The sequence below is a fragment of the Hemitrygon akajei genome, chromosome 27 (assembly GCF_048418815.1).
Source record: "Hemitrygon akajei chromosome 27, sHemAka1.3, whole genome shotgun sequence".
NCBI classification, from domain to species: Eukaryota; Metazoa; Chordata; class Chondrichthyes; order Myliobatiformes; family Dasyatidae; genus Hemitrygon; species Hemitrygon akajei.
The window spans coordinates 51325803-51469981 of record NC_133150.1 but is presented as its reverse complement, the minus strand read 5'-3'; the positions used below and the strand labels follow the sequence as shown (position 1 = coordinate 51469981).

At 44.1% G+C, this 144179-nt stretch overlaps 1 protein-coding gene and 1 long non-coding RNA gene across 2 annotated transcripts; both read left to right on the top strand.

Annotated features, from left to right (window-relative positions):
• The first annotated feature begins 82072 nt into the window (after positions 1–82072).
• LOC140717073 (SLAM family member 5-like) lies at positions 82073–105339 on the top strand. Its single transcript, XM_073030253.1, has 3 exons — positions 82073–82189; positions 100800–101123; positions 104996–105339. The coding sequence occupies exons 1-3, from the start codon at positions 82135–82137 to the stop codon at positions 105337–105339; spliced, it is 723 nt and encodes a 240-aa protein (XP_072886354.1). The 5' UTR covers positions 82073–82134.
• Positions 105340–107529: 2190 nt separating this feature from the next.
• Positions 107530–111719, top strand: LOC140717054 (uncharacterized). Its single transcript, XR_012096432.1, has 3 exons — positions 107530–107645; positions 107788–107876; positions 110385–111719. It is a non-coding gene; the product is annotated as an uncharacterized lncRNA (long non-coding RNA).
• Positions 111720–144179: the final 32460 nt, after the last annotated feature.

Genomic DNA, 144179 nt, shown 5'->3' with positions numbered 1-144179 from the left:
AGGAAGATTTGTGCGGCCCATCAGCATCTATTCTGTTCCGTGAGAACAATGAACACCAGACATCTGCTGATCTCCTGCTGGCTAACTCTCTGCACCTCACTCCGTAAGTTTGATTCAGAGCAAGTCTTTGTCTTTAAAATCCTTCTCTCCAGGTTCTCTGTTACTTTCTTGACTGGGGCATTTCTGGGTCCCACAATACCAGAGCAAGGAGAGTGTATGCTGGGCACTGTGAAGCACGGGTTTGACATCGAGAGCAAAAAAAAGCTTGGTTATTGATGGGTATTGAGACAGAGGATTGGCTCATTGTGTAGCCAAAGACCCATCCTGCTGCTAATTCTGGAAACAGAGCTTGAGAAACAGGTATCAGTTGTTGACGGGATTGGGAAGGATTGGCAGGGATGTGGAATTAAGTACATGTGATCCAGGACCCCTCAGAACCCAGGAACTGGGATCTGATCCGGAGATGTTTCCGGGAAAAGTTGATGATGGGGAATCGCTGTAGGAATGATGGTTGGTGCGGGGGGGGGGGGCACTGAATGCAGAAAGAGAGTGGAAATTGTTAACAGTCATCTAACATTTTGGCATCCGAGTGCTGGTTTCCTCTCTCTCTCTGTTCACAGACTGTCGATCTGTCAATAGCCCAAATCACAAAACTGGACATACAATTAGTGTGAGAGAATGATGAAGAAAATCCTGATATCATTGCCAGAAGCAGCTATTAACCTGCAGAATGAGTCTTTTCTTTTTCAATCTGTTTATTAAGTTTCAAATTAGTAAACATAACAATAATGATAATGATACAAAGAGATCAGGATTACATTAATAACGGTTAACAAGTACAAACACAGATTCCAAGTAACAAATGTAGTTTTGCCTCCCAATCTCTTAGTAGATAACCATGAAAAAAAATTGATAAAGAGAGAAAAAAACCCTAAACTAAAAAAACAAAGACTGGGCTTCCATATTTCATCGGCTAAAATTATAATTTGCTGTTAACTCTGCTCCTCTATACCTGAGCAATATATTACTAAAAATAGATTCAGAAAGGGTCAACTTACATCATATGAAAACAAATGGCCTCCAAATTTATTCAAATTTAACCAAAGGATCCATAGAACTGCTCCTAATGTTTTCCAAGTTTAAACATACTGACATTTGTTAAAATCATTGAAATGTGGTAGGGGGATTGGAATCTTTCCATTTAAGTAAAATGGATCTACTAGCTATTAATGTAACAAATGCAATTAAACGACAAGCTGATGAGGATAAATGATTGTAGTCTATCACTGGTAATCCAGAAATTGCAATAATAGAATGAGGTTGTAAATCAACCCGCAGAACTACTGAAATAATATCAAAAATATCTTTCCAGTATTTTCCTCAAAGAGGACAAGACCGGAGCATAGGTGTCAAGGAAGCTACTTCAGAATTACATCTATCGCAAACAGGATTTATTTGGCAGTAAAAGTGAGCTAGCTTATCCTTGGACATATGAGCCCTATGAACCACCTTAAATTCTATCAAAGCATGTCTGGCACACATTGAAGAACTATTAACTAGTTGAAGAATTTTCTCCCATTTCTCTGTAGATAAAGATATTTGAAGTTCTCTTTCCCACTCATTCTTAATTTTATCGGAAGTACTTAAGTGTATTTTCATAATTAAATCGTAAATAAATGCTATTAAACTCTTCTGATATAGATTTAAACTTAATTTTTTTTCTCTAACTTCAATTTGATGTGATATCGGAAAGGTACCTAAAGTAACGTTCAGAAAGTTTCTAATCTGTAAATATCTGAAAAAGTGCGATCTAGGCAAATTATATTTATTACACAACTGTTCAAAGGACATGAAACAATCATCCATGAATAAATCACAAAAACATGTTATTCCCTTTGTTTTCCATAAAATAAAAGCTTAATTAATTCTTGATGATTGAAAGAAAAAACAGATATAGTAGAACTTGACAGGATAAATTTATTCAATCCAAAAAATTTACAAAATTGAAACCATATTCATATTGTATGTTTGATTATTGGATTTTCATTTGTTTATTCAAGTTAGTAAGTGCAAAGGGAAGCGCAGCTCCTAAAATAGAAGCTCATGAAAACACCTGTGCATTCTCCCGCTTGAGGTTCATCCATCGTGATATTGAGTTTCATCCAACTCTTGAGTCCGAAACATAAAATTTCAAATATTAATTTCCCAATAATAAAATCTAAGATTTGACAAAGCCAAACCACCTTCTTGTTTTGATTTCTGTAAATATTTCTTACTTAACCTGGGATTTCTATTCTGCCATATATATGAAGAAATTTTAGAATCAATAATATCAAAAATGATTTAGGGATGAAAATTGATACTACCTGAAATAGATATAGAAATTTAGGTAAAATCATCATCTTCATAGCATTAATTCAACCAATCAAAGATAGGGACAATGGGGACAATTTAGTAAACAGTTGTTTAACAAGATCAATTATGGGTAAAAATTTGATTTTAAATAGAGCCTTATGCTTCTTAGTAATTTTAACAGCCAAATAAATAAAATAATCAGTAACCAATCTAAATGGAGATTGCATATAAATTGGAACCTGCATATTTAATGGGAAAAGCACATTCTTATTAAGATTCAATTTATGACCAGAAAATCTATTAAACTGAGCAAGTAGTGTTATTACTGCAGGAATGGGTATCTCTTGGTACAACATATGTAGTAATAGGTCAACTGCATATAATGATACTTTATGCATCCCATTCCTACAAATAATGCCAAATATATTGGGTGAATCAAGAAGAGTGACTGCCAAGGGCTCCAGGGCAATATTGAATAGTAAAGGGCTTAAAGGACAACCCTGTCTAGTACCTCAAAAAAGCCTACAAAAGGGGGATCTCTGATTATTGGTAAATACAGCAGCCAAGGGTGTATGATATATCAATTGAATCCAAGATATAGATTTTGGGCTAAAATTAAATTTCTCAAATATATTAAATAAATATTCCCATTCAAGTCTGTCAAATGCCTTCTTGGTGTCAAAGGAATTAACGCATTCTGCAGTATTAGATGAAGTGGTGTATACAATGTTCATTAACCTCCTAACATTAAAATGTGAATAACAATTTTTAATAAATCCTGTCCAATCCTCGGAGACAATTTGTGGCAATGTCTTCTCTAATCAAATTGATAATATTTTGGAAAAGATTTTAGAATCAACATTCAACAAAGATATAGGTCTGTATGATGCATATTCAGTGAGATCTTTGTCTTTTTTAGGAATTAAAGAAATAGATGCTTCATAAAAGGATTGTAGTAATTTACCTACAAATAAAACATCTTTAAAAATTCTGCATAACAAAGGAGAAAGTAAATCTGAAAAAGAATTTAAAAATTCAGCTGTATACCAATCCGGGCTTTACCAGAGTTCATCGATAAAATTGTTTTTTTTATTTCCTCTTCAGCAATGGGTGCATCTAATGGGTTAATCAGCTGGTAATTTTGGAATATTGAGTTTCCTTAAAAATTCATGCACTGTTGTAGAATCATCAGGAAATTCTGATTGGTATAAATTGGTATAAAATTCTTGAAAAGATTTATTAATTTCATCGTGGTCAACCCTCAAAATACCATCCTGTCTATGAACTTTATTCATCTGACATTTCACCAAAACAGCTTTCAATTGGTTAGCCAATAACATACTTGATTTATCACCGTGTATATAAAATTGACTCTTAGTTTTCAGTAATTGATTTTCAATCGAGGATGTTAATAATAAACGATGTTGCATCTGAAGTTCAACTCTCTCTTTATAAAGCTCCAGATTGGGAGCAATAGAATATTTTTTATCAATTTCTTTAACCTTATCAACCAATGTATGTATTTCACTATTAATCCATTTTTTTCAATCCAGCAGAGTATGAAATAATTTGCCCACAGATATATACTCTTAAGGTACAGGTGTCCCCCGTTTTTCAAATGTTCACTTTATGTCAACTCGCTGTTACAAAAGACCTACATTAGTTACCTGTTTTCACTAACAGAAGGTGTTTTCACTGTTACAAGAAAAGGCAGCGCACGCCCTAAGCAGCCAAGCTCCTCCCCCAGAAATGCATTCTAGTCGGCATTGCTTAAACACGTGCCTGTGAGCATCTGTGCTTTATGTTGAATTAGTTTGTGCATCCGTTAGCAAAATGAGTTCTAAGGTATCAGAAAAGCCTAAAAGAGCATGTAAGGGTGTTACACAGCGTAAAACTAGACATAATAAAGCGTTTCGATTGTGGTGAACGAAGTAAGGATATAGTGAGTTTGGCTAAGGGTTTGTGGAAGTTGACAAAGATGATGTTGAAGAGGTTTTGGCATCCCATGACCAAGAACTGAGAGATGAAGAGCTGACGAAGATGAAAAGGTAACAATTGAAACCGAACTCAGTAGCGAAGTAGTGAAGTCGTCCAGGAACTGAACGTGAAGCAATTGCGTGAGATTTTCATTGTGATTGGCAATGCTGCAATGGTTGCAGAAAAGTACAACCATCAAAAAGGTACATAGGTTTAGGGCATATTTTCAGGATGGTTTGAGTGCTTACACAAATTTCTGATGAAGATCAACAGAAGCTTGATGCTCCAATTACCGAGCATGAAATTCAGAAAGCTATTTCATCAATGCAATCAGGTAAAGCTCCCAGACTTGATGGTTATTCGGTGGGATTTTTCAAAAAATTTGGAACATTACTTTCTCTATCTTTTGGAAATATTTCATGAATCCTTTGAGAAAGGTAACTTACATTCTTCTTTTTATGAAGCATCTATATCCTTAATTCTTAAAAAAGATAAAGACCCCATTGAATGCTCATCATATAGACCTATTTCGCTATTAAATGTGGATGCAAAAAGTCTTTCTAAAATAATTGCTAACAACATGGAAAATATTTTAATTAAAATTATCTCTATGGACCAGACGGGCTTTCTTAAAGGCCTTTACCCTTTCTCCAATGTTCAGAGATTGACAAACAGTATTTATTCATCATTATCTAAGCAACCTCAATGTGTTATCTCTCTTGATGCAGAAAAGGCATTCGATAGAGTTAAGGGGCCATACTTGTTCAAAGTATTAGAAAAATTTGGTTTTGGTAATAATTTTAATAGATGGATTCAAATGATCTATAAGAACCCTATTGCCACGGTCATTACTAACAATTATAGGTCTTCTTTCTTTTCACTTTCTCGTGGTAATAGACAGGGACGTCCATTAAGCCCTTTATTATTTAATCTTGTATTGGAACCTTTACCTATAACATTACGGGAGGCCAAAAACATTCATGGTATTTCTATAAATGGAACCATACATAAGATTTCTCTTTCTGCAGATGATCTTTTGATTTTTATTTCGAATCTTGAGGAATCAATTGCTAATCTTTTGGAAACACGTAAAGATTCTGGAAAATTTTCAGGATATAAACTTAATTTGAATAAAAGTGAATTGTTTCCATTAAATGCTCCTGTTAGTACATATAATGATATTCCTTTTACAACTGTTAATACATTTAGATATTTAGGTATTATAACTACTAAAAAATATAAAGATCTTAATAAAGCTAATATAGTTCTTCTAGTACACTCCATGAAATTACTATTTTCTAGATGGAATCCACTTACGCTTTCGTTAACAGGTTGTATCCATGGTGTTAAAATGATGATTTTACCTAGATTTTTATATATTTTCCAAAATATACCTATCTTCTTAACTAAAAAATTTTTTGATCAAATTGACTCTCCTATTTCTTCCTTTATTTGGAACAATAAGAGACCAAGAATTAACAAGTACCATTTACAAAAACCCAAAAAAGATGGTGGACTTACACTCCCTAATTAAAGACTGTATTATTGGGCTGTGAATATTAGATAATTATGTTTTTCATTATATTGGTTCAATAAGAGCCAAAATACACTATGGGTTGATTTGGAATTGAAAGCTGTTAAACAATTTCATTGAACTTCAATATTAGGAGCTCCATTACCATTACAGCTCTCTAGAATTCCAAATTTAAATTTTTGCCCTGTTATTAAACAATCTTTATGGATTTGGATTCAGTTTTGTAATTTTTAAAATTTTAAACAATTTAAGTTGTCTAGTTTTTTATATCGAAACTTTTCATTTGAACCTTTAATAACCGACCCCATTTTTCTCCTATGGAAAAATAAAGGGATCCGTTTTTTACAGATTTATTTTGTGATGGCCGATTGATGACTTTTGAAGAGTTAATTACCAAATACACTCTCGCTCATACACATTTTTGCAATATTTTCAGGTTAGACATTTTTTACAACAATATTTACCTAAGTTTCCATATTTACAAGAATCTGATTTGTTGGATACCATTTTGAAATTGAATCCCTTAGTGAAAGGTTCCATTAGTAGAATTTATAATTTATTTTTGTTATGAAAAGAGAACCTATCACTAAAGATTAAACAAGATTGGGAGAGAGAACTTAAGATGACCTTTGTGAATGGAGATTGGGGTCGAATTTTGAAAAACGTAAATTCTTCTTGTATATGTGCCAATCACTGTTTAATTCAATTTAAAATTGTCCGTCATTATTGTTTAACAAAGGAGAGACTATCTAAAATATTTCCTAGTGTAGATAATTACTGTGATAGATATAAAACTGAAGTAGCTACTTTGTCACATATGTTCTGGTCATGTTCTTCATTAAAACTGTTTTGGAAATCTTTATTTTCTACAATCTCTAAACTTTGAAAATTAATTTACAACCAAATAGACTAACTGTTCTATTTGGAATAGTTCCACATCATATTCAGGTTATTTCATCTTCAGATCGACATGTAATTGCATTTGTTACATTGTTGGCAAGAAGGATTATTTTATTAAAATGAAAAGATGTCTCTTCCCCTACATTAATTGAATGGTTTTCTCAAGTAATATTATGTCTGAGCTTGGAAAAAATTAGAAGTAGAACTTTTGAACCTCGATTTGATTTTGAGAGAAGATGGGGTTCTTTTGCCAATTATTACCATTTAATTTGAATTATTCTATATGGTTTCCTTACAATTTTTAGTATATGTTTTTAAAAATGTGAATTGAAGATTGATGACTTTTTATACATATATATCTAGATGATGGTTAAATGTATTGCTTCCAGAGTTGATTCCTAATGGGTTTTTTCTTTGCAGTTAATGTTTTTTCCTTCTTTTTTCTATATATAATTTTTTAAAAAATTTTATATATTATGATTATTTTTTTCTTCAGCTTTATTAATTGTATACATATCAATTTGTTGAAGTTTGTATTATTCTATAGTTGTAGAATATTATGTATTAATAAAAAGATTCTAAAAGTGAAAATGAAAATGAAATTGTATGATAGAAAAATGTGCGAGGCTAAGCAGTCAAGCATACTATCATTTTTCAAGCCTTCCACATCAGCCACAGCAGACAATGAAACTCGACCTTCGACATCGAGGCAGGCAGATATAGAAGAAGGTGACCTACCTGTCCTGGTGGAAACAGACGACGATGAGATAACATCCCCGTCTCCCACCACCCCAAACTCTGACGACTCAGCCTAACACACCAGTGTGCTCATGGTCTTCCCAATTCCGATAAGGGAAATTACGCTGTACATACATTATTTCTACTTTCTATAGGCTGTGTATTTTTATGTGTTACTTGGTAGCTTCATAGCTTAAAGATTACTGGAAAGAGTGTGTCTGCTGGGAGCGCTTGTGCCATGTGTTTTTGCTGCAAGTGCTGCCGAGAATGCTTGCATGAGATTTTCGCTGCGGTGGACAGGCTGCAATAATTGCAGAGAAGTATTCCTACATTATACAGGCTGAGTATTTATCAGATCATTCCTGCTTTTACTATATGTTACTATTATTTTAGGTTTTATGTGTTATTTGGCATGATTTGGTAGGTTATTTTATGGGTCTGCGAATGCTCACAAATTTTTCCCGTATAAATAAATGGTAATTGCTTCTTCACTCTACGACATTCCAGCATACGAACCATTTCATAGGAACTCTCTACCTTCGAATCGCGGGGGAAAGCTGAATCCCATAAAATCCCACTGGAAATTTCTTCCATTGAGTTAGTTGAAAAGAAAAAATGCAATCTTTTCTTTAATGAAATTAACAAAATTTAAATCATGAAGCAAAATGGAGTTGAACCACCATTGTCTAGTACTAAAAGTTACATCAATTAATTTAATTGATAATTCAAAGGTGCATCATCGGAAATGGCGATTGTATCATACTCACAGGCAGTGACAGATGAAAATAATCGAAAATCAATAAATAAGTAATCAATTCTAGAGTAATTATGATATACTTACGAAAAGAAAGGTTACTCTTTATCATTAGGATTTAAAAGCTCCAAATTTCTAAAATTCCTGTGTCAACTAAAAAGGAATTAATCAAAGTAGCAGATTTGTTTGGAAGTACCTGATTTGGTGCAGAACTATCCATCATAGGGTTCAGACAACAATTAAAATCTCTGCCCATTATTAATACATATTCATTTAAATTAGGAAGAGATCCTAATAAATTCTTAGATAATTGAGGATAGACAATATTTGGTGCATAAACAGACAGACAAGACAGACATACTTTATTGATCCCGAGGGAAATTGGGTTTCGTTATAGCCGCACCAACCAAGAATAGTGAAGAAATATAGCAATATAAAACCATAAATAAGTAAATATTAATAAGTTAATCATGCCAAGTGCAAATAAAGTCTAGGACCAGCCTATTAGCTTAGGGTGTCTGACACTCCGAGGGAGGAGTTGTAAAGTTTGATGGCCACAGGTAGGAGTGACTTCCTATGATGCTCAGTGTTACATCTCGGTGGAATGAGTCTCTGGCTGAATGTACTCCTGTGCCTAACCAGTACATTATGGACCAATATTAACTAAAACTACTTTTTAGTTATAAAGTAAACCTGCATTTGATAGAAATCTACCATATGGGTCTGAGATTGTCTCATAATGAACAAATGAGATCGTGGAGTCTATATAAAAATGGATATGCCTTTCGCTTTGGTTGAAGAATTAGAATGAAACTGTTGAACTTTCCAAAACCTAAAAAATTGCTGATTATTATCCTTCCTCACATGAGTCTCCTGCGCAAAAATAACCAGAGCACTCAATCTATGAAAAACTTTAAAAATCTTCTTCTGTTTAATTGGGTGATTCAAACTGTTTGTGTTCCATGAAACAAAGTTAATAATATTATCTATTTTCCTTAAGTAAACCATATAGTATGTAAAGGGTTAACCATATTGCATTGGAAACCCATGAATCAGGAAGAGGGAAAAAAGTTTAAAGAGGAACCAGAAGTTACGAGAATACAGACATTTTTGTAGTTTCAAATCAGCCCAAATGAAAAATACTGAACTAAAAATAGCTCCCCCCCACTGCGACAAAGACCTGAAACTTGGCCAATAGAAAGCCAGGGAACTATCTAAGAAGCTCCTTACCTCCATCTCTTTTGACGGCAAGTCTCCAGATCTTTTAAAAAATAGAAAAAACACCCATAGTCAAAACAATGCGAAAGGAATGCCAAACACAAGTTAAGAAAAAAAAACAGCCTTTTGCAGACCATTTCAAAAGACAAGGTCTTAAAACATGAAGCAGAATACAATCTTAATAATATTACAAGAAAAAACAAATAATCATCAAGCCAGAGTCTTAATAACTTTCTAAAGTGAACAATTAAAAATAAAAAAAGTAAAATAATAAAGGAAACATAAAGGAACTTTAACATAGAAACATAATAAACCTCTGTATGCCAAAGCGAAGTACCAGAAGTATCAGCCCAAGGGCAAAGTTCAACGAACTTAAAATGTCCGAATCTATAGGCTGGTTACTAACTAATAAACCAGATGTATACAAACATAAAGGAACAGTAAATTTATTAAACATCCGAGCTCAAGCAATGCTCCCTGAGAAATTGTTGTGTGTCATCTACGGATTTAAACCACTTAAACAATTTATCAGGCAGAACAACCCTTAAACAAGCAGGGTATAGCAGAGCCGGTTGGAAATTCTTTTGATATAATTCTGACATCACTGATTTAAAATTCAGTCTTTCTTGCATTACCTCAGGACAATAATCTTTAACTAGACGAAACTTAAGATTTTGATGTTCAATAATTCCTTTCCAACGAGCAATTTGAAATAAGTGCTGCTTAGTACACACATAGTGAAATCGAAGAATCACAGGGTGCGGTTTTAACTCTTTCAACGGTTTTGGTCTTAAAGCCCGATGCACACGGTCGAGTACCGGAGAGAAGAAAAGACCTCCGAGCCAAAGGCCTCCATTAAGAATTGAGGAAAAAATTTAGTAAGGTCCCTGCTCTCAATGTCTTCACTGAGTCCTATTATTCGCAAATTCTGTCTGCGACTACGACTCTCCAAATCAATAATCTTGGCTTTATACTGCTCCAATGTATGAGCAGCCGAGGTTAGTTTCTTTTCCAAAGAATTCAGTCTGGAATCTCTTTGTTTCCCAGCTTCAGTAAGCTCTGAAATTTGATGTTGCTGTTTTTCGTCCTCCTTATTGAGTGCTGCCAGTTTCCCTCCGTTCTCCTTTAACAATACTGCCATAGCAGCAAATCTCTTATCAAGTTTTTCATCCAAAAGATTTGAGACAGCCATCAAAGTGAGTTGAGGCTGTTTAGGTTGTTTGAAGACACCTTTCTTCCCATTTCCATTACCTTGCCTTCAGCTAATGTCTGTCTTCCTTAGTAGTCATTTACGTCAATTAAAATTCAGAATTCAAACATATAAAGGTGTTTAAAAACACTTTGATATAGATAATAAAAGGGTGGTAAGGAAATTGAACAATGTCCGGAGCAGAACCAAAATGTGACCTAGTCCGTCTAGCAATAGAATCCAGAATGAGTCGTAAGTCTGAGGGTTGAGATCGATTACGAAAGCAGCAAAGGGTAACAGAAATATTGTTGAAGAAAGCAAAAATGGAAAATTGAAGGATATTAATAACAATCTGTGAGAGCCGGAATCAGGAAATGAAACAAACATAGCAGCAGGTACAACTGTAGTTCCCTTACAGACAGAGGTTGGTCTTTGCAGTGGGGAATGAAGGACTAACGACATAGGCAGAAAGAGGGATCAGGTCCTGAAGTGTGAGTTTCGGGAACTAGGCAGAAGGCTGAAGAACAGTACCTCAAGGGTGGCGTTCTCAGGATTGCTGCCAGTGCTACGTGATAGTGATGGTAAGAATTGGAGGAGATAGAAGTTGAATACGTGGCTGAGGAGTTGGTGCAGGGGGCAGGGTTTGAGATTTTTGGAACATTGGGATCTCTTCTGGGGAAGGTGGGACCTGTGCAGATTGGATGGGTTGCACCTCAACTCAAGGGGTGCAATATCCTTGCTAGCATGGTTCAGGAGGGTTTAAACTAATTTGCAAGGGGGCTGGGACCCAGAGCAATAGAGCAGTGAAAGAAGTGCATGGAGTAAAACCAGATCTAATATATAGAGGGGTTTTGAGGACAGAGAAACAGAATAAAGGGTGTAAAGGTATTAAGGTAGAAGGGCTAAAGTGTGTGCACTTCAATGCAAGAAGCATCAGGAACAAATGTGATGAACTGAGCTTGGATACATACATGGAATTATGATGCGGTGGCCATTACGGAGACTTGGCTGGCACCAGGGCAGGAATGGATTCTCAATATTCCTGGATTTCAGTGCTTTAAAAGGGATGGGGGGGGGGGGGAAGGGAGGAGGGGTGGCATTACTGGTCAGGGATACTATTACAACTGCAGAAAGGGTGGGTAATGTAGCAGGATCTTCTTTTGAGTCAGTATGGGTGGAAGTCAGGAACAGGAAGGGAGCAGTTACTCTACTGGGGATATTCTATAGGCCCCCTGGTAGCAGCAGAGATACCGAGGAGCAGATTGGGATGCAGATTTTGGAAAGGTGCAAAAATAACAGGGTTGTTATCATGGGTGACTTTAACTTCCCTAATATTGATTGGCACCTGATTAGTTCCAAGGGTTTAGATGGGGCAGAGTTTGTTAAGTGTGTCCAGGATAGATTCCTGTCACAGTATGTTGACAGGCCAACTGGGGGAATGCCATACTAGATCTAGTATCAGGTAACGAACTGGGTCAGGTCACAGATTTGTCAGTGGGTGAGCACCTGGGGGACAGTGATCACCACTCCCTGGCCTTTAGTATTATTATGGAAAAGGATAGAATCAGAGAGGACAGGAAAATTTTTAATTGGGGAAGGGCAAATTATGAGGCAATAAGGCTAGAACTTGCGGGTGTGAATTGGGATGATGTTTTTGCAGGGAAATGTACTATGGACATGTGGTCGATGTTTAAGGATCTCTTGCAGGAAATTAGGGTTAAATTTGTCCCAGTGAGGAAGATAAAGAATGGTAGGGTAAAGGAACCATGGGTGACAAATGAAGTGGAAAATCTAGTCAGGTGGAAGAAGACAGCATACATGAGGTTTAGGAAGCAACGATCAGATGGATCTATTGAGGAATATAGGGTAGCAAGAAAGGAGCTTTAGAAGGGACTGAGAAGAGCAAGAAGGGGGCATGAGAAGGCCTTGGCGAGTAGGGTAAAGGAAAACCCCAAGGCATTCTTCAATTATGTGAAGAACAAAAGGATGACAGGAGTGAAGGTAGGACCGATTAGAGATAAAAGTGGGAAGGTGCGCCTGAAGTCTGTGGAAGTGAATGAGGTCCTCAGTGAATACTTCTCTTCAGTATTCACCACTGAGAGGGAACTTGATGACGGTGAGGACAATATGAGTGAGGTTGATGTACTGGAGCATGTTGATATTAAGGGAGAGGTGGTATTGGAGTTGTTAAAATATATTATGACGGCTAAGTCCCCGGGGCCTGACGGAATATTCCCCAGGCTGCTCCATGAGGTGAGGGAAGAGAATGCTGAACTTCTGGCTAGGATCTTTATGCCCTCGTTGTCCACAGGAATGGTAGCGGATGATTGGAGGCAAGTAAATGTTGTCTTCTTATTCAAAAAAGGTAGTAGGGATAGTCCAGGTAATTATAGACCAGTGAGCCTTACGTCTGTGGTAGGAAAGCTGTTGGAAAGGATTCTTAGAGATAGGATCTATGGTTATTTAGAGAATCATGGTCTGATCAGGGACAGTCAGCATGGCTTTGTGAAGGGCAGTTCTTGCCTAACAACCCTGATAGAGTTCTTTAAGGTGGTAACCAGGCATATAGATGAGGGTCGTGCAGTGTATGTGATTTACATGGATTTTAGTAAGGCATTTGACAAGGTTCCACACGTTAGACTTATTTAGAAAGTCGGAAGGCATGGGATCCAGGGAAGTTTAGCCAGGTGGATTCAGAATTGGCTCGGCTAGAGAAGGCAGAGGGTTGTGGTGGAGGGAGTACTTTCGGATTAGAGGGTTGAGACTAGTGGTGTCCCACAAGGATCTGTTCTGGGACCTCTACTTTTCATGATTTTTATTGTCGACCTGGATGTGTGGGTAGAAGGGTGGGTTGGAAAGTTTGCAGGTGACACAAAGGTTGGTGGTGTTGTAGATAGGGTAGAGGATTGTCGAAGATTACAGAGAGACATTGATAGAATGCTGAAGTGGGCTGAGAAGTGGCAGATGGAGTTCAACCTGGAGAAGTGTGAGGTGGTACACTTTGGAAGGACTAACTCCAAGGCAGAGTACAAAGTAAATGGCAGGATACTTCGTAGTGTGGAGGAGCAGAGGGATCTGGGGGTACATGTCCACAGATCCCTGAAAGTTGCCTCACAGGTAGATAGGGTATTTAGGAAAGCTTGTGGGGTATTAGCTTTCATAAATAGAGGGATAGAGTTTAAGAGACGCGATGTAATGATGCAGCTCTATAAAACTCTAGTTAGGCCACACTTGGAGTACTGTGTCCAGTTCTTGTCATCTCACTATAGGAAGGATGTGGAAGCATTGGAAAGGGTACAGAGGAGATTTACCAGGATGCTGCCTGGTTTAGAGAGTATGGATTGTGATCAGAGATTAAGGGAGCTAGGGCTTTACTCTTTGGAGAGAAGGAGGATGAGAGGAGACATGATAGAGGTGTACAAGATATTAAGAGGAATAGACAGAGTGGACATCCAGCACATCTTCCCCAGGGCACCACTGCTCAGTACAAGAGGACATGGCTTTAAGGTAAGGGGAGGGAAGTTCAAGGGGGATATTAGAGGAAAGTTTTTCACTCAGAGGGTGGTTTGTGCGTGGAATGCACTTCTTGAGTCAGTGGTGGAGGCAGATACACTAGTGAAGTTTAAGAGACTACTAGACGGGTATACGGAGGAATTTAAGGTGGGGGGTTATATGGGAGGCAGGGTTTGAGGATCGGCACAACATTGTGGGCCAATGGGCCTGTAATGTTCTGTACTATTCTATGAACAGTGGAGGAAATAAACCGTGGCTTCTTGTGTGTCTTTGTGGAAGACACAAAAACTGGCCAGAAATACAGAATAGACAAGTGTTGAATGCAAGTGTAGAAATAAAATCAATCAGCATCAATGATGAAATAACATCATGAAAATTGATAACTGACACAGGCCTGATTATCTCCATCCCAGAGTTTGTGACAAGGTGTCAGTAGTGTTACTCAATTTTCTGGTTATCATCTGCCAAACTCTACAGTTTCAGGAATGGTTCCTTCAGACTGTTTCAAAAAGGAGGGAGACAGAGAAAACTGGGAACCACTCACCTGCCCAGCTGACACTGGGAGCGGGGACAATGTTGGAATCTGTAATAATGGGTGTGAAATGCATGCTGAAGAGGAATTATCACAAAGATTCACCAGACTGGTTTCTGATCTGGTGGGTCTGATATGTCACTAGTGTGGGAAATAGACTACGCCTCTATTCAAACAGTTCAAAGTAAGTGTTATTATCAGAGTACATATCTGTCACCACATACAACCCTGAGGTTATTTCTCTTCAGGCATACTTAGCAAATCTATAGAACAGTAACTGTAAACAGGATCAATGGACAACAAACTGTGCAAATGCAAATATAAATGAATAGCAATAAATAACCTGTTCTTGGACGTGGTGGTGCAAGTCCTGGTACAAGTACCTTCTACCTGATGTTAACAGTGAGAAAGAACATGGCCTGGGTGGTGAGGATCTTTGATTATGGTGATGATTAATGTAGATGCTTTCAGGGGCTGAGGGGATTTTATCCGTGATGTACTGGACTGAATTTGTTACATTTTCTAGGATTATCTGCTCAAGTACATGGTGTTCCCATATCAGGCCATAATGAAAACAGCCAGCATACTGTGGGAAATCATTGGGATTCTCTGCTAGGGAATTCTTCTTTCATTGATAGATTTCTAGATATTAAAGAGATCAAGGAAAATGAGAAGAAAAAGTTTTAGCCTGGATCAGTTTAATATGTTGCGTGGTTCAATGGTAGCAGGAACGCTACCGAGAGAGAGTGAGATGAACATGTATCACAGAATGGGAAACTTGAGTAAGGTGAATGTGTCACAACTATGGGTTGTTTTTAAAGAAGAAAGGGATTTTTTCAATTTGTATGTGGATTGTATTTTCTCAGTGTCACCTGATGGGCATGTAATTTTCCTTCGATTGTGAAGTGGGTTTTCACTTTGTGTTGCATGTGCCTCATTTGAGATCACAAGGATTGTTAAGCTCTCTTTGTATTGATCACGTTTATTCAATTTGGGTTGACGTGCTTTCTCGATCACTGTGTGAGTTGGAGAGACCAGGAGACTGGGCTGTTGATAAGGGTGCCTTTGTCAAATCTGTCAACCATCTCTACAGTAGCTGTTTCGATGATGACAGGGTTGTGTACACACTCACACTTCCTTGGGTCAACAACTAGATCTTCTGTCTTGATTATGTTGAGGTCTGTGTTGTTCTGACACCATGACAAAAGCATCATGATCACTTTCCTGCAGAGTGAACTCACACATATGACCTTTAGTAGTTTGTTTAGATTTATACAAGTTCAGTTTGTACTCCTCCTGGTTATTGAGACACCTCTCTGTTTCCTTGTTGCACCTCTTCAGCTTTCCAGATTTCCCTGCATTGGGGTCCTCCTCCCAACCCAGTTTTATCAAATTTAAAGCTCAGTCTACCTCCCTTGTGATTGGATTCAGTGGCAGTCTGATCACAGTCTGTCCTAGTGGAACTGTACTCACCTTCTCCAGGACTAATACCAGTGCCACATGAATTAAAAGCAACAGCAGGGTCTGAGTAACTCCTCCCCGATCCCATTAACTCTGTCATGATGTGTTTGTGGGTTGGGTAATAATACAAAGATTGAGACGTTTGTGGTCATGTTTGTGAATGTAACCCGGTTGCTCAGTGTCTGGGGAGGTTTTACACACCGCAGCAATTTATTGATAACATCCTGTAACTAACAAAGTGGCCACTAAGTGTATGTTCATGGTCTTCTGCTGCAGTCGCCCATCCTCTTCAAGGTTTAAGGTGTTGTGCATCAGAGATGCTCTTCTCCATCAACACTGTTGTAACGTTTAGTTATTTCAGTTACTGTCACATTCCTGACAGCTTGGACCAGTCTGGCTATTCCCCTCTAGCCTCTCTTATAAACAAGGCACTTTTGCACAAAGAAATGCAGCTCAATTTTTTTTTTTTAGTTTTAATCACCATTATCTGTAATATCTAGAGATTAATGTGGTGAAAATCCCAGGAGATCAATCGTTTCTGAGATACTCAAACCATCCCATCCAGCATCAACAATCATTCTACAGTCAAAGACACTTAGGTCACATTTCTGATGTTTGGTCTGAACCTCATGACAATGTCTGCATGCTTTATGCATTGAGTTGTTGCCACATGATGGCTGATTTGGTATTTGCATTAACAAGCAGATGTCCAGTTGTATCTAATAAAGTGACTATTGGGTGTGCTCCAGGCACAGCCCTGCAGTGGATTCAGCGACCAGCATCTCAGTGTGGAGAAGCCATCGAAAGTGAGACAGAGAGAGATACTGTAGGGAAACTGTACCTTCAAACCACTGAGTCTACGCTAACCATCAAACACCTGTTTACACTCATCCTACATTAACGGTGTCTGGTCCAGACAGCGTACCTGGCCAAGTACTAAAGATCTGTGTGGTCCAACGGGCAGGAGTATTTAGCACTTTCTTCACTGTACAGCCGCACATGGCCGGGAAATGGGTTGGAACCAGAGAAGCTGCCCCAAAGACACTCTGATCCATTTTTAAAATCTCTCCATCTCTATCATATGGGACCGGAGACAGAAGCAGTCAGCAGTTCAGGACACTTTGTGGAATGAGAAGAGAGCCAACATTTCATGTCAAAGTCTCTTCAATAGAACTGTGGAGAAGAAAAAACTAAAGGGGGTGTCTCTGATAGGGTGCCATGGGGATAAGCTGGATACAAGATTATCTGGTTAATGGGTGATTGGGAGCAGTTAGAACATGGGGAACATGGACAAAAGGATATTGACCAGTAAACACAAAGTACAGTGCAGATGCTGTGGTCAAATCAACATGTACAAACAAGCTAGATGAGCTCAGCAGGTCGGGCAGCATCCTCTGAACGGATTCTGCCCAACCTGCGGAGTTCATCCAGGATATTGACCAGAATGTATAGATGTGAGCTATTGAACAGGAAGCTTGGTCCGGTAGGTCAGGCGAGACACCATCTCCACTACCACATCCAGCTAGATTCTCTTACACCCTTCTTAAGCCAGTCACCCCTAGTGGGGCACAGGCTGCAGACAGCAGCTCACTAGAGACCTCTGTCCATCTGTACAGGGAATTCTGACTCTCCAGGACAACAGAAACCTGCCCAGAAACTGTAGCATTGGACTGTACACCCTCTTTGCTCCAAGGTCTTATGAGAAGTGGCAGAGTCCTCAGAGACAGAATCAAACTGCGACTCCACACTCACCACCTGACACTGGAGGTCCAGGCAACAGGTAAGGGTTGGACAGTGCAGTGTGCACAGGAGCAGCAGGTGCAAGGAACCCCCTGGGGACGGGAGGTGCAGCCTGTGGGACATTTCCCAGAGACGGCTGAATTTGTGCTGAACCAGCTCTGTAGGAGAGCTTGGGGACCCAGATCCAGTGACAATTCAGTCTGAGTGGTGATCTCCTTGAGTCCGATCAGCCGACCTCCTGACCCCTGCACACCCACAGTGAGGGTATCTCTGTGCAGATCCCAAACCTCCATGAATATGTCTGTGAACAGAATCCCCTCCCAACCATTGATATCTAGATGCAGGCTGAAACTTCATTTCTCAGGGCTGAGTACAGAGAGTCTTGAGTCCTGATGAAGGGTCTCAGCATGAAACAACAGGAACTTTGTGTTGTCTGTCTCACAGGGCTGGGAGCAACATGATGGGCTGAATGTCTTCTTCCTGTGTCTTTGATTTTCCCAGGTCTGATTCCTCTTCCTATCACTGACCTCACCTATGGACTGTCTTGTCTTGTCTCCTCAGCTGGGACTGCGGTTCCCCCAATCATTGTGACCGGAACTCAGGGACACTCGGTCTCCTTACGTCCTGGGATCCCAGTTGGACCGGACATTCCTGAGGTTCAGTGGATTTGTTTATCACCCAGAATCAAGATTGTGAAGTACTTGAATGGGAGCATCACGTACTTCAGTAACGATCAGTACAAGAACAGGATCACATTCCATCCTGGGAACGTCAGTCTGGAAATCCGTGATCTACGGAGAAATGACTCTGGTGATTACGAGGTGATTGTTACAGCTGCAAGTTCAGGAGATGAAAATAAAACAACAGTGCGACTGGAGGTGTACGGTGAGTGAGACCAGTCCCTAAAACACCCTTAATGGATGGGTGTGGGCAGATCCTGTGTGTTTCCCTTTTTACTGAATCCCACTGACTACCCGTGTCTGGGGCTGGGCTCACGGTCCCAGTGTAGTGCGTCTGGAGGATACACCAGCTCCACCCACCGAGGCTGAGTCAGGAGCCGGGAGGGATCGAACCAACAATGGGGAATCTCATGTGTCTGAGACTGAGGGAGCTCAGCACACAGGGAGAATGGACCTGGTGTGAATGGGCTGAACAGTCTGTATCTGTGGGTCACAGTTACACACTCTACCCCAGGTCAAAGGCCTGGTTTGTCATGTTCAGGGATCCCAGTTATCCCATCTGTTTCCCAGGACACTGCTTGTTAATTGCCCAGACTGAGGTCTGAGCTCAGCAAGGTGTTTATTCCTCAGCCTTCATGCTGTGCTGTGCTGAGTGAGACCCTGTGTATTCATTACACTGAATATAGTGTCCCAGAGAGTGACACAGTACACGGACACAACAGCACACTCACACACAGCAATATGGTTCCTGACTCACTCTAACAGTAATATCACATTCACAATAATCCCACTCAACAGCGTTTGGCTGAGAAACCTTCTCTCCTCTGTTTGGGCGCATTGTGTAGTTAAGGAATATCACAAGTATTAATCTCAGCAACAACCCATCTTCAGACATGAAGGTGGATTGTAGATTGAATGTAAAATGTAGCAATGAACTGTAGTTTTCTTGGAGCTGTTGGCTGGAGTTGATTGCCAACCAGATAATTCTGATTAACGTTCATTTTGCGTGTCTGGAGTGTGGGTGTAAAGAAGGGGGTGTGTGAAAACTATATGTAAGTCAAAGGAAGTATTGTAGATACATTATAACTATACAATTATCCTGCATTTAGCACTGACCTTTAGCATATAAAAATATCATGTAATATTGGGACCAGAGGCCGTTTCCTCCAAGATCGTCTCAATATGATGCCTGCTGCTTGTTCTTCTTGAATAAGACGTTTCTACATCCACCAGCTTTGGTGTCTCTCCAGTGATTTCACATTACAACATCCTCCATTTCAGTGTTAATGTTCACCATTAGAGGGAGGAGAACATCAGAACATGGGAAATAGAACACAGAAGATCAAAAATCATGAACATGGGTTGAAGAGATCAGAACATGGGAAATAGAACACAGAAGATCAAAAATCATGAACATGGGTTGAAGACAGAGACCTCCTCTGGGATCAAGTCGGGGGAAAGGGATTGAGGTTTACAAAATTACGAGGGGGATAGACAGTGTAAGTGCAAGCAGACTTTTTCCACTGTGATTGGTTCAGAGTAGAATTAGAGGTCATGGGTTAAGCGTGAAAGGTAAAATATTTAAGAGGAACATGAGGAGGAACCTTCACGATGGGTGCTGAGCACATTGTATAGACTGCCAGCAGAAATGATGTATGTGAGTTTGGTTTGAAAATTTGAAAGAAATTTGGATAGGTACATGTATGGAATGGTTCTGGTGGGCTATGATTTGTGTGCAGGTTGAGTGACAAGGCAGATTAAGAAATCAGCATAGACTAGATGGGCTGAAGGGCCTGTTTCTGTTCTGTAGTATTCTGGGACTCTATGACTCTCTGAATCAGACAGTAGTCGATGAAACCTTTCAGCCAATGAACCCGTTCTGTACATCAGCTCTATGAAAGGAGGGAGAGCCGCAAGTTCTTCATCAGATCCAGCTGGAGACGGGCCCTTGTCTATACACTGGTCTCCACTGGAATAGAGTCAGAAGTCAGAATCAGTGTGTCAGAGTGGGAGCAGGATGGAGAATCAAAGTGACAGCAACTAGAACTTCTGAGTCACAATGGTGCCTGAATTGAAACGTCTCTCAAGGTGGTCGGAGACACTGTGTCTGGTTTCTCAGTGGAGAGAAGGTCACCGTGTGAACACTGAGTGAGTTCACTGCATTGGGTGTACGCGTCAATCTCTGTTTCATTCCTTTGGTGCCCTGCATGGAGGGAAGGTAAACGGTCATGTGACACTTCCTCCTGTGGATGTCCAGAACGTGGTGTGGGACATGGAGTGGTGGGAGTTGTGGGTGTGGGAGTAGAGCAGAGCAAGGTGCTACTCAGGGAGAAACTGGTCAAAATATGTAAGAAAGAGGGAAGGGAGTGGAATGTAAGTCTGAGGATAGTGTAAACTAAATGGGTAAAGTTACTCGAAGGTATTCTAAAGGACCAAGCATAAAAATATTTGGATAGGGAGATAGTTGAAATATTTCTCTGTGTGGTAGGTTGTGTCTAGATTTTTGAGGAGGCTATCCAAAAGTTGATGAAGGAAATGCAGTTAAATTTGTCTACATGGACTTTAACAATGTCCTGCATGGGATGTTGGTGAAGAATGTTTATTGCCTTGGCATTCAGGTTGAGGTTGCAAATTGGATTCGACATCGGCTTTGCAGGTGATCTACAAGATGGTTGTCTCTCTGATTGGAGGACTGTGATTAGTGATGTGCCTCAAGGATTGGTGCTGGGTCCTTATTGTTTGTTATCTCTATCAGCGATCTGTATGACAATGTGTTAACTGGATCATCAGATTTGCGGAAGACACTGATTGGGGGTGTAGCGGACAGTGAGGAAGGCTATCAAAGCCTGTAGGGGGACCTGCAGGGAAAATGAGCCGAAAATTGGCAGCTTGAATTTAAAGCAGATGAGTATGAAACTTTGACCCTTGGGAAGTAAACCAGGGTGGAATTTAAATGATGAGCAATCGGGCACTGAAGTGTGTAGTAGAATAGAGAGATCTGGGAATACAGAACCATAATTTCTTGAAAGTGGTGTCACAGGTAGATAGGGTCATATAGAAAGCGTTTGGCACATTGGCCTTCATCAAATCAAAAGATTGAGTCCAGGAGTTGCAATGTTATATTGAAATTTTATAAGACTTTGGAGAGGGCTAATTTGGAGTATATGTGCAATTCTGGTCACCTATGTACAGGAAAGGTATCAATTCGATTGAAAGAGTGCAGAGTATCAGGACTTGAGGACCTGAGTTATAGGGGAAGTTGGGGGAATTTCTTCACCCAGAGGGTGGAACAAGGTGCAGGTGGAAGTGTTGGAACCAGGTTCGATTTCAATGTGTAACTGAAATTTGAATAAATATTGGGAGGGATGTGGAAGGCGATGTCCAGATGTGGATCAGAGTGGCTAGGTATAGACTAGATGGACTGAAGTGCCTGTTTAGCCACTGCAATGCTCTATGATTCAATGCAGTCTCATTGAAAGGACCAGGAAGCAGAGATGTTGATCCACTGAAGGTGGAGACCAGTGGGGTTGAAGGAAAGGGCCAGAGGAAACTTATCCTTGTTTTCGGTGGGAGAGGGTGTGAGAACAGAGACGTAAGAAATGGAACAGGTTCTCAGGGTCTCACACCTTCATCATAATCTGGGCAGGCAGAGTGGAGATTGAGAGATTGACAAAATAGAATGGGCTGTGTCTTGTGTTGGACCAGATTCAAGGCAGCTCAGGGCTGGGGCTCACTCAGGTTTTAGGCTTTGAAGGGACGCTGGGACCACACAGAGGAGGAACAAAAGACATGGAAATGGAGAGAATTCCTAGAATAGAGCGCTATAAACTGGACATGATGGAGAGTTTGTAGATGAGTGTGGGTTGTGTTTGGGAAAGAGGGTGCAGCACGTGGGAACTTGCTTCAGCAGCAAGTGACTGAACAGGAGGGTGAGGGAAGGTTTAAACCGTTGGGTAAAAATGACGTGGGGTTGGTTTGAAGTTTACTCTGGACTGTTGGGGATCGAGCTGTCCTCAATGATTTCCTTTACTCATCTTCTATCTCTCCCTCACAACATCAGAGCCTGTGTCAGGAGCAAACATCCTGGTTCAGAACATCAACGGGACCTATAACCTCACCCTGACCTGCTCCGTGACCTCTGGCAACCCCACCAGCTTCAGTTGGTGGAGAAGAGGAGAAGTTACAGGAGACAACAGCAGCCATCACTTCTGGAAACATGGAGAGATGATACAGGTTCATTGCACAGCAGAGATCGAGGATGTGGTGTACAGGTGTGAGGCCAGCAACCCCATCAGTGAGGACACCGCACAGGTCCGGCTGGGGAACGTCTGTAATCTGGACACATGTAGTGAGTGTCAGAGGAAGGAGTTGGGATTTAGTTATCTCCCCGTCACAGGAGTGTGAGATGGGACAGCTTAGAAGAGCTTAATAAAAACATTAACTTTTACAGCAGGTTACAGACCCTTTGACCCACAATGTTGTGCTGACCATGTAACCTACTCTAAAATCTGCACAGAAATTCCCAAGAGCACAGCCCTCGATTTTCCTAAACTCCATGCTCCTATCGAACAATCTCTTAAAAGACCCTATTGTATCTGTCTCTACCAGCATTGCTGGCAGTGCATTCCATGCACCCACCAGTCTCTGTGTGAAAACTTACCTCTAACAGCCCCCTTGTACCTACTTCCAAGCATCTTAAAACAATGCCCCTTTGTGTTAGCCATTTCAGTCCTTTGATAAAGCCTCTGGCTAGCCACACAATCAATGCCCCTCATCATCTTATACACCTCCATCAGGTCACCTCTCATTCTCTTTTGCTCCAAGGAGTTCACTCAACCTATTCTCTTAAGGCATGCTCCCCAATCCAGGCAACATCCTTGTAAATCTCCTCAACACACTTTCTATGGTTTCCATATCCTTCCTGTAATGAGGTGATCAGAACTGAGCACAGTACTCCAAGTGGGGCCTAACTAAGTGTATCTCCACTGATTTTAATCCAACTCCCTCACACTAGCCCTCAATAACCCCTCTACTCAAGCTCAGCCTCCACATCCCTGACCACTCAGTATCTCAGCCATCCTAATTAATCCTTCTCTGCAATCTAATCATTCCTTCACTCCAGCAAGATTGCACAGTTGTTTCAGTATGGACCATCTGCAAAATGCACTGCAGTTCCTCACCCAGGCTATGCTGACAAATATGAGTGGAGGCCTGCGTATAAAATCCAAAAACGAAGCTTATCTACAAAGTAAACAGTCCTCTGCAGTATCCTCTCAGACAGTGTCAGAGAGCAGAATACATACAAACTGAAGTTTTTAAGAAAGCACATGGTACATTGGCATTCATCAGCCATGGGATTGAGTTCAAGAGCCGAGAGATAATGTCAGACCCAACTTGGATTTCTGGTCACCTCACTACAGGAAGGATATGGAATCTATAGAAAGGATTCAGAGGAGATTTACAAGGGCGGTGCCGGGATTGGGGAGCATGCCTTATGAGAATAGTTTGAGTGAACTCAGCCTTTTCTCCTTGGTGTGGTGGATGATGAGAGGTGACCTGATAGAGGTGTATAAGATAATAAGAGGCATTGATCGTGTGGATAGTCAGAGGCTTTTTCCCAGGGCTGAAATGGCTAACATGAGAGGGCACAGTTTTAAGGTGCTTGGAAGTAGGTACAGAGGAGATATCAGGGGTAAGTTTTTTTAACGCAGAGAGTAGTGAGTGAGTGGAATGGGCTGCCGGAAATGGTGGTGGAGGTGGATACAACAGGGTCTTTTAGGAGAATCCTGTATAGGCGCATTGGAGCTCAGGAAAATAGAGGGCTATGGGTAACCCTAGGTAATTTCTAAGGAAAGGACTTGCTCGGCACAACTTTGTGGGCTGAAGGGCCTGTATTGTGCTGTAAGTTTTCTATGTTTCTATGTTTGAGAAGATGGGCAATTTCAGTTTTGATTCCTCCACCATTTCCTTAATTCCTGTCACAACATTTTCAAATGTCAACAGTATTCTTCTTTTGTGTACCAATGGGAGCACCATAGAGTAGGAGGAGATGGAGGGGAGTGATGTGATAGTGACTGGAGGGAATAGGGGATGAGGGGACTGAGGGGTATTGAAGGGATGGAGTGCAGGTCAGTGATGCGATGTTGATTAGAGGGAATGGGGAAAGAGGGGACTGACAGGTATCAGAGGGGTGGTGATGGGTTTGGAGATGGGTGATTTGATGGTGATTGGAGAGAATTGGATGGAAGGATTGAGGGGTACTGGAGGGGAGGGGTGGGGTGGAGGACAGTGAGGTGATAGTGATCGGAGGGATCGGGTCTCAGGGGACTGAGGGATATTGGAGGGAAAAAGGGTGGAGGGATTGAGGGATGTTGGAAGGGAGGGGAGCGGGGTGGAGAGGTGGGGTTTGGAGGGGATTTATGTGATGGTGATTCAGGGTACTGAGGGACTGTGTTGAGGTGACAGGGAGTTTTCTCCGACTGAGGGGAGATGGAGTGAATTCATCAATCCTGTGTCACTGGGAGGGTGAGGACTGGATTCATCAGGAAACTTTTTCTCCTCTGTGTTACAGCCCCTAAAACAACAGATGCAGTGACCCTGGTAATTGTACTGTCAGTGGTGGGGACCCTCCTGATCTTTGCTCTCACTGAGATCCTCATAGTCACATGGAGGAGAAGAGCTGAGGGAAGGGAAGGAACTTCAGGGACTGAAGGCAAGTAGATCTGACACCCTGTCGTTGAGTCTAGTAATTGGGGGAGGGACAGAGATGGGGTGGGGCAGGGAGTTGACAACAGGGTTGGGAGAGAGGAATGGTTTTAGTACAGACCCTGTCACCTCTGCTTTCTGTCCCACAGACCAAGCGGAGACAGGCATCATTTACACAGACCTTCAGTGGATGCAGAAGAATCGCAGTGTCGGGCAGCCCCCCAAGGGGAATGACAGGGTAATGACAGACATGTTACCCCTGGAAAGGGGCCACTCACCCTCATCGGGGCAGCCTGAACATAAGGCCTGCATGCAATCTGCACAATCCCAGAACCAACCACGGGTCCCTGTCACCGGAGATCGTTCAAACCACCACTGCAGAACACAGCAGCTCACACACTGAGGTCCAGCAAGATCCCATTTACCACTGAGGAGTCAACTGAACTTTTACCTCAGTGAACTCCAAGCCTGGTCAGGCAGATCTAACAGCAATTGTACCCTCTGTGCACACACTGTTAGTGGGTACACTGTCCCCACACACCCAGTCACTGGGTACACTGTCCCCCACATACCCAGTCACTGGGATACACTGTCCCCACACACCCGGTCACTGGGTACACTGTCCCCACACACCCACTCACTGGGTACACTGTCCCTATACATGCAGTTATGCCCAGTAGTGTGTGCATTTTTTATGATAAGTCGTGGAGTTAATATTTGTGTCGATGGGCAGTTTGTGAGTCCATTGTGAGTGCTCTGAGAATGAGTCTGTGTTGATGCTGGGTTGGTACCATTGTTTGTCAGTTGATTGGTGCTGACTGTGTGATCCATCATTGTGTGTTGCTTTGCATGTCCAGGTCTTTTGTGTCCACGTGTCACGTGTCGAAGTGTCCAGTCTCCATGTCTCCCCTCTCCAGAGTCCTTGCCTCTGTATCCAGTCTCCATGTCCTGTCACTAGGTCCTGGTCTACATCTCCCTGTCTCCGTGTCTTGCTTCCCAGTCCTGGTCCGTAATTTCTTGCCTCTGTGTCCTAATCTAGATCTCCCTGCCTCTGTGTCCTCATCTAGATCTCCCTGTCTCAGGGTCCTGGTCCGTATCTCCCTATCTTGATGCCCTATCTCTGGCTACCAGTCTGTATCTCCTTGTTCCTGTGTCCTGTCTCCAGGTCCTGCCTCTGTGTTCTGGTCTGTATCTCCCTCACTGGGTGTTGGGCTCTGTTTCTCTGTCTGTGTTTCCCAGTCTCCAAGACTTTCTGATTCACTGTCCCCACATTCCCAGTCACTGGGATACACTGTCCCCACATACCCGGTCACTGGGATTCACTGTCCCCACATACCCTGTCACTGGGATACACTCTCCCCACACACCCAGTCACTGGGATACACTGTCCCCAAACACCCGGTCACTGGGATATACTGTCCCCACATACCCAGTCACTGGGATACACTCTCACCCACACACCCAGTCACTGGAATACACTGTCCCCAAACACCCGGTCACTGGGATATACTGTCCCCACACACCCAGTCACTGGGATACACTGTCCCCAAACACCCGGTCACTGGGATATACTGTCCCCACATACCCAGTCACTGGGATACACTCTCACCCACACACCCAGTCACTGGGGTACACTGTCCCCCACATACCCAGTCACAGGATACACTGTCCCCACACATCCAGTCACTGGGGTACATTGTCCCCCACATACCCAGTCACTGGGATACACTCTCACCCACACACCCAGTCACTGGGGTACATTGTTCCCCACATACCCAGTCACTGGGAGCACTCTCACCCACACACCCGGTCACTGGGGTACACTGTCCCCCACATACCCAGTTGCTGGGATACACTGTCCCCACACATCCAGTCACTGGGGTACATTGTTCCCCACATACCCAGTCACTGGGAGCACTCTCACCCACACACCCGGTCACTGGGATATACTGTCCCCACTCACCCAGTCACTGGGTACACTGTCCCCACACACCCACTCACTGGGTACACTGTCCCCACACACCCAGTCACTGGGTACACTGTCCCCACACACCCACTCACTGGGTACACTTTCCCTATACATGCAGTTATGCACAGTAGTGTGTGCATTTCTTATTATAAGTCATGGAGTTAATATTTGTGTTGATGGGCAGTTTGTGAGTCCATTGTGAATGCACTGAGAATGAGTCTGTGTTGATGCTGGGTTGGTATCATTGTTTGTCAGTTGATTGGTGCTGACTGTGTGATCCATCATTGTGTGTTGCTTTGCATGTCCAGGTCTTTTGTGTCCACGTGTCACATGTCGAAGTGTCCAGTCTCCATGTCTCCCCTCTCCAGAGTCCTTGTCTCTGTATCCAGTCTCCATGTCCTGTCACTAGGTCCTGGTACACATCTCCCTGTCTCCGTGTCTTACTTCCCAGTCCTGGTCCGTATTTCCTTGCCTCTGTGTCCACATCTAGATCTCCCTGTCTCAGGGTCCTGGTCCATATCTCCCTATCTTGATGCCCTATCTCTGGCTCCCAGTCTGTATCTCCTTGTTCCTGTGTCCTGTCTCCAGGTCCTGCCTCTGTGTTCTGGTCTGTATCTCCCTCACTGGGTCCTGGGCTCTGTTTCCCTGTCTGTGTTTCCCAGTCTCCAAGACTTCCTGACACAATGTGTCCTATCTCTGTTTCCCTTAAATCGCCCAGAGCTGACAGGTTCTGTTTCTTTTGTAGTTTGCTGGTCCGGAGGTCGTTGCCGAGACTACCCCCACTGAGTACGCTGCAGTGATGTACCTTGCCAGTCCCTCCCGTGGATGGGCTGAGGACAGAGCCCCTGGACAGTATCCTGTAGTCTAGGATGGATAGTCCCTCCCTTGGCACTGAAACAAGGAAGGACAGACTCTCAGGGGGATCTGCATGTGGACTGGTGGCTTGAAGATGCAGGTTTCCTCTCTGTCCCACTGTCGTGGTGAGGGGTGAGGTGTATGGGACACGAGCATTGCTACTCTTTCCTGCTGTACTTAGTAAGTGTTGAATGTTAGTTCAATAATAGTCACCAGTTTTGTCTGGTGGAAGAGATTTTGTCAGAACGTGCCCCTGTAGATTATCACCTTGATTAATCCTACTCAAACAGTAGTTAATAATTAAATGAATTATGTGAGCCTGTGCCCAGTTCCCAAATGCTCACCACTCTCCCATCTTAAGTGATCAATTCTCAAACACAGGTTCACACTGATGGTGCAGAATTATCACTGGGGAAAGATGGGGATCCAGGAGACTCTGTCAACCTTCTGCCAGAAAGCAGGAAGGGAAAAAAGAGGGCGGAGGGGAGAAGATTTCAGGGTGGCATTGGTTTTATGAGGAATGGCTATGAGGTGGGACTCAGTGGAGAACAGGGATTTAAGAGAGGGAGAAAAATGGAAAGGTTTAAGGGAGCAACAACACACACGAAGTGCTGGAAGAACTCAGCATGTCAGACAGCATCTCTACCAGGGAATAATAGTTGACGATTCGGCTGACTGCTGCCCCAACTGCTAAGCTCCTCCAGCATGAAGTGTGTGTTGCCCAAGATTCCCAGTATATGGTTGTGTCTCGGGTTTAAGGGAGAGTGAGTTTTTGGAAAGTGAGAACGAGAGACAGGGATTTAATACAAATGATGCAAGGATACAGCATAGATGGGGGGTGGCCATGTTGTACAGGATCTAGCCCTGTGATCTCATACACACCACATGACCATTTGAGTTCTCTACACCTCTCTAGGATGTGGAAGGCAAGTCCAAAAGTTTAATCTCCTGGGATCCAAGGCAAGTTGGTACATTAAGTACAAATTGAGCTTAGTAATAGGAGGCAGAGAGTGATAGTGGACAGTTGCTTTTGTGATTGGAAGCCTATGGCCACTTTCATCCCATAGGGGTCATTACTGGACCCTATGTGTGTGTGTTGGATGCGGTGTTTCATTGATTTTATTGTGTTTCTTGGATTTACTGAGTATGCCCTCAAGGGAATTAATCTCATGTTTCTATATGGTGACATATATGAACTTTAATAATAAATTTATTTTGAATTTTGAATGTACATTGTGATTTTCCATATGGATGTAGGAAAGATCCGAAGACACTGATGGAGATCTACATTATTGCAGGCAGAATAGACAAGGAGGTTTGTACATTTTTCCTCAAGGCCCAGGTGTTTAAAGTCAGCTATGGTATAAAGGTGGGGAATAGGAGGTTCAAGGGGACATTTAAGAAGGTTTTCACCCAGGAGGTAAAAATCTGCAACACTCTACCTGAGGGTATGGAGGAGGTGGAAATGCTCACAATATTGAAGAAGTGTCTGGACAAGCAATTGTGTTACCAAGCAATGGAAAACTACAGACCAGTTGCAGTCAGGTGTAATCTGGTACTCAGAGATTGTCACAGATAATAAGGGTGTTTTTCTTTGTTGTGTGTCTCGATGACTCCATCGTATTCGACTCCTTTCACAAACATCTCACAGTTCAAAGTACATTTATTATCAAAGTATGTATATGTGACACAACCTTGAGATTCATCTCCTTACAGCCACAAAACAAGAAACACAACAGAACCCATAAAGTAAAAAAGACCAACAAATGTGCAGAGAGAGAAAAAAAACACTAATTGTAGAAACAATAAGAGATGCAACAGCATTTAGAACGAAAGTGATTCCACATACACAAAGTCTGGAGCACCTGGAACAGGCTGCAGCTTCAGTGTCATCGCAGTGAATAGCGGAGCAAATGTCACAGTGCAGTGAGCAGAACCGGCCTGTCCCTCACCTCCAGTCCCAACACCCTTTCCTCTTCAATCCACCTGGCCCAGCATTTAAATCATCCAAACATCAGATCATTCCTCATTCTCAAACAGGGGCCCTGTTGCATGATACGCTCTGTGCCTGGATCCCGCTGCCACATTCCCGCCCGGACCTGACCTTTCACAACTGACCCAGTGCTTAGATCGATCAGGCCTCGCTCTCGGTTTAGGTGGACGGTCTCCAAAGCTCCTCCACTCCAACTTTTCTCCACTTCACGTGCCCCGGTTCCATCTTAACCATATCTCAACCTCACTCCGACCTCTTCTCCTCAAACTTCCCTCGACCTCGCTCTGACCTTGCAGTGCAGCTGCACGCCTCGACCCTCGAGTCAGCCGCGCCTTCTTTGTTTGTGGTGATCGTTTACCTGACAAATAAGACAGACAGCGGGAGTGGCCAAGTCCCACCACAGCCTTCTGGCTGGGGAACCCTCCCCATTCCATGCTCCAGCAGCCATTGTTGATGCGTCAATACATGGATGCCATCCACACAGGAAACAGGTCGTTGGTCTGAGCATGGTATCGGCCTCGGAGACACAGAAGAGGTATATCTGACAATCAGTCCGGGATCTCCTTCTCCTCCAGACATCCCCCCCACCCCCAAGAATACAATTGAAACGCACATCCTCCTCCCCACTCCTCCCCCCAGGATAAATCAGAAACTGTGGTAGATAAACAGAGTGAACACCTCTTGAAACAATCGTATCTCATCACATCAGGCCTGGGGGACATACAGATTATCAAAGTGCGATGGCACATCATGCGGGCACAAAGTGCGATGGCACACCGTGCGGGCACAAAGTGCGATGGCACACCGTGCGGGCACAAAGTGCGATGGCACACCGTGCGGGCACAAAGTGCGATGGCACACCGTGCGGGCACAAAGTGCGATGGCACACCGTGCGGGCACAAAGTGCGATGGCACACTGTGCGGGCACACAGCAAGGTGAAACAAGTGACCTGGTACAAGTGGAAGGTCAGAGGCTTTTTCCCAGGGCTGAAATGGCCAGCACGAGAGGTCACAGTTTTAAGGTGCTTGGAAGTAGTTACAGAGGGGATGTCAGGGGTAATTTCTTACACAGAGAGTGGTGAGTGCATGGAATGGGCTGCCGGTGACAGTGGTGGAGGCAAATACGATAGGATCTTTTAAGAGACTCCTGCATAGGTACATGGAGCTTAGTAAAATGGAGGGCTATGGGTAATTTCTAAAGTAAGTACATGTTTGGCACAGCATTGTGGGCCAAGTGGCCTGTATAGTGCTGCAGGTTTTCTCTGCTTCTATGTACAATTTCCTGGAGTTTTAAACTCCCTGGCAGGAAAGAGGGGGCCAATTGGATGGAAACTCCATGGCCAGTGGAGCTGAGGTGTCTCGTGTAAACCCTCCAGAGGATGCACCTAGCGTATGCTCTGCACCCACCACCTCTGGTGCGGGATGGAGAGGAGGTAGCGGTACCATCTTGGTCCTTGCAGGTGTGGTACTGTGCATGGGCTGTGATCCAGTAGACGTGGATGGCCGTCCCTCGGATTCCTCCTCCCACAACGGTTGCATGAACAGCTGGCATCAGAGCGAGGAGAGGTAGTGGAGATCGAGCAGAACTGGAGTAATCCCAGCCTCATCTGCTCCAGAAAGTGCAGGTGTGGGGAAAAGAAACTCACGGAGAACGAAGGGCAGGACACTGGGAAGGATGACTCACTGCACGATGATCTCAAGGATCCACTACAAGAAAAATCCTGTTGATAGACCAGAGACACTTCTCTCTGTCTTCTGGGAGACCAGACACCTGTGGGGCTGTGACAGTGCCCAAAGGGATATACTTGACACGTCCCTGTGTACAGATTTCACCGGCAACGTCTTGTGAAGACAGCATCAGAGGGGGAGAGGTGTTCCATTGGCAGAAACAACAACACAATGCAGTAACAGAAGCACTGGGGTTGGGGAGATAAACTGAGGTGGGACGGTGAGCAGGGACTCACTTTGGTCTGATGGTGTTGAACTTCAGGAGAGTTGTTGGAGCCGCAATCACCCAGGTAAGCGGAGACTGCCCCAGATGAACCTTGTGGAGTGCTGAAAGCCCTGGGGTGCGAGGAGGTGAGTCACTCCCCACAGGATCGCCAGTCTCTGACCTGCTCCTGTAGACTCGGTGTTGATGTGGCTGGTCCAGTTGAGTCTCTGGTCAGTGGTGATTGCCAGATTTTGATGGTGGGGACTGGACAATGGGAATATGAGAACGAGGTTGTCAGACTCTCTTGTTGTCACAGCCTGGTACTTGTGTGGTGTGAATATCAGATCGGAAAGGTCATGGTGTCAGGACCAGAGGTGAGGGACGGGCCGGTTCTGCTTACTGTTCCATGATGTTTACTCATCACTGCACTGAACTGAGGCTGTCTCCTGCTCTCGCTGCAGTAAATACTGGCTTTGTCACCAACTTCAGCTCTGAATGTCATTTGCTTACTTTCATTGTTTGCACCTTTTTCTCTGCACATTGGGTGTTTGATTTCTCTTTGAGTGGTTTCTTTGTGTTGCGGCTGCTTGCAAGGCGAGGAATCTGAAGTTTGTATAATGGGTACACACTTTGAGAATTAATGTACTTTGAAGTGGGCTACTTCACCTGCTGGGGTGGGAATCGTGCAATCAGGAGTGAGTGTTCCCATTTCTGTCCTCATGATCAAAGGAAAGTCACTGATGAAGGTGGGTGGGCCCAGGACGCTGCCCTGAGAAACTCCTACACTGATGACCTGGGGCTGGGGGGTGGGGGGGGGGGGAGTTGTATAGAAACACATGAGTCCACAGTAGCAATCAACCACTGAGCCCATTCTGTGTGATCATATCTGATGCTCTGTCCGTGATCACTCTTCCTACTGTCCTCGACGGACACTGCATCAAGAAACCTGACTCCTCAAGTTTATTCAACAGCTCATCCACAAGTCTCTGAGAATTCCACAGCTCTGAGTGAAGAAATCACTCTACCTCAGTCTGACCTATCTTCCCTCTCTCCTGAGACTGGTACCACTTGTTCTAGACTTGTCAGTCAGGACCCTGTGTCCATTCTGCTGAGCCTATCACAGACTGGAACAGTTCAATGGATTCCACCCCCCGCCCCCGACCCCCATTCCTCCAATGAACACAGGCCCTGTTAACCCAGACTCTTCTCATATAACAGGCCAAACACCTCTGGAACCGGGCAGGTGAACCTTTATGACAATTATATCTGTTCTCAGGTAACGAGACCTTGGTAGGACCAAAAGCCCAGTGTCATTACAGAGAGACACCATTGCTCTGTACATATGATGAGGCCAACATACCATTTGCCCCTCAGCTGTTTGTTGTGCCAGGACCAGCTCCCTTTGGACATCACCGTTTCCCATCCTTCAGCATTTCCATAGTATTTTGCCTTGCTGTTCCCTTGCCAAAGTGGAGAACTTCACATTTACCCACATTATAGCACATATTTGTCCAATCAACGAGTCAAAAAGCATCTTGAGATCTCTTTGCATCCCTTCCACAGCTCACAATCCCACCCAATTTCATGTGTCAGCAACGTTTGGGAGATTACGTTCAGGGAATCCTCCCTCATCCTTTTCATTTATGTACATTGTGAAAAGAACCAGAGAGTACAAGCACAGTCACACTAACCCACCAAGTTCATGCAGTCCACCAAGTCCCCATCCAATCGGGTCCCATTTACCATCACTTGGTCCATGTCCTTCAATGTTGTTGGAATATCTACATCCCCTCCTACTCCAGCAGTGTGTTCCAGAATCCAAACTTCTTCTGAGCGAAAATACTTTCTCCTCAGATCCCCTGTAAACCTCCTTTTCTTACATTAAATTAAACTATCGAGTTTCAGATATTTCCAGCCAACATAGCTCTCTGGGTCATTGAGGCATGCAAACCAGAAGCTCAGAGACCTTGGCCTTCACCTTGCCTTGTGCAGCTGGATCCTGGACTTCCTGTCAGAATGCCGGCAAGTGGTAAGAGTGGGCTCCCTCATTTTGCTCCTCTGACCCTCAACACAGGACCCCCCCAGGGCTCTGTCTTAACCCCCACTCCTTTACTGTCTGTACACTCATGACTGTGTCACCACCCACAGCTGCAATCTGCTAATTAAATTTGCAGATGATACTACACCGATTGGCCTAATCTCAAATAATAATGAGACGCCCTCACTCTGCACAGTGGTGCTAAGAAAACAACCTCTCCTTCCATGTCACAAAGGCAACAGAGCTGGTTGTGGACCACAGGAGGAACAGAGATAAGCTCACCCCTGACATCAATAGATCTGGGGTTGATAAGGTGAGCAGCTTTAAGTTCCTCGGTATACATATCACTGAAGATCTCACTTGGTCTGTACATACCGTTGTGTGGTGAAAAAAAACACAACAGTGCCTCTTCCATCTCAGATGGTTGAAGAAGGTTGGCATGAGCTCCCAAATCCTAAGGACTTTCTACAGGGGCACAATTGAGAGCATCCTGACTAGCTACATCAATCTGTACTGCTGTATTGTACTTCTCTCAACCGGAGGACTTTACAGAAAGTGGCATGGACAGCCCGGCACATCTGTGGACGTGAACTTCCCACTATCCAGGACACTTACAGTGACAGGTGTGTAAAGAGGGCCCAAACCAATAGGCTCCAAGACAGCTTCTTCCACCATGCCATCAGACTGATTAATTCATGCCAACACAATTGTAATTCTAAGCTATATTGACTGTTCTGTTGTACATCTTACTGTACATACTATTTATTACAAATTACTATAATTTGCACTTTGTACATTCAGATGGAGACATAAAGTGAAGGTTTTTACTCATCATGTATGTGAAGGATGTGAAAAACAAAGTCAATTCAATTCAATTCAATTCATGAGGATCGCCACAATCTCCAGGAAACTCTTGGAGGATGACAACTGATACAGCCACTTGGGATTTATTGTCTGCCATTTCCACAACAGTTTTAACCTGTACCACTGTCCTGTAGTTTTCTTTTTCTTTAGACCCTTGTTTCCCCAGTATACCTGGAAGTTAATTATAACCTCTCGGTGAAGGCAGAACCCAAGATTTAGTTGACCAGCTGTGCATTGTTTTATATCCCACTCACAAATCTTTTCACTTGATCAACAGAAGTATTCTGAACTTTTCTATTTCCTGTCACCTGTTGGCACAGTGCTTCATTAACACCTTAACCTGTGACAACTAGCTTATCGCATCTCGACAGCAGCCCCACGTCCGGCACAGGAGCTCAGGGTGTCAACTGGTGGCAGGAAATGAAGAGAGACTCAGAACATGTCTGGTCAACAAGTGTTGAGATGTGTGAAGCAGAGAATGTGGGAGGGAGAGAGGGAGAGAGGGAGAGAGGGAGAGAGGGAGAGAGGGAGAGAGGGAGAGAGGGAGAGAGGGAGAGAGGGAGAGAGGGAGAGAGGGAGAGAGGGAGAGAGGGAGAGAGGGAGAGAGGGAGAGAGGGGAGAGAGGGAGAGAGATACACAATTAGGACCAAACACAAAAGCTGAGACAGATAGATCAGCAGGGAGAGACTAAATGTACTGAAAGACCAGAAGACAACATGAATGAAGGGAAATGACAGGAACACAGAGAGAAAGGGTAAGAATGCTGATAGATAGAGAGACTGGACAGGGCCCAAGAACGGAGAATGTACAACTGTACAGCACAGAAACAGGCCCTTCGGTCCACAGTGACCACGTCAATCAAAATTATTACCACCTGCCTATATCTGGTGCCTGTCCCTCCATTCCCTGCATGATACCATGCCCGTCTAAACATTATGATCAAATTTGCTTCCACCACTTCATCTACCACTCACTGTGCAGAAAAACTTGCCTCAGATCTCCTTAAAGATGGGTGACCCCAGTCATTATCAATACTCTTCAGAGATTGTCTGCCTGATGTCAGTGGTCAAATAACAAGGACTTATGATATGCAACAGCTGCTCATATGACCATCTACCACCTGCTCCCATGGCTTCAAGTGACCCTGATCAAGGGGCTAAGGTGGTGCTACACCTTGCCCAAGGGTGACCTGCCAGTTAGTGGAGAGAAGGAGCTCCCTACTTTTTTTTGGTAGAACAGTATCTCCACCTTGCCATGAGAAATTCTGCCTAGGCTGGAAATCCAAATTAACACTCACAGAATGCTGGAGGAACTCAACAGGTCAGTTATGCATCGATGTAAATGAACAAGCAATAGACATTTTGAGTTGAGACCCTTCTTGGGCACTGGAAAGGAAGGGGGAAGACACCAGAGTTAAAAGGTGGGGGGTGGGAGAAGGTGATAGATGAAGCTAGGTGGGTAGGAAAGGTAAAGGGCTGGAGAGGAAGGAATCTTGATAGGATGGGAAAGTGGACTATAGGAGAAAGGAAAGGAAAAAGGGACCCAGTGGGAGGTGTTAGGTAGGTGAGAAGAGGTAAGGGGCCAGAGTGGGGAAATAGAAGAAGAGGCAAGGAGGAAGGAATTTTTTTTTTAACCAGATTGAGAAACTGATATTCATGTCATCAGATTGGTGGCCATCCAGACAGAATACAAGGTGTTGGTCCTCGACCCTGAGTGTGGCCTCATCATGGCACAAGAGGAGGTCACGGACCAACATGTCAAAACAGGATTGGGAATTGGGCTACCAGGAAGTTCAGCTTTTGGCAGATGGAGCGGAGGTGCTAAACAAGGCTCACTAGCGTAGAGGAGACCACATCGGGAGTACTGGACACAATAGACGACACCAGCAGATTCACAGGTGAAGGTCTGTCTGGGGGCCTGAATGGAGGTGAGGGAGGAGGTGAATGGGCAAGTGTAGCACTTTGGCAGCACATAGGGATCCTCTTCTGCCTCCTCTCCAAAGCCTCCACATCCTTCCTGTAATGTAGAGCCCAGAACTGTACACAGTACTCCAGACGTAATCCAAGGAAAAGTTTACACAAATGAACATTCATACCCAGCACTCTGACTGCTGAAGACAAGCATACAGAATGTCTTCTTCCCCCCCCCCCCCCCCCATTCACCTGTGTTGGCACTTTCTGGGAGCTGTGGACATGCAGTGCATGAATACTCCGTATTCCAGTGCTCAGAAGAATACTTTCCCCTTACATTTGACCCCATGAAGTGCAAAACCTGACACTTGTCTGGATTAAACCATCTGCCATTTCTCAGCCCATATTTCTAACTGGTCTATATCCTGCTGAATCCTTTAACAACTTTCCTCACCATTCACAATTCCATCAACTTGCAAGCCTACAGTTCAGCCCAACGACATTATGTATAAATCATTTATACATATCGCAAGCAACAGAGATCCCATAACTGATCCTTGCAGAACGCCACTGATCACAGGCCTCCAGTCAGATGAACACTGCTGAGCTCCCCATCTTATATCACCAAGCCAATTTTGAAACAGCAACTTTAAGCAAAGAAGGGGAAAGAGATCAGTACAACCTGTTCCAGGGTGTGGAACAGCAGATGGACAGTGAGTGATGAAGTTGGGCTGAGAGCATTGCACACTATACTCTGACTCACATCGCTCTGCTCTAGATCCAGAGTCAATCACTAAAATCTGACGCTTTGCAATTTTGGGCTTAGTATATCTTCTCTCAATTGGTACAGTCTTACCTACTGACACCAGAACGCCAAAGCACAATCACCCTCCACCTGCCCAATTACCCCATCTGACTTGGTCTCACCCTGACACCGACGTTTCCTTTTTCATAGAAACATAAAAAACCTGCAGCACAATATAGGCCCTTCGGCCCACAATGCAGTGCTGAACACGTCCTTACTTTAGAAATTACCTCGGGTTACCCATAGCCCTCTATTTACCTGTCCAGGAGTCTCTTAAAAGACCCTATCATTTCTGCCTCCACCACCGTCCTCGGCAGCCCATTCCACGCACTCATCACACTCTGCGTAAAAACTTTACCCGACATCTCCTCTGTACATACTTCCAAGCAGCTTAAAACTACGCCCTCTCGTGTTAGACATTTCAGCCCTGGGAGAAAGCCTCTGACTATCCACACAATCAATGCCTCCCATCATCTTATACACCTCTATCAGGTGACCTCTCATCCTCCGTCGCTCCAAGGAGAAAAAGCCGAGTTCACTCAGTCTATTCTCATAATGCATGCTCCCCAATCCAGGCATTATCCAAGCACAAATGCTTGAAGAATTCAGGATAGTCAGTACTTGGTGCATAAATATTAACCAAAGCTACTTTTTGGTTATAAAGTAAATATGGGTCTGAGATTGTCTCATAATGAACAAATGAGATCAAGGAGTCTATATGAAAATGGATATACCTTTTGCTTTGGTTGAAGAGTTAGAATGAAACTGAGCAATTTCCAAAACCTAAAAAACTGCTGATTATCACCCTTCCTCACATGAGTCTCCTGCGCAAAAAAATAATCTGTGCATTCTATCTATGAAAAACTTTTAAAAATCTTCTTCTGTTCAATTGGGTGATACAAACCATTCGTGTTCCATGAAACAAAGTTAATAATAAACCATATAGTATGTAAAGGGTTAACCATATTGCATTGGAAACTCATGAATCAGGAAGAGGGAAAAAAGTTTGAAGAGGAACCAGAAGTTATGACAATACAGACATTTTTGTAGTTTCAGATCAGCCCAAATGAAAAATACTGAACTAAAAACAGATCCCCCCCACTCCCACAAGACCCGAAACCTGCCAATAGAAAGCCAGGGAACTATCTAAGAAGCTCCCTACCCCCAGCTCTCTTGACGGCAAGTCTCCAAATTTTTAAAAAAATAAAATAACCACCCATCGTCAAAACATTGCGAAAGGAATGCCAAACAAAAGTTAAGAAAAAAACAACCATTTGAAGACCATTTTAAAAGAGAAGGTCTTAAAAAATGAAGCAGAATACAATCTTAATAATATTTCAAGAAAAAAACAAATAATCACCAAGCCAGAGTCTTAATAACTTTCTAAAATGAACAATTAAAAATAAAGTAAAATAATAAAAGAAAGGAACTTTAACACAGAAACATAATAAATCTCCGTATGCCAAAGCAAAGTACCAGAAGAATCAGCCCAAGGGCAAAGTTCTATTAACTTAAAATGTCCAAATCTATAGGCTGGTTATTAACTAATAAACCAGATGTATACAAACATAAAGGAACGGTAAATTTATTAAACATCCGAGCTCAAACAATACTCCTTGAGAAATTGTTGTGTGTCATCTATGGATTTAAACCACTTAGACAGTTTATCAGGCAGAAAAATCCTTAAACAAGCAGGGTATAGCAGAGCCGGTCGGAAATTCCTTTGATATAATCCTGACATCACCGATTTAAAACTCAATCTTTCTTGCATTACCTCAGGACAATAACCTTTAACCAGACAAAACTTAAAATTTTGATGTTCAATAATTCCTTTCCAACGAGCAATTTGAAGTAAGTGCTGCTTAGTACTCACATAGTGGAATCGAAGAATCACAGGGTGCGGTTTTAACTCTTTCAATGGTTTTGGTCTTAAGCCCAATGCATATGGTCGATTACCGGAGAAGAACTCCGAGCCAAAGGCCTCCATAATAAATTGAGAAAAAGATTTAGTAAGATCCCAACTCTCTACATCTTCACTGAGTCCTATTATTCGCAAATTCTGTCTGTGACTACAACTCTCCAAATCAATAATCTTGACTTTATACTGCTCCAATGTATGACTGACAGATTATTGATCCCGAAGGAAATTAGGTTTTGTTACTGTTGCACCAACCAAGAATAGTGTATAAATATAGCAATATAAAACCATAAATATTTAAATAATAATAAGTTAATCATGCCAAGTGGAAATAAGTCCAGGACCAGCCTATTGGCTCCGGGTGTCTGACACTCCGAGGGAGGAGTTGTAAAGTTTGATGGCCACAGGTAGGAATGACTTCCTATGACACTCAGTGTTACATCTCGGTGGAATGAGTCTCTGGCTGAATGTACTCCTGTGCCTAACCAGTACATTATGGAGTGGATGGGAGTCATTGTCCAAGATGGCATGCAACTTGGACAGCATCCTCTTTTCAGACACCACCGTCAGAGAGTCCAGTTCCACCCCCACAACATCACTGGCCTTACGAATGAGTTTGTTGATTCTGTTGGTGTCTGCTACCCTCAGCCTGCTGGCCCAGCACACAACAGCAAACATAATAGCACTGGCCACCACAGCCTTGTAGAACATCCTCAGCATCGTCCTGCAGATGTTAAAGGACCTCAGTCTCCTCAGGAAATAGAGATGGCTCTGACCCTTCTTGTAGACAGCCTCAGTGTTCTTTGACCAGTCCAGTTTATTGTCAATTCATATCCCCAGGTATTTGTAATCCTCCACCATGTCCACACTGACCCCTTGGATGGAAACAGGGGTCACTGGTGCCTTAGCCCTCCTCAGTTCCACCACCAGCTCCTTAGTCTTTTTCACATTAAGCTGCAGATGTTTCTGCTCACACCATGTGACAAAGTTTCCCATCGTAGCCCTGTACTCAGCCTCATCTCCCTTGCTGATGCATCCAACTATGGCAGAGTCATCAGAAAACTTCTGAAGATGGCAAGACTCTGTGCAGTAGTTGAAGTCTGAGGTGTAGATGGTGAAGAGAAAGGCAGACAGACAGGATGCTGACCACTCTGTCTGACACACAGTGTTGCAAGTGCACGTACTGTAGCATCAGGGGTTACTTAATCAACAGAGGCTACCACTGACGGCATTACTCAGCTTCTGGAAACATTCCACTCCTCAATCATATTTCCATCCTCTCTAACTTCTCTAAATAACTCAGTTAAAGATGGAGGAAGATGCATCTTGTGGGTCATTAAAATATGTAGAGCAATCGTGCCATGTGACAATGCACTCTTCACAACTTGCTCGACCCTCAAGCAACGTCTCTCAGGTAGTTGAATGCCCCCTTTGTGACACACACAATGCAGCAGTTTCTCCGACGAGAAAAGGTAGTCAGAAAGCTTCTGCCCTTCCTCCTGGACTGTGTGCCTTAACTTCATCACAGAGTCGGCCGAACTTCTAGTGGTGCCAAAGTTTGCATATAGTTTGCTGATGTAGCTAGAGAATTGTTTTGCTTTATATCAGCTGCCAGACCCTTTAAACTCTCTACCAGTATCTATTTTTTTCATATTATCTGAGCACTGCCATTCATCCAATAAATAAGACTACTCCTCACCTCAAGCCTCACATTCTTCTTCCCGATTGGGTGTGGGCTTGACTCCAGGAAACATTCTCAGCCTACAATAACACTGGCTCTCCACAGCTACACTTTAGTGTTAAGCAAACAGTGATGTAATAGCTGAAAGCAGCACAGAACTTAAATCAACAGCTGGAGGACCTATAAGAATTTTCACCTCAGACAAAGTCTTCCACTCACTCACAGAAAATTGTACATCTGGCCATTAAAATATCCACCTTCTAAGTTGAGAGATATGAACTAGCCATGGCCTGCCTTTCCAGGTACCCCTGTTCTATTGGCCAGTGTGACTTCAGTGACATCCCTGGTAGTCGCATCGCACTTAACCTTAATATCTTTGGCATCCATAATAAAGTATCACATGCCACAAAACACTGGCTCAGACAGACAAATAAACTGCTTAAACAATCCTTATATAGCTTTCATACAGCTTCAAATCCCGGAAGAGCCCCCAAAACTGTAACCCTCTCACTGTGGCTCATAACAAAATTGGCTGGTTTGCTAACTCTGGCCAACAGTCACATAACTCAACAATAATGAGTAACGATGAGAAAGTCACCTTCAATAAGCAACACACTTCCAGGTTCGGTACGTATCGGGTTCACCCGAACAGGAAAGTTGGCATGTTCTGATGCAGGAACAAAAATTGTGGTGAATGCTCTGTAAGTGCTGCCCCATGCAAAGTTGTCATTTTCCAGTAAATAACACCTTACACGAGCATAAAAATAAAGTGGAATTATATTTACTGACATTAAAATTTTAACAGTTAATAGGTGGGGAAGAAAAGGGTCCAGCCCAGCTAAACTAGTCTAAATGGGCAAATAAACATTGGATCTTTGATTTCTCACTTGCTCAACCCATGTTCTGCATGGAAGACACCAGTCACCTTTGGAACTTCCCTTGAAAGCCATTTTGAATGAACTGGCTAACTCAGGAGCATTGGGGAGAGAGGGGGGGGAAACATCACACCTATCATGCAAACAATAAAAGACAGCCAAAGCATTCAGGATGAAAGCGAGCCCATAGACACAAACCCTGGAGCATCCGGAGCAGGCCCACAGCCTCAGCTTCAGTTCATCACACAGCAGAGCAAAATGTCACGGAGCTGGCACACATGAACCGTGAGGCATCCGGAGCCGGCTCACAGCCTCAGTGTCAATATGCAGCAAACCAGCCAACACGCACGACCTTTTCAATCGATCTGGCTCAGTGTTTAAATCATCCACTGTAACACCACACACAGTTCCAGTCACGGTCTGTGCTGATCAAAGCCCCAGGTCTGCTGCTCTTGGACCAGATTCAGACACGGTCTGGGCTGGGTCACACCCGGGTGTAGAAGGGAAACTGGGACCATAAGACCATAAGATATAGGAGCAGAAGTAGGCCATTTGGCCCATCGAGTTTGCTCCGCCATTCAATCATGGTTTCAGGAACGGGGGCCGGATGGACCCAAACACAGGATGCAGACACTGAAGTACTAACGGGAGGACAGGATGGGGATGCCATGGCATGTAAGGGTTAATGCAGGCAGGGCTGGATCCCAGAGTTCAGATGAGGCAGGCGGGCAGGCAGATCCCACCGTTCGGGACGGGCCGCAGGGATCGCCGGCAGGGCCACCTCCCAGGCCAAAAACACAGAGGCCTGGGCCAGTCGCGGACACCTGGGCAGGTGCGGGGCACAACCCTTATGGAGCAATAGGTGGAAGGGGTAGAACCCCCGCCGGGCAGCGGCAGTCCGGCCAGATGGCCCGACAGAGGCAATGGGTAGGAAGCTGGGTCCAGGGTAAGCAGCAAAACTACAGTGATTCACCGGGTACATTGGTAAATTGGGAAAGGCAACCGACAGCGTGGCAGTGCAAGCAAGGAGAATAAGGTGGAACAGCGGGACCAGCGCACAGGTGAGAAGCAGGGGAACAAGACCAACCGGATAGAGCATTCCAGAACAGTCCAGCAACCAGGGCAGAGCAGGATTCCCAGCAGAGCGGCAACCAGGGTAGGACAGGATACAGAACAAAACGATATATATCTCTCTCCCTCTCTCCACCCAGCTTAATGGTGCATTACTGCCTCCTTCTGTTCCGGAGTATGCCATGGACTCACATTCTAAATCCCTTCACCCAATCGCACACATACCCTAACCTAAACTTTATCCTCCCCATCCTAGTACCCTATTTCTGTTTATCCATCATATCTTATAAAAAACCCCTGTGCCCCTTATGAAAGCTAAAAATACCCTGACCTGTGTTCTCTCACCCATGCCCAGCAACCCTTTTAATGTGAATTCCTGCACCCTTAATTCCCTTAGATTAATTCTCATCATCTCTCTCTGTATCCCATACTTCCTGCAACTCAGAACTAAATGTTCTACTGACTCCTCTTCCTGACATTCCGCACACAATCCTGTCTGGTGTTTCCCTATCAATTTCAATGTTTGGTTTAGTGCACAGTGCCCCAGTCTTAACCTAGTCCACACAATTTCCTCTCTTCTGTATCTACTACCTACCCTAGTACCTGCAACTCTTCTTTGTATTTGATATAAATGCCTCCCTCTCCCCTCCCTGTCCCATCTTTTTTGCCACATTTGGTTAATTTTTTCCCAGATTACACACTTAACCTCTGCTTTACTGATACTAATGTGCATTTCTATATTTTCTTTCTTTATTGCCCTCTTTGCCAAATCATCCTCCCTTTCATTGCCCTTCACCCCTACATGAGCTGGAACCCATAGAAATTTAACCTGACCTCCCTGATTTGCAACTCTTGTGACTGACTGAAGGACTTCATGAAGTACATCTTGCCGGCTGTTTGAGTGAGAAGACCTTAAACTTGCTAGTACTGAAGATGAATCTGAGCATATCAACACTTTGACTAGTTTAGTTTTCTCCACCCAACGCAACCAACACTGCCATTATCTCCACTGTATACACCGCTAACTTATCAGATGTTCTTCTGCTGATTGCAATTGCTTTTGCTGGTATAGCCACCCCAAACCCTGTCACTCCTGTCTCAGGTTCCTTAGCACCATCTGTATCGACCCGAGTATAATCACTATACTTTTTCCATCACATGACAGTTAAATGCACTTACCAAATCAGTTTTATACTTTCCTTTCCTTTTTACCTCTAACAAATGCCAGTCTACGTCAGGCCATACCAGCTTCCATGGAGCTACAACCGGATAAACTACTGAAGGACTTATCCTTAGATCAAACACTCCACATGATCTAGCAATATCATTCCCTACCCGACTAAAGTTTTCCCTCTAAAACCTCCCATTTTCCCAGGACTCCTGCAACACTCCTTTAGCAGGGTGAGAGTCATTGTGTCCCTGCAAATTAACCCAGTAGTTTGCCATCAATTGCATCCTTCTTAATTCCAAAGGCATTATTCCCATTTCTATCTGCAGGGCTGATACTGTTGATGTTTTAAAAGCCCCACTGCACACTCTCAAAACCTGAGCCTGAATCACATCCAGTTTCCTTATAAGAGACCTAGCTGCTGATCCATATGCTACACTTCCATAATCCAACACAGATCTTACTAAAGCCACATACATTCTCTTCAATGCTGAACAACTTGCTCCCCATTCCCTACCAGTCAAACATCTCATCACGTTTATTACTTTTTTACATTTCTCCTCAACTTTCCTGATATGGTCTGCCCATGTTAATCGTGAATCAAATATAACTCCCAGAAATTTAAATGATCCAACCCTTTCTAATTCAATCCCATACATCCTTAACTCCTTCCCTACTTCAATTCTTTTCCTAGTGAAAAATACAGTTTGAGTTTTTTCCACTGAAAATCTACATCCCCAATCATAACCCCTCCACCACTTCATCAATTGCTCCTTGTAGTTTCCTGATTATATGCTCCGTGTTCCTGCCTCTTTTCCACAAGGCCCCATCATCCGCAAACAGTGACCTACCTATATCCACTGGTACCTTTGTGAAGACATCATTGATCATAATGATGAAAAGTAACGGGCTAATCACACTACCCTGAGGTGTGCCATTTCCCACTATGTACTGTTTTGATCATTCTGATCCAATCCGAACTTGAATTTTTCTACCAAACAAAAAATCTTTAATCCAATTAAAAACTCTCCCCCCAACCCCCATCTTGTGCAGTTTAATTAATAATCCTTCCTTCCGTATCATATCATAGGCGTTTTCAATGTCAAAAAACACTGCAGCTACTGATTCTTTATTTGCCTGGGCCTTTCTTATTTCAGTCTCTAACCTTATCACTGAGTCCATGGAATTCCTTCCCTTCCTAAAACCACTCTGATAACTTGCCAGCATTCCTCTCTTTTCAAGATCATACGATAACCTTTCAGTTATCATCCTTTCCATTATCTTACATATATTTGATGTTAGTGCTATTGGCCTGTAGCTAGTGGGTTTGACGGATCCTTGCCAGGTTTCCTTATTGGAATTACTACTGCTTCTTTCCATGCACTTGGTAATCTTTCCTCCTCCCACACTCTGTTATAAGAATGCAGTAACTTCAAGAGCGCTCCTTCTCCTAGATTTTTTTAGCATAACATAGCATATTAGATCTTTCCCTGGGGAGGTTGGTCTCGTTCTCTTTATTACTCTCACCATTTCTGCCAAAGTAAATGGATCATCAATTATATCATCTGTTTCTTTCCTCCTGTTTCACACACCTGGGTATTGACTCATTGTTCTTTCCCTTCTCCCTTCTTCAGACAAATTTTCTGAATTATGTATCTTTACAAATGACTTGGCCATGATCTCAGCCTTATCCCTACTGGAGACTGCTGTTTCCTCCTCAGATATCATTACTGGATACTCCCAATCCCTTCTATCTCCCCCCATCCTCTTAATCATTCCCCATACCTCTCCCACAGGCATTTTTCTTCCTATTTTGTTGCAAAAACTCCTCCAACTTGCCCTTTAAGCTTGACGTATAGTTCTTCTCACCACTGCCTGTGCCTTCTTATATTGAATCAAATGGTGCATATTATGGGTTCTTTTAACTAGCCTGAATGCTCTATTTCTGTTTTTTCCAGCCTGACAACATTCCTCTGTCCACCATGGCACTACTTTTCTATTCATCCTATTTTTACTCCTGGGTATAGATCCTTCTGCTGCCATAATAATTGCTGAAGTCACCTGACTGTTTAATTCATCTCTATCTCCAGAAATGTCAATCCTTGTCAATGCTTCTTCGCTTAACTTCTGGAACTTACCCCAATCTGCTTTTCCAAACACCCCCTTTGGGACTCCCCCACCTGGTCTTATTTCAACTCTTTCACCCACTGAACATAAAACTGGGTAGTGATCACTGCCTAGTGTTGAAGCAGTCCTAACTCCCCAGTTACTGATGCCAGCCAAGACATTAGACACTAACGTTATATCTAATACCGACTCAGTTCCTGTTATGTTTATCCTTGTTCCTCTACCATCATTCATACATACCAAATCCCTTTCTTCCATCAAATCTTCAATTACCGTTCCATTTGAATCTGTAATCGGATCCCCCCATATTGTGCTGTGAGCGTTGAAATCTGCACACCACACTACTTTATGTCTGTTTTGTCCTTGTATCCTTAGTAGGCTGTCCAAATCCAACCTCTTACATGGATTGTAGTAGTTAATTATAACCACTACCTCCCCTCTCTCCCATATTTCCACCACTATGTATTCCTGTTCGTCTCCTTTTTCCAGTACTTTATACGGTATACCTTGCTTGATTAACATAGCACAACCTCCTCCTCCCCCTAGATTTCTATCTTTCCTTATCATTGTATACCCATGTACCACAAAGTCTAAAGCTAGTTTCAACCAAGTTTCCTGAATACACACTACATCCAGTTTTACAACCATTTCCTTAATAAAGTCCTTAAATTCCTGGCCATTGGCCAGTAAACTCCTTGCATTCCATTGCAAAAGAATCACCATAATGAGTACTAACCAACCTACGACACTTCCTGGCTTGACTGATTAGTGAGGTTCTCCCTCACTTCTTCCCATGTCAGTCCTACTAACCCTAAATGGTTTACTGCTGCTTTGACCACCAGCTGAATTTTGTCACTTTTTGACTTTACCTCTGCCGTACTATTAATGACTCCTGCAATGAATGTTACTAGAGCTTTTTTTTTTACATAAATCCTGTCATTTACTCTTCGCTGCATCTCTTGCATCCCTATTGCTCTCTGGTCATTAGGAGCATTATTCTGTGCTCTTGACATTCTTACAGCTTCTGCATAAGTGATCTTTCTTTTCACTCTTATTTCTTGAATTTTATTCTCCCGTCTCATAACCTCACACCCACTATACGCCACATTATGAGCTCCTCCACAATTACAGCATTTTGGTTGCACTCCTGTTCCACACTTTCCATATTCATGATCATCCCCACATCTAGCACATCTCCTCTGCCTTTTACAGTTTTTAGCTATGTGTCCAAACCTTTGACAATTATAGCACCTCAATGGCTTTGGCACATATACCCTTACTGGGTAACTCATGAAACCCAGGAACACTTTCCTTGGCAATCTTTCTTCTTCAAATTTAATCAATACTGTTTCACTTTCCTTTTTCATTCCCTCCTTTGCTGTTTTCAGTCTTAGAATATTACCGGTAATTACTTTCCCCCCTTTGATATTCCTCATCAACTCCTCCATGTTTATATTCATTGGTACACCCGTGATCAGTCCTTTACAACCACCATTTCATGCTCCCACCCTCCCTGTATATTCCACCTTGCATTTTCCTATCTCTTTTAGCTTGAGTGCTTTCTCAAGTTGTTCCTCATTCGCACATCTTACCAATAGATTGCCATCATTAAGGACTTTTGCAAATACTATCTCCCCTATCTTATTTGCCAGAGTTGTTGTTAGCACAAACAGGTTAATTTTCTTCATGTGTCCTTGTGCCTTCTCATTAAACCTAATTACAACAACACCTCCTCTCTGATCTTGTTCATCTTCCTCACTTTCAGAACTCTCTCCACTGTCATTTCTTATTCTTTTATTCCCTTTGTCTTGGTTTTCATTCATCCATCCCCTCACTATCTCCTTATTCACTTTATTTCTCCCTTCACAATAATCCATTTCTCCCCAGTGCCTACCTCTGATCCCAAATCCCTATCCCATTCCTTCTCCACACTCTTTCCCTCAGCCCCTCCTCTCACCTTGTCTGCCATTACCAGACCCAGGCAACCCCCTCCCAGCAATTCCCTCTCCTTCCCTCAACAAGTTCCAAACCACATGCACCAACTCTAATCAGAACCCTCACCCACTCCTCAACCCACCCAGTCTCCGTCCCATGGTCCCTTATAAACACCTGCAGCCAAATTGGCCACAGGTGTGCCTCCTTGATCCAGGCTGATCTTAACAGGTTCAAAGGGGCCAGGAGGGACAGCTGAAAGAAACGGAGTCCAGAGCTTCAGACCGGATTGAGACCCGGAACGCGGATTCCGGACCGGACAGGACCCTGACACATGATCCAATTCTTCCACTCATCCCCACTCCCCTGCCTTCTCTCCATAACCCTTTCATTCCTGGAATCATTCTTGTGAATCTTCTCTGAACCCTCTCCAATGTCAGTATATTCCAGTCCGTTAGCCGCTGCACCTAGGTCTAGGTATGACTCTAAGCTGAGCAGATTCTTTTGAAATGTTTGAAATGTTTCATCTCAGACTTCTGCCTCTTGGTTGTGCTCTTCTTGTACACTTGATAAAAGTGATGGTAGTGAGTCTTACCCATGTCCCACCTAGACTTCAGAAAAGGGAATGTCCAGAACCTTTGGAATGAATCCTGGAGTCGGCCACCTTCCAGCAGCCAGTTGTTACAGAGATTACGTGGACCCCACTCATGTGCATGTCAGGATGAACTCTGCCCACACCAAGAGATGGACTGAGTATGAAACTGGCCTCATAGTGGACATCAGACATGTTTGCTGCTCAAATTATAGATGGTCTCCTCCGTCAGCCCCCTTCAACTGTTACACCAGTGCTTGATCACACTGGGGACTGGAGCAACCCTCCTCTTACGGGTAGATTTCAATTTCAACAAGGAGGCACTCCCACTGGAAATTAAAATGAAATGATTCATGTTGAGTTCCTCCTGCTGCTCCCCAGCATCCAAGAGACAGGTGGCTACAATTAAAATGGACTCCACGGGGTGTGGAGATTTGGCACAACCCCAGTGAGACTCACCATCTTTTATAGATGCACCATAGCAAGCATCCTATCTGGATGTATCACAGCTTTGTATGGCTACTGCTCTGAATATGAAATGGCAGAGAGTTGTGAATGCAGCCCAGTCTGTCACACAAAGCAACCTCCCATTCATGGACTGTGTCCTCACTTACCACCGCCTCAGGAAAGGAGACAACACAATCAAAGAGCCCACCCACCACTGTCATTCTCTCTTCTCTCCCCAGTCCACCCCCCACACCGTCCCACTGACACAAAAATCTGTCTTTCTCTCCCCAGTCCACCCCCCACACCGTCCCACTGACACAAAAATCTGTCTTTCTCTGCCCAACACCCAACCCCACACCATGCCTTCCACCAACACTCTCCCCAAAGTCTCCACTTTGTCTCGCTTGTAAAGGTCGACTCCACACTGTATCTCCACCGTCCCCAGCACACAGACACACAGACACACACACACACACGGGATCAGGATGGAGAGAGCAATCGGAGGTTGGAGGGGGGTTGAGGACTGGGGTAGATCATCCATTTTCATATTCAATGGTGCGAGAGGCTGGGTTGCTAGAGGGGCCAAAGCGTGCGTGCGTGCGTGCGTGCGTGTGTGTGTGTGTGTGTGTGTGTGTGTGTAAGAGAGAGAGAGAGAGAGAGAGAGGTGGAGAGATCTTGGGAACTGAGGGGGAAAGACACAGAATAAAACACCAAGAGAGGAATGTGGACGCGGAGTCTTCTGAAGAGAAATGAAAGGTAAATTGAAAGAGATGTGCTGTCAGAGACTATGAGAAACAGGAGAATGAAAGGACAAGAGAGAGATGGGCAGAGAGGGTCTGGGTTAGGGTACAGAATCTGAGAGAGGGAGAGAGCTCAAGATGGACAGAGACTGTGGTTGGAGATGTGGAGATGGTTAATGGGATGTGTTTGAGCTCTGTGCCTGTTTGGAGTAGTATTGCCTGTTCCCCATCACAGTGTATTAGATAGGTGTGACATAGCCAGTTTCCACTGCATTAGTTATTACCCCTCGACCATCAAGCTCTTGAGTAAAGGTGGATACCTACCCTCACTGCCCCATCATTAAATGTCTTACACCAAAGATCTCACTTTAAGGATTATTTATCTCTATCTCATGTTCCATATATTCATTGTTATTTATTTATATTTGCATTTGCACAGTTTTTGTTGTCTTCACTCTGGTGAATCTTTCATTGATTCTGTTTTAGTTACTATTCTATGGATTTGTTGAGCATGCCCAAAGGAAAAAACATCTCATGCTTGTATATGGTGATATATATGTTCATTGATAATAAAACTTACTTTGATCACTTTGAAGTGTATTTGTTTCCAATCTTTGTTTTCCAAGCACCAAATGAAGTTACAAGTTTTAAGTTCAAGCCCAAGTTTCAAGTTTAATTATTATTCAAATACACATGAATACAGGCAAACGACAAGGTGTAAAACACATACCAACTGCGTACAGCACACTGTACATAGCACATTGCACAAATAGCACGTTTGGTTATTCATCAGTTCAGAACAACATACAGTCACAAAGAAAGAGAAAAATATATAACCCAAGTCTTGAGTTGTCCTGGTCCAGCTTGTTCTTTCACCAAGTGAACAGCGGAGGGCAGCACAGACAGGAGGGCTCAGACACCAACCCAGTATGAAATCTGATTTGGACAATCAACATAGTATAGTGAGAATGGTTACAGGGACAGTGTATTCCGTGTGGTATGTGGGAAGTCTGGGACACCTCCAGTCTCCCAGATAAACACAACTGCATCAGGTGCACTTAGAGTGTACCTGGAGGGGAAATGTACAGCCAGTGCAGAGTACACCTGTGGCCATTCCCCTCAATAATAACTTTAGATACTATTGAGAGGGATGACCTCCCAGGGAGGAGCCACAATGACCAGGTCTCTGGCACTGAGTTTGGTGCTGTGTCTCAGATGAGCGGAGAGGTGAAGAGGACTGCAGTATTGCTAGGAGATTCCTTCATCAGAGAAACAGAGAAAAGGTTCTGATAGAGACACCCAAATTGTATGTTGCCTCCCTGATGCCAGGATCAGGGATATCTCAATTCTTGATCGTGGCATTCTCAAGGGCAAAGTTGAGCAGCTGAAGTCTTTGTACATATTGACACCATGACATAGGTAAATAATGTGATGAGGTCCTGAAGAGAGATTTTATGGAGCTAGGTAGAAAGCTGAGAAACAGGACCATCAGGATAGTGATCACTGGATTGTTGCCTGTGCCATGTGCCACTGAGGGAAAGAATAGGATGATTTGGCAGGTGAATACGTAGCTGAGGAACTGGAGCAGGAGGCAAGGGTTGAAATTTATGGATCTTTGTGATCTCTCCTGGGGCAGCTATGACCTGTACAAAAAAGGACAGGCTACACCTGATCCCAAGGGTCTCCAATATCCTTGTGGGCAGGTTGGTTCAAGTTGTTTGGGTGGGTTTAAACTAGTTCAGCAGGGGGTTGGGAACTGGAATGATAGTGCGGAAGATGAGCGCTATCAGATGTAAACAGTTGTAATGTGTAGTGAGACTCCTAACAGGGAGACCTACACGATAGAGAAAAATTGCAGTGAACCGGAAGAGCTGTAATGTAAAGGTGTTCAAAATTGAAAAAGGTGAATACAGAACTAAAGGTGTCATATTTGACTGCGGGCGGTAATGAAATAAGGTCGATGAACTTATAGTACAGATACGGATTGGGAAAGATGATGTTGTAGGTATCACTGAATAGGCAGGAAGGCAGAAGCTCTTTTGGTAAAAAATGAAATTAAATCATTCGAAAGAAGTGACATAAGGTCAGAAGATGTTGAATTGTTGTGGATAGAGCTAAGGAACTGCAAGAGTAAAGAGACACTGGTAGGTGTTATCTACAGACGCCCAAACAGAGGTAAGGATGTGGTCTACAAGTTAGAATGGGAGATGGGAATTGCCTGCCAAAAGGGCAATGTTACCGTACTCACGAGGACCATCAATATACAAGTAGATTGGGAAAACCAGGTTGGTGTGGGATTCCAAGAGGTGCAATTTCTAACGTATGGGATATCTTTCTAGAGCAGTTTGTGGTTGAGCCCTGTAGGGGATTAGCTATTCTAGATTGAGTGTTGTGCAATGAACCAGAATTGATCAGAGAGCTTAAAGTAAAACAATCCTGAGGGGTAACTTATCATTATGTAGTCAAAATGACGCTGAAATTTAAGAAAGAGAAGCTAAAATCACATCTTACAGTATTACAGTGGAGTAAAATATATCACAGGGGCAAGAGAGAGAGGAGTTGTCCAGTACTGATTCAAGAAACAAATAACACAGGCAGGGATGATGGCAGAGATGCAATCGCTGCAATTACTGAAAGCAATTCAGATGACACAGGATTTATAAATCTCAAAGTGTAGGAAGTATACTAAGGGCAAGATGACACAACCATGGCTAACGAAGGAAGTCAAGGTCAACATGAGGTCCAAAGTGAGGACATATAATAGAGCAGAAAATTGGCGTGATGTTAGGGGTGTGGGAAGCTTTTAAATACCAACAGAAGGCAACTAAAAGTCATTAAGAAGGTAAATATGGAATAAAGCTAGCCAATAATATTAAAGACAATACCAGCAATTTCTTCAGGACCATAAAGTGTGAAAGAGAGGCAAGACTTGGTGTTGGACCACTGGAAAATGATACTGTTATGGGGAGAAGGAAATGGCAGAAAAACTGGAGAAGTATTTTGCATCAGTCTTACTGTGGAAGAATCTAACAGTGTGGAGGAAGTTACAGGTATCAGGGGTCATGTAATGTGTAAAGTTACCACTACTAGAGAGAAGGTCCTTGGAACACTGAAAGGTCTGATGTTGGATAACTCACCGGGAGCAGATGGTGTACACAGCAAGGTTCTGATAGAGGTGGTTGAAGAGATTGTGGAGGCATTAGTAATGACCTTTCAATAATCATTAGATTCTGTAAAGGTTCCTGAAGACTGGACAATTGCAAATGGCACCCCACTCTTCAAGAAAAGAGAAAGGCAGAAGAAAGGAAATTAAAGGCCAATTAGTTTGACCTCAGTGGTCGGGAAGATGTTGGATTCAATTGTTAAGGATGTGTTTTCGAGGTTCTCGGAGACACAGGATAAAATAGGCCATAGTCAGCATAGTTTTCTCAAATGAACATCTTGCCTGTCATATCTGTTGAAATTCTTTGTAGATATAACAAGCAGGATAGACAAAGGAGAATTGGTTAATGCTGCAAACTTGTGTAACTCCCTGGGAAAGTGTTCACTGCTAACATAATGGTGTTTCTGTAGAAGCTGTGTTTGGAGTATTGTGAGCAGTTTTGGGCCCTTTATCTTAAAAAGGATGTGCTGAAACTGGAGACGGAACAAAGGAGGTTCATGAAAATTATTCCAGGATAAATTGACTTGTCATATGAAGTGTGTTTGATTGTTCTGATCCTGTAATCAATGAAAATAAGAAGAATGCTGGATGACCTAATTTAAACCTACCAAATGGTAAAAGGTCTTGATAGAGTCTCTGTGGAGAGGACAATTTCTATGGTTGGCGTTTCGAAGACCAGAGCGGACAGACTCAAAATAGATTGGCATCCTCTCCGAACAGAGTTTAGAAGGAATTTGTTTAGCTAGAGAGTGGTCATTCAATGGCATTTGTGGTCACAGGCAGCTGTGGATGGCAATTTTTTATGCTTAAGGCAGAAGTTGATAGATTTCTGACTGATCAAAACATGAAGTGATATAGGGGAAGACAAGTAATTGAGGCTGAGCGGAAAAATGGATCCGCCATGATGAAATGGTGGGGCAGACTTGATGGGGAAAATGACCTAATTCTGCTCCTATATCTTATGGTCGTCTGGAAATCCAGCAGCACATCTTGTTCATGCATCAACTAGAGCAATGCAACTCCCCCGTCATTGGTCTTTCCAAAGAACGAGTAAACTTCATGCTGTGGACTCTCCTTCCTCTGGGGCTGAGAGGAAAATCGATTTGCCATGATGAAATGGCAGAGCAGATACAATGGGCCAAAGGGTCAACTGGAAATCCAGCAGCCCGTTTTCTTCACACAACAACTAAGTCAATGCAACTGCCCTGTCATTGGTCTCTGCATAGAACGAGTAAACTGAACTTGCAGTATTTTTTGTCCAACGGGGTCTTGTGATCACTACACTAAATGTCCAAGGCAATCAACTGTACTTTTTTAGGGCCGCCACACAGTCTGGGCACAAATGTACGCAACAAGTCCAGCTCCATCAATATCGAACAAGTTGCTGATGGGGTAGTCCTGCAGTCATTAATGTTCTCAGTCTCCGGCAGTGACTTGCGGATGTAAAATAGATGTACAGGATTAACAATTACATTGGAGTGGTCGCTGTGTCTGAGCAAACCACCATCGTTCCAGAAGCAGATGCAGAGTCTCTATGTGGAGGGGACCCTTCCTCCTCTGAGCTCTCTCATGTCTGCTTGGTGGGCAAGACCAGTTGTAATGGGGAACTCTGAGTAGAGAGCAGTAACAAATGTTTGAGACATGTTGAGTGGACGTGCAGACCCCTCATCCATTGTGGTCACTCCCGGGTTCTGTGCTCGTCCACATCCTGAATCAGAAAGCACTGACAACTCCATCCCTCACTCTGTTCCTTTCTTCTCCACAGACATTCTCGAGCTCTCTCATTGGGAATTCCCATCCATGAAGCCCTTTGTCTCCTTCAGCGTCTCTGTCTGTTGTTCTCTCGGCTGCCCTGTCCATTCTCTGACTTCCTCTGCTGTCCATTGGGTCAAACAGCACAGAGATCGTCCCTTTGATCCACTGAGGGAACTCCAACCATCAAACACCACTTTACACCAATATAATTTCATTAATTCCATCACCTCCCCTAGTTTCTACCCCTCACCCTCTCAGTGGGAGCAACTTATAGTGGTCAATTAACCTACCGCCATTGTATCTTTGAAACCTGGTAGGAAATGGGTGCACCCAGGGTAACCCGTTGTGGTGAACTAGATATACCTGTCTGACTGCTCCTGTGGCTCCTCCCACAAACCCTGCTGACTGCTCCTGTGGCTCCTCCCACAGACCCCTGTATAAAGGCGACTGTGGGCTGCTGCTCTCCCTCATTTTCCCCAGGATGTAGTGCAGTTTGTTCTTCCAGTCAATAAAAGCCGATATCTCACTTCCTAAGTCTCAGCGTGAGTTATTGATGGTGCATCAATTTTATTGACTGGAAGAATAAACAGCACTACATCCTGGGGGAAAAAAATGGCGGCCCCCAGGTCTCAGACGCAGCGCTGCTCGACCCCGGGCGCGGTTTAGATTTACAGACCTTGGCGAAATGGCCCTTCTTCCCGCGCGGGGAACAGGGCCTTTATTCATTCAGAGGTGCAGCGGCTGCTCGGGGAGGGGATCATTGAGCCAAGCACAAGCCCATGGCGGTCCCAGGTGGTCGTTGTTCGGACTGGGCAGAAAAATAGGATGGTTGTGGACTATAGCCAGACCATCAATAGATTCACGCAGCTTGACGCGTACCCCCTACCCCGCATTGCGGATATGGTCAATCAGATAGCTCAGTACAAGGTGTACTCGACAATTGATCTGAAATCCGCTTATCACCAGCTCCCCATCCGCCCGCAGGACCGCCCCGAGGCGGTTCGAGGCAGGTGGCAGGCTCTATCACTTTCTGCGCGTCCCATTTGGTGTCACAAATGGGGTCTCAGTCTTCCAGAGGGAGATGGACCGGATGGTGGACCAGTACAAACTGAAGGCCACATTTCCCTATCTAGATAACATCACCATCTGTGGTCACGACTGGTCGGATCATGACGCCAACCTCCAATGATTTTTCCAAGTGGCCGATGCTTTGAACCTCACTTATAACAAGGACAAGTGTGTGTTCAGAACCACACGACTCGCTATCCTTGGGTATGTCGTGGAGAACGGGGTCATTGGCCCTGACCCCGACCGTATGCGCCCCCTGTTAGAACTCCCTCTTCCCACCACTCTCAAAGCCCTCAGACGGTGCCTGGGTTCTTTTTCCTATTACGCCCAATGGGTCCCCCATTACGCAGACAAGGCCCGCCCCCTGGTCAGGTCTACCACTTTTCCCCGCTCTGCCGAGGCCCGCGCGGCCTTCAGCTGCATTAAAGGGGACATTGCCAAAGCAATGATGCATGCGGTGGACGAGACCATTCCCTTCCAAGTAGAGAGTGACGCCTCTGACGTCGCGCTGGCTGCTACCCTCAATCAGGAAGGCAGACCAGTGGCGTTTTTTTCTTGTACCCTTCAAGGCTCTGAAATTCGGCACTCCGCGGTGGAGAAAGAAGCCCAGGCCATAGTGGAAGCTATTAGGCACTGGAGGCACTATCTCGCCGGCAAAAGGTTCACCTTGCTGACCGACCAGCGCTCGGTTGCGTTCATGTTCAGCAACCAACAGCGGGGCAAAATCAAAAATGATAAAATTTTGCGATGGAGAATAGAACTCTCCACCTATAATTATGATATCCTGTACCGGCCTGGCAGGCTCAATGAACCCTCTGATGCCCTATCCCGGGGAACGTGTGCTAGTGCCCAGCTCAACCAGCTGTATGCCCTTCATGCCCAACTTTGCCATCCGGGGGTCACCCGATTTTACCATTTCATTAAAGCCCGGAACCTGCCGTACTCCCTGGAGGACATCAGGACGATGACCAGGGACTGCCAGATCTGCGCTGAGTGCAAACCGCACTTCTACCGTCCTGACACTGCGCAGCTTGTCAAGGCCACCCGCCCTTTTGAGCGACTGAGTGTTGACTTTAAGGGCCCCCTTCCCTCCACCGACCGCAATGTCTATTTTCTCAGTATTATTGACGAGTACTCGCGATTCCCCTTTGCCGTTCCCTGCCCCGACACTACTACCACGTCGGTCATAAAAGCCCTGCGCCAGCTCTTCACTCTGTTCGGATATCCCTGCTATGTCCACAGTGATAGAGGGTCCTCCTTTATGAGTGACGAGCTGCGCCGGTTCCTGCTAGCTAGGGGCATTGCTACTAGTCGCACCACGAGTTATAATCCCCGGGGGAATGGCCAGGTGGAGAGGGAGAATGCCACAGTGTGGAAGGCCACACTTTTAGCCCTTAAGTCAAAAGGGTTGCCGGTCTCCCGATGGCAGGAGGTCCTCCCTGAGGCACTCCACTCTATCCGCTCCCTGTTGTGTACGTCCACTAATGCCACCCCTCACGAACGCCTATTCTCTTTTCCCAGGAAGTCTGTCACTGGGACCACCCTACCAGTTTGGCTGACGTCCCCAGGGCCAGTGCTGCTCCAGAAACATGCGAGGAGTAATAAGTACTCACCGCTGGTCGAGAGGGTTCACCTCCTGCATGCTAATCCCCAGTATGCCTACGTGGTCTTGCCTGATGGGCGGGAGGACACGGTCTCTGTCCGCGACCTGGCGCCCGCCGGAGCAGCAGACCACTACCCCGTACATTCCACGGTAACTATGAACCCTGTACCCGAGGTGACACCGCACACACCGTGCCACACCCAGACTCCTCACGACGCTCATGTACCGGGCATCTCGTACGCGTCTATTCCAGGGACCTCGCTCACACGCGAGGGATCCCTGACACCTCCTGTTGGGACAGAACCAACCCACTCTCCGCCTCCGGTGCAAACACCACCTCCGGCACCTGTGCAATTGCAGCCGGAGCTACGTAGATCGCAGCGAACGATTCGACCACCTGATAGACTTAACCTGTAAATATACTTGGGGATTTTTTTTTAAACAAAGGGGGGGGTGAATGTGGTGAACTAGATATACCTGTCTGACTGCTCCTGTGGCTCCTCCCACAGACCCCTGTATAAAGGCGACTGTGGGCTGCTGCTCTCCCTCATTTTCCCCAGGATGTAGTGCTGTTTATTCTTCCAGTCAATAAAAGCCGATATCTCACTTCCTAAGTCTCAGCGTGAGTTATTGATGGTGCATCACCCGTGCCTTCACTGGGAGAACATGCAAACTCCACACAGATGGAATCTAAAACCAGGATTAAACTGGGTTTGCTGGAGTTGTGAGACAACAGAACTTCCTGCTGCCCATCTGTATGTGTTTTCTCTCTCACTCCAGAGACAACTGGACTCCAGCACCATTTTCTGTTTCACAACCTCAACCACTTCCTGCCACCATGTTACAACTTTGCAAGTCTTTCATCAAGGTCCCACACATCTCGAGCTGCTGAAACCCTTCATTCGTATTCTCTGCCTTGTCGATCAATCTGTTGTGTTTTGATGTCACTGGATCTGTTTCATCTGACCGACCTGTGCCAGCCTCTCACTGGATCTGGCACAAGGCCACAAACAGTATTAATTTATTGCTCTTGCCCATGTCACTTCCTTTGTTCAACCCGGTTCATTCAAACATGCAGCTCAGTCTTTGTCAGGTCACACAGGCTGTTTTTTTGATAAGCCTGTCAGTCGACAAAATCAAAAACATCTTTTTATTTGGAAATGATTGCTCATTTATCAGATTGTCGACCCCACTGCATCTACTTATCGCTGCTCTGATGAAACCGTCCCCAGGGGGGAGCCAGCTCACAAAATGGTGGCTGTAGAGAACACACATAAAATGGCAGCCTCCATTCCTTCCACTACAAGAATATATTTGTTTTTACTGCTTCCCCTGTCCCTGGCTCATTCGGTGTTTTACATTTCTCCTCATATGCTCTAAACATGAGCTGTAGAATACTTGAAAGTGAGTCCATAGGTTGTGGAATCAATTCAGAGTTGTAGTGTGTGAAGTTACCCACACTGGTTCAGGAGTCTGATGTATAACTGTTCCTGAACCTGGTGGTGTGGAACCTGAGGTCCATACCTCTGTTCCAACAGCAGCAATGAAAGGAGATAATGGACTGGATGGTAGGGGTCCCTGATGATCCATGTTGCTTTCTTGTAGCAGTGCTCCTTGTAAATCTGCTCAGTGGTGGGGAGGGGTTTTCTTGTGATGGACTCGGCCATATCCACCACTTCATGCAACACACACAAAAGCTGGTGGAACATAGCAGGCCAGGCAGCATCTATAGGGAGAAGTGCTGTCGACGCTTTGGGCCAAGACCCTTCGTCAGGACTAATGAAACGTCGACAGCGCTTCTCCTATAGATGCTGCCTGGCCTTCTGCGTTCCACCAGCATTTTGTGTGTGTTGCTTGAATTTCCAGCATCTGCAGATATCCTCGTGTTTGTCCACCACATCACGTTGGCTTTTCTGTTCCATTGATCAGGACTGTGGTGCTGAGATAAAAGATCAGTCAGAGTCTCATTGAAGGGGGAGCAGGCACAAGGATCCAAAAATCCTCCTGCTCTTATTGTTCTTATTTGGTGTGAGGTGACATTCTAACATCAGTCAGTCCGCTCTTGACGTCGAGCGCTGTGGCTTTCTGCCTGTGATCACACCTCTGTATTTCACCTTTTGCACAACACGTATTTTCTTGTCGACTGCTCCTCACAACGTACTGATGAGGAGGGGAAGCTTTGTGCAGCCCATCAGCGTCTATACTGTTCCGTGAGAACAATGAACACCAGGCATCTGCTGATCTCCTGCTGGCTAACTCTCTGCGCCTCACGCTGTAAGTTTTATTCAGAGCAAGTCTTTGTCTTTAAAATCCTTCTCTTCAGGTTCTCTGTTACTTTCTGGACTGGGGCATTTCTGGGTCCCCCACTACCAGGGCAAGGAGAGTGTAGGTTGGGCACAGTGAAGCTGCCTCTCCTGTCACACTCTTCATAAAACACGAGTTTGGCATAGAGAGCAAGAGAAGCTTGGTTATTGGTAGGTATTGGGACAGAGGATTGGCTCATTCTGTAGCCAAAGACACATCCTGCTGCTAATTCTGGAAACGGAGCTTAAGAAACTGGCACCAGTTGTTCACAGGATTGGGAAGGATTGGCAGGGATGTGGAATTGAGTATATGAGAGAAAATGGCGGCGCGACAGCAGTGCACAGCGGCCACTCCAGGTTGAATATCTGTTATCTGTCTAGTAGGATGCCGTGTACAACCCTGATTTGATGGAGATGGACATGAAAAGCACAGAGGAACATCTGGTGAACTTCTGAAATGCCTGTTTCGATGCTGCTGCTACTGTGTGATTGAAAAATCTCCAGAGAGGAAGGCCCTGAATCCTCGACTTTGCCTGTTGCTTGGCGGCCGGGGCCGGGGTTGAAGTGCTCGGCAGAGACAGTGCTCGGTGGTCGGTGTCGGAGGGGCTGGTCAGAGGCTCGAAGTTTTCGGACGGACTCAGAGTTGGCTGTGGTCGGGTGCTTCCAGGGTGCTGAATTGGCAAGTTTGCAGCACTGGAGGCTCATGGCAGGAAGAGTTTTTCTTCCTTCTACCGTCTGCGTGAGATGATGGGCTATCGGGGACTTTGAGACTTTTTCTTTACTGTGCCCATGGTCTGCTCTTTATCAAATTATGGTATTGCTTTGCACTGTTGTAACTATATGTTATAATTATGTGGGTTTTGTCAGTTAGTCTTGGTCTGTCTTGTGTTCCTGTGATATCATACTGGAGGAACATTGTATCATTTCTTAATGCATGCATTACCAAATGACAATAAATGAGGACTGAGTGTCCTCATAATCTAATAATCTAATGTGACCCAGGACCCCTCAGAACCCAGGAACTGGGATCTGGTCTGCAGATGTTTCATGGGAAAAGATCATGTCGGGGAATCACTGCAGGAATGATGGATGGTGAGGGCAGGAAGTAGGGAGGCACTGGAATGTAGAAAGAAAGTGGAAATTGTTAACAGTCATCTAACGTTTTGGCATCCGAGTGCTGGTTTCCTCTCTCTCTCTCTGCAGACAGACTGTCGATCTATCAATAGCCCAAATCACAATACTGAACATTCAAGCAGTGAGAGAGAATGATGAAGAAAATCCTGATATCATTGCCAGAACAGGTTGTTAACCTGCAGAATGAGTCGTAAGCCTGAGGATGGAGATTGATTATGAACACAGCAAAGGGTAACAGAAATATCATTGAAGAAAACAAAAATAGAAAATTGAAGGATATTAAGAACAGTCTGTGAGAGCCAGAACCAGGAAATGAAACGAATATAGCGGCAGGTACAACTGTAGTTCCCTTACAGACAGAGGTGGGGCTTTGCAGTGGGGAATGAAGGAACAGTGGAGGAAATAAACCATGGCTTCTTGTGTGTCTTTGTGGAAGACACAAAAACTGGCCAGAAATACAGGATAGACAAGTGTTGAATGCAAGTGTAGAAATAAAATCAGTCAGCATCAATGATGAAATAACATCATGAAAATGGATAACTGAAACAGGCCCGATGATCTCCATCCCAGAGTTTGTGACAAGGTGTCAGTAGTGTTACTCAACTTTCTGGTCATCATCTGCCAAACTCTACAGTTTCAGGAATGGTTCCTTCAGACTGTTTCAAAAAGGAGGGAGAGAGAGAAAACTGGGAACCACTCACCTCCCCAACTGACACTGGGAGCGGGGACAATGTTGGAATCTGTAATAATGGGTGTGAAATGCACGCTGAAGAGGAATTATCACAAAGATTCGCCAGACTGGTTTCTGATGTGGTGGGTCTGACTTGTCACGAATGTGGGAAATAGACTACGCCTATATTCAAACAGTTCAAAGTAAGTTTTATTATCAGAGAACATGTATGTCACCACATACAACCCTGAGATTCTTTTGCTGCGGGCATACTTAGCAAATCTATAGAACAGTAACTGTAAACAGGATCAATGGACAACAAACTGTGCAAATGCAAATATAAATAAATATCAATAAATAATCTGTTCTTGGACGTGGTGGTGAAAGTCCTGAGGCACTTGTACATATTACCTGATGAGAGCAGTGAGAAAAGAGCATGGCCTGGGTGGTGAGGATCTTTGATTATGGTAATGATTCATGTAGATGCTTTCAGTGGCTGTGAGAGTTTTACCCACAAAGTACTGCATTGAATTTGCTACATTTTGTACGATTCTCTGCTCAAATACATGGTGTTCCCATACCAGGCCATTACGATGCCAGCCAGCATATTGTGGTAAATCATTGGGATTCTCCGCTGGGGAATTCTTCTTTCATTGATAGATTTCTAGATATTAAAGAGATCAAGGAAAATGAGAAGAAAAAGTTTTAGCCAGGATCAGTTGAATACGTTGTGTGGTTCAATGGTAGCACGTCCGCTTTCTGCTCCTGCTCGTCATGTTGACACAAGCTCGGCAAAGTGTTTGTGAACCCGGATCGCATAATGGAACAACAGAGCAGGGAGTGTGAGTGTTTGCGTGTAAGTGTGTGAGTGAGGGAGAGTGAGAGTGAGAACTGTGGTGTGTGTCTGCGTGTGAGTGTGTTCGTGTGTGAGAATTGGGATCACACAATGGAACAACAGCGCAGAGAGTGTGAGTGTTTGCATGTATGTGTTTGTATGTGTGTGTTTCTGCGTGTGAGTGTGTGTTTGTGTGTGTGTGGGTGGGAGAGAGAGATGAACACGTATCACACAATGAGAAACTTGAGTAAGGTGAATGTGTCACAACTATGGGTTGTTTATAAAGAAGAAAGGGATTTTCTCAATTTGTATGTGGATTGTATTTTCTCAGTGTCACCACATGGGCATGTAATGTTCATTCGATTGTGAACTTTTCGTGTCTAATTGTTTGTCATTGCACAAAGTGGGTTTTCACTTTGTGTTGAGTGTGCCTCATTTGAGATCACGAGGATTGTAAAACTCTCTTTGTGTTGATCACTTTTATTCAATTTGGGATGACGTGCTTTCTTGATCACTGTGTGAGTTGGACAGACCAGGAAACTGTGCTGTTGTTAAGGATGCCTGCTTCAAATCTGTCAACCATCTCTACAGTAGCTGTTTTGATCAGGACAGGGTTGTGTACACACTCACACTTCCTTGGGTCAACAACTAGATCTTCTGTCTTGATTATGTTGAGGTCTATGTTGTTCTGACACCATGACAAAAGCATCATGATCACTTTCCTGCAGAGTGAACTCACACATATGATCTTCAGTAGTTTGTTTAGATTTAGACGAGTTCAGTTTGTACTCCTCCTGGTTATTGAGACACCTCTCTGTTTCCTTGTTGCACCTCTTCAGCTTTCCAGATTTCCCTGCATTGGGATCCCCCTCCCAACCCAGTTTTATAGAATTTAAAGCTCAGCCTACCTCCCTAGTGATTGGATTCAGTGGAAGTCTGATCACAGTCTGTCCTAGTGGAACTGTACTCACCTCCTCCAGTACTAATAACAGTGCCACAGGAATTAAAAGCCACAGCAGGGTCTGAGTAACTCCTCCCTGATTCCATTAACTCTGCCATGATGTGTTTGCGGTTTGGGTAATAATGCAAAGATTAATACCTTTGAATTCATGTTTGAGAATGTAACACCAGTTGCTCAGAGTCTGAGCAGACTTTACACCATGCGGCCATTTATTGATAACATCCGGTACCTAATAAAGTGGCCAGTAAGGGTATGTTCATGGTCTTCTGCTGCAGTCACCCATCCTCTTCAAGGTTTAAGGTGTCGTGCATCATAGATGTTCTTCTTCACAGCACTGGTCAGCTTGAACCAGTCTGGCTATTCCTCTCTAGCCTCTCCAATAAACAAGGCACTTTTGCCCAAAGAAATGCAGCTCAATTTTTTTTTTACGTTTTAATCACCACTATCTGTAATATCTAGAGATTGATGTGGTGAAAATCCCAAGAGATCAGTCATTTCTGAGATACTCAAACCATCCCATCCAGCATCAACAATCATTCCACAGTCAAAGTCACTTAGGACACATTTCTGATGTTTGGTCTGAACCTCATGACAATGTCTGCATGCTTTATGCATTGAGTTGTTGCCACATGATGGCTGATTTGGTATTTGCATTAACGAGCAGATGTCCAGTTGTATCCAATAAAGTGAATATTGAGTGTGCTCCAGGCACAGCCCTGCAGTGGATTCAGTGACCAGCATCTCAGTGTGGAGAAGCCATTGACATTGAGACAGAGAGAGATACTGTAGGGAAATCGTACCTTCAAATCTCTGAGTCTACACTAACCATCAACCACCTGTTTACACTCATCCTACATTAACGGTGTCTGGTCCAGACGGCGTACCTGGCCAAGTACTAAAGATCTGTGTGGTCCAACTAGCAGGAGTATTTAGCACTTTCTTCACTGTACAGCCGCACATGGCCGGGAAATGGGTTGGAACCAGAGAAGTTGCCCCAAACACACTCTGATACATTTGTTAAAATCTCTCCATCTCCATCATATGAGACCGGGTATAGAAGCAGTCAGCAGTTCAGGACACTTTGTTGGATGAGAAACGTGTCAACATTTCAGGTCAAAAAGTCTTCATGAGAACTGTTGAGAAGAATAAAGAAGTTCTTAATCTACAGGGAAAGGAGGCAAGGGGGTGTCTCTGATTGGGTGCCATGGGGATAAGCTGGGTATAAGAATATCTGATCAATGGATGAATGGGAGCAGTTGGAACAGGGAGAACATAGACAAAAGGATATTGAACAGAATGTATAGCTGTAAACTTCTGAACAGGAAGCCTGGTCCGGTAGGTCAGGTTGGACACCATCTCCATACACATCCAGCTAGATTCTCTTACACCCTTCTTAAGCCAGTCACCCCTAGCAGGGCACAGGCTGCTGACAGCAGCTCACTAGTAAGCTCCATCCATCTAAACAGGGAACTCTGACCCTCTAGGATACCAGAAACCTGCCCAGAAACTGTAGTATTGGACTGTACACACTCTTTGCTCCAAGGTCTTATGAGAAGTGGCAGAAACCTCAGAGACAGACTCAAACTGCAACTCCACACTCACCACCTGACACTGGAGGTCCAGGCAACAGGTGAGGGTCGGACAGTGCAGAGTGTACAGGAGCAGCCAGTGGAAGGAACCCCTTGGGGACGGGAGGTGCAGCCTGTGAGCTATTTCCCAGAGACGGCTCAATTTGTGCTGAACCAGCTCTGTAGGAGAGCTTGGGGACCCAGATCCAGTGACAATTCAGGCTGAGTGGTGGTCACCTTGAATCCGATTATTCAACCTGCTGACCCCTGCACACACACAGTGAGGGTATCCCAGTGTCAGACACCAAACCTCCATGAATATATCTGTGACCACACCCGACCACTGATATCTAGCTGCAGGCTGAAACTTCATTTCTCAGGGCTGGGTACAGAGAGTCTTGAGTCCTGATGAAGGGTCTCGACATGAAACAACAGGAACTTTGTGTTGGCTGTCTCACAGGGCTGGGAACAACATGATAGGTCACGTGTTTTCTTCCTGTGTCTTTGATTTTCCCAGGTCTGATTCCTCTTCCTATCACTGACCTCACCTATGGACTGTCTTGTCTTGTCTCCTCAGCTGGGACTGCGGTTCCCCCAACCACTGTAACCGGAACTCAGGGACACTCGGTCTCCTTACATCTTGGGATCCCAGTCGGACCGGACATTCCTGAGGTTCAGTGGATTCGGGTATGGCCCAGAAACAGGATTGTGAAGTACTCGAATGGGAACATTAACTGCAGTAGTAATGAGAAGTACAAGAACAGGATAACGTTTCATCCTGGGAACTTCAGTCTGGAAATCCATGATCTACGGAGAAATGACTCTGGTGAATATGAGGTGATTGTTACAAGACGTTCAGGAGATGAAAATAAAACAAGAGTGCGACTGGAGGTGTACGGTGAGTGAGACACCGCGTAGGAGCCCAAGTTTCCCAGTTCCTGAAACACTCCTAATTAACGGGTGAGGGCAGATCCTGTGTGTTTCTCTGTTTACTGAACCCCACTGACTACCCGTGGCTGGAGCTGGGCTCACGTTCCCAGTGTAGTGCGTCTGGAGGATACACCAGCCCCATCCACCGAGGCTGAGTCAGGAGCCGGGAGGGATCGAACCAACAATGGGGAATCTCATGTGTCTGAGACTGAGGGAGCTCAGCACACAGGGAGAATGGACCTGGTGTGAATGGGCTGAACAGTCTGTATCTCTGGGTCACAGTTACACACTCTATCCCCAGGTCAAAGGCCTGGTCTGTCATGTTCAGGGATCCCAGTTATCCCATCTGTTTCCCAGGACACTGCTTGTTAATTGCCCAGACTGAGGTCCGAGCTCAGCAAGGTGTTTATTCCTCAGTCTTCATGCTGTGCTGTGCTGAGTGAGACCCTATGTATTAATTACACTGAATATAGTGTCCCAGTGAGTGACACAGTACACGGACACAACAGCACACTCACACACAGCAATATGGTTCCTGACTCACTCTAACAGTAATATCACATTCACAATAATCCCACTCAACAACGTCTGGCTGAGAAACCTTCTCTCCTCTGTTAGGGCGCATTGTGTAGTTAAGGAATATCGCAAATATTAACCTCAGCAACAACCCATCTTCAGACATGAAAGTGGATTGTAGATTGAATATAAAATGCAGCTCTGAACAGTAGTTTTCTTGGAGCTGTTGGCTGGAGTTGATTGCAAACCAGATAATTCTGATTAACGTTCATTTTGCGTGACTGGTGTGTGGGTGTGAAGAAGGTGTGTGAAAACTTTATGTAAGTCAAAGGAAGCATTGTAGATACATTATAACTATACAATTATCCTGCATTTACCACTGACCTTTAGCATATAAGTGCAAGCAGGCTTTTTCCACTGTGATTGGTTCAGAGTAGAATTAGAGGTCATGGGTTAAGGGTGAAAATTAAAATATTTAAGAGGAACATGAGGAGGAACCTTCACGATGGGTGCTGAGCACATTGTATAGACTGCCAGCAGAAATGATGTATGTGAGTTTTGTTTGAAAATTTGAAAGAAATTTGGATAGGTACATGTATGGAATGGTTCTGGTGGGCTATGATTTATGTGCAGGTTGAGTGACAAGGCAGATTAAGAAATCGGCATAGTCTAGATGGGCTGAAGGGCCTGTTTCTGTTCTGTAGTATTCTGGGACACTATGACTCTCTGAATCAGATAGTAGTCAATGAAACCTTTCAGCCAATGATCCCGTTCTGTACATCAGCTCTATGAAAGGAGGGAGAGCCATAAGTTCTGCATCAGATCCAGCTGGAGACGGGCCCTTGTCTATACACTGGTCTCCACTGGAATAGTGTCAGAAGTCAGAATCAGTGTGTCAGAGTGGGAGCAGGATGGAGAATCAAAGTGACAGCAACTAGAACTTCTGAGTCACCATGGTGCCTGAATTGAAACGTCCCTCAAGGTGGTCGGTGACACTGTGTCTGGTTTCTCAGTGGAGAGAAGGTCACCGTGTGAACACTGAGTGAGTTCATTGCATTGGGAGTACACGTCAATCTCTGTTTCAGCATTTAGTGCCCTGCATGGAGGGAAGGGAGCGGAATGTAAGTCTGAGGATAGTGTAAACTAAATGGGTAAAGTTACTCGAAGGTATTCTAAAGGACCAAGCATAAAAATATTTGGATAGGGAGATAGTTGCAATGTCTCTCTGTGTGGTAGGTTGTGTCTAGATTTTTGAGGAGGCTATCCAAAAGTTGATGAAGGAAATGCAGTTAAATTTGTCTACATGGACTTTAACAATGTCCTGCATGGGATGTTGGTGAAGAATGTTTATTGCCTTGGCATTCAGGTTGAGGTTGCAAATTGGATTCGACATCGGCTTTGCAGGTGATCTACAAGATGGTTGTCTCTCTGATTGGAGGACTGTGATTAGTGATGTGCCTCAAGGATTGGTGCTGGGTCCTTATTGTTTGTTATCTCTATCAGCGATCTGTATGACAATGTGTTAACTGGATCATCAGATTTGCGGAAGACACTGATTGGGGGTGTAGCGGACAGTGAGGAAGGCTATCAAAGCCTGTAGGGTGACCTGCAGGGAAAATGAGCCGAAAATTGGCAGCTTGAATTTAAAGCAGATGAGTACGAAACTTTGACCCTTGGGAAGTAAACCAGGGTGGAATTTAAATGATGAGCAATCGGGCACTGAAGTGTGTAGTAGAATAGAGAGATCTGGGAATACAGAACCATAATTTCTTGAAAGTGGTGTCACAGGTAGATAGGGTCATATAGAAAGCGTTTGGCACATTGGCCTTCATCAAATCAAAAGATTGAGTCCAGGAGTTGCAATGATATATTGAAATTTTATAAGACTTTGGAGAGGGCTAATTTGGAGTATTTGTGCAATTCTGGTCACCTATGTACAGGAAAGGTATCAATTCGATTGAAAGAGTGCAGAGTATCAGGACTTGAGGACCTGAGTTATAGGGGAAGTTGGGGGAATTTCTTCACCCAGAGGGTGGAACAAGGTGCAGGTGGAAGTGTTGGAACCAGGTTCGATTTCAATGTGTAACTGAAATTTGAATAAATATTGGGAGGGATGTGGAAGGCGATGTCCAGATGTGGATCAGAGTGGCTAGGTATAGACTAGATGGACTGAAGGGCCTGTTTAGCCACTGCAATGCTCTATGATTCAATGCAGTCTCATTGAAAGGACCAGGAAGCAGAGATGTTGATCCACTGAAGGTGGAGACCAGTGGGGTTGAAGGAAAGGGCCAGAGGAAACTTATCCTTGTTTTCGGTGGGAGAGGGTATGAGAACAGAGACGTAAGAAATGGAACAGGTTCTCAGGGTCTCACACCTTCATCATAATCTGGGCAGGCAGAGTGGAGATTGAGAGATTGACAGAATAGAATGGGCTGTGTCTTGTGTTGGACCAGATTCAAGGCAGCTCAGGGCTGGGGCTCACTCAGGTTTTAGGCTTTGAAGGGACGCTGGGACCACACAGAGGAGGAACAAAAGACATGGAAATGGAGAGAATTCCTAGAATAGAGTGCTATAAACTGGACATGATGGAGAGTTTGTAGATGAGTGTGGGTTGTGTTTGGAAAAGAGGGTGCAGCACGTGGGAACTTGCTTCAGCAGCAAGTGACTGAACAGGAGGGTGAGGGAAGGTTTAAATCGTTGGGTAAAAATGACGTGGGGTTGGTTTGAAGTTTACTCTGGACTGTTGGGGATGGGATGAGGGAGTTGGGGATCGAGCTGTCCTCAATGATCTCCTTTACTCATCTTCTATCTCTCCCTCATGCCCTCAGAGCCCGTGTCAGGAGCAAACATCCTGGTTCAGAACATCAACGGGACTAATAACCTCACCCTGACCTGCTCCGTGACCTCTGGCAACCCCACCAGCTTCAGTTGGTGGAGAAGAGGAGAAGTTACAGGAGACAACAGCAGCCATCACTTCTGGAAACACGGAGAGACGATACAGGTTCATTGCACAGCAGAGATCGAGGAGGTGGTGTACAGGTGTGAGGCCAGCAACCCCATCAGTGAGGACACCGCACAGGTCCGGCTGGGGAACGTCTGTAATCTGGACACATGTAGTGAGTGTCGGAGGAAGGAGTGGGGATTTATTATCTCCCCGTCCCAGGAGTGTGAGATGGGACAGCTTAGAGCAGCTTCATAAAATAATAAACATGTACAGCAGATTACAGACACTTTGACCCACAATGTTGTTCTGACCATGTAACCTACTTTAAAAACTGCCCAGAAATTCCCTATAGCACAGCCCTCGATTTTCCTAAACTCCATGCTCCTATCGAACAATCTCTTAAAAGACCCTATTGGATCTGTCTCTACCAGCATTGCTGGCAGTGCATTCCAGGCACCCACCAGTCTCTGTGTGAAAACTCACCTCTAACAGCCCCCTTGTACCTACTTCTAAGCATCTTAAATCAATGCCCCTTTGTGTTAGCCATTTCAGTCTTTTGATAAAGCCTCTGGCTAGCCACACGATCAATGCCCCTCATCATCTTACACACTTCTATCAGGTCACCTCTCATCCTCCTTTGCTCCAAGGAGAAAAGGCCAAGATCACTCAACCTATTCTGGATAGGTACATTGGAGCTCAGAAAAATAGAGGGCTATGGGTAACCCTAGGTAATTTCTAAGGTAAGGACAAGTTCGGCATTGCTTTGTGGGCCGAAGGGCCTGTATTGTTCTGTAAGTTTTCTATGTTTGAGAAGGTGAGCAATTACAGATTTGATTCCTCCACCATTTCATAAATTCCTGTCACAAACATTTCCAAAAGTGTCTGTCAACAGTATTGTTCTTTTGTGTACCAATGGGAGCACCGTAGAGTAGGAGGGGATAGAGGGGAGTGATGTGATAGTGACTGGAGGGAATAGGGGATGATGGGATTGAGGGGTTTGTTGCAAGTCAGTGATGTGATGTTGATTATAGGGAATGGGGAAAGAGGGGACTGAGTGCTATCACAGGGGAGGTGATGGGTTTGGAGGTCAGTGATTTGATGGAGATTGGAGGAAATGGGGATAGTGGGATTGAGGGATATTAGAGGGGAAGGGTTGGAGGGACTGAGGGATATTGGAAAGGAGGGGAGTGGGGTGAAGAGGTGGGGGTTGGAGGGGATTTATGTGATGGTGATTCAGGGTACTGAGGGACCGTGTTGAGGTGACAGGGAGTTTTCTCCGACTGAGGAGGGATGGAGTGAATTCATCAATCCTGTGTCACTGGGAATGTGAGGACTGGATTCATCAGGAAATCTTTTCTCCTCTGTGTTACAGCCCCTAAAACAACAGCGGTGACGATTGCAATGACCCTGGTGTTCAGATTGTCAGTGGTGCTGACCCTCCTGATCTCTGCTCTCACTGCGATCCTCACGGTCACAAGGAGGAGAAGACCTGAGGGAACGGACGTAACTTCACGGACTGAAGGCAAGTGGATCTGACACCCTGTCATTGAGTCTAGAACTTGGGAGAGGGAGAGAGAGGGGATGGGCTGGGGAGGTGACAACAGGGGTGGGAGAGAAGAGTTAGATGGGGTAAAGAGGGAACGGTTTCAGTACAGACCCTGTCACCTCTGCTTTCTGTCCCACAGACCAAGCGGAGACAGGCATCATTTACACAGATCTCAAGTGGATGCAGAAGAATCGCAGTGTCGGGCAGCCCCCCAGGGGGAATGACAGGGTAATGACGGACACGTTTCCCCTGGAAAGAGGGCACCCAGGGACCACTCACAGTCCATGGGGCAGACTGAACGTAAGGCCTGCATGTAATCTGAACAATCCCAGAATCAACAACAGGTCCCTGTCACCGAGGATCGTTCCAACCACCACTGCATATTAATACTCTCAGTTACTCCAACATCTGCTTCTGAAAACTCCAGTCTCAACAACAAGTAATCATTGTTTGGGTAGTCATCAGTACTAAGCCCCCAAATCTCAAAGGCACCAAGTGGCATCAATGGTAAATGTGTCAGATACCATTTGTAAATGGATCTATAAAGTAAAGTAAGTTGAGAACCTGTGTCAAGTATGGCTCGAGCAGAAATACCTTCAATCCATATGGACACACCAGAGTTTGGACCCACTAAACCTTCACGAATATTGCTTTGCACTTTAGTATTTCCCTTGATACACTAATTGGAACGTATTCTCTCTGAGACGCCAGTCCATACCAATACAGTGCCCCCCCTCAGTTTTGCATCTTTAGTTCTCTGTTTGATTAACCGTGATTTACTTTCTGTAGATTTTCATGTTACTCATAGTTTCACTTGAAATGTCTATCTTCTTCACAGTTGTTACAGAACTTCCAGGTTCGGTACGTTTTGGATTCAACTGAACAGGAGAGTTGGAATATTCTGATGCGGGAATAAATATTGTGGTGAATGCTCTGTAAATGCTGCCCCATGCAAAGTTATCATTTTCCAGGAAATAACACCCTGCACCAGCATAAAAATAAAGTGGAGTTATATTTACTGATATTAAAACTTTAACAGTTAATAGGGGGAAAAGAAAAGGGTCCAGCCCAGCTAAACTAGTCTAAATGGGCAAATAAACATTGGATCTTTGATTTCTCACTTGCTCAACCCATGTTCTGCATGGAAGACACCAGTCACCTTTGGAACTTCCCTTGAAAGCCATTTTGAATGAACTGGCTAACTCGGGAGCATTGGCACTTCCTGCTTAGAACCATTTGGCTACACAAAGCACTTATTGCAACAGTGACTCTCCTTTGAACAGTGTTCACCGAGCATCTTCCCTTGTGTTCTACTCTGCTGTTCCTGCCAACCAAACCCCCCCCGGACTGGCTGACACAACATTCCCAGCCTGAGCAAATAGTCCTTATCTCAGCCAAAGCCAAAACACTAAGCTATGAGGCTTAACTATGAGAAAACTTCACATTTGCAGAAAAACTGCTAAAATTAAAATACCTCACAGCATAGCAGTAGAAATACAATAAAACATGTGCTTAACTTGGGAATGACACAGGCAAATTGATTGAATGTGAGCAATGACTCAATAGCAGCCATAGAGATGGAGGGCCAATGGGCCTGTTTCTGTGACTCCACCCTATTTGATACCCTTCACCAACACATCACAGTTCAGAGTTCAAAGTATATTTTATTATCAAAGTGTGCATATATTATACAAGCTTGAGATTCATCTACTTATGGGCAGTCAGAACACAAGAATCTCAAAAGAACCCATGAAAAAAGAAAGTTAACAAACACCCAATGTAGAGAGAGAGAGAGAGAGAGAGAGAGAGAGAGAGAGAGAGAGAGAGAGAGAGAGAGAGAGAGAGAGAGAGAGAGAGAGAGAGAGAGAGAGAGAAAAACATCACACCAATCATGCAAACAATAAAAGACAGCCAAAGCATTCAGGATGAAAGCGAGCCCATAGACACAAACCCTGGAGCATCCAGAGCAGGCCCACAGCCTCGGCTTCAGTTCATCACACAGCAGAGCAAAATGTCACGGAGCTGGCAGACATGGACCCTGAGGCATCCGGAGCCGGCTCACAGCCTCAGTGTCAATATGCAGCAAACCAGCCAACACGCACGACCTTTTCAATCGATCTGGCTCAGTGTTTAAATCATCCACTGTAACACCACACACAGTTCCAGTCACGGTCTGTGCTGATCAAGTCCCAGGTCTGCTGCTCTTGGACCAGATTCAGACACGGTCTGGGCTGGGTCACACCCGGGTGTAGAAGAGAAACTGGGACCATAAGACCATAAGATATAGGAGCAGAAGTAGGCCATTTGGCCCATCGAGTTTGCTCCACCATTCAATCATGGGCTGATCCAATTCTTCCAGTCACCCCCACTCCCCTGCCTTTTCCCCATACCATTTGATGCCCTGGCTAATCAAGAACCTATCTATCTCTGCCTTAAATGCAGTGGTGTGTGGAAATGAGCTGGAATCAGCATAAAGTTCACTTGGGACCACTGGGGATTGAATGCAGGAATTGGGGACCAATTCTCCTTAACTCATCTTTCACCATTACTGCTCAACCTGAAATCCCGTGTAAGGAACATACATCATGGTTGATTCATTTTCATAGATGCTGCTTGACCTGTTGAAATCCTACAGCATTTTGAGTGTGCTTGCTTGTGGCTCTGAACATTACCGGGACCTTTGACCTCACCTGTTCCTGCTCCATGTCCTTAGGGGTCCCACCAGCTTCAAGTGGTGAAGGGGAGGAGAAGCTGTGTGAGACTCCAGCATACATCTCCTCTGGAATCATGGAGAGAAGGGAAAGGTTCATCACACAGCTTAACCCGTGCATGGGCAGTGTCATGGGGCAGTGTAGGTGGAGCTTCACTTTATGTCAAACTTGTGCACATTTATTTGTTTTACAATAATTGCACTGTTCACAGATCAATCTTTACAAATATTTATGCAATTAAAACATCAAATTAAATCATGATCATCCTTGTCCAGGATGCGACCCAGCCCTTGTAATGTCCACTGCTATCTGAAAGCATCCAAGGGACGAGTGAACAGTACGTACTCTCTTTCCAAAACCAGATTGAGCTGAGTTACTGATTCTCAGCAGATCTGCAGTGTCAGAGCCAGAGTCAGGTAGCAGTTTGTGGTGTCCTGCCATTTTCCAGTTGAGTAGCAGTGCACAGTATGAACTGTTGCCTCAAGCGAAAGAATATTCTGAGTGATCTCCTGAGGGGATGATCCCTCAGTAGGTACTTCTGTCTTTCATCAGTACTGTGGGTCTCTTAATTGTTGTCCACCATACAATCATTAAAGCCTTGTGCATTCTGTTTAATCTCGTCAAGTTTACTTTGAATGATAAGGGTTATCTACATACTGTGATTATTTAAAGTGACCTCCCAATTAACACCTAATGATGGGTCCTTGCGTTTCAAGAATGATTTGTTTCACAGAGTCGCTCACTCATATCACTGATGTTCTGTTGGAATTCCAATGCATGAACTCATCTTCTATCTCCACATGGGAGTCTATCGCTCCTCTGCACCTGGGTTCAGTTGTCTCCCAGCACACATTGTGACACTGTCTGCTACAATGCAGGTAGTCAACAGCTAAGTCCAGGTATAACTCTAAGCTGAGCAGATTCTTTTGAAATGCTTCATCTCAGACTTCTCCCTCTAGGTCGTGCTCTTCTTGTACACTTGATAAAAGTGATGGTAGTGAGTCTTACCCATGTCCCACCTAGACTTCAGAAAAGGGAATGTCCCGAACGTTTGAAATGAATCCTGGAGTCGGCCACCTTCCAGCAGCCAGTTGTTACAGAGCTTACGTGGACCCCACTCATGTGCACGTCAGGATGAACTCTGCCCATACTAAGTGATGGATTGAGTATGAAACTGGCCTCATAGTAAACATCAGACATGTTTGCTGCACAAATTATAGACGGTCTCCTCCGTCAACTGTTACAACAGTGCTTGATCACACTGGAGACTGCAATCGGAGGGTGGGGAGGGGGTTGAGGACTGGGGTAGATTATCCATTGTCATATTCAATGGTGCAAGAGGCTGGGTTGCTTGAGGGGCCAAAGTCAACTCCTGCTCTTATTTCCCTCTTCGTGTGTGTCTGTTTGTACATGTGTGAGAGAGAGAAAGAGGGGGGTGGAGAGATCTTCAGAACTGAGTGAAAATGCAGACTGAGAGGGAGAGACACAGACTAAGAAACCGAGAGAGGAATGTGGACACAGTGACTTCTGAAGAGAAATGAAAGGTAAATTGAAAGAGATGTGCTGTCAGAGACTATGAGAAACAGGAGAATGAAAGGACAAGAGTGAGATGGGCAGAGAGGCTGTGGGTAAGGGTACAGAATCTGAGAGAGGAAGAGAGCTAGAGATGGACAGAGACTGTGGTTGGAGATGTGGAGATGGTTAATGGGATGTGTTTGAGTTACTGCTTGTACTCTGTGCCTCTTTGGAGTAGTATTGCCTGCTCCCCATCACAGTGTATTAGATAGGTGTGACATAGCCAGTTTCCACTGCTTTAGTTATTACCCCCTGACCATCAAGTTCTTGAATAAAAGTGGATAACTACCCTCACTGCCCCATCATTAAATGTTCTTTCATCAAAGATCTCACTTTAAGGATTCTTTATCTCATTATCTCATGTTCCCAATATTCATTGCTATTTATTTATATTTGCATTTGCACAGTTTTTTTTGTCTTCACTTTGGTGGATCTTTCATTGATCCAGTTTTAATGACTATTCTGTAGATTTGTTGAGCATGCCCAAAGGAAAATAAATCTCAGGGTTCTATATCGTGATATATATCCACTTTGATAATAAAGTTTACTTTGATCACTTTGAAGTGTACTTGTTTCCAATGTTTGTTCTCGAAGCACCAAATGAAGTTGCAAGTTTTAAGTTCAAGAACAAGTTTCAAGTTTAATTATCATTCAATTATACACGAATAGAGGCAAACGACAAGGTGCAAAACACATACCAACAACGTACAGCACACTGCACATAGCACATTGCACAAATAGCACGTTTGGTTATTCATCAGTTCAGAACAACATAGTCACGAAGAGAGATAAAAATATATCGCCCAAGTCTTGAGTTGTCCTGGTCCAGCTTGTTCTTTCACCAAGTGAACAGTGGAGGGCAGCACAGACAGGAGGGCTCAGACACCAACCCAGTATGAAATCCGATTTGGACAATCAACATAGTATAGTGAGAATGGTTACAGGGACAGTGTATTCCGTGTGGTATGTGGGAAGTCTGGGACACCTCCAGTCTCCCAGATAAACACAACTGCACCAGGTGCACCGAGTTGCAGCTCCTGAGAGAACATATAAAGGAACAGGAGTTCAACTCAATGACCTTTGACTCATGTGGGAGAATGAAGAAGAGATAGAAAAGAACTAGAGGGAGGTAGTTACCCCTGGATTTCAGGAGTGAGGTAACTGAGAGACTGCCAGGAGAAGGAGGGGAAGCATACAGCCAGTGCAGAGTACACCTGTGGCCATTCCGCTGAATAATAATACTATTAGATACTATTGAGAGGGATGACCTCCCAGGGAGGAGCCACAATGATCAGGTCTCTGGCACTGAGCTTGGTGCTGTGTCTCAGATGAGCGGAGAGGTGAAGAGGACTGCAGTATTGGTAGGAGATTCCTTCATCGGAGGAAAAGAGAAAAGATTCTGTGGGTGAGATAGAGACACACAAATTGTATCTTGCCTCCCTGATGCCAGGATCAGGGATATCTCGATTCTTGACTGTGGCATTCTCAAGGGCAAATTTGAGCAGCTGAAGTCTTTGTACATATTGACACCATGACATAGGTAAATAATATGATGAGGTCCTGAAGAGAGATTTTATGATGCTAGGTAGAAAGCTGAGAAACGGGACCATCAGGATAGTGATCACTGGATTGTTGCCTGTGCCATGTGCCACTGAGGGAAAGAATAGGATGATTTGGCAGGTGAATACGTAGCTGAGGAACTGGAGCAGGAGGCAAGGGTTGAAATTTATGAATCTTTGTGATCTCTCCTGGGGCAGCTATGACCTGTACAAAAAGGGACAGGCTACACCTCATCCCGAGGGTCTCCAATATCCTTGTGGGCAGGTTGGTTCAAGTTGTTTGGGTGGGTTTAAACTAGTTCAGCAGGGGGTTGAGAACTGGAATGATAATGCGGAAGATGAGCGCTATCAGATGAAAACAGATGTAATGTGTAGTGAGACTCCTAGCAGTGAGACCTACACGATAGAGAAAATTTGCAGTGAACCGGAAGAGCTGTAATGTAAAGGTGTACAAAATTGAAAAAGGTGAATACAGAACTAAAGGTGTCATATTTAAATGTGGACGGTAATGGAATAAGGTCGATGAACTTGTAGCACAGATACAGACTGGGAAAGATGATATTGTAGGTATCACTGAATAGGCAGGAAGGCAGAGGGTCTTTTGGTAAAAAATGAAATTAAATCATTCGAAAGAAGTGACATAAGGTCAGAAGATGTTGAATTGTTGTGGATAGAGCTAAGGAACTGCAAAGTAAAGAGACGCTGATAGGTGTTATCTACAGACGCCCAAACAGAGGTAAGGATATGGTCTACAAGTTAGAATGGGAGATGGGAATTGCCTGCCAAAAGGGCAATGTTACAGTACTCATGAGGACCATCAATATACAAGTAGATTGGGAAAACCAGGTTGGTGTGGGGTTCAAAGAGGGGCAATTTCTAACATATGGAATAACTTTCTAGAGCAGTTCATGGTTGAGCCCTGTAGGGGATTAGCTATTCTAGACTGAGTGTTGTGCAATGAACCAGAATTGATCAGAGAGCTTAAAGTAAAGCAATCCTGAGGGGTAACTTATCATTATGTAGTCAAAATGACGCTGAAATTTGAGAAAAAGAAGCTAAAATCACATCTTACAGTATTACAGTGGAGTAAAATATATCACAGGGGCAAGAGAGAGAGGAGTTGTCCAGTACTGATTCAAGACAAAACTAACACAGGCAGGGATGATGGCAGAGATGCAATCGCTGCAATTACTGAAAGCAATTCAGATGACACAGGATTTATAAATCTCAAAGTGTAGGAAGTGTACTAACGGCAAGATGACACAACCATGGCTAACGAAGGAAGTCAAGGTGAACATGAGGTCCAAAGTGGGGACATATAATAGAGCAGAAAATTGGCGTGATGTAAGGGGAGTGGGAAGCTTTTAAGTACCAACAGAAGGCAACTAAAAGTCATTAAGTAGGTAAATATGGAATAAAGCTAGCCAATAATATTAAAGACAATACCAGCAATTTCTTCAGGACCATAAAATGTGAAAGAGAGGCAAGACTTGATGTTGGACCACTGGAAAATGATACTGTTATGGGGACAAGGAAATGGCAGAAAAACTGGATAAGTATTTTGCATCAGTCTTACTGTGGAGGAAGTTACAGGTATCAGGGGTCATGTAATGTGTGAAGTTACCACTACTAGAGAGAAGGTCTTTGGGACACTGAAAGGTCTGATGGTGGATAACTCACCGGGAGCAGATGGTGCACTCCCCAAGATTCTGATAGAGGTGTTTGAAGAGATTGTGGAGGCATTAGTAATGACCTTTCAAGAATCATTAGATTCTGTAAAGGTTCCTGAAGACTGGACAATTGCAAATGGCACCCCACTCGTCAAGAAAAGAGAAAGACGGAAGAAAGGAAATTAAAGGCCGAGTAGTCTGACCTCAGTGGTCCGGAAGATGTTGGATTCAATTGTTAAGGATGTGTTTTTGAGGTTCTCGGAGACACAGGATAAAATAGGCCATAGTCAGCATAGTTTTCTCAAATGAACATCTTGCCTGACATATCTGTTGGAATTTTTTGAAGAAATAACAAGCAGGATAGACAAAGGAGAATTGGCTAATGCTGCAAACTTGTGTAACACGCCAGAAAAGTGTTCACTGCTAACATAATGGTGTTTCTGTAGAAGCTGTGTTTGGAGTATTGTGAGCAGTTTTAGCCCTTTATCTTAAAAAGGATGTGCTGAAACTGGAGAGGGAACAAAGGAGGTTCATGAAAATTATTCCAGGATAAATTGACTTGTCATATGAAGTGCGTTTGATTGTTCTGGTCCTGTAGTCAATGGAATTTAGAAGAATGAGGGATGACCTAATTGAAACCTACCGAATGGTAAAAGGTCTTGATAGAGTCTCTGTGGAGAGGATGTTTTCTGCGGTTGGATTTTCAAAGACCAGAGGGGACAGACACAAAATAAATTGACATCTTCTTCGAACAGATTTGTGGAAGAACTTGTTTATCTGGAGAGTGGTGAATCAGTGGTATTTGTTGCTACAGGAAGCTGTGCAGGCCAATTCTTTATGTACATTTAAGGCAGAGGTTAATAGATTCTTGATTGGTCACAGCATGAAAAGATACAGGGGGAATGCAGGAGACAGGGGCAGAGAGGATTAGCAATGATGAAATGGCAGAGCAGATTCAATGGGCCAAATGGTCATTTGGAAATCCAGCAGTACATCTTGTTCACACAACAACTCAGTCAATGCAAATCCCCCATCATTGGTCTCTCCAAAGAACAAGTAAACCAAACTTGCAGTATTTTTTTGTCCAACAGGGTCTTGTGATCACTACACTAAATGTCCAAGGCAATCAACTGTACTTTTTTAGGGCCACCACACAGTCTGGGCACAAATGTACACAACAAGTCCAGCTCCGTCAATATCGAACAAGTTGCTGATGGTGTAGTCCTGCAGTCATTGATGTTCTTAGTCACCAGCAGTGACTTGCGGATGTAAAATAGACGTACAGGATGAACAAATACACTGGAGTGGCCACTGTGTCTCAGCGCGCCGCCATCGTTCCAGAAGCAGATACAGATTCTCTATGTGGAGGAGCCCCTCCCTCCTCTGAGCTCTCTCATGTCTGCTTGGTAGGCAAGACCAGTTGGAATGGGGAACTCTGAGTAGAGAGCAGTAACAAATGTTTGAGACATGTTGAGTGGACATGCAGACCCTTTATCAGACCAGACATCCCTCCCACTGTTTCTTTTTTCTCCACAAAAATTGTTGAGCTCTCTCACTGGGAACTTCCATCCATGAAGCTCTTTGTCTCCTTCAGCATCTCTGTCTGTTGTTCTCTCGGCTGCCCTGTCCATTCTCTGACTTCCTCTGCTGTCCATTGGGTCAAACAGCACAGAGATCGTCCCTTTGATCCACGGAGTGAACACCGATCATCAAGAACCTCTTTACACCAATACCATTTCATTAATCCCTTCACCTCCTCCAGATTCTACCCCTCAACTTCTCAGAGGGGGCAATTTATCATGGTCAATTAACCTACCACCCTTTTATCTTTGGAATCTGGGAGGAAATGATAGCACCCTGGGTAACCCGTGTTTCACTGGGAGAACATGCAAACTCCACCCAGATGGAATTTAAAACCAGGATTAAACTGGGTTTGCTGGAGTTGTGAGACAGCAGAACTTCCTGCTGCCCATCTGTATGTGTTTTCTCTCTCACTCCAGAGACAACTGGACTCCAGCACCATTTTCTGTTTCACAACCTCAACCACTTCCTGCCACCATGTTACAACTTTGCAAGTCTTTCATCAAGGTCCCACACATCTCGAGCTGCTGAAACCCTTCATTCGTATTCTCTGCCTTGTTGATCAATCTGTTGTGTTTTGATGTCACTGGATCTGTTTCATCTGACTGACCTGTGCCAGCCTCTCACTGGATCTGGCACAAGGCCACAAACAGTATTAATTTATTGCTCTTGCCCATGTCACTTCTTTTGTTCAACCCAGTTCATTCAAACATGGAGCTCAGTCTTCGTCAGGTCACACAGGCTGTTTTTTTGATAAGCCTGTCAGTCGACAAAATCAAAAAGAGCTGTTTATTTGGAAATGATCTCTTATTTATCAGATTGTCGACCCCACTGCATCTACTTATCGCTGCTCTGATCAAACCGTCCCCAGGGGGGAGCCAGCTCACAAAATGGTGGCTGTAGAGAACACACATAAAATGGCAGCCTCCATTCCTTCCACTACAAGAATATATTTGTTTTTACTGCTTTCCCTGTCCCTGGCTCATTCGGTGTTCAATAGTTATTTAATCCCTTCATGACTGACAATCCACAGGATCAGCATTCAATCCCTCACTTTGTTGTACGAAAGCTTCAGAATTCGGACAGATGAGATTGGTCAGGTAGGCAGAGGAAGAGGTAAATGGAGAATAGAATGGAGTTTGTGTCGGATCAATGTAAATTGACGTTCCTCTATTTGGAGGCTGTGTCCTCTGGTCCTACACTCCTCCACCATAACAAACATCCTCTTATGTCCTCTGTTGAGGTCTTTTAGCATTCAATAGGTTTCACTGAAATTTCCACTCATTCTTCTACATTTCAGTGAGTACAGGCCAGAGCTGTTCCTGAACCTGGTGGTGTGGAACCTGAGGTCCATACCTCCGTTCAGACAGCAGCAATGAAAGGAGATAATGGACTGGATGGTAGGGGTCCCTGATGATCCATGTTGCTTTCTTGTAGCAGTGCTCCTTGTAGATCTGCTCAGTGGTGGGGAGGGATTTTCTTGTGACGGACTGGGCCGTATCCACCACTTCATGTTGGCTTTTCAGTTCCTTTGATCAGGATGTGGTGATGAGATAAAAGATCAGTCAGATTCTCATTGAAGGGGGAGCAGCGACAAGGGTCCAAAAATCCTCCTGCTCTTATTGTTCTTATTTGGTGTGAGCTGACATTCTAACATCAGTCAGTCCTCTCTTGACGTCGAGCGCTGTGGCTTTCTGCCTGTGATCACACCTCTGTATTTCACCTTTTGCACAACACGTACTTTCTTGTCGACTGCTCCTCACAACGTACTGACTAGGAGAGGAAGATTTGTGCGGCCCATCAGCATCTATTCTGCTCCGTGAGAACAATGAACACCAGGCATCTGCTGATCTCCTGCTGGCTAACTCTCTGCACCTCACTCCGTAAGTTTGATTCAGAGCAAGTCTTTGTCTTTAAAATCCTTCTCTCCAGGTTCTCTGTTACTTTCTTGACTGGGGCATTTCTGGGTCCCACAATACCAGAGCAAGGAGAGTGTATGCTGGGCACAGTGAAGCACGGGTTTGACATCGAGAGCAAAAAAAGCTTGGTTATTGATGGGTATTGAGACAGAGGATTGGCTCATTGTGTAGCCAAAGACCCATCCTGCTGCTAATTCTGGAAACGGAGCTTGAGAAACAGGTATCAGTTGTTGACAGGATTGGGAAGGATTGGCAGGGATGTGGAATTAAGTACATGTGATCCAGGACCCCTCAGAACCCAGGAACTGGGATCTGATCCGGAGATGTTTCCGGGAAAAGTTGATGATGGGGAATCACTGTATGAATGATGGTTGGTGGGGGGGTGGGGGGGCACTGAATGCAGAAAGAGAGTGGAAATTGTTAACAGTCATCTAACATTTTGGCATCCGAGTGCTGGTTTCCTCTCTCTCTCTGTTCACAGACTGTCGATCTGTCAATAGCCCAAATCACAAAACTGGACATACAATTAGTGTGAGAGAATGATGAAGAAAATCCTGATATCATTGCCAGAAGCAGCTATTAACCTGCAGAATGAGTCTTTTCTTTTTCAATCTTTTTATTAAGTTTCAAATTAGTAAACATAACAATAATGATAATGATACAAAGAGATCAGGATTACATTAATAACGGTTAACAAGTACAAACACAGATTCCAAGTAACAAATGTAGTTTTGCCTCCCAATCTCTTAGTAGATAACCATGAAAAAAAATTGATAAAGAGAGAAAAAAACCCTAAACTAAAAAAACAAAGACTGGGCTTCCATATTTCATCGGCTAAAATTATAATTTGCTGTTAACTCTGCTCCTCTATACCTGAGCAATATATTACTAAAAATAGATTCAGGAAGGGTCAACTTACATCATATGAAAACAAATGGCCTCCAAATTTATTCAAATTTAACCAAAGGATCCATAGAACTGCTCCTAATGTTTTCCAAGTTTAAACATACTGACATTTGTTAAAATCATTGAAATGTGGTAGGGGGATTGGAATCTTTCCATTTAAGTAAAATGGATCTACTAGCTATTAATGTAACAAATGCAATTAAACGACAAGCTGATGAGGATAAATGATTGTAGTCTATCACTGGTAATCCAGAAATTGCAATAATAGAATGAGGTTGTAAATCAACCCGCAGAACTACTGAAATAATATCAAAAATATCTTTCCAGTATTTTCCTCAAAGAGGACAAGACCGGAGCATAGGTGTCAAGGAAGCTACTTCAGAATTACATCTATTGCAAACAGGATTTATTTGGCAGTAAAAGTGAGCTAGCTTATCCTTGGACATATGAGCCCTATGAAAAACCTTAAATTCTATCAAAGCATGTCTGGCACACATTGAAGAACTATTAACTAGTTGAAGAATTTTCTCCCATTTCTCTGTAGATAAAGATATTTGAAGTTCTCATTCCCACTCATTCTTAATTTTATCGGAAGTACTTAAGTGTATTTTCATAATTAAATCATAAATAAATGCTATTAAACTCTTCTGATATAGATTTAAACTTAAATTTTTTTCTGTAACTTCAATTTGATGTGATATCGGAAAGGTACCTAAAGTAACGTTCAGAAAGTTTCTAATCTGTAAATATCTGAAAAAGTGTGATCTAGGCAAATTATATTTATTACACAACTGTTCAAAGGACATGAAACAATCATCCATGAATAAATCACAAAAACATGTTATTCCCTTTGTTTTCCATAAAATAAAAGCTTAATTAATTCTTGATGATTGAAAGAAAAAACAGGTATAGTAGAACTTGACAGGATAAATTTATTCAATCCAAAAAATTTACAAAATTGAAACCATATTCATATTGTATGTTTGATTATTGGATTTTCATTTGTTTATTCAATTTAGTAAGTGCAAATGGAAGCACAGCTCCTAAAATAGAAGCTCGTGAAAACACCTGTGCATTCTCCCGCTCGAGGTTCATCCATCGTGGATATTGAGTTTCATCCAACTCTTGTGTCCGAAACATCAAATTTTGAATATTAATTGCCCAATAATAAAATCTAAGATTTGACAAAGCCAAACCACGTTCCTGTTTTGATTTCTGTAAATATTTCTTACTTAACCTGGGATTTCTATTCTGCTATATATATGAAGAAATTTTAGAATCAATAATATCAAAAATGATTTAGGGATGAAAATTGATACTACCTGAAATAGATATAGAAATTTAGGTAAAATCATCATCTTCATAGCGTTAATTCAACCAATCAAAGATAGGGACAATGGGGACAATTTAGTAAACAGTTGTTTAACAAGATCAATTAAGGGTAAAAATTTGATTTTAAATAGAGCCTAATGCTTCTTAGTAATTTTAACAGCCAAATAAATAAAATAATCAGTAACCAATCTAAATGGAGATTGCATATAAATTGGAACCTGCATATTTAATGGGAAAAGCACATTTTTATTAAGATTCAATTTATGACCAGAAAATCTATTAAACTGAGCAAGTAGTGTTATTACTGCAGGAATGGGTATCTCTTGGTACAACATATGTTGTAATAGGTCAACTGCATATAATGATACTTTATGCATCCCATTCCTACAAATAATGCCAAATATATTGGGTGAATCAAGAAGAGTGACTGCCAAGGGCTCCAGGGCAATATTGAATAGTAAAGGGCTTAAAGAACAACCCTGTCTAGTACATCAAAAAGCCTACAAAAGGGGGATCTCTGATTATTGGTAAATACAGCAGCCAAGGGTGTATGATATATCAATTGATTCCAAGATATAGATTTTGGGCTAAAATTAAATTTCTCAAATATATTAAATAAATATTCCCATTCAAGTCTGTCAAATGCCTTCTTGGCGTCAAACGAATTAACGCATTCTGCAGTATTAGATGAAGTGGTGTATACAATGTTCATTAACCTCCTAACATTAAAATGTGAATAACAATTTTTAATAAATCCTGTCCAATCCTCGGAGACAATTTGTGGCAATGTCTTCTCTAATCAAATTGATAATATTTTGGAAAAGATTTTAGAGTCAACATTCAACAAAGATATAGGTTTGTATGACGCATATTCAGTGAGATCTTTGTCTTTTTTAGGAATTAAAGAAATAGATGCTTCATAGAAGGATTGTGGTAATTTACCTACAAATAAAACATCTTTAAAAATTCTGCATAACAAAGGAGAAAGTAAATCTGAAAAAGAATTTAAAAATTCAGCTGTATACCAATCCGGGCTTTACCAGAGTTCATCGATAAAGTAGTTTTTTTATTTCCTCTTCAGTAATGGGTGCATCTAATGGGTTAATCAGCTGGTAATTTTGGAATATTCAGTTTCCTTAAAAATTCATGCACTGTTGTAGGATCATCAGGAAATTCTGATTGGTATAAATTGGTATAAAATTCTTGAAAAGATTTATTAATTTCATCGTGGACAACCTTTAAAATACCATCCTGTCTACGAACTTTATTCATCTGACATTTCACCAAAACAGCTTACAATTGGTTAGCCAATAACATACTTGATTTATCACCGTGTATATAAAATTGACTCTTAGTTTTCAATAATTGATTTTCAATCGAGGATGTTAATAATAAACTATGTTGCATCTGAAGTTCAACTCTCTCTTTATAAAGCTCCAGATTGGGAGCAATAGAATATTTTTTATCAATTTCTTTAACCTTATCAACCAATGTATGTATTTCACTATTAATCCATTTTTTTCAATCCAGCAGAGTATGAAATAATTTGCCCACAGATATATACTCTTAAGGTACAGGTGCCCCCCGTTTTTCAAATGTTCACTTTATGTCAACTCGCTGTTACACAAGACCTACATTAGTTACCTGTTTTCACTAACAGAAGGTGTTTTCACTGTTACAAGAAAAGGCAGCCAAGCTCCTCCCCCAGAAATGCATTCTAGCCGGCATTGCTTAAACACGTGCCTGTGAGCATCTGTGCTTTATGTCGAATTAGTTTGTGCATCCGTTAGCAACATGAGTTCTAAGGTATCAGAAAAGCCTAAAGGAGCGCGTAAGGGTGTTTCACAGCGTAAAACTAGACATAATAAAGCGTTTCGATTGTGGTGAACGAAGTAAGGATATCGTGAGTTTGGCTAAGGATTTGTGGAAGTTGACAAAGATGATGTTGAAGAGGTTTTGGCATCCCATGACCAAGAACTGAGAGATGAAGAGCTGATGAAGAGGAAAAGGTAACAATTGAAACCGAACTCAGTAGCGAAGTAGTGAAGTCGTCCAGGAACTGAACGTGAAGCAATTGCGTGAGATTTTCATTGTGATTGGCAATGCTGCAATGGTTGCAGAAAAGTACAACCATCAAAAAGGTATATAGGTTTAGGGCATATTTGCAGGATGGTTTGAGTGCTTACACAAATTTCTGATGAAGATCAACAGATGCTTGATGCTCCAATTACCGAGCATGAAATTCAGAAAGCTATTTCATCAATGCAATCAGGCAAAGCTCCCAGACTTGATGGTTATTCAGTGGGATTTTTCAAAAAATTTGAAACATTACTTTCTCCGTATCTTTTGGAAATATTTCATGAATCCTTTGAGAAAGGTAACTTACATTCTTCTTTTTATGAAGCATCTATATCCTTAATTCTTAAAAAAGATAAAGACCCCGTTGAATGCTCATCATATAGACCTATTTCGCTATTAAATGTGGATGCAAAAAGTCTTTCTAAAATAATGGCTAACCACATGGAAAATATTTTAATTAAAATTATCTCTATGGACCAGACGGGCTTTCTTAAAGGCCTTTACTCTTTCTCCAATGTTCAGAGATTGACAAACAGTATTTATTCATCATTATCTAAGCAACCTCAATGTGTCATCTCTTTTGATGCAGAAAAGGCATTCGATAGAGTTGAGTGGCCATACTTGTTCAAAGTATTAGAAAAATTTAGTTTTGGTAATAATTTTAATAGATGGATTCAAATGATCTATAAGAACCCTATTGCCACGGTCATTACTAACAATTACAGGTCTTCTTTCTTTTCACTTTCTCGTGGTAATAGACAGGGACGTCCATTAAGCCCTTTATTATTTAATCTTGTATTGGAACCTTTACCTATAACATTACGGGAGGCCAAAAACAATCATGGTATTTCTATAAATGGAACCATACATAAGATTTCTCTTTCTGCAGATGATCTTTTGATTTTTATTTCGAATCTTGAGGAATCGATTGCTAATCTTTTGGAAACACGTAAAGATTCTGGAAAATTTTCAGGATATAAACTTAATTTGAATAAAAGTGAATTGTTTCCATTAAATGCTCCTGTTAGTACATATAATGATATTCCTTTTACAACTGTTAATACATTTAGATATTTAGGTATTATAACTACTAAAAAATATAAAGATCTTAATAAAGCTAATATAGTTCCTCTAGTACACTCCATGAAATTACTATTTTCTAGATGGAATCCACTTACTCTTTCTTTAACAGGTTGTATCCATGGTGTTAAAATGATGATTTTACCTAGATTTTTATATATTTTCCAAAATATACCTATCTTCTGAACTAAAAATTTTTTGATCAAATTGACTCTCCTATTTCTTCCTTTATTTGGAACAATAAGAGACCAAGAATTAACAAGTACCATTTACAAAAACCCAAAAAAGATGGTGGACTTACACTCCCTAATTAAAGACTGTATTATTGGGCTGTGAATATTAGATAATTATGATTTTCATTATATTGGCTCGATAAGAGCCAAAATACACTTTGGGTTGATTTGGAATTGAAAGCTGTTAAACAATTTCATTGAACTTCAATATTAGGAGCTTCATTACCTTTACAGCTCTCTAGAATTCCAAATTTAAATTTTTGCCCTGTTATTAAACAATCTATATGGATTTGGATTCAGTTTTGTTATTTTTAAAATTTTAAACAATTTAAGTTGTCTAGTTTTTTATATCGAAACTTTTCATTTGAACCTTTAATAACCGACCCCATTTTTCTCCTATGGAAAAATAAAGGGATCCTTTTTTTACAGATTTATCTTGTGATGGCCGATTGATGACTTTTGAAGAGTTAATTACCAAATACTCTCTCGCTCATACACATTTTTGCAATATTTTCAGGTTAGACATTTTTTACAACAATATTTACCTAAGTTTCCATATTTACAAGAATCTGATTTGTTGGATACCATTTTGAAATTGATTCCCTTAGTGAAAGGTTCCATTAGTAGAATTTATAATTTATTTTTGTTACAAAAAGAGAACCTATCACTAAAGATTAAACAAGATTGGGAGAGAGAACTTAAGATGACCTTTGTGAATGAAGATTGGGGTCGAATTTTGAAAAACATAAATTCTTCTTGTATATGTGCCAATCACTGTTTAATTCAATTTAAAATTGTCCGTTGTTATTGTTTAACAAAGGAGAATCTATCTAAAATATTTCCTAGTGTAGATAATTACTGTGATAGATATAAAACTGAAGTAGTTACTTTGTCACATATGTTCTGGTCATGTTCTTCATTAAAACTATTTTGGAAATCTTTATTTTCTACAATCTCTAAACTTTGAAAATTAATTTACAACCAAATAGACTAACTGTTCTATTTGGAATAGTTCCACATCATATTCAGGTTATTTCATCTTCAGATCGACATGTAATTGCATTTGTTACATTGTTGGCAAGAAGGACTATTTTATTAAAATGAAAAGATGTCTCTTCCCCTACATTAATTGAATGGGTTTCTCAAGTAATGTTATGTCTGAGCTTGGAAAAAATTAGAAGTAGAACTTTTGAACCTCGATTTGATTTTGAGAGACGATGGGGTTCTTTTGTCAATTATTACCATTTAATTTGAATTATACTATATGGTTTCCTTACAATTTTTAGTATATTTTTTTAAAAATGTGAATTGAAGATTGATGACTTTTTATATATATATATCTAGATGATGGTTAAATGTATTGCTTCCAGAGTTGATTCCTAATGGGTTTTTTCTTTGCAGTTAATGTTTTTTCCTTTTTTCTATATATAATTTTTTTTCAATTTTATATATTATGATTATTTTTTCTTCAGCTTTATTAATTGTATACATATCAATTTGTTGAAGTTTTGTATTATTCTATAGTTGTAGAATATTATGTATTAATAAAAAGATTCTAAAAGTGAAAATGAAAATGAAATTGTATGATAGAAAAATGTGCGAGGCTAAGCAGTCAAGCATACTGTCATTTTTCAAGCCTTCCACATCAGCCACAGCAGACAACGAAACTTGACCTTCGATATCGAGGCAGGCAGATATAGAAGAAGGTGACCTACCTGTCCTGGTGGAAACAGACGACGATGAGATAACATCCCCGTCTCCCACCACCCCAAACTCTGACGACTCAGCCTAACACACCAGTGTGCTCATGGTCTTCCCAATTCCGATAAGGGAAATTACAGTATACATACATTATTTCTACTTTCTATAGGCTGTGTATTTTTATGTGTTACTTGGTAGCTCCATAGCTTAAAGATTACTGGAAAGAGTGTGTCTGCCGAGAGCACTTGTGCCGAGTGTTTTTGCTGCAAGTGCTGCCGAGAATGCTTGCGTGAGATTTTCGCTGCGGTGGACAGGCTGCAATAATTGCAGAGAAGTATTCCTACATTATACAGGCTGTGTATTTATCAGATCATTCCTGCTTTTACTATATGTTACTATTATTTTAGGTTTTATGTGTTATTTGGCATGATTTGGTAGGTTATTTTATGGGTCTGTGAATGCTCACAAATTTTTCCCATATAAATAAATGGTAATTGCTTCTTCACTTTACGACATTCCAGCATACGAATCATTTCATAGGAACTCTCTACCTTCGAATCGCGGGGGAAACCTGAATCCCATAAAATCCCACTGGAAATTTCTGCCATTGAGTTAGTTGAAAAGAAAAAATGCAATCTTTTCTTTAATGAAATTAACAAAATTTAAATCATGAAGCAAAATGGAGTTGAACCGCCATTGTCTAGTACTAAAAGTTACATCAATTAATTTAATTGATAATTCAAAGGCGCATCATCGGAAATGGGGATTGTATCATACTCACAGGCAGTGACAGATGAAAATAATCGAGAATCAATAAATAAGTAATCAATTCTAGAGTAATTATGATATACCTGTGAAAAGAAAGGTTACTCTTTATCGTTAGGATTTAAAAGCTCCAAATTTCTAAAATTCCTGCGTCAACTAAAAAGGAATTAATCAAAGTAGCAGATTTGTTTCGAAGTACCTGATTTGGTGCAGACCTATCCATCATAGGGTTCAGACAACAATTAAAATCTCTGCCCATTATTAATACATATTCATTTAAATTAGGAAGAGATACTAATAAATTCTTAGATAATTGAGGATAGACAATATTTGGTGCATAAACAGACAGACAGACAGACATACTTTATTGATCCCAAGGGAAATTGGGTTTCATTATAGCTGCACCAACAAAGAATAGTGAAGAAATATAGCAATATAAAACCATAAATAATTAAATATTAATAAGTTAATCATGCCAAGTGCAAATAAGTCCAGGACCAGCCTATTGGCTCAGGGTGTCTGACACTCCGAGGGAGGAGTTGCAAAGTTTGATGGCCACAGGTAGGAGTGACTTCCTATGATGCTCAGTGTTACATCTCGGTGGAATGAGTCTCTGGCTGAATATACTCCTGTGCCTAACCAGTAAATTATGGACCAATATTAACTAAAACTAGTTTTTGGTTATAAAGTAAACCTGCATTTGATAGAAATCTACCATATGGGTCTGAGATTGTCTCATAATGAACAAATGAGATCGTGGAGTCTATATAAAAATAGATATGCCTTTCGCTTTGTTTGAAGAATTAGAATGAAACTGTTTCACTATCCAAAACCTAAAAAATTGCTGATTATTATCCTTCCTCACATGAGTCTCCTGCGCAAAAATAACCAGAGCACTCAATCTATGAAAAACTTTAAAAATCTTCTTCTGTTTAATTGGGTGATTCAAACTGTTTGTGTTCCATGAAACAAAGTTAATAATATTATCTATTTTCCTTAAGTAAACCATATAGTATGTAAAGGGTTAACCATATTGCATTGGAAACCCATGAATCAGGAAGAGGGAAAAAAGTTTAAAGAGGAACCAGAAGGTACGACAATACAGACATTTTTGTAATTTCAAATCAGCCCAAATGAAAAATACTGAACTAAAAATAGCTCCCCCCCACTGCGACAAAGACCTGAAACTTGGCCAATAGAAAGCCAGGGAACTATCTAAGAAGCTCCTTACCTCCAGCTCTTTTGACGGCAAGTCTCCAGATCTTTTAAAAAATAGAAAAAACACCCATAGTCAAAACAATGCAAAAGGAATGCCAAACACAAGTTAAGAAAAAAAAACAGCCTTTTGCAGACCATTTCAAAAGACAAGGTCTTAAAACATGAAGCAGAATACAATCTTAATAATATTACAAGAAAAAACAAATAATCATCAAGCCAGAGTCTTAATAATTTTCTAAAGTGAACAATTAAAAATAAAAAAAGTAAAATATTAAAGGAAACATAAAAGAACTTCAACATAGAAATATAATAAACCTCTGTATGCCAAAGCGAAGTACCAGAAGTATCAGCCCAAGGGCAAAGTTCAACGAACTTAAAATGTCCGAATCTATAGGCTGGTTACTAACTAATAAACCAGATGTATACAAACATAAAGGAACAGTAAATTTATTAAACATCCGAGCTCAAGCAATGCTCCCCGAGAAATTGTTGTGTGTCATCTACGGATTTAAACCACTTAAACAATTTATCAGGCAGAACAACCCTTAAATGAGCAGGGTATAGCAGAGCCGGTTGGAAATTCTTTTGATATAATTCTGACATCACTGATTTAAAATTCAGTCTTTCTTGCATTACCTCAGGACAATAATCTTTAACTAGATGAAACTTAAGATTTTGATGTTCAATAATTCCTTTCCGACGAGCAATTTGAAATAAGTGCTGCTTAATACACACATAGTGAAATCGAAGAATCACAGGGTGCGGTTTTAACTCTTTCAACGGTTTTGGTCTTAAAGCCCGATGCACACGGTCGAGTACCGGAGAGAAGAAAAGACCTCTGAGCCAAAGGCCTCCATTAAGAATTGAGGAAAAAATTTAGTAAGGTCCCTGCTCTCAATGTCTTCACTGAGTCCTATTATTCGCAAATTCTGTCTGCGATTACGACTCTCCAAATCAATAATCTTGGCTTTATACTGCTCCAATGTATGAGCAGCCGAGGTTTAGTTTCTTTTCCAAAGAATTCAGTCTGGAATCTCTGTTTCCCAGCTTCAGTAAGCTCTGAAATTTGATGCTGCTGTTTTTCGTTCTCCTTATTGAGTGCTGCCAGTTTCCCTCTGTTCTCCTTTAACAATACTGCCATAGCAGCAAATCTCTTATCAAGTTTTTCATCCAAAAGATTCGAGACAGTCATCAAAGTGAGTTGAGGCTGTTTAGGTTGTTTGAAGTCACCTTTCTTCCCATTTCCATTACCTTGCCTTCGGCTATTGTCTGTCTTCCTTAGTAGTCATTTACGTCAATTAAAATTCAGAATTCAAACATATAAAGGTGTTTAAAAACACTTTGATATAGATAATAAAAGGGTGGTAAGGAAATTGAACAATGTCCGGAGCAGAACCAAAATGTGACCTAGTCCGTCTAGCAATAGAACCCAGAATGAGTCGTAAGTCTGAGGATTGAGATTGATTACGAAAGCAGCAAAGGGTAACATAAATATCGTTGAAGAAAGCAAAAATGGAAAATTGAAGGATATTAAGAACAGACTGTGAGAGCCGGAATCAGGAAATGAAACAAACATAGCAGCAGGTACAACTGTAGTTCCCTTACAGACAGAGGTTGGTCTTTGCAGTGGGGAATGAAGGACTAATGACATAGGCAGGAAGAGGGATGAGGTCCTGAAGTGTGAGTTTTGGGAACTAGGCAGAAGGCTGAAGAACAGTACCTCAAGGGTGGTGTTCTCAGGATTGCTGCCAGTGCTACGTGATAGTGATGGTAAGAATTGGAGGAGATAGCAGTTGAATGCGTGGCTGAGGAGTTGGTGCAGGGGGCAGGGCTTGAGATTTTTGGAACATTGGGATCTCTTCTGGGGAAGGTGGGACCTGTGCAGATTGGATGGGTTGCACCTCAACTCAAGGGGCGCATATCCTTGCTAGCATGGTTCAGAGGGTTTAAACTAATTTGCAAGGGGGCTGGGACCCGGAGCAATAGAACAGTGAAAGAAGTGCATGGAGTAAAACCAGATCTAATATATAGAGGGGTTTTGAGGAAAGAGAAGCAGAATAAAGGGTGTAAAGGTATTAAGGTAGAAGGGCTAAAGTGTGTGCACTTCAATGCAAGAAGCATCAGGAACATAGGTGATGAACTGAGAGCTTGGATACATACATGGAATTATGATGAAGTGGCCATTACGGAGACTTGGCTGGCACCAGGGCAGGAATGGATTCTCAATATTCCTGGATTTCAGTGCTTTAAAAGGGATGGGGGGGGGGGAGGGAAGGGAGGAGGGGTGGCATTACTGGTCAGGGATACTATTACAACTGCAGAAAGGGTGGGTAATGTAGCAGGATCCTCTTTTGAATCAGTATGGGTGGAAGTCAGGAACAGGAAGGGAGCAGTTACTCTACTGGGGGTATTCTATAGGCCCCCTGGTAGCAGCAGAGATATGGAGGAGCAGATTGGGAGGCAGATTTTGGAAAGGTGCAAAAATAACAGGGTTGTTATCATGGGTGACTTTAACTTCTCTAATATTGATTGGCACCTGATTAGTTCCAAGGGTTTAGATGGCACAGAGTTTGTTAAGTGTGTCCAGGATGGATTCCTGTCACAATATGTTGACAGGTCGACTAGGGGGAATGCCTTACTAGATCTAGTATTAGGTAAGGAACCAGGTCAGGTCACAGATCTCTCAGTGGGTGAGCATCTGGGGGACAGTGATCACCACTCCCTGGCCTTTAGTATTATCATGGAAAAGGATAGAATCAGAGAGGACAGGAAAATTTTTAATTGGGGAAGGGCAAATTAGGCGGCAATAAGGCTAGAACTTGCGGGTGTGAATTGGGATGATGTTTTTGCAGGGAAATGTACTATGGACATGTGGTCAATGTTTAAGGATCTCTTGCAGGAAATTAGGGTTAAATTTGTCCCAGTGAGGAAGATAAAGAATGGTAGGGTGAAGGAACCATGGGTGACAAATGAAGTGGAAAATCTAGTCAGGTGGAAGAAGGCAGCATACATGAGGTTTAGGAAGCAACGATCAGATGGATCTATTGAGGAATATAGGGTAGCAAGAAAGGAGCTTAAGAAGGGGCTGAGAAGAGCAAGAAGGGGGCATGAGAAGGCCTTGGCGAGTAGGGTAAAGGAAAACCCCAAGGCATTCTTCAAGTATGTGAAGAACAAAAGGATGACAGGAGTGAAGGTAGGACCGATTAGAGATAAAAGTGGGAAGATGTGCCTGAAGCCTGTGGAAGTGAATGAGGTCCTCAATGAATACTCCTCTTCGGTATTCACCACTGAGAGGGAACTTGATGACGGTGAGGACAATATGAGTGAGGTTGATGTACTGGAGCATGTTGATATTAAGGGAGAGGTGGAGTTGGAGTTGTAAAAATATATTATGACGGCTAAGTCCCCGGGGCCTGATGAAATATTCCCCAGGCTGCTCCATGAGGTGAGGGAAGAGAATGCTGAACTTCTGGCTAGGATCTTTATGTCCTCGTTGTCCACAGGAATGGTAGCGGAGGATTGGAGGGAGGTAAATGTTGTCTTCTTATTCAAAAAAGGTAGTAGGGATAGTCCAGGTAATTATAGACCAGTGAGCCTTACGTCTGTGGTAGGAAAGCTGTTGGAAAGGATTCTTAGAGATAGGATCTATGGTTATTTAGAGAATCATGGTCTGATCAGGGACAGTCAGCAGGGCTTTGTGAAGGGTGGTTCTTGCCTAACAACCCTGATAGAGTTCTTTAAGGTGGTAACCAGGCATATAGATGAGGGTCGTGCAGTGTATGTGATTTACATGGATTTTAGTAAGGCATTTGACAAGGTTCCACACGGTAGACTTATTTAGAAAGTCAGAAGGCATGGGATCCAGGGAAGTTTAGCCAGGTGGATTCAGAATTGGCTTGCCTAGAGAAGGCAGAGGGTTGTGGTGGAGGGAGTACTTTCGGATTAGAGGGTTGAGACTAGTGGTGTCCAACAAGGATCTGTTCTGGGACCTCTACTTTTCGTGAGTTTTATTGTCGACCTGGATGTGTGGGTAGAAGGGTGGGTTGGAAAGTTTGCAGATGACACAAAGGTTGGTGGTGTTGTAGATAGGGTAGAGGATTGTCGAAGATTGCAGAGAGTCATTGATAGGATGCAGAAGTGGGCTGAGAAGTGGCAGATGGAGTTCAACCTGGAGAAGTGTGAGGTGGTACACTTTGGAAGGACAAAATCCAAGGCAGAGTACAAAGTAAATGGCAGGATACTTCATAGTGTGGAGGAGCAGAGGGATCTTGGGGTACATGTCCACAGATCCCTGAAAGTTGCCTCACAGGTAGATAGGGTATTTAAGAAAGCTTGTGGAGTATTAGCTTTCATAAATAGAGGGATAGAGTTTAAGAGATGCGATGTAATGATGCAGATCTATAAAACTGTAGTTAGGCCACACTTGGAGTACTGTGTCCAGTTCTGGTCAGCTTAGTATAGGAAGGATGTGGAAGCATTGGAAAGGGTACAGAGGAGATTTACCAGGATGCTGCCTGGTTTAGAGAGTATGGATTATGATCAGAGATTAAGGGAGCTAGGGCTTTACTCTTTGGAGAGAAGGAGGATGAGAGGAGACATGATAGAGGTGTACAAGATATTAAGAGGAATAGACAGAGTGGACATCCAGCGCATCTTCCCCAGGGCACCACTGCTCAGTACAAGAGGACATGGCTTTAAGGTAAGGGGAGGGAAGTTCAAGGGGGATATTAGAGGAAAATTTTTCACTCAGAGAGTAGTTTGTGCGTGGAATGCACTGCATGAGTCAGTCGTGGAGGCAGATACACTAGTGAAGTTTAAGAGACTACTAGACAGGTATATGGAGGAATTTAAGGTGGGGGGTTATATGGGAGGCAGGGTTTAAGGGTCAGCACAACATTGTGGGCCAATGGGCCTGTAATGTTCTGTACTATTCTATGAACAGTGGAGGAAATAAACCGTGGCTTCTTGTGTGTCTTTGTGGAAGACACAAAAACCTGCCAGAAATACAGGATAGACAAGTGTTGAATGCAAGTGTAGAAATAAAATCAGTCAGCATCAATGATGAAATAACAGCATGAAAATTGATAACTGACACAGGCCCGAGGATTTCGATCCCAGAGTTTGTGACAAGGTGTCAGTAGTGTTACTCAATTTTCTGGTTATCATCTGCCAAACTCTACAGTTTCAGGAATGGTTCCTTCAGACTGTTTCAAAAAGGAGGGAGAGAGAGAAAACTGGGAACCACTCACCTGCCCAGCTGACACTGGGAGAGAGAACAATGTTGGAATCTCTAATAATGGGTGTGAAATGCATGCTGAAGAGGAATTATCACAATGATTCACCAGACTGATTTCTGATGTGGTGGGTCTGATATGTCACTAGTGTGGGAAATAGACTACGCCTCTATTCAAACAGTTCAAAGTAAGTGTTATTATCAGATCAGAGTACATATCTGTCACCACATACAACCCTGAGGTTATTTCTCTTCAGGCATACTTAGCAAATCTATAGAACAGTAACTGAGCTTAAGTTAACATTCAATGTATTTTAGTAAACTATTTAAGAACTTTTTAAAAGCTATTTATTAATGCTTTTTGAGAGGGTGATTTTAGATGCATATCATATTTATACTGAGTTAGGTATTGTATGTAATTAGTTTTGCTACAATAAGTGTATGGGACATTGGAAAAAATGTTGAATTTCCCCATGGGGATGAATAAATTATCTATCTATCTATCTATCTATCTGTAAACAGGATCAATGGACAACAAACAGTGCAAATGCAAATATAAATGAATAGCAATAAATAACCTGTTCTTGGACGTGGTGGTGCAAGTCCTGGTACAAGTACCTTCTACCTGATGATAACAGTGAGAAAGAACATGGCCTGGGTGGTGAGGATCTTTGATTATGGCGATGATTAATGTAGATGCTTTCAGGGGCTGAGGGGATTTTATCCGCGATGTACTGGACTGAATTTGTTACATTTTCTAGGATTATCTGCTCAAGTACATGGTGTTCCCATATCAGGCCATAATGAAACCAGCCAGCATACTGTGGGAAATCATTGGGATTCTCTGCTAGGGAATTCTTCTTTCATTGATAGATTTCTAGATATTAAAGAGATCAAGGAAAATGAGAAGAAAAAGTTTTAGCCTGGATCAGTTTAATATGTTGCGTGGTTCAATGGTAGCACGAACACTACCGAGAGAGAGAGAGATGAACACGTATCACAGAATGGGAAACTTGAGTAAGGTGAATGTGTCACAACTATGGGATGTTTTTAAAGAAGGAAGGGATTTTTTCAATTTGTATGTGGATTGTATTTTCTCAGTGTCACCTGATGGGCATGTAGTTTTCCTTCGATTGTGAACTTTTCGTGTCTAATTATTTGTCTTTGCACAAAGTGGGTTTTCACTTTGTGTTGCATGTGCCTCATTTGAGATCATGAGGATTGTTAAGCTCTCTTTGTATTGATCACGTTTATTCAATTTGGGTTGACGTGCTTTCTCAATCACTGTGTGAGTTGGAGAGACGAGGAGACTGTGCTGTTGATAAGGGTGCCTTTGTCAAATCTGTCAACCATCTCTACAGTAGCTGTTTCGATGATGACAGGGTTGTGTACACACTCACACTTCCTTGGGTCAACAACTAAATCTTCTGTCTTGATTATGTTGAGGTCTGTGTTGTTCTGACACCATGACAAAAGCATCATGATCACTTTCCTGCAGAGTGAACTCACACATATGACCTTCAGTAGTTTGTTTAGATTTATACAAGTTCAGTTTGTACTCCTCCTGGTTATTGAGACACCTCTCTGTTTCCTTGTTGCACCTCTTCAGCTTTCCAGATTTCCCTGCATTGGGGTCCTCCTCCCAACCCAGTTTTATCAAATTTAAAGCTCAGTCTACATCCCTTGTGATTGGATTCAGTGGCAGTCTGATCACAGTCTGTCCTAGTGGAACTGTACTCACCTTCTCCAGGACTAATACCAATGCCACAGGAATTAAAAGCAACAGCAGGGTCTGAGTAACTCCTCCCCGACCCCATTAACTCTGTCATGATGTGTTTGTGGGTTGGGTAATAATACAAAGATTGAGACATTTGTGGTCATGTTTGTGAATGTAACCCGGTTGCTCAGTGTCTGGGGAGGTTTTACACACCGCAGCCATTTATTGATAACATCCTGTATCTAACAAAGTGGCCACTAAGTGTATGTTCATGGTCTTCTGCTGCAGTTGCCCATCCTCTTCAAGGTTTAAGGTGTTGTGCATCAGAGATGCTCTTCTCCATTAGCACTGTTGTAACGTTTAGTTATTTCAGTTACTGTCACATTCCTGACAGCTTGGACCAGTCTGGCTATTCCCCTCTAGCCTCTCTTATAAACAAGGCACTTTCGCACAAAGAAATGCAGCTCAATTTTTTTTTATTTTTAATCACCATTATCTGTAATATTTAGAGATTAATGTGGTGAAAATCCCAGGAGATCAATCGTTTCTGAGATACTCAAACCATCCCATCCAGCATCAACAATCATTCTACAGTCAAATACACTTAGGTCACATTTCTGATGTTTGGTCTGAACCTCATGACAATGTCTGCATGCTTTATGCATTGAGTTGTGGCCACATGATGGCTGATTTGGTATTTGCATTAACAAGCAGATGTCCAGTTGTATCTAATAAAGTGAATATTGGGTGTGCTCCAGGCACAGCCCTGCAGTGGATTCAGCGACCAGCATCTCAGTGTGGAGAAGCCATTGAAAGTGAGACAGAGAGAGATACTGTAGGGAAACTGTACCTTCAAACCACTGAGTCTCTATTAACCATCAAACACCTGTTTACACTCATCCTACATTAACGGTGTCTGGTCCAGACGGCATCCCTGGCCAAGTACTAAAGATCGGTGTGGTCCAACGGGCAGGAGTATTTAGCACTTTCTTCACTGTACAGCTGCACGTGGTTGGAAATGTGGTTAGAACCAGAGAAGCTGCCCCAAAGACACTCTGATCCATTTTTAAAATCTCTCCATCTCTATCATATGAGACCGGAGACAGAAGCAGTCAGCAGTTCAGGACACTTTGTGGAATGAGAAGAGAGCCAACATTTCATGTCAAAGTCTCTTCAATAGAACTGTGGAGAAGAAAAAACTAAAGGGGGTGTCTCTGATAGGGTGCCATGGGGATAAGCTGGATACAAGATTATCTGGTTAATGGGTGATTGGGAGCAGTTAGAACATGGGGATCATGGACAAAAGGATATTGACCAGTAAACACAAAGTACAGTGCAGATGCTGTGGTCAAATCAACATGTACAAACAAGCTAGATGAGCTCAGCAGGTCGGGCAGCATCCTCTGAACGGATTCTGCCCAACCTGTGGAGTTCATCCAGGATATTGACCAGAATGTATAGATGTGAGCTATTGAACAGGAAGCTTGGTCCGGTAGGTCAGGCGAGACACCATCTCCACTACCACATCCAGCTAGATTCTCTTACACCCTTCTTAAGCCAGTCACCCCTAGTGGGGCACAGGCTGCAGACAGCAGCTCACTAGAGACCTCTGTCCATCTGTACAGGGAATTCTGACTCTCCAGGACAACAGAAACCTGCCCAGAAACTGTAGCATTGGACTGTACACCCTCTTTGCTCCAAGGTCTTATGAGAAGTGGCAGAGTCCTCAGAGACAGAATCAAACTGCGACTCCACACTCACCACCTGACACTGGAGGTCCAGGCAACAGGTAAGGGTCGGACAGTGCAGTGTGCACAGGAGCAGCAGGTGCAAGGAACCCCCTGGGGACGGGAGGAGTAGCCTGTGGGACATTTCCCAGAGACGGCTGAATTTGTGCTGAACCAGCTCTGTAGGAGAGCTTGGGGACCCAGATCCAGTGACAATTCAGTCTGAGTGGTGATCTCCTTGAGTCCGATCAGCCGACCTCCTGACCCCTGCACACCCACAGTGAGGGTATCCCTGTGCAGATCCCAAACCTCCATGAATATGTCTGTGAACAGAATCCCCTCCCAACCATTGATATCTAGATGCAGGCTGAAACTTCATTTCTCAGGGCTGAGTACAGAGAGTCTTGAGTCCTGATGAAGGGTCTCAGCATGAAACAACAGGAACTTTGTGTTGTCTGTCTCACAGGGCTGGGAGCAACATGATGGGCTGAATGTCTTCTTCCTGTGTCTTTGATTTTCCCAGGTCTGATTCCTCTTCCTATCACTGACCTCACCTATGGACTGTCTTGTCTTGTCTCCTCAGCTGGGACTGCGGTTCCCCCAATCATTGTGACCGGAACTCAGGGACACTCGGTCTCCTTACGTCCTGGGATCCCAGTTGGACCGGACATTCCTGAGGTTCAGTGGATTTGTTTATCACCCAGAATCAAGATTGTGAAGTACTTGAATGGGAGCATCACGTACTTCAGTAACGATCAGTACAAGAACAGGATCACATTCCATCCTGGGAACGTCAGTCTGGAAATCCGTGATCTACGGAGAAATGACACTGGTGATTACGAGGTGATTGTTACAGCTGCAAGTTCAGGAGCTGAAAAAAAAACAATAGTGCGACTGGAGGTGTACGGTGAGTGAGACCAGTCCCTAAAACACCTCTAATGGATGGGTGAGGGCAGATCCTGTGTGTTTCCCTTTTTACTGAATCCCACTGACTACCCGTGGCTGGAGCTGGGCTCACGGTCCCAGTGTAGTGTGTCTGGAGGATACACCAGCCCCATCCACCGAGGCTGAGTCAGGAGCCGGGAGGGATCAAACCAACAATGGGGAATCTCATGTGTCTGAGACTGAGGGAGCTCAGCACACAGGGAGAATGGACCTGGTGTGAATGGGCTGGTTAGTCTGTATCTGTGGGTCACAGTTACACACTCTACCCCAGGTCAAAGGCCTGGTTTGTCATGTTCAGGGATCCCAGTTATCCCATCTGTTTCCCAGGACACTGCTTGTTAATTGCCCAGACTGAGGTCTGAGCTCAGCAAGGTGTTTATTCCTCAGCCTTCATGCTGTGCTGTGCTGAGTGAGACCCTGTGTATTCATTACACTGAATATAGTGTCCCAGTGAGTGACACAGTACACGGACACAACAGCACACTCACACACAGCAATATGGTTCCTGACTCACTCTAACAGTAATATCACATTCACAATAATCCCACTCAACAGCGTCTGGCTGAGAAACCTTCTCTCCTCTGTTTGGGCGCATTGTGTAGTTAAGGAATATCACAAGTATTAACCTCAGCAACAACCCATCTTCAGACATGAAGGTGGATTGTAGATTGAATGTAAAATGTAGCAATGAACAGTAGTTTTCTTGGAGCTGTTGGCTGGAGTTGATTGCCAACCAGATAATTCTGATTAACGTTCATTTTACGTGTCTGGAGTGTGGGTGTAAAGAAGGGGGTGTGTGAAAACTATATGTAAGTCAAAGGAAGTATTGTAGATACATTATAACTATACAATTATCCTGCATTTAGCACTGACCTTTAGCATATAAAAATATCATGTAATATTGGGTCCGGAGGCCGTTTCCTCCAAGATCGTCTCAATATGATGCCTGCTGCTTGTTCTTCTTGAATAAGACGTTTCTACATCCACCAGCTTTGGTGTCTCTCCAGTGATTTCACATTACAACATCCTCCATTTCAGTGTTAATGTTCACCATTAGAGGGAGGAGAACATCAGAACATGGGAAATAGAACACAGAAGATCAAAAATCATGAACATGGGTTGAAGAGATCAGAACATGGGAAATAGAACACAGAAGATCGAAAATCATGAACATGGGTTGAAGACAGAGACCTCCTCTGGGATCAAGTCGGGGGAAAGGGATTGAGGTTTACAAAATTACGAGGGGGATAGACAGTGTAAGTGCAAGCAGACTTTTTCCACTGTGATTGGTTCAGAGTAGAATTAGAGGTCATGGGTTAAGCGTGAAAGGTAAAATATTTAAGAGGAACATGAGGAGGAACCTTCACGATGGGTGCTGAGCACATTGTATAGACTGCCAGCAGAAATGATGTATGTGAGTTTGGTTTGAAAATTTGAAAGAAATTTGGATAGGTACATGTATGGAATGGTTCTGGTGGGCTATGATTTGTGTGCAGGTTGAGTGACAAGGCAGATTAAGAAATCAGCATAGACTAGATGGGCTGAAGGGCCTGTTTCTGTTCTGTAGTATTCTGGGACTCTATGACTCTCTGAATCAGATAGTAGTCAATGAAACCTTTCAGCCAATGAACTCGTTCTGAACATCAGCTCTATGAAAGGAGGGAGAGCCGCAAGTTCTTCATCAGATCCAGCTGGAGACGGGCCCTTGTCTATACACTGGTCTCCACTGGAATAGAGTCAGAAGTCAGAATCAGTGTGTCAGAGTGCGAGCGGGATGGAGAATCAAAGTGACAGCAACTAGAACTTCTGAGTCACAATGGTGCCTGAATTGAAACGTCTCTCAAGGTGGTCGGTGACACTGTGTCTGGTTTCTCAGTGGAGAGAAGGTCACCGTGTGAACACTGAGTGAGTTCATTGCATTGGGAGTACACGTCAATCTCTGTTTCATCCTTTGGTGCCCTGCATGGAGGGAAGGTAAACGGTCATGTGACACTTCCTCCTGTGGATGTCCAGAACGTGGTGTGGGACATGGAGTGGTGGGAGTTGTGGGTGTGGGAGTAGAGCAGAGCAAGGTGCTACTCAGGGAGAAACTGGTCAAAATATGTAAGAAAGAGGGAAGGGAGCGGAATGTAAGTCTGAGGATAGTATAAACTAAATGGGTAAAGTTACTCAAAGGTATTCTAAAGGACCAAGCATAAAAATATTTGGATAGGGAGATAGTTGAAATGTCTCTGTGTGGTAGGTTGTGTCTAGATTTTTGAGGAGGCTATCCAAAAGTTGATGAAGGAAATGCAGTTAAATTTGTCTACATGGACTTTAACAATGTCCTGCATGGGATGTTGGTGAAGAATGTTTATTGCCTTGGCATTCAGGTTGAGGTTGCAAATTGGATTCGACATCGGCTTTGCAGGTGATCTACAAGATGGTTGTCTCTCTGATTGGAGGACTGTGATTAGTGATGTGCCTCAAGGATTGGTGCTGGGTCCTTATTGTTTGTTATCTCTATCAGCGATCTGGATGACAATGTGTTAACTGGATCATCAGATTTGCGGAAGACACTGATTGGGGGTGTAGCGGACAGTGAGGAAGGCTATCAAAGCCTGTAGGGTGACCTGCAGGGAAAATGAGCCGAAAATTGGCAGCTTGAATTTAAAGCAGATGAGTACGAAACTTTGACCCTTGGGAAGTAAACCAGGGTGGAATTTAAATGATGAGAAATCGGGCACTGAAGTGTGTAGTAGAATAGAGAGATCTGGGAATACAGAACCATAATTTCTTGAAAGTGGTGTCACAGGTAGATAGGGTCATATAGAAAGCATTTGGCACATTGGCCTTCATCAAATCAAAGGATTGAGTCCAGGAGTTGCAATGTTATATTGAAATTTTATAAGACTTTGGAGAGGGCTAATTTGGAGTATTTGTGCAATTCTGGTCACCTATGTACAGGAAAGGTATCAATTCGATTGAAAGAGTGCAGAGTATCAGGACTTGAGGACCTGAGTTATAGGGGAAGTTGGGGGAATTTCTTCACCCAGAGGGTGGAACAAGGTGCAGGTGGAAGTGTTGGAACCAGGTTCGATTTCAATGTGTAACTGAAATTTGAATAAATATTGGGAGGGATGTGGAAGGCGATGTCCAGATGTGGATCAGAGTGGCTAGGTATAGACTAGATGGACTGAAGTGCCTGTTTAGCCACTGCAATGCTCTATGATTCAATGCAGTCTCATTGAAAGGACCAGGAAGCAGAGATGTTGATCCACTGAAGGTGGAGACCAGTGGGGTTGAAGGAAAGGGCCAGAGGAAACTTATCCTTGTTTTCGGTGGGAGAGGGTGTGAGAACAGAGACGTAAGAAATGGAACAGGTTCTCAGGGTCTCACACCTTCATCATAATCTGGGCAGGCAGAGTGGAGATTGAGAGATTGACAGAATAGAATGGGCTGTGTCTTGTGTTGGACCAGATTCAAGGCAGCTCAGGGCTGGGGCTCACTCAGGTTTTAGGCTTTGAAGGGACGCTGGGACCACACAGAGGAGGAACAAAAGACATGGAAATGGAGAGAATTCCTAGAATAGAGCGCTATAAACTGGACATGATGGAGAGTTTGTAGATGAGTGTGGGTTGTGTTTGGGAAAGAGGGTGCAGCACGTGGGAACTTGCTTCAGCAGCAAGTGACTGAACAGGAGGGTGAGGGAAGGTTTAAACCGTTGGGTAAAAATGACGTGGGGTTGGTTTGAAGTTTACTCTGGACTGTTGGGGATGGGATGAGGGAGTTGGGGATCGAGCTGTCCTCAATGATTTCCTTTACTCATCTTCTATCTCTCCCTCACAACATCAGAGCCTGTGTCAGGAGCAAACATCCTGGTTCAGAACATCAACGGGACCTATAACCTCACCCTGACCTGCTCCGTGACCTCTGGCAACCCCACCAGCTTCAGTTGGTGGAGAAGAGGAGAAGTTACAGGAGACAACAGCAGCCATCACTTCTGGAAACATGGAGAGATGATACAGGTTCATTGCACAGCAGAGATCGAGGATGTGGTGTACAGGTGTGAGGCCAGCAACCCCATCAGTGAGGACACCGCACAGGTCCGGCTGGGGAACGTCTGTAATCTGGACACATGTAGTGAGTGTCAGAGGAAGGAGTTGGGATTTAGTTATCTCCCCGTCACAGGAGTGTGAGATGGGACAGCTTAGAAGAGCTTAATAAAAACATTAACTTTTACAGCAGGTTACAGACCCTTTGACCCACAATGTTGTGCTGACCATGTAACCTACTCTAAAATCTGCACAGAAATTCCCAAGAGCACAGCCCTCGATTTTCCTAAACTCCATGCTCCTATCGAACAATCTCTTAAAAGACCCTATTGTATCTGTCTCTACCAGCATTGCTGGCAGTGCATTCCATGCACCCACCAGTCTCTGTGTGAAAACTTACCTCTAACAGCCCCCTTGTACCTACCTCCAAGCATCTTAAAACAATGCCCCTTTGTGTTAGCCATTTCAGTCCTTTGATAAAGCCTCTGGCTAGCCACACAATCAATGCCCCTCATCATCTTATACACCTCCATCAGGTCACCTCTCATTCTCTTTTGCTCCAAGGAGTTCACTCAACCTATTCTCTTAAGGCATGCTCCCCAATCCAGGCAACATCCTTGTAAATCTCCTCGACACACTTTCTATGTTTTCCATATCCTTCCTGTAATGAGGTGATCAGAACTGAGCACAGTACTCCAAGTGGGGCCTAACTAAGTGTATCTCCACTGATTTTAATCCAACTCCCTCACACTAGCCCTCAATAACCCCTCTACTCAAGCTCAGCCTCCACATCCCTGACCACTCAGTATCTCAGCCATCCTAATTAATCCTTCTCTGCAATCTAATCATTCCTTCACTCCAGCAAGATTGCACAGTTGTTTCAGTATGGACCATCTGCAAAATGCACTGCAGATCCTCACCCAGGCTATGCTGACAAATATGAGTGGAAGCCTGCGTATAAAATCCAAAAACGAAGCTTATCTACAAAGTAAACGGTCCTCTGCAGTATCCTCTCAGACAGTGTCAGAGAGCAGAATACATACAAACTGAAGTTTTTAAGAAAGCACATGGTACATTGGCATTCATCAGCCATGGGATTGAGTTCAAGAGCCGAGAGATAATGTCAGACCCAACTTGGATTTCTGGTCACCTCACTACAGGAAGGATATGGAATCTATAGAAAGGATTCAGAGGAGATTTACAAGGGCGGTGCCGGGATTGGGGAGCATGCCTTATGAGAATAGTTTGAGTGAACTCAGCCTTTTCTCCTTGGTGTGGTGGATGATGAGAGGTGACCTGATAGAGGTGTATAAGATAATAAGAGGCATTGATCGTGTGGATAGTCAGAGGCTTTTTCCCAGGGCTGAAATGGCTAACATGAGAGGGCACAGTTTTAAGGTGCTTGGAAGTAGGTACAGAGGAGATATCAGGGGTAAGTTTTTTTAACGCAGAGAGTAGTGAGTGAGTGGAATGGGCTGCCGGAAATGGTGGTGGAGGTGGATACAACAGGGTCTTTTAGGAGAATCCTGTATAGGCGCATTGGAGCTCAGGAAAATAGAGGGCTATGGGTAACCCTAGGTAATTTCTAAGGAAAGGACTTGCTCGGCACAACTTTGTGGGCTGAAGGGCCTGTATTGTGCTGTAAGTTTTCTATGTTTCTATGTTTGAGAAGATGGGCAATTTCAGTTTTGATTCCTCCACCATTTCCTTAATTCCTGTCACAACATTTTCAAATGTCAACAGTATTCTTCTTTTGTGTACCAATGGGAGCACCATAGAGTAGGAGGAGATGGAGGGGAGTGATGTGATAGTGACTGGAGGGAATAGGGGATGAGGGGACTGAGGGGTATTGAAGGGATGGAGTGCAGGTCAGTGATGCGGTTGATTAGAGGGAATGGGGAAAGAGGGGACTGACAGGTATCAGAGGGGTGGTGATGGGTTTGGAGATGGGTGATTTGATGGTGATTGGAGAGAATTGGATGGAAGGATTGAGGGGTACTGGAGGGGAGGGGTGGGGTGGAGGACAGTGAGGTGATAGTGATCGGAGGGATCGGGTCTCAGGGGACTGAGGGATATTGGAGGGAAAAAGGGTGGAGGGACTGAGGGACGTTGGAAGGGAGGGGAGCGGGGTGGAGAGGTGGGGTTTGGAGGGGATTTATGTGATGGTGATTCAGGGTACTGAGGGACTGTGTTGAGGTGACAGGGAGTTTTCTCCGACTGAGGGGAGATGGAGTGAATTCATCAATCCTGTGTCACTGGGAGGGTGAGGACTGGATTCATCAGGAAACTTTTTCTCCTCTGTGTTACAGCCCCTAAAACAACAGATGCAGTGACCCTGGTAATTGTACTGTCAGTGGTGGGGACCCTCCTGATCTTTGCTCTCACTGAGATCCTCATAGTCACATGGAGGAGAAGAGCTGAGGGAAGGGAAGGAACTTCAGGGACTGAAGGCAAGTAGATCTGACACCCTGTCGTTGAGTCTAGTAATTGGGGGAGGGACAGAGATGGGGTGGGGCAGGGAGCTGACAACAGGGTTGGGAGAGAGGAATGGTTTTAGTACAGACCCTGTCACCTCTGCTTTCTGTCCCACAGACCAAGCGGAGACAGGCATCATTTACACAGACCTTCAGTGGATGCAGAAGAATCGCAGTGTCGGGCAGCCCCCCAAGGGGAATGACAGGGTAATGACAGACATGTTACCCCTGGAAAGGGGCCACTCACCCTCATCGGGGCAGCCTGAACATAAGGTCTGCATGCAATCTGCACAATCCCAGAACCAACCACGGGTCCCTGTCACCGGAGATCGTTCAAACCACCACTGCAGAACACAGCAGCTCACACACTGAGGCCCAGCAAGATCCCATTTACCACTGAGGAGTCAACTGAACTTTTACCTCAGTGAACTCCAAGCCTGGTCAGGCAGATCTAACAGCAATTGTACCCTCTGTGCACACACTGTTAGTGGGTACACTGTCCCCACACACCCAGTCACTGGGTACACTGTCCCCCACATACCCAGTCACTGGGATACACTGTCCCCACACACCCGGTCACTGGGATCCACTGTCCCCACACACCCGGTCACTGGGATACACTGTCCCCCACACACCCACTCACTGGGTACACTGTCCCCACACACCCACTCACTGGGTACACTGTCCCCCACATACCCAGTCACTGGGATACACTGTCCCCACACACCCAGTCACTGGGATACACTGTCCCCCACACACCCACTCACTGGGTACACTGTCCCCACACACCCACTCACTGGGTACACTGTCCCTATACATGCAGTTATGCCCAGTAGTGTGTGCATATTTTATGATAAGTCGTGGAGTTAATATTTGTGTCGATGGGCAGTTTGTGAGTCCATTGTGAATGCACTGAGAATGAGTCTGTGTTGATGCTGGGTTGGTACCATTGTTTGTCAGTTGATTGGTGCTGACTGTGTGATCCATCATTGTGTGTTGCTTTGCATGTCCAGGTCTTTTGTGTCCACGTGTCACGTGTCGAAGTGTCCAGTCTCCATGTCTCCCCTCTCCAGAGTCCTTGCCTCTGTATCCAGTCTCCATGTCCTGTCACTAGGTCCTGGTCTACATCTCCCTGTCTCCGTGTCTTGCTTCCCAGTCCTGGTCCGTAATTTCTTGCCTCTGTGTCCTAATCTAGATCTCCCTGCCTCTGTGTCCTCATCTAGATCTCCCTGTCTCAGGGTCCTGGTCCGTATCTCCCTATCTTGATGCCCTATCTCTGGCTACCAGTCTGTATCTCCTTGTTCCTGTGTCCTGTCTCCAGGTCCTGCCTCTGTGTTCTGGTCTGTATCTCCCTCACTGGGTGTTGGGCTCTGTTTCTCTGTCTGTGTTTTCCAGTCTCCAAGACTTTCTGATTCACTGTCCCCACATTCCCAGTCACTGGGATACACTGTCCCCACATACCCGGTCACTGGGATACACTGTCCCCACATACCCAGTCACTGGGGTACACTGTCCCCACATACCCTGTCACTGGGATACACTCTCCCCACACACCCAGTCACTGGGATACACTGTCCCCAAACACCCGGTCACTGGGATATACTGTCCCCACATACCCAGTCACTGGGATACACTCTCACCCACACACCCAGTCACTGGGGTACACTGTCCCCCACATACCCAGTCACAGGATACACTGTCCCCACACATCCAGTCACTGGGGTACATTGTCCCCCACATACCCAGTCACTGGGATACACTCTCACCCACACACCCAGTCACTGGGGTACATTGTTCCCCACATACCCAGTCACTGGGAGCACTCTCACCCACACACCCGGTCACTGGGGTACACTGTCCCCCACATACCCAGTCGCTGGGATACACTGTCCCCACACATCCAGTCACTGGGGTACATTGTTCCCCACATACCCAGTCACTGGGAGCACTCTCACCCACACACCCGGTCACTGGGATATACTGTCCCCACTCACCCAGTCACTGGGTACACTGTCCCCACACACCCAGTCACTGGGTACACTTTCCCCACACACCCACTCACTGGGTACACTGTCCCTATACATGCAGTTATGCACAGTAGTGTGTGCATTTCCTATTATAAGTCATGGAGTTAATATTTGTGTTGATGGGCAGTTTGTGAGTCCATTGTGAATGCACTGAGAATGAGTCTGTGTTGATGCTGGGTTGGTATCATTGTTTGTCAGTTGATTGGTGCTGACTGTGTGATCCATCATTGTGTGTTGCTTTGCATGTCCAGGTCTTTTGTGTCCACGTGTCACGTGTCAAAGTGTCCAGTCTCCATGTCTCCCCTCTCCAGAGTCCTTGTCTCTGTATCCAGTCTCCATGTCCTGTCACTAGGTCCTGGTACACATCTCCCTGTCTCCGTGTCTTACTTCCCAGTCCTGGTCCGTATTTCCTTGCCTCTGTGTCCACATCTAGATCTCCCTGTCTCAGGGTCCTGGTCCATATCTCCCTATCTTGATGCCCTATCTCTGGCTCCCAGTCTGTATCTCCTTGTTCCTGTGTCCTGTCTCCAGGTCCTGCCTCTGTGTTCTGGTCTGTATCTCCCTCACTGGGTCCTGGGCTCTGTTTCCCTGTCTGTGTTTCCCAGTCTCCAAGACTTCCTGACACAATGTGTCCTATCTCTGTTTCCCTTAAATCGCCCAGAGCTGACAGGTTCTGTTTCTTTTGTAGTTTGCTGGTCCGGAGGTCGTTGCCGAGACTACCCCCACTGAGTACGCTGCGGTGATGTACTGTGCCAGTCCCTCCCGTGGATGGGCTGAGGACAGAGCCCCTGGACAGTATCCTGTAGTCTAGGATGGATAGTCCCTCCCTTGGCACTGAAACAAGGAAGGACAGACTCTCAGGGGGATCTGCATGTGGACTGGTGGCTTGAAGATGCAGGTTTCCTCTCTGTCCCACTGTCGTGGTGAGGGGTGAGGTGTATGGGACACGAGCATTGCTACTCTTTCCTGCTGTACTTAGTAAGTGTTGAATGTTAGTTCAATAATAGTCACCAGTTTTGTCTGGTGGAAGAGATTTTGTCAGAACGTGCCCCTGTAGATTATCACCTTGATTAATCCTACTCAAACAGTAGTTAATAATTAAATGAATTATGTGAGCCTGTGCCCAGTTCCCAAATGCTCACCACTCTCCCATCTTAAGTGATCAATTCTCAAACACAGGTTCACACTGATGGTGCAGAATTATCACTGGGGAAAGATAGGGATCCAAGAGACTCTGTCAACCTTCTTCCAGAAATCAGGAAGGGAAAAAAGAGGGCGGAGGGGAGAAGATTTCAGGGTGGCATTGGTTTTATGAGGAATGGCTATGAGGTGGGACTCAGTGGAGAACAGGGATTTAAGAGAGGGAGAAAAATGGAAAGGTTTAAGGGAGCAACAACACACACGAAGTGCTGGAAGAACTCAGCATGTCAGACAGCATCTCTACCAGGGAATAATAGTTGACGATTCGGCTGACTGCTGCCCCAACTGCTAAGCTCCTCCAGCATGAAGTGTGTGTTGCCCAAGATTCCCAGTATATGGTTGTGTCTCGGGTTTAAGGGAGAGTGAGTTTTTGGAAAGTGAGAACGAGAGACAGGGATTTAATACAAATGATGCAAGGATACAGCATAGATGGGGGGTGGCCATGTTGTACAGGATCTAGCCCTGTGATCTCATACACACCACATGACCATTTGAGTTCTCTACACCTCTCTAGGATGTGGAAGGCAAGTCCAAAAGTTTAATCTCCTGGGATCCAAGGCAAGTTGGTACATTAAGTACAAATTGAGCTTAGTAATAGGAGGCAGAGAGTGATAGTGGACAGTTGCTTTTGTGATTGGAAGCCTATGGCCACTTTCATCCCATAGGGGTCATTACTGGACCCTATGTGTGTGTGTTGGATGCGGTGTTTCATTGATTTTATTGTGTTTCTTGGATTTACTGAGTATGCCCTCAAGGGAATTAATCTCATGTTTCTATATGGTGACATATATGAACTTTAATAATAAATTTATTTTGAATTTTGAATGTACATTGTGATTTTCCATATGGATGTAGGAAAGATCCGAAGACACTGATGGAGATCTACAATATTGCAGGCAGAATAGACAAGGAGGTTTGTACATTTTTCCTCAAGGCCCAGGTGTTTAAAGCCAGCCATGGTATAAAGGTGGGGAACAGGAGGTTCAAGGGGACATTTACAGGAGGTAAAAAATCTGCAACACTCTACCTGAGGGTATGGAGGAGGTGGAAATGCTCACAATATTGAAGAAGTGTCTGGACAAGCAATTGTGTTACCGAGCAATGGAAAACTACAGACCAGTTGCAGTCAGGTGTAATCTGGTACTCAGAGATTGTCACAGATAATAAGGGTGTTTTTCTTTGTTGTGTGTCTCGATGACTCCATCGTATTCGACTCCTTTCACAAACACCTCACAGTTCAAAGTACATTTATTATCAAAGTATGTATATGTGACACAACCTTGAGATTCATCTCCTTACAGCCACAAAACAAGAAACACAACAGAACCCATAAAGTAAAAAAGACCAACAAATGTGCAGAGAGAGAAAAAAAACACTAATTGTACAAACAATAAGAGATGCAACAGCATTTAGAACGAAAGTGAGTCCACATACACAAAGTCTGGAGCACCTGGAACAGGCTGCAGCTTCAGTGTCATCGCAGTGAAGAGCGGAGCAAATGTCACAGTGCAGTGAGCAGAACCGGCCTGTCCCTCACCTCCAGTCCCAACACCCTTTCCTCTTCAATCCACCTGGCCCAGCATTTAAATCATCCAAACATCAGATCATTCCTCATTCTCAAACAGGGGCCCTGTTGCATGATACGCTCTGTGCCTGGATCCCGCTGCCACATTCCCGCCCGGACCTGACCTTTCACAACTGACCCAGTGCTTAGATCGATCAGGCCTCGCTCTCGGTTTAGGTGGACGGTCTCCAAAGCTCCTCCACTCCAACTTTTCTCCACTTCACGTGCCCCGGTTCCATCTTAACCATATCTCAACCTCATTCCGACCTCCTCTCCTCAAACTTCCCTCGACCTCGCTCTGACCTTGCATTGCAGCTGCACGCCTCGACCCTCGAGTCAGCCGCGCCTTCTTTGTTTGTGGTGATCGTTTACCTGACAAATAAGACAGACAGCGGGAGTGGCCAAGTCCCACCACAGCCTTATGGCTGGGGAACCCTCCCCATTCCATGCTCCAGCAGCCATTGTTGATGCGTCAATACATGGATGCCATCCACACAGGAAACAGGTCGTTGGTCTGAGCATGGTATCGGCCTCGGAGACACAGAAGAGGTATATCTGACAATCAGTCCGGGATCTCCTTCTCCTCCAGACATCCCCCCCACCCCCAAGATTACAATTGAAACGCACATCCTCCTCCCCACTCCTCCCCCCAGGATAAATCAGTAACTGTGGTAGATAAAGAGAGTGAACACCTCTTGAAACAATCGTATCTCATCACATCAGGCCTGGGGGACATACAGATTATCAAAGTGCGATGGCACACTGTGCGGGCACACAGCAAGGTGAAACAAGTGACCTGGTACAAGTGGAAGGTCAGAGGCTTTTTCCCAGGGCTGAAATGGCCAGCACGAGAGGTCACAGTTTTAAGGTGCTTGGAAGTAGTTACAGAGGGGATGTCAGGGGTAATTTCTTACACAGAGAGTGGTGAGTGTATGGAATAGGCTGCCAGTGACTGTGGTGGAGGCAAATACGATAGGATCTTTTAAGAGACTCCTGCATAGGTACATGGAGCTTAGTAAAATGGAGGGCTATGGGTAACCCTAGGTAATTTCTAAAGTAAGTACATGTTTGGCACAGCATTGTGGGCCAAGTGGCCTGTATAGTGCTGCAGGTTTTCTCTGCTTCTATGTACAATTTCCTGGAGTTTTAAACTCCCTGGCAGGAAAGAGGGGGCCAATTGGATGGGAACTCCATGGCCAGTGGAGCTGAGGTGTCTCGTGTAAACCCTCCAGAGGATGCACCTAGCGTATCCTCTGCACCCACCACCTCTGGTGCGGGATGGAGAGGAGGTAGCGGTACCATCTTGGTCCTTGCAGGTGTGGTACTGTGCATGGGCTGTGGTCCAGTAGACGTGGATGGCCGTCCCTCGGATTCCTCCTCCCACAACGGTTGCATGAACAGCTGGCATCAGAGCGAGGAGAGGTAGTGGAGATCGAGCAGAACTGGAGTAATCCCAGCCTCATCTGCTCCAGAAAGTGCAGGTGTGGGGAAAAGAAACTCACGGAGAACGAAGGGCAGGACACTGGGAAGGATGACTCACTGCACGATGATCTCAAGGATCCACTACAAGAAAAATCCTGTTGATAGACCAGAGACACTTCTCTCTGTCTGTCTTCTGGGAGACCAGACACCTGTGGGGCTGTGACAGTGCCCAAAGGGATATACTTGACACGTCCCTGTGTACAGATTTCACCGGCAACGTCTTGTGAAGACAGCATCAGAGGGGGAGAGGTGTTCCATTGGCAGAAACAACAACACAATGCAGTAACAGAAGCACTGGGGTTGGGGAGATAAACTGAGGTGGGACGGTGAGCAGGGACTCACTTTGGTCTGATGGTGTTGAACTTCAGGAGAGTTGTTGGAGCCGCAATCACCCAGGTAAGCGGAGACTGCCCCAGATGAACCTTGTGGAGTGCTGAAAGCCCTGGGGTGCGAGGAGGTGAGTCACTCCCCACAGGATCGCCAGTCTCTGACCTGCTCCTGTAGACTCGGTGTTGATGTGGCTGGTCCAGTTGAGTCTCTGGTCAGTGGTGATTGCCAGATTTTGATGGTGGGGACTGGACAATGGGAATATGAGAACGAGGTTGTCAGACTCTCTTGTTGTCACAGCCTGGTACTTGTGTGGTGTGAATATCAGATCGGAAAGGTCATGGTGTCAGGACCAGAGGTGAGGGACGGGCCGGTTCTGCTTACTGTTCCATGATGTTTACTCATCACTGCACTGAACTGAGGCTGTCTCCTGCTCTCGCTGCAGTAAATACTGGCTTTGTCACCAACTTCAGCTCTGAATGTCATTTGCTTACTTTCATTGTTTGCACCTTTTTCTCTGCACATTGGGTGTTTGATTTCTCTTTGAGTGGTTTCTTTGTGTTGCGGCTGCTTGCAAGGCGAGGAATCTGAAGTTTGTATAATGGGTACACACTTTGAGAATTAATGTACTTTGAAGTGGGCTACTTCACCTGCTGGGGTGGGAATCGTGCAATCAGGAGTGAGTGTTCCCATTTCTGTCCTCAGGATCAAAGGAAAGTCACTGATGAAGGTGGGTGGGCCCAGGACGCTGCCCTGAGAAACTCCTGCACTGATGACCTGGGGCTGGGGGGTGGGGGGGGGGGGGGAGTTGTATAGAAACACATGAGTCCACAGTAGCAATCAACCACTGAGCCCATTCTGTGTGATCATATCTGATGCTCTGTCCGTGATCACTCTTCCTACTGTCCTCGACGGACACTGCATCAAGAAACCTGACTCCTCAAGTTTATTCAACAGCTCATCCACAAGTCTCTGAGAATTCCACAGCTCTGAGTGAAGAAATCACTCTACCTCAGTCTGACCTATCTTCCCTCTCTCCTGAGACTGGTACCACTTGTTCTAGACTTGTCAGTCAGGACCCTGTGTCCATTCTGCTGAGCCTATCACAGACTGGAACAGTTCAATGGATTCCACCCCCCGCCCCCGACCCCCATTCCTCCAATGAACACAGGCCCTGTTAACCCAGACTCTTCTCATATAACAGGCCAAACACCTCTGGAACCGGGCAGGTGAATCTTTATGACAATTATATCTGTTCTCAGGTAATGAGACCTTGGTAGGACCAAAAGCCCAGTGTCATTACAGAGAGACACCATTGCTCTGTACATATGATGAGGCCAACATACCATTTGCCCCTCAGCTGTTTGTTGTGCCAGGACCAGCTCCCTTTGGACATCACCGTTTCCCATCCTTCAGCATTTCCATAGTATTTTGCCTTGCTGTTCCCTTGCCAAGGTGGAGAACTTCACATTTACCCACATTATAGCACATATTTGTCCAATCAACGAGTCAAAAAGCATCTTGAGATTTCTTTGCATCCCTTCCACAGCTCACAATCCCACCCAGTTTCATGTGTCAGCAACGTTTGGGAGATTACGTTCAGGGAATCCTCCCTCATCCTTTTCATTTATGTACATTGTGAAAAGAACCAGAGAGTACAAGCACAGTCACACTAACCCACCAAGTTCATGCAGTCCATCAAGTCCCCATCCAATCAGGTCCCATTTACCATCACTTTGTCCATGTCCTTCAATGTTGTTGGAATATCTACATCCCCTCCTACTCCAGCAGTGTGTTCCAGAATCCAAACATCTTCTGAGCGAAAATACTTTCTCCTCAGATCCCCTGTAAACCTCCTTCTCTTACATTAAATTAAACTATCGAGTTTCAGATATGTCCAGCCAACATAGCTCTCTGGGTCATTGAGGCATGCAAACCAGAAGCTCAGAGACCTTGGCCTTCACCTTGCCTTGTGCAGCTGGATCCTGGACTTCCTGTCAGAATGCCGGCAAGTGGTAAGAGTGGGCTCCCTCATTTTGCTCCTCTGACCCTCAACACAGGGCTCTGTCTTAACCCCCACTCCTTTACTGTCTGTACACTCATGACTGTGTCACCACCCGCAGCTGCAATCTGCTAATTAAATTTGCAGATGATACTACACCGATTGGCCTAATCTCAAATAATAATGAGACGCCCTCACTCTGCACAGTGGTGCTAAGAAAACAACCTCTCCTTCCATGTCACAAAGGCAACAGAGCTGGTTGTGGACCACAGGAGGAACAGAGATAAGCTCACCCCTGACATCAATAGATCTGGGGTTGATAAGGTGAGCAGCTTTAAGTTCCTCGGTATACATATCACTGAAGATCTCACTTGGTCTGTACATACCGTTGTGTGGTGAAAAAAAACACAACAGTGCCTCTTCCATCTCAGATGGTTGAAGAAGGTTGGCATGAGCTCCCAAATCCTAAGGACTTTCTACAGGGGCACAATTGAGAGCATCCTGACTAGCTACATCAATCTGTACTGCTGTATTGTACTTCTCTCAACCGGAGGACTTTACAGAAAGTGGCATGGACAGCCCGGCACATCTGTGGACGTGAACTTCCCACTATCCAGGACACTTACAGTGACAGGTGTGTAAAGAGGGCCCAAACCAATAGGCTCCAAGACAGCTTCTTCCACCATGCCATCAGACTGATTAATTCATGCCAACACAATTGTAATTCTAAGCTATATTGACTGTTCTGTTGTACATCTTACTGTACATACTATTTATTACAAATTACTATAATTTGCACTTTGTACATTCAGATGGAGACATAAAGTGAAGGTTTTTACTCATCATGTATGTGAAGGATGTGAAAAACAAAGTCAATTCAATTCAATTCATGAGGATCTCCACAATCTCTAGGAAACTCTTGGAGGATGACAACTGATACAGCCACTTGGGATTTATTGTCTGCCATTTCCACAACAGTTTTAACCTGTACCACTGTCCTGTAGTTTTCTTTTTCTTTAGACCCTTGTTTCCCCAGTATACCTGGAAGTTAATTATAACCTCTCGGTGAAGGCAGAACCCAAGATTTAGTTGACCAGCTGTGCATTGTTTTATATCCCACTCACAAATCTTTTCACTTGATCAACAGAAGTATTCTGAACTTTTCCATTTCCTGTCACCTGTTGGCACAGTGCTTCATTAACACCTTAACCTGTGACAACTAGCTTATCGCATCTCGACAGCAGCCCCACGTCCGGCACAGGAGCTCAGGGTGTCAACTGGTGGCAGGAAATGAAGAGAGACTCAGAACATGTCTGGTCAACAAGTGTTGAGATGTGTGAAGCAGAGAATGGAGGGGGGGGGGGAAGAGGGGAGAGAGGGGAGAGGGCAGAGGGCAGAGGGCAGAGGGGGAGAGGGGGAGAGGGGGAGAGGGGGAGAGGGGGAGAGGGGGAGAGGGGGAGAGGGGGAGAGGGGGAGAGGGGGAGAGGGGGAGAGAGGGAGAGAGGGAGAGAGGGAGAGAGGGAGAGGGGGAGAGGGGGAGAGGGGGAGAGAGGGAGAGAGGGAGAGAGGGAGAGAGGGAGAGAGGGAGAGAGGGAGAGAGGGAGAGAGGGAGAGAGGGAGAGAGGGAGAGAGGGAGAGAGGGAGAGAGAGAGAGAGAGAGAGAGAGAGAGAGAGAGAGAGAGAGAGACACAATTAGGACCAAACACAAAAGCTGAGACAGATAGATCAGCAGGGAGAGACTAAATGTACTGAAAGACCAGAAGACAACATGAATGAAGGGAAATGACAGGAACACAGAAAGGGTAAGAATGCTGATAGATAGAGAGACTGGACAGGGCCCAAGAACGGAGAATGTACAACTGTACAGCACAGAAACAGGCCCTTCGGTCCACAGTGACCACGTCAATCAAAATTATTACCACCTGCCTATATCTGGTGCCTGTCCCTCCATTCCCTGCATGATACCATGCCCGTCTAAACATTATGATCAAATTTGCTTCCACCACTTCATCTACCACTCACTGTGCAGAAAAACTTGCCTCAGATCTCCTTAAAGATGGGTGACCCCAGTCATTATCAATACTCTTCAGAGATTGTCTGCCTGATGTCAGTGGTCAAATAACAAGGACTTATGATATGCAACAGCTGCTCATATGACCATCTACCACCTGCTCCCATGGCTTCAAGTGACCCTGATCAAGGGGCTAAGAAGTTGCTACACCTTGCCCAAGGGTGACCTGCCAGTTAGTGGAGAGAAGGAGCTCCCTACTTTTTTTTTGGTAGAACAGTATCTCCACCTTGCCATGAGAAATTCTGCCTAGGCTGGAAATCCAAATTAACACACACAGAATGCTGGAGGAACTCAACAGGTCAGTTATGCATCGATGTAAATGAACAAGCAATAGACATTTTGAGTTGAGACCCTTCTTGGGCACTGGAAAGGAAGGGGGAAGACACCAGAGTTAAAAGGTGGGGGGTAGGAGAAGGTGATAGATGAAGCTAGGTGGGTAGGAAAGGTAAAGGGCTGGAGAGGAAGGAATCTTGATAGGATGGGAAAGTGGACTATAGGAGAAAGGAAAGGAAAAAGGGACCCAGTGGGAGGTGTTAGGTAGGTGAGAAGGGGCCAGAGTGGGGAAATAGAAGAAGAGGCAAGGAGGAAGGAATTTTTTTTTAACCAGATGGAGAAACTGATATTCATGTCATCAGATTGGAGGCCATCCAGACAGAATACAAGGTGTTGGTCCTCGACCCTGAGTGTGGCCTCATCATGGCACAAGAGGAGGTCACGGACCAACATGTCAAAACGGGATTGGGAATTGGGCTACCAGGAAGTTCAGCTTTTGGCAGATGGAGCGGAGGTGCTAAACAAGGCTCACTAGTGTAGAGGAGACCACATCGGGAGTACTGGACACAATAGACGACACCAGCAGATTCACAGGTGAAGGTCTGTCTGGGGGCCTGAATGGAGGTGAGGGAGGAGGTGAATGGGCAAGTGTAGCACTTTGGCAGCACATAGGGATCCTCTTCTGCCTGCTCTCCAAAGCCTCCACATCCTTCCTGTAATGTAGAGCCCAGAACTGTACACAGTACTCCAGACGTAAGCCAAGGAAAAGTTTACACAAATGAACATTCATACCCAGCACTCTGACTGCTGAAGACAAGCATACAGAATGTCTTCTTTACCCCCCCCCCCCATACCCCCCCCCATTCACCTGTGTTGGCACTTTCTGGGAGCTGTGGACATGCAGTGCATGAATACTCTGTATTCCAGTGCTCAGAAGGATTGTGCCATTTATTGAATACTTTCCCCTTACATTTGACCCCATGAAGTGCAAAACCTGACACTTGTCTGGATTAAACCATCTGCCATTTCTCAGCCCATATTTCTAACTGGTCTATATCCTGCTGAATCCCTTAACAACTTTCCTCACCATCCACAATTCCATCAACTTGCAAGCCTACAGTTCAGCCCAACGACATTATATATAAATCATTTATACATATCGCAAGCAACAGAGATCCGATAACTGATCCTTGCAGAACGCCACTGATCACAGGCCTCCAGTCAGATGAACACTGCTGAACTCCCCATCTTATATCACCAAGCCAATTTTGAAACAGCAACTTTAAGCAAAGAAGGGGAAAGAGATCAGTACAACCTGTTCCAGGGTGTGGAACAGCAGATGGACAGTGAGTGATGAAGTTGGGCTGAGAGCATTGCACACTATACTCTGGCTCACATCACTCTGCTCTAGATCCAGAGTCAATCACTAAAATCTGACGCTTTCCAATTTTGGGCTTAGTATATCTTCTCTCAATTGGTACAGTCTTACCTACTGACACCAGAACGCCAAAGCACAATCACCCTCCCCCTGCCCAATTACCCCATCTGACTTGGTCTCACCCTGACACCGACGTTTCCTTTTTCATAGAAACATAGAAAACCTGCAGCACAATATAGGCCCTTCGGCCCACAATGCAGTGCTGAACACGTCCTTACTTTAGAAATTACCTCGAGTTACCCATAGCCCTCTATTTACCTGTCCAGGAGTCTCTTAAAAGACCCTATCATTTCTGCCTCCACCACCATCCTCGGCAGCTCATTCCACGCACTCATCACACTCTGCGTAAAAACTTTACCCCTGACATCTCCTCTGTACATACTTCCAAGCAGCTTAAAACTACGCCCTCTCGTGTTAGACATTTCAGCCCTGGGAGAAAGCCTCTGACTATCCACACAATCAATGCCTCCCATCATCTTATACACCTCTATCAGGTGACCTCTCATCCTCCGTCGCTCCAAGGAGAAAAAGCCGAGTTCACTCAGTCTATTCTCATAATGCATGCTCCCCAATCCAGGCATTATCCAAGCACAAATGCTTGAAGAATTCAGGATAGTCAGTACTTGGTGCATAAATATTAACCAAAGCTACTTTTTGGTTATAAAGTAAATATGGGTCTGAGATTGTCTCATAATGAACAAATGAGATCAAGGAGTCTATATGAAAATGGATATACCTTTTGCTTTGGTTGAAGAGTTAGAATGAAACTGAGCAATTTCCAAAACCTAAAAAACTGCTGATTATCACCCTTCCTCACATGAGTCTCCTGTGCAAAAAAAAATCTGTGCATTCTATCTATGAAAAACTTTAAAAAATCTTCTTCTGTTCAATTGGGTGATACAAACCATTCGTGTTCCATGAAACAAAGTTAATAATAAACCATATAGTATGTAAAGGGTTAACCATATTGCATTGGAAACTCATGAATCAGGAAGAGGGAAAAAAGTTTGAAGAGGAACCAGAAGTTATGACAATACAGACATTTTTGTAGTTTCAGATCAGCCCAAATGAAAAATACTGAACTAAAAACAGTTCCCCCCCCCACTCCCACAAGACCCGAAACCTGCCAATAGAAAGCCAGGGAACTATCTAAGAAGCTCCCTACCCCCAGCTCTCTTGACGGCAAGTCTCCAAATTTAAAAAAAAAATAAAATAACCACCCATCGTCAAAACATTGCGAAAGGAATGCCAAACAAAAGTTAAGAAAAAAACAACCATTTGAAGACCATTTTAAAAGAGAAGGTCTTAAAAAATGAAGCAGAATACAATCTTAATAATATTTCAAGAAAAAAAAACAAATAATCACCAAGCCAGAGTCTTAATAACTTTCTAAAATGAACAATTAAAAATAAAGTAAAATAATAACAGAAAGGAACTTTAACACAGAAACATAATAAATCTCCGTATGCCAAAGCAAAGTACCAGAAGAATCAGCCCAAGGGCAAAGTTCTATTAACTTAAAATGTCCAAATCTATAGGCTGGTTATTAACTAATAAACCAGATGTATACAAACATAAAGGAACGGTAAATTTATTAAACATCCGAGCTCAAACAATACTCCTTGAGAAATTGTTGTGTGTCATCTACAGATTTAAACCACTTAGACAGTTTATCAGGCAGAAAAATCCTTAAACAAGCGGGGTATAGCAGAGCCGGTCTGAAATTCCTTTGATATAATCCTGACATCACCGATTTAAAACTCAATCTTTCTTGCATTACCTCAGGACAATAATCTTAAACCAGACAAAACTTAAAATTTTGATGTTCAATAATTCCTTTCCAACGAGCAATTTGAAGTAAGTGCTGCTTAGTACTCACATAGTGGAATCGAAGAATCACAGGGTGCGGTTTTAACTCTTTCAATGGTTTTGGTCTTAAGCCCAATGCATATGGTCGATTACTCCGAGCCAAAGGCCTCCATAATAAATTGAGAAAAAGATTTAGTAAGATCCCAACTCTCTACATCTTCACTGAGTCCTATTATTCGCAAATTCTGTCTGTGACTCCGACTCTCCAAATCAATAATCTTGACTTTATACTGCTCCAATGTATGACTGACAGATTATTGATCCCGAAGGAAATTAGGTTTTGTTACTGTTGCACCAACCAAGAATAGTGTATAAATATAGCAATATAAAACCATAAATATTTAAATAATAATAAGTTAATCATGCCAAGTGGAAATAAGTCCAGGACCAGCCTATTGGCTCAGGGTGTCTGACACTCCGAGGGAGGAGTTGTAAAGTTTGATGGCCACAGGTAGGAATGACTTCCTATGACACTCAGTGTTACATCTCGGTGGAATGAGTCTCTGGCTGAATGTACTCCTGTGCCTAACCAGTACATTATGGAGTGGATGGGAGTCATTGTCCAAGATGGCATGCAACTTGGACAGCATCCTCTTTTCAGACACCACCGTCAGAGAGTCCAGTTCCACCCCCACAACATCACTGGCCTTACGAATGAGTTTGTTGATTCTGTTGGTGTCTGCTACCCTCAGCCTGCTGGCCCAGCACACAACAGCAAACATAATAGCACTGGCCACCACAACCTTGTAGAACATCCTCAGCATCGTCCTGCAGATGTTAAAGGACCTCAGTCTCCTCAGGAAATAGAGATGGCTCTGACCCTTCTTGTAGACAGCCTCAGTGTTCTTTGACCAGTCCAGTTTATTGTCAATTCATATCCCCAGGTATTTGTAATCCTCCACCATGTCCACACTGACCCCTTGGATGGAAACAGGGGTCACTGGTGCCTTAGCCCTCCTCAGTTCCACCACCAGCTCCTTAGTCTTTTTCACATTAAGCTGCAGATGTTTCTGCTCACACCATGTGACAAAGTTTCCCACCGTAGCCCTGTACTCAGCCTCATCTCCCTTGCTGATGCATCCAACTATGGCAGAGTCATCAGAAAACTTCTGAAGATGGCAAGACTCTGTGCAGTAGTTGAAGTCTGAGGTGTAGATGGTGAAGAGAAAGGCAGACAGACAGGATGCTGACCACTCTGTCTGACACACAGTGTTGCAAGTGCACGTACTGTAGCATCAGGGGTTACTTTATCAACAGAGGCTACCACTGACGGCATTACTCAGCTTCTGGAAACATTCCACTCCTCAATCATATTTCCATCCTCTCTAACTTCTCTAAATAACTCAGTTAAAGATGGAGGAAGATGCATCTTGTGGGTCATTAAAATATGTAGAGCAATCGTGCCATGTGACAATGCACTCTTCACAACTTGCTCGACCCTCAAGCAACGTCTCTCAGGTAGTTGAATGCCCCCTTTGTGACACACACAATGCAGCAGTTTCTCCGACGAGAAAAGGTAGTCAGAAAGCTTCTGCCCTTCCTCCTGGACTGTGTGCCTTAACTTCATCACAGAGTCGGCCGAACTTCCAGTGGTGCCAAAGTTTGCATATAGTTTGCTGATGTAGCTAGAGAATTGTTTTGCCTTATATCAGCTGCCAGACCCTTTAAACTCTCTACCAGTATCTATTTTTTTCATATTATCTGAGCACTGCCATTCATCCAATAAATAAGACTACTCCTCACCTCAAGCCTCACATTCTTCTTCCCGATTGGGTGTGGGCTTGACTCCAGGAAACATTCTCAGCCTACAATAACACTGGCTCTCCACAGCAACACTTTAGTGTTAAGCAAACAGTGATGTAATAGCTGAAAGCAGCACAGAACTTAAATCAACAGCTGGAGGACCTATAAGAATTTTCACCTCAGACAAAGTCTTCCACTCACTCACAGAAAATTGTACATCTGGCCATTAAAATATCCACCTTCTAAGTTGAGGGATATGAACTAGCCATGGCCTGCCTTTCCAGGTACCCCTGTTCTATTGGCCAGTGTGACTTCAGTGACATCCCTGGTAGTTGCATCGCACTTAACCTTAATATCTTTGGCATCCATAATAAAGTATCACATGCCACAAAACACTGGCTCAGACAGACAAATAAACTGCTTAAACAATCCTTATATAGCTTTCATACAGCTTCAAATCCCGGAAGAGTCCCCCAAAACTGTAACCCTCTCACTGTGGCTCATAACAAAATTGGCTGGTTTGCTAACTCTGGCTAACAGTCACATAACTCAACAATAATGAGTAACGATGAGAAAGTCACCTTCAATAAGCAACACACTTCCAGGTTCGGTACGTATCGGGTTCACCCGAACAGGAAAGTTGGCATGTTCTGATGCGGGAACAAAAATTGTGGTGAATGCTCTGTAAGTGCTGCCCCATGCAAAGTTGTCATTTTCCAGGAAATAACACCTTACACGAGCATAAAAATAAAGTGGAATTATATTTACTGACATTAAAATTTTAACAGTTAATAGGTGGGGAAGGAAAGGGTCCAGCCCAGCTAAACTTGTCTAAATGGGCAGATAAACATTGGATCTTTGATTTCTCACTTGCTCAACCCATGTTCTGCATGGAAGACACCAGTCACCTTTGGAACTTCCCTTGAAAGCCATTTTGAATGAACTGGCTAACTCGGGAGCATTGGCACTTCCTGCTTAGAACCATTTGGCTACACAAAGCACTTATTGCAACAGTGACTCTCCTTTGAACAGTGTTCACCGAGCATCTTCCCTTGTGCTCTACTCTGCTGCTCCTGCCAACCAAACCTCCCCGGACTGGCTGACACAACCTTCCCAGCCTGAGCAAATAGTCCTTATCTCAGCCGAAGCCAAAACACTAAGCTATGAGGCTTAACGATGAGAAAACCTCGCGTTTGCAGAAAAACTGCCAAAATAAAAATACCTCACAGCATAGCAGTAGAAATACAATAAAACATGTGCTTAACTTGGGAATGACACAGGCAGATTGATTGAATGTGATCAAGTACTCAATGGTAACCACAGAGATGGAGGGCCAATGGGCCTGTTTCTGTAGCTCCATCCTATTTGAAACCCTCCACCAATACCTGACAGCTCAAAGTATATTTTATTATCAAAGTGTGCATATTCATATATTATCCAAGCTTGAGATTCATCTCTTTATAGGCAGTCACAAAATAAGAATCTCAAAAGAACGCATGAAAAAAGAAAACCAAACACCCAATGGGGGTGGGGGGGGGGAGGGAGAGAGAGAGAGAAACAACACACAAATCATGCAAACAATAAAAGCCAGCCAAAGCATTCAGGATGAAAGCGAGCCCATAGACACAAACCCTGGAGCATCCAGAGCAGGCCCACAGCCTCAGCTTCAGTTCATCACACAGCAGAGCAAAATGTCATGGAGCTGGCAGACATGGACCCTGAGGCATCCGGAGCCGGCTCACAGCCTCAGTGTCAATATGCAGCAAACCAGCCAACACGCACGACCTTTTCAATCGATCTGGCTCAGTGTTTAAATCATCCACTGTAACACCACACACAGTTCCAGTCACGGTCTGTGCTGATCAAAGTCCCAGGTCTGCTGCTCTTGGACCAGATTCAGACATGGTCTGGGCTGGGTCACACCCGGGTGTAGAAGGGAAACTGGGACCATAAGACCATAAGATATAGGAGCAGAAGTAGGCCATTTGGCCCATCGAGTTTGCTCCGCCATTCAATCATGGTTTCAGGAACGGGGGCCGGATGGACCCAAACACAGGACGCAGACACTGAAGTACTAACGGGAGGACAGGATGGGAATGCCATGGCATGTAAGGGTTAATGCAGGCAGGGCTGGATCCCAGAGTTCAGACGAGACAGGCGGGCAGGCAGATCCCACCGTTCGGGACGGGCCGCAGGGATCGCCGGCAGGGCCACCTCCCAGGCCGAAAACACAGAGGCCTGGGCCAGTCGCGGACACCTGGGCAGGTGCGGGGCACAACCCTTATGGAGCAATAGGTGGAAGGGGTAGAACCCCCGCCGGGCAGCGGCAGTCCGGCCAGATGGCCCGACAGAGGCAATGGGTAGGAAGCTGGGTCCAGGGTAAGCAGCAAAACTACAGTGATTCACCGGGTACATTGGTAAATTGGGAAAGGCAACCGACAGCGTGGCAGTGCAAGCAAGGAGAATAAGGTGGAACAGCGGGACCAGCGCACAGGTGAGAAGCAGGGGAACAAGACCAACCGGATAGAGCATTCCAGAACAGTCCAGCAACCAGGGCAGAGCAGGATTCCCAGCAGAGCGGCAACCAGGGTAGGACAGGATACAGAACAAAACGATATATATCTCTCTCCCTCTCTCCACCCAGCTTAATGGTGCATTACTGCCTCCTTCTGTTCCGGAGTATGCCATGGACTCACATTCTAAATCCCTTCACCCAATCGCACACATACCCTAACCTAAACTTTATCCTCCCCATCCTAGTACCCTATTTCTGTTTATCCATCATATCCTATAAAAAACCCCTGTGCCCCTTATGAAAGCTAAAAATACCCTGACCTGTGTTCTCTCACCCATGCCCAGCAACCCTTTTAATGTGAATTCCTGCACCCTTAATTCCCTTAGATTAATTCTCATCATCTCTCTCTGTATCCCATACTTCCTGCAACTCAGAACTAAATGTTCTACTGACTCCTCTTCCTGACATTCCGCACACAATCCTGTCTGGTGTTTCCCTATCAATTTCAATGTTTGGTTTAGTGCACAGTGCCCCAGTCTTAACCTAGTCCACACAATTTCCTCTCTTCTGTATCTACTACCTACCCTAGTACCTGCAACTCTTCTTTGTATTTGATATAAATGCCTTCCTCTCCCCTCCCTGTCCCATCTTTTTTGCCACATTTGGTTAATTTTTTCCCAGATTACACACTTAACCTCTGCTTTACTGATACTAATGTGCATTTCTATATTTTCTTTCTTTATTGCCATCATTGCCAACTCATCCTCCCTTTCATTGCCCTTCACCCCTACATGAGCTGGAACCCATAGAAATTTAACCTGACCTCCCTGATTTGCAACTCTTGTGACTGACTGAAGGACTTCATGAAGTACATCTTGCCGGCTGTTTGAGTGAGAAGACCTTAAACTTGCTAGTACTGAAGATGAATCTGAGCATATCAACACTTTGACTAGTTTAGTTTTCTCCACCCAACGCAACCAACACTGCCATTATCTCCACTGTATACACCGCTAACTTATCAGATGTTCTTCTGCTGATTGCAATTGCTTTTGCTGGTATAGCCACCCCAAACCCTGTCACTCCTGTCTCAGGTTCCTTAGCACCATCTGTATCGACCCGAGTATAATCACTATACTTTTTCCATCACATGACAGTTAAATGCACTTACCAAATCAGTTTTATACTTTCCTTTCCTTTTTACCTCTAACAAATGCCAGTCTACGTCAGGCCATACCAGCTTCCATGGAGCTACAACCGGATAAACTACTGAAGGACTTATCCTTAGATCAAACACTCCACATGATCTAGCAATATCATTCCCTACCCGACTAAAGTTTTCCCTCTAAAACCTCCCATTTTCCCAGGACTCCTGCAACACTCCTTTAGCAGGGTGAGAGTCATTGTGTCCCTGCAAATTAACCTAGTAGTTTGCCATCAATTGCATCCTTCTTAATTCCAAGGGCATTACTCCCATTTCTATCTGCAGGGCTGATACTGGTGATGTTTTAAAAGCCCCACTGCACACTCTCAAAACCTGAGCCTGAATCACATCCAGTTTCCTTATAAGAGACCTAGCTGCTGATCCATATGCTACACTTCCATAATCCAACACAGATCTTACTAAAGCCACATACATTCTCTTCAATGCTGAACAACTTGCTCCCCATTCCCTACCAGTCAAACATCTCATCACGTTTATTACTTTTTTACATTTCTCCTCAACTTTCCTGATATGGTCTGCCCATGTTAATCGTGAATCAAATATAACTCCCAGAAATTTAAATGATCCAACCCTTTCTAATTCAATCCCATACATCCTTAACTCCTTCCCTACTTCAATTCTTTTCCTAGTGAAAAATACAGTTTGAGTTTTTTCCACTGAAAATCTACATCCCCAATCATAACCCCTCCACCACTTCATCAATTGCTCCTTGTAGTTTCCTGATTATATGCTCCGTGTTCCTGCCTCTTTTCCACAAGGCCCCATCATCCGCAAACAGTGACCTACCTATATCCACTGGTACCTTTGTGAAGACATCATTGATCATAATGATGAAAAGTAACGGGCTAATCACACTACCCTGAGGTGTGCCATTTCCCACTATGTACTGTTTTGATCATTCTGATCCAATGCGAACTTGAATTTTTCTACCAAACAAAAAATCTTTAATCCAATTAAAAACTCTCCCCCCAACCCCCATCTTGTGCAGTTTAATTAATAATCCTTCCTTCCATATCATATCATAGGCGTTTTCAATGTCAAAAAACACTGCAGCTACTGATTCTTTATTTGCCTGGGCCTTTCTTATTTCAGTCTCTAACCTTATCACTGAGTCCATGGAATTCCTTCCCTTCCTAAAACCACTCTGATAACTTGCCAGCATTCCTCTCTTTTCAAGATCATACGATAACCTTTCAGTTATCATCCTTTCCATTATCTTACATATATTTGATGTTAGTGCTATTGGCCTGTAGCTAGTGGGTTTGACGGATCCTTGCCAGGTTTCCTTATTGGAATTACTACTGCTTCTTTCCATGCACATGGTAATCTTCCCTCCTCCCACACTCTGTTATAAGAATGCAGTAACTTCAAGAGCGCTCCTTCTCCTAGATTTTTTTTAGCATAACATAGCATATTAGATCTTTCTCTGGGGAGGTTGGTCACGATCTCTTTATTACTCTCACCATTTCTGACAAAGTAAATGGATCATCAATTATATCATCTGTTTCTTTCCTCCTGTTTAACACACCTGGGTATTGACTCATTGTTCTTTCCCTTCTCCCTTCTTCAGACAAATTTTCTGAATTATGTATCTTTACAAATGACTTGGCCATGATCTCAGCCTTATCCCTACTGGAGACTGCTGTTTCCTCCTCAGATATCATTACTGGATACTCCCAATCCCTTCTATCTCCCCCCATCCTCTTAATCATTCCCCATACCTCTCCCACAGGCATTTTTCTTCCTATTTTGTTGCAAAAACTCCTCCAACTTGCCCTTTAAGCTTGACGTATAGTTCTTCTCACCACTGCCTGTGCCTTCTTATATTGAATCAAATGGTGCATATTATGGGTTCTTTTAACTAGCCTGAATGCTCTATTTCTGTTTTTTCCAGCCTGACAACATTCCTCTGTCCACCATGGCACTACTTTTCTATTCATCCTATTTTTACTCCTGGGTATAGATCCTTCTGCTGCCATAATAATTGCTGAAGTCACCTGACTGTTTAATTCATCTATATCTCCAGAAATGTCAATCCTTGTCAATGCTTCTTTGCTTAACTTCTGGAACTTACCCCAATCTGCTTTTCCAAACACCCCCTTTGGGACTCCCCCACCTGGTCTTATTTCAACTCTTTCACCCACTGAACATAAAACTGGGTAGTGATCACTGCCTACTGTTGAAGCAGTCCTAACTCCCCAGTTACTGATGCCAGCCAAGACATTAGACACTAACGTTATATCTAATACCGACTCAGTTCCTGTTATGTTTATCCTTGTTCCTCTACCATCATTCATACATACCAAATCCCTTTCTTCCATCAAATCTTCAATTACCGTTCCATTTGAATCTGTAATCGGATCCCCCCATATTGTGCTGTGAGCGTTGAAATCTGCACACCACACTACTTTATGTCTGTTTTGTCCTTGTATCCTTAGTAGGCTGTCCAAATCCAACCTCTTACATGGATTGTAGTAGTTAATTATAACCACTACCTCCCCTCTCTCCCATATTTCCACCACTATGTATTCCTGTTCGTCTCCTTTTTCCAGTACTTTATACGGTATACCTTGCTTGATTAACATAGCACAACCTCCTCCTCCCCCTAGATTTCTATCTTTCCTTATCATTGTATACCCATGTACCACAAAGTCTAAAGCTAGTTTCAACCAAGTTTCCTGAATACACACTACATCCAGTTTTACAACCATTTCCTTAATAAAGTCCTTAAATTCCTGGCCATTGGCCAGTAAACTCCTTGCATTCCATTGCAAAAGAATCACCATAATGAGTACTAACCAACCTATGACACTTCCTGGCTTGACTGATTAGTGAGGTTCTCCCTCACTTCTTCCCATGTCAGTCCTACTAACCCTAAATGGTTTACTGCTGCTTTGACCACCAGCTGAATTTTGTCACTTTTTGACTTTACCTCAGCCGTACTATTAATGACTCCTGCAATGAATGTTACTAGAGCTTTTCTTTCCACATGAATCCTGTCATTTACTCTTCGCTGCATCTCTTGCATCCCTATTGCTCTCTGGTCATTAGGAGCATTATTCTGTGCTCTTGACATTCTTACAGCTTCTGCATAAGTGATCTTTCTTTTCACTCTTATTTCTTGAATTTTATTCTCCCGTCTCATAACCTCACACCCACTATACGCCACAGTATGAGCTCCTCCACAATTACAGCATTTTGGTTGCACTCCTGTTCCGCACTTTCCATATTCATGATCATCCCCACATCTAGCACATCTCCTCTGCCTTTTACAGTTTTTAGCTATGTGTCCAAACCTTTGACAATTATAGCACCTCAATGGCTTTGGCACATATACCCTTACTGGGTAACTCATGAAACCCAGGAACACTTTCCTTGGCACTCTTTCTTCTTCAAATTCAGTCATTGCTGTTTCACTTTCCTTTTTCATTCCCTCCTTTGTTGTTTTCAGTCTTAGAACATTAATTACTTCCCCCCTTTAATATTCCTCTTCAACTCCTCCATGTTTATATTCATTGGTACACCCGTGATCAGTCCTTTACAACCACCATTTCATGCTCCCACCCTCCCTGTATATTCCACCTTGCATTTTCCTATCTCTTTTAGCTTGAGTGCTTTCTCAAGTTGTTCCTCATTCGCACATCTTACCAATAGATTGCCATCATTAAGGACTTTTGCAAATACTATCTCCCCTATCTTATTTGCCAGAGTTGTTGTTAGCACAAACAGGTTAATTTTCTTCATGTGTCCTTGTGCCTTCTCATTAAACCTAATTACAACAACACCTCCTCTCTGATCTTGTTCATCTTCCTCACTTTCAGAACTCTCTCCACTGTCATTTCTTATTCTTTTATTCCCTTTGTCTTGGTTTTCATTCATCCATCCCCTCACTATCTCCTTATTCACTTTATTTCTCCCTTCACAATAATCCATTTCTCCCCAGTGCCTACCTCTGATCCCAAATCCCTATCCCATTCCTTCTCCACACTCTTTCCCTCAGCCCCTCCTCTCACCTTGTCTGCCATTACCAGACCCAGGCAACCCCCTCCCAGCAATTCCCTCTCCTTCCCTCAACAAGTTCCAAACCACATGCACCAACTCTAATCAAAACCCTCACCCACTCCTCAACCCACCCAGTCTCCGTCCCATGGTCCCTTATAAACACCTGCAGCCAAATTGGCCACAGGTGTGCCTCCTTGATCCAGGCTGATCTTAACAGGTTCAAAGGGGCCAGGAGGGACAGCTGAAAGAAACGGAGTCCAGAGCTTCAGACCGGATTGAGACCCGGAACGCGGATTCCGGACCGGACAGGACCCTGACACATGATCCAATTCTTCCACTCATCCCCACTCCCCTGTCTTCTCTCCATAACCCTTTCATTCCTGGAATCATTCTTGTGAATCTTCTCTGAACCCTCTCCAATGTCAGTATATTCCAGTTCGTTAGCCGCTGCACCTAGGTCTAGGTATGACTCTAAGCTGAGCAGATTCTTTTGAAATGTTTGAAATGTTTCATCTCAGACTTCTGCCTCTTGGTTGTGCTCTTCTTGTACACTTGATAAAAGTGATGGTAGTGAGTCTTACCCATGTCCCACCTAGACTTCAGAAAAGGGAATGTCCAGAACCTTTGGAATGAATCCTGGAGTCGGCCACCTTCCAGCAGCCAGTTGTTACAGAGATTACGTGGACCCCACTCATGTGCATGTCAGGATGAACTCTGCCCACACCAAGAGATGGATTGAGTATGAAACTGGCCTCATAGTGGACATCAGACATGTTTGCTGCTCAAATTATAGATGGTCTCCTCCGTCAGCCCCCTTCAACTGTTACACCAGTGCTTGATCACACTGGGGACTGGAGCAACCCTCCTCTTACGGGTAGATTTCAATTTCAACAAGGAGGAACTCCCACTGGAAATTAAAATGAAATGATTCATGTTGAGTTCCTCCTGCTGCTCCCCAGCATCCAAGAGACAGGTGGCTACAATTAAAATGGACTCCACGGGGTGTGGAGATTTGGCACAACCCCAGTGAGACTCACCATTTTTTATAGATGCACCATAGCAAGCATCCTATCTGGGTGTATCACAGCTTTGTATGGCTCCTGCTATGAATATGAAATGGCAGAGAGTTGTGAATGCAGCCCAGTCTGTCACACAAAGCAACCTCCCATTCATGGACTGTGTCCTCACTTACCACCGCCTCAGGAAAGGAGACAACACAATCAAAGAGCCCACCCACCACTGTCATTCTCTCTTCTCTCCCCAGTCCACCCCCCACACCGTCCCACTGACACAAAAATCTGTCTTTCTCTCCCCAGTCCACCCCCCACACCGTCCCACTGACACAAAAATCTGTCTTTCTCTCCCCAGTCCACCCCCCACACCGTCCCACTGACACAAAAATCTGTCTTTCTCTCCCCAGTCCACCCCCCACACCGTCCCACTGATACAAAAATCTGTCTTTCTCTCCTCAGTCCACCCCCCACACCGTCCCACTGACACAAAAATCTGTCTTTCTCTCCCCAGTCCACCCCCCACACTGTCCCACTGACACAAAAATCTGTCTTTCTCTCCCCAGTCCACCCCCCACACCTTCCCACTGACACAAAAATCTGTCTTTCTCTCCCCAGTCCACCCCCCACACCGTCCCACTGACACAAAAATCTGTCTTTCTCTCCCCAGTCCACCCCCACACCGTCCCACTGACACAAAAATCTGTCTTTCTCTCCCCAGTCCACCCCCCACACCGTCCCACTGACACAAAAATCTGTCTTTCTCTGCCCAACACCCGACCCCACACCATGCCTTCCACCAACACTCTCCCCAAAGTCTCCACTTTGTCTCGCTTGTAAAGGTCGACTCCACACTGTATCTCCACCGTCCCCAGCACACAGATGCACAGACACACACACACACACACACGGGATCAGGATGGAGAGAGCAATCGGAGGGTGGAGGGGGGTTGAGGACTGGGGTAGATCATCCATTTTCATATTCAATGGTGCGAGAGGCTGGGTTGCTAGAGGGGCCAAAGTGTGTGTGTGTGTGTGTGTGTGTGTGTGTGTGTGTGTGTGTGTGTGTGTGTGTGTGTGTGTGTGTGTGTGTGTGTGTGTGTGTGTGTGTGTGTGTGTGTGTGTGTGTGTGTAAGAGAGAGAGAGAGAGAGAGGTGGAGAGATCTTGGGAACTGAGGGGGAAAGACACAGAATAAAACACCAAGAGAGGAATGTGGACGCGGAGTCTTCTGAAGAGAAATGAAAGGTAAATTGAAAGAGATGTGCTGTCAGAGACTATGAGAAACAGGAGAATGAAAGGACAAGAGAGAGATGGGCAGAGAGGGTCTGGGTTAGGGTACAGAATCTGAGAGAGGGAGAGAGCTCAAGATGGACAGAGACTGTGGTTGGAGATGTGGAGATGGTTAATGGGATGTGTTTGAGTTACTGCTTGTGCTCTGTGCCTGTTTGGAGTAGTATTGCCTGTTCCCCATCACAGTGTATTAGATAGGTGTGACATAGCCAGTTTCCACTGCTTTAGTTATTACCCCCTGACCATCAAGCTCTTGAGTAAAGGTGGATACCTACCCTCACTGCCCCATCATTAAATGTCTTACACCAAAGATCTCACTTTAAGGATTATTTATCTCTATCTCATGTTCCATATATTCATTGTTATTTATTTATATTTGCATTTGCACAGTTTTTGTTGTCTTCATTCTGGTGAATCTTTCATTGATTCTGTTTTAGTTACTATTCTATGGATTTGTTGAGCATGCCCAAAGGAAAATACATCTCAGGCTTGTATATGGTGATATATATGTTCATTGATAATAAAACTTACTTTGATCACTTTGAAGTTTATTTGATTCCAATCTTTGTTTTCCAAGCACCAAATGAAGTTACAAGTTTTAAGTTCAAGCCCAAGTTTCAAGTTTAATTATTATTCAAATACACATGAATACAGGCAAACGACAAGGTGTAAAACACATACCAACTGCGTACAGCACACTGTACATAGCACATTGTACAAATAGCACGTTTGGTTATTCATCAGTTCAGAACAACATACAGTCACAAAGAAAGAGAAAAATATATAACCCAAGTCTTGAGTTGTCCTGGTCCAGCTTGTTCTTTCACCAAGTGAACAGCGGAGGGCAGCACAGACAGGAGGGCTCAGACACCAACCCAGTATGAAATCTGATTTGGACAATCAACATAGTATAGTGAGAATGGTTACAGGGACAGTGTATTCCGTGTGGTATGTGGGAAGTCTGGGACACCTCCAGTCTCCCAGATAAACACAACTGCATCAGGTGCACTGAGTGTACCTGGAGGGGAAATGTACAGCCAGTGCAGAGTACACCTGTGGCCATTCCCCTCAATAATAACTTTAGATACTATTGAGAGGGATGACCTCCCAGGGAGGAGCCACAATGACCAGGTCTCTGGCACTGAGTTTGGTGCTGTGTCTCAGATGAGCGGAGAGGTGAAGAGGACTGCAGTATTGCTAGGAGATTCCTTCATCAGAGAAACAGAGAAAAGGTTCTGATAGAGACACCCAAATTGTATGTTGCCTCCCTGATGCCAGGATCAGGGATATCTCAATTCTTGATCGTGGCATTCTCAAGGGCAAAGTTGAGCAGCTGAAGTCTTTGTACATATTGACACCATGACATAGGTAAATAATGTGATGAGGTCCTGAAGAGAGATTTTATGATGCTAGGTAGAAAGCTGAGAAACGGGACCATCAGGATAGTGATCACTGGATTGTTGCCTGTGCCATGTGCCACTGAGGGAAAGAATAGGATGATTTGGCAGGTGAATACGTAGCTGAGGAACTGGAGCAGGAGGCAAGGGTTGAAATTTATGGATCTTTGTGATCTCTCCTGGGGCAGCTATGACCTGTACAAAAAAGGACAGGCTACACCTGATCCCAAGGGTCTCCAATATCCTTGTGGGCAGGTTGGTTCAAGTTGTTTGGGTGGGTTTAAACTAGTTCAGCTGGGGGTTGGGAACTGGAATGATAGTGCGGAAGATGAGCGCTATCAGATGTAAACAGTTGTAATGTGTAGTGAGACTCCTAACAGGGAGACCTACACGATAGAGAAAAATTGCAGTGAACCGGAAGAGCTGTAATGTAAAGGTGTTCAAAATTGAAAAAGGTGAATACAGAACTAAAGGTGTCATATTTGACTGCAGGCGGTAATGGAATAAGGTCGATGAACTTATAGTACAGATACGGATTGGGAAAGATGATGTTGTAGGTATCACTGAATAGGCAGGAAGGCAGAAGCTCTTTTGGTAAAAAATGAAATTAAATCATTCGAAAGAAGTGACATAAGGTCAGAAGATGTTGAATTGTTGTGGATAGAGCTAAGGAACTGCAAGAGTAAAGAGACACTGGTAGGTGTTATCTACAGACGCCCAAACAGAGGTAAGGATGTGGTCTACAAGTTAGAATGGGAGATGGGAATTGCCTGCCAAAAGGGCAATGTTACCGTACTCACGAGGACCATCAATATACAAGTAGATTGGGAAAACCAGGTTGGTGTGGGATTCCAAGAGGTGCAATTTCTAACGTATGGGATATCTTTCTAGAGCAGTTTGTAGTTGATTAGCTATTAGGGGATTAGCTATTCTAGATTGAGTGTTGTGCAATGAACCAGAATTGATCAGAGAGCTTAAAGTAAAACAATCCTGAGGGGTAACTTATCATTATGTAGTCAAAATGACGCTGAAATTTAAGAAAGAGAAGCTAAAATCACATCTTACAGTATTACAGTGGAGTAAAATATATCACAGGGGCATGAGAGAGGAGTTGTCCAGTACTGATTCAAGAAACAAATAACACAGGCAGGGATGATGGCAGAGATGCAATCGCTGCAATTACTGAAAGCAATTCAGATGACACAGGATTTATAAATCTCAAAGTGTAGGAAGTATACTAAGGGCAAGATGACACAACCATGGCTAACGAAGGAAGTCAAGGTCAACATGAGGTCCAAAGTGAGGACATATAATAGAGCAGAAAATTGGCGTGATGTAAGGGGAGTCGGAAGCTTTTAAATACCAACAGAAGGCAACTAAAAGTCATTAAGAAGGTAAATATGGAATAAAGCTAGCCAATAATATTAAAGACAATACCAGCAATTTCTTCAGGACCATAAAGGGTGAAAGAGAGGCAAGACTTGGTGTTGGACCACTGGAAAATGATACTGTTATGGGGAGAAGGAAATGGCAGAAAAACTGGAGAAGTATTTTGCATCAGTCTTACTGTGGAAGAATCTAACAGTGTGGAGGAAGTTACAGGTATCAGGGGTCATGTAATGTGTAAAGTTACCACTACTAGAGAGAAGGTCCTTGGGACACTGAAAGGTCTGATGATGGATGAATCACCGGGAGCAGATGGTGTACACACCAAGGTTCTGATAGAGGTGGTTGAAGAGATTGTGGAGGCATTAGTAATGACCTTTCAATAATCATTAGATTCTGTAAAGGTTCCTGAAGACTGGACAATTGCAAATGGCACCCCACTCTTCAAGAAAAGAGAAAGGCAGAAGAAAGGAAATTAAAGGCCAATTAGTTTGACCTCAGTGGTCGGGAAGATGTTGGATTCAATTGTTAAGGATGTGTTTTCGAGGTTCTCGGAGACACAGGATAAAATAGGCCATAGTCAGCATAGTTTTCTCAAATGAACATCTTGCCTGTCATATCTGTTGAAATTCTTTGTAGATATAACAAGCAGGATAGACAAAGGAGAATTGGTTAATGCTGCAAACTTGTGTAACTCCCTGGGAAAGTGTTCACTGCTAACATAATGGTGTTTCTGTAGAAGCTGTGTTTGGAGTATTGTGAGCAGTTTTGGGCCCTTTATCTTAAAAAGGATGTGCTGAAACTGGAGACGGAACAAAGGAGGTTCATGAAAATTATTCCAGGATAAATTGACTTGTCATATGAAGTGTGTTTGATTGTTCTGATCCTGTAATCAATGAAAATAAGAAGAATGTGGGATGACCTAATTTAAACCTACCAAATGGTAAAAGGTCTTGATAGAGTCTCTGTGGAGAGGACAATTTCTATGCTTGGCGTTTCGAAGACCAGAGCGGACAGACTCAAAATAGATTGGCATCCTCTCCGAACAGAGTTTAGAAGGAATTTGTTTAGCTAGAGAGTGGTCATTCAATGGCATTTGTGGTCACAGGCAGCTGTGGATGCCAATTTTTTATGCTTAAGGCAGAAGTTGATAGATTTCTGACTGATCAAAACATGAAGTGATATAGGGGAAGACAAGTAATTGAGGCTGAGCGGAAAAATGGATCCGCCATGATGAAATGGTGGGGCAGACTTGATGGGGAAAATGACCTAATTCTGCTCCTATATCTTATGGTCGTCTGGAAATCCAGCAGCACATCTTGTTCATGCATCAACTAGAGCAACGCAACTCCCCCGTCATTGGTCTTTCCAAAGAACGAGTAAACTTCATGCTGTGGACTCTCCTTCTTCAGGGGCTGAGAGGAAAATCGATTTGCCATGATGAAATGGCAGAGCAGATACAATGGGCCAAAGGGTCAACTGGAAATCCAGCAGCCCGTTTTCTTCACACAACAACTAAGTCAATGCAACTGCCCTGTCATTGGTCTCTGCATAGAACGAGTAAACTGAACTTGCAGTATTTTTTGTCCAACGGGGTCTTGTGATCACTACACTAAATGTCCAAGGCAATCAACTGTACTTTTTTAGGGCCGCCACACAGTCTGGGCACAAATGTACGCAACAAGTCCAGCTCCATCAATATCGAACAAGTTGCTGATGGGGTAGTCCTGCAGTCATTAATGTTCTCAGTCTCCGGCAGTGACTTGCGGATGTAAAATAGATGTATAGGATGAACAATTACATTGGAGTGGTCGCTGTGTCTGAGCAAACCACCATCGTTCCAGAAGCAGATGCAGAGTCTCTATGTGGAGGGGACCCTTCCTCCTCTGAGCTCTCTCATGTCTGCTTGGTGGGCAAGACCAGTTGTAATGGGGAACTCTGAGTAGAGAGCAGTAACAAATGTTTGAGACATGTTGAGTGGACGTGCAGACCCCTCATCCATTGTGGTCACTCCCGGGTTCTGTGCTCGTCCACATCCTGAATCAGAAAGCACTGACAACTCCATCCCTCACTCTGTTCCTTTCTTCTCCACAGACATTCTCGAGCTCTCTCATTGGGAATTCCCATCCATGAAGCCCTTTGTCTCCTTCAGCATCTCTGTCTGTTGTTCTCTCGGCTGCCCTGTCCATTCTCTGACTTCCTCTGCTGTCCATTGGGTCAAACAGCACAGAGATCGTCCCTTTGATCCACTGAGGGAACTCCAACCATCAAACACCACTTTACACCAATATAATTTCATTAATTCCATCACCTCCCCTAGTTTCTACCCCTCACCCTCTCAGTGGGAGCAACTTATAGTGGTCAATTAACCTACCGCCATTGTATCTTTGAAACCTGGTAGGAAATGGGTGCACCCAGGGTAACCCGTTGTGGTGAACTAGATATACCTGTCTGACTGCTCCTGTGGCTCCTCCCACAGACCCTGCTGACTGCTCCTGTGGCTCCTCCCACAGACCCCTGTATAAAGGCGACTGTGGGCTGCTGCTCTCCCTCATTTTCCCCAGGATGTAGTGCAGTTTATTCTTCCAGTCAATAAAAGCCGATATCTCACTTCCTAAGTCTCAGCGTGAGTTATTGATGGTGCATCAATTTTATTGACTGGAAGAATAAACAGCACTACATCCTGGGGGAAAAAAATGGCGGCCCCCAGGTCTCAGACGCAGCGCTGCTCGACCCCGGGCGCGGTTTAGATTTACAGACCTTGGCGAAATGGCCCTTCTTCCCGCGCGGGGGACAGGGCCTTTATTCATTCAGAGGTGCAGCGGCTGCTCGGGGAGGGGATCATTGAGCCGAGCACAAGCCCATGGCAGTCCCAGGTGGTCGTTGTTCGGACTGGGCAGAAAAATAGGATGGTCGTGGACTATAGCCAGACCATCAATAGATTCACGCAGCTTGACGCGTACCCCCTACCCCGCATTGCGGATATGGTCAACCAGATAGCTCAGTACAAGGTGTACTCGACAATTGATCTGAAATCCGCTTATCACCAGCTCCCCATCCGCCCGGAGGACCGCCCCTACACCGCCTTCGAGGCGGGTGGCAGGCTCTATCACTTTCTGCGCGTCCCATTTGGTGTCACAAATGGGGTCTCAGTCTTCCAGAGGGAGATGGACCGGATGGTGGACCAGTACAAACTGAAGGCCACATTTCCCTATCTAGATAACATCACCATCTGTGGTCGCGACTGGTCGGATCATGACGCCAACCTCCAATGATTTTTCCAAGTGGCCGATGCTTTGAACCTCACTTATAACAAGGACAAGTGTGTGTTCAGAACCACACGACTCGCTATCCTTGGGTATGTCGTGGAGAACGGGGTCATTGGCCCTGACCCCGACCGTATGCGCCCCCTGTTAGAACTCCCTCTTCCCACCACTCTCAAAGCCCTCAGACGGTGCCTGGGTTCTTTTTCCTATTACGCCCAATGGGTCCCCCATTACGCAGACAAGGCCCGCCCCCTGGTCAGGTCTAACACTTTTCCCCTCTCTGCCGAGGCCCGCGCGGCCTTCAGCTGCATTAAAGGGGACATTGCCAAAGCAATGATGCATGCGGTGGACGAGACCATTCCCTTCCAAGTAGAGAGTGACGCCTCTGACGTCGCGCTGGCTGCTACCCTCAATCAGGAAGGCAGGCCAGTGGCGTTTTTTTCTCGTACCCTTCAAGGCTCTGAACTTCGGCACTCTGCGGTGGAGAAAGAAGCCCAGGCCATAGTGGAAGCTATTAGGCACTGGAGGCACTATCTCGCCGGCAAAAGGTTCACCTTGCTGACCGACCAGCGCTCGGTTGCGTTCATGTTCAGCAACCAACAGTGGGGCAAAATCAAAAATGATAAAATTTTGTGATGGAGAATAGAACTCTCCACCTACAATTATGATATCCTGTACCGGCCTGGCAGGCTCAATGAACCCTCTGATGCCCTATCCCGGGGAACGTGTGCTAGTGCCCAGCTCGACCAGCTGTATGCCCTTCATGCCCAACTTTGCCATCCGGGGGTCACCCGATTTTACCATTTCGTGAAAGCCCGGAACCTGCCGTACTCCCTGGAGGACATCAGGACGATGACCAGGGACTGCCAGATCTGCGCTGAGTGCAAACCGCACTTCTACCGTCCTGACACTGCGCAGCTTGTCAAGGCCACTCGCCCTTTTGAGCGACTGAGTGTTGACTTTAAGGGCCCCCTTCCCTCCACCGACCGCAATGTCTATTTTCTCAGTATTATTGACGAGTACTCGCGATTCCCCTTTGCCGTTCCCTGCCCCGACACTACTACCACGTCTGTCATAAAAGCCCTGCGCCAGCTCTTCACTCTGTTCGGATATCCCTGCTATATCCACAGTGATAGAGGGTCCTCCTTTATGAGTGACGAGCTGCGCCGGTTCCTGCTAGCTAGGGGCATTGCTACTAGTCGCACCACGAGTTATAATCCCCGGGGGAATGGCCAGGTGGAGAGGGAGAATGCCACAGTGTGGAAGGCCACACTTTTAGCCCTTAAGTCAAAAGGGTTGCCGGTCTCCCGATGGCAGGAGGTCCTCCCTGAGGCACTCCACTCTATCCGCTCCCTGTTGTGTACGTCCACTAATGCCACCCCTCACGAACGCCTATTCTCTTTTCCCAGGAAGTCTGTCACTGGGACCACCCTACCAGTTTGGCTGACGTCCCCAGGGCCAGTGCTGCTCCAGAAACATGCGAGGAGTAATAAGTACTCACCGCTGGTCGAGAGGGTTCACCTCCTGCATGCTAATCCCCAGTATGCCTACGTGGTCTTGCCTGATGGGCGGGAGGACACGGTCTCTGTCCGCGACCTGGCGCCCGCCGGAGCAGCAGACCACTACCCCGTACATTCCACGGTAACTATGAACCCTGTACCCGGGGTGACACCGCACACACCGTGCCACACCCAGACTCCTCACGACGCTCATGTACCGGGCATCTCGTACGCGTCTATTCCAGGGACCTCGCTCACACGCGAGGGATCCCTGACACCTCCTGTTGGGACAGAACCAACCCACTCTCCGCCTCCGGTGCAAACACCACCTCCGGCACCTGTGCAATTGCAGCCGGAGCTACGTAGATCGCAGCGAACGATTCGACCACCTGATAGACTTAACCTGTAAATATACTTGGGGATTTTTTTTTAAACAAAGGGGGGGGTGAATGTGGTGAACTAGATATACCTGTCTGACTGCTCCTGTGGCTCCTCCCACAGACCCCTGTATAAAGGCGACTGTGGGCTGCTGCTCTCCCTCATTTTCCCCAGGATGTAGTGCTGTTTATTCTTCCAGTCAATAAAAGCCGATATCTCACTTCCTAAGTCTCAGCGTGAGTTATTGATGGTGCATCACCTGTGCCTTCACTGGGAGAACATGCAAACTCCACACAGATGGAATCTAAAACCAGGATTAAACTGGGTTTGCTGGAGTTGTGAGACAACAGAACTTCCTGCTGCCCATCTGTATGTGTTTTCTCTCTCACTCCAGAGACAACTGGACTCCAGCACCATTTTCTGTTTCACAACCTCAACCACTTCCTGCCACCATGTTACAACTTTGCAAGTCTTTCATCAAGGTCCCACACATCTCGAGCTGCTGAAACCCTTCATTCGTATTCTCTGCCTTGTCGATCAATCTGTTGTGTTTTGATGTCACTGGATCTGTTTCATCTGACCGACCTGTGCCAGCCTCTCACTGGATCTGGCACAAGGCCACAAACAGTATTAATTTATTGCTCTTGCCCCATGTCACTTCCTTTGTTCAACCCAGTTCATTCAAACATGCAGCTCAGTCTTTGTCAGGTCACGCAGGCTGTTTTTTTGATAAGCCTGTCAGTCGACAAAATCAAAAACATCTTTTTATTTGGAAATGATTGCTCATTTATCAGATTGTCGACCCCACTGCATCTACTTATCGCTGCTCTGATGAAACCGTCCCCAGGGGGGAGCCAGCTCACAAAATGGTGGCTGTAGAGAACACACATAAAATGGCAGCCTCCATTCCTTCCACTACAAGAATATATTTGTTTTTACTGCTTCCCCTGTCCCTGGCTCATTCGGTGTTTTACATTTCTCCTCATATGCTCTAAACATGAGCTGTAGAATACTTGAAAGTGAGTCCATAGGTTGTGGAATCAATTCAGAGTTGTAGTGTGTGAAGTTACCCACACTGGTTCAGGAGTCTGATGTATAACTGTTCCTGAACCTGGTGGTGTGGAACCTGAGGTCCATACCTCCGTTCCGACAGCAGCAATGAAAGGAGATAATGGACTGGATGGTAGGGGTCCCTGATGATCCATGTTGCTTTCTTGTAGCAGTGCTCCTTGTAGATCTGCTCAGTGGTGGGGAGGGGTTTTCTTGTGATGGACTCGGCCATATCCACCACTTCATGCAACACACACAAAATGCTGGTGGAACACAGCAGGCCAGGCAGCATCTATAGGGAGAAGTGCTGTCGACGCTTTGGGCCAAGACCCTTCGTCAGGACTAATGAAACGTCGACAGCGCTTCTCCTATAGATGCTGCCTGGCCTTCTGCGTTCCACCAGCATTTTGTGTGTGTTGCTTGAATTTCCAGCATCTGCAGATATCCTCGTGTTTGTCCACCACATCACGTTGGCTTTTCTGTTCCTTTGATCAGGATGTGGTGCTGAGATAAAAGATCAGTCAGAGTCTCATTGAAGGGGGAGCAGGCACAAGGATCCAAAAATCCTCCTGCTCTTATTGTTCTTATTTGGTGTGAGGTGACATTCTGACATCAGTCAGTCCGCTCTTGACGTCGAGCGCTGTGGCTTTCTGCCTGTGATCACACCTCTGTATTTCACCTTTTGCACAACACGTACTTTCTTGTCGACTGCTCCTCACAACGTACTGACGAGGAGGGGAAGCTTTGTGCAGCCCATCAGCGTCTATACTGTTCCGTGAGAACAATGAACACCAGGCATCTGCTGATCTCCTGCTGGCTAACTCTCTGCACCGCACGCTGTAAGTTTTATTCAGAGCAAGTCTTTGTCTTTAAAATCCTTCTCTTCAGGTTCTCTGTTACTTTGTGGACTGGGGCATTTCTGGGTTCCCCACTACCAGGGCAAGGAGAGTGTAGGTTGGGCACAGTGAAGCTGCCTCTCCTGTCACACTCTTCATAAAACATGAGTTTGACATAGAGAGCAAGAGAAGCTTGGTTATTGGTGGGTATTGGGACAGAGGATTGGCTCATTCTGTAGCCAAAGACCCATCCTGCTGCTAATTCTGGAAACGGAGCTTGAGAAACTGGCACCAGTTGTTCACAGGATTGGGAAGGATTGGCAGGGATGTGGAATTGAGTACATGAGAGAAAATGGCGGCGCGACGGCAGTGTGCAGCAGCCACTCCAGGTTGAATATCTGTTATCTGTCTAGTAGGATGCCGTGTACAACCCTGATTTGATGGAGATGGACATGAAAAGCACAGAGGAACATCTGGTGAACTTCTGAAATGCCTGTTTCGATGCCGCTGCTACTGTGTGATTGAAAAATCTCCAGAGAGGAAGGCCCTGAATCCTCGACTTTGCCTGTTGCTTGGCGGCCGGGGCCGGGGTCGAAGTGCTCGGCAGAGACGGTGCTCGGTTCGGAGGGGCTGGTCGGAGGCTCGAAGTTTTCGGACGGACT

Excerpts from the sequence above, each read along its gene's own strand:
- LOC140717073 (XM_073030253.1), top strand. The coding sequence starts at position 82,135 with ATGAACACCAGGCATCTGCTGATCTCCTGCTGGCTAACTCTCTGCACC. Across the intron at positions 82,190-100,799 it reads AACTCTCTGCACCTCACTCC|CTGGGACTGCGGTTCCCCCA; the intron begins GTAAGTTTGATT and ends TTGTCTCCTCAG. Across the intron at positions 101,124-104,995 it reads AGTGCGACTGGAGGTGTACG|AGCCTGTGTCAGGAGCAAAC; the intron begins GTGAGTGAGACC and ends TCACAACATCAG.